Source organism: Pezoporus occidentalis, unplaced genomic scaffold, assembly GCF_034315485.1.
Source record: "Pezoporus occidentalis ecotype Australia unplaced genomic scaffold, CSIRO_AGI_Poc_V1 ctg45, whole genome shotgun sequence".
NCBI lineage: Eukaryota > Metazoa > Chordata > Aves > Psittaciformes > Psittacidae > Pezoporus > Pezoporus occidentalis.
In genome coordinates this window covers 5,703,383-5,847,561 of record NW_026915780.1, presented here as the reverse complement: position 1 = coordinate 5,847,561, position 144,179 = coordinate 5,703,383, and the positions used below count along the sequence as shown (strand labels likewise).

Here is a 144,179-nt window from a genome sequence, read left to right as displayed (position 1 = left end):
CAACGGCAAACAAGTTATGTGTTTCTGGTGGTCATTTTTACTCCTCAGGTTTTCATATAAATGTGGCTCCAGTTCAGGAAACCCCCAAAGCAGAGTTCTGTTGGATCTGAGGTCGATGCAATAGCTGCTGTGCGTTTTGTGACAACCATTTAATATCAACATGTGCTTAGATGTGGAATTGTTTCATTTGCATGATCTGTTTGCTCCAGGGTAGCTCAGTGTAGGGCCGCATCTGAGCTACCAGTGTCAGAAACAGATGTGGACTGCTGAATAATTCACTTCCACCCTTAGCATACCAAGTTTTAGGACATAAAGCTTCCTATTCTGAAGTATAAAGAGGGTGTGATGTATTTAGTTTAAATAAGGACTCCAGATTGGGTTCTTAAGGTGTATTTTGTGACTAGCAAGTTGCAAGAATGCAGAATTGAATGTTTTCCCAGGTGTACGCAGGGCTATCCTCAGATTAAACCACCGTGTGGCTTCAGATGGGCATAAAGCAGAAGGATAGGTAGGGAATGACTAACCCTAACCCTAACCCAAAGACTACCCAGATGCCCCCTTTTTCAATGGAAAGCCATGGTTTCCCATAGTATGAATAAAGCAGTGCAGTGATTCTCTCAGCAGATCTGTGAGACAGACTTTTCATGAACACATTCCTTCCTTTGTTAATATAGATAGAGCTCCTCTTCTCATTCTCTTCTGTTTTCCCCTGTAAACTCAGAGGGGTTGTTCTTAGCATCATGGAGGAAGACCAGTAAGAAATAGCAGGGCTTGCTGCTGGCGGCTGGGTGAAGGGCCATTCACATTCCCACCATTCAATTGGGATGCCATCAGGAGCTTTCCCAAGTGCAACACTAACCCTGGTAGAGTGGTCACTGACCATTACAGGCATTTTCTTTCCCCTGGACAAGCTGCAGTCTTCAGTAAGGTGGGTAATTGGGGCAATTGTTTCCACATCCTGAATATATAAGTTGGATTTTCCGTGTTAGAAAGCAATTGTCACACTGAAAGCCCTTCATGAGTGTCATTAGCGGACTTCTGAATGAAAAGACCATCTCAGACCTAAGCCTTGTTAAAGGCTGGAAATGCAGAGCACTCTTTCCAGCTCAAAAGAAAGAGCAATCAAGGCCCATTCTGCAGAAAAACCAGCTGTGGATTGCAAGAGAGGGTCAGAGTTAAACGATAGATCTTTACACATCAAATTTCGGTTGTTCAAAATGATGGTGCAGGGCCTGACCAACCAAGCTGCATAGCAACTAATGTCAGAGTACAGGTCACGGCTGATATTTGCTTTATCCAACATAATTGCAATAGAACACTCTCTGTTGCTCATGTTAGAAATCAGGCGGTGGTTGTGGTGAGCTGGAAGCTGGTAGAGCACTCAGTGATGCAACTGGGAGCGTGCACAGCAGATGGGATGATGAGACTCCTGGTACCAAACATCCTGGAATGCCTTGGGGGGTTTTAGGATGGGATTTTAGCTACTTCAAAGCCAGACGACTTCATGAAGGGGAGAGAATGGCTTAAACTTACACGACATTGACTCTCAGTGTGGATAGAAAAATGCCACAACACTGTATGCGGTAAGAGAACTCAAACATTATTAGTACAACTGACTATTAGGAAAAAAACACCTTAATTTTCCTGAAGATGATAGTGCCTAAGAAGCAGGAACTAATTTTTAGATACATTTAGGTTTAAGAAACTTTCTACCAAGCAAATAAACAGGGCTAAGATATTCTGGCAGTGATTTATGGGCACAGAACACTTAGTCTTTGGTTAAAATCAAGAAAAAGCAGTTTTCCAATTCACTATAGCAGTTCTGAGGAGATGTGACTTGCTCGTTTGTCATGATTTGGCCCTGACTAATGGAAACCCATGGCATTGCAGAGATTTAAATGAGAAATGTTAAAACTGGTCTGGATAAAAGTATGAATGGAAATGTTCATATTTGAGAACTCCAGAAGAAACAATAAAGATTTAAAAGACGTAAATGTATTAATAAATCTTGTCAGGTATCAGTGATAGTGGCCAGACACTTCTGATGCACATAGAATCATAGAATAGTTATGAATAGAATAGAATAGCACATGTTTTGGAGCTTGTGAATACAGGCATACAAGAGGAGTGTGATAACTAAGTTTGAATTAAGTGAACTAAATATCACCTTCACTTTCATAAGCTTTTGCAGTGAATTTTGTTACGTGAGTTTCCCACAGCACACAACAAATTAGCAAGCTGTGGTTTGAAACAAAATAGGTGTTTTGCTCCTGTATAGATTTGTTTGTGCATTAACAGTTAAATCCTCTTTGACCAGGCATCCACAGTCTTGGTTTTCCTGGGGTCAGATTATTTTACCTTTTCCTTTCATCTTTCCTATAAACTCCATCCTGGAAAACCTGCATGAAAAAAGTTCCATCAAAATTGGTTTAATCTCTAGGAAAAAAAAATCTGTCTGGCTCTAGTGCAAAATGTGAGAAAAATAGAAACTACTTCTCACTGCTTTGCTTTTCCAATTAGAAATTGTTCATTATCTGTGCCAGTGAAAAAGATTTCTATGGAGATCAGGAGCTGTCTGAAGCAGCAAAACAGAAGACACGATGTTCCGAACCATCGTGGCTGCAGAAGTCAGCTTTCACCTCAGGTAGTCCAGTGGAGCCAGCAGCAAAGTGGCTTCCACAGGAGCATCTGCCCCAGGTTTGTCCTTGCTGAAAGCCAAAGGTGAGAGCCCTGAGTATATTCCCTATTGCTTCTGTATTGGTTTCAGAAGAAATGTGGATTCAATCTCTGAAGGACCAGAAGGGGGTTGCACTGAAGCAAGCAGCGTTGTCACTGCCTTAAGGATAAAGAAATCTGGTGAGTACATGTTGTTTAATTCCTGCAAGTCAGAGGAGAGTACTGGTTTCTTGAATATGCCACAGCAGCTTAGCAGAATCAGCTAACATAAATGAAACAGAACAGTACAACTTTGGCGGTACCTGCTGTGGGCATAAGCAGGCACAAAGAGCTATTAAAGAATTGCTGGTGTGACTTCATGATCTGCTAGTGAGCTGGCTGATGGAGATCAGTCTGCACCAGTGGGGACCAGAGGCCTTCATTAGGGGGAAAGCATGAATATTCTGGTGGTGTTGACAGAGCCAGTAACAAAACAAGCATTAATGATAAGATAGTCCTGCCTTTCATTTCAGGCAGGCTACAGAAGGGACTGGAATATGATGGGAACACAACCTCTTCAGAAGCCATTTCCCCCCCCCAGTTAATCTTTTTTTAAACTACCACTGATATAAAAATATCTCTGTGTACGGTGGAAGTGAGAGGAAGTGCTTTTAGCTTAGAGCTACAGCTCGCAGCAATATTTGACTCTAATAGAGCAGGGGAACTGCATGAGAAAGCTGTTGTAAACTGTTACCTAGCAGGAAACTGAGGAAAGGGGATCTGTGAAAAGAGATATTCCTTCTGCTGGGTTATGAGGGAATCACAGACCCTTAATGAGCTGGAAGGACTCTATGAATATGATCTAAGTGCTGTGGATATTTAAAGATGTGGCAGAGCTGATGAAATGAAATATCACAGGGAGAGCCGTGTGCCTTTCCTCTTCAGCCCCAAAGGTTTATTGCGCACAGAGGTATGGACTGTAGCTCTCCGTGATGAGTGGTAGTGTGCTGAAAGACAAAACCCACATCCTGGAAAATTAAAAAGTCCCGAGGCAGAGAGTCAGGAGGAAATTGAATCAGATAGAAGTGGCTGAGAGGGGATATTGGCTGAATAAAAAAGCCTCGAAGAGATACCAACTGCACCCTGGAGGAGCAGCCAGACATGGGTTAAGCACATGAGCTATACATGTGACAACTGGTCAGTGATCTTTTCAATGGATATGAAATTTCACTGCGTTCAGTGGAAGGTTCTCTGGGCAGCTCACTTTAAAATCAAGTTAATCACAAGAACTTGTGCACCGACCCCCATATTTCCATCAGGAAACACCTGCCAATCTTGGTGTCCTGAAATAAAGGACCACAAAAATTGTTGTAGGGGTACGACACCTTTACACTACCTGTGATAGCAAATACTAAACCAAATCTACTCTAAGTAAAAAGTGAGCTCCTTGTGATGCAGACACACACTGGACAACTCCAGGTAGCCTACTGAACTACATATATATGGCTTTGCCAGATTTCTCCTTTGAAGATTTGTAGTGCTGTCTCTTGTTCTCCTAATACATCTGCAGTGAGTGCTTCTGATGCCTTTGGAAAAGCAGGAATCATGGGGATAACTTAGACCTATATTTATGAGAGCTGGAAAATTTACTGCATTAGGGTAAGAGCTTTTGGGTTCTGGCTACACAAGTACAGCGTGTGCACAGGAAGCTGCATTTAGGATTTCACCTTTTTTTTTCCCTCTGAATTTCTTAAAAATGTCTCTGTATTTACCATGAAGAAATATTTTCTCCCTAAAGTACCTAATCCTGAAACAGAAAACCCTTTGCAGTTTTTGACGTGTCTTCATGCCACTGTTTTGAGGACCAAATTGAAAGGAACTTGTTCCAAGCTACAGCAAAAGCAGAATTTCAGCCACAAACCCACTGCAGACCATAGATTGTGCAAGGCTTAAGGTCAGTGCCTGATTCAAACCCCACCTGCAGTGAGTTAATGCTTTGCCATAGAGTATTTCTGTGCCATATCTGGTCACCTCCCCTTTTAACTTGCTGCAGACCCAGGCACATTAGCACAGGTATTTGCCTTACACCAGTCTCAATGGCTGAGCTCACAGAGCTCATAACCCATGTCCAGGAAAAAACCCCACAAAGCACATTTGGCACATTTGCCATGCAGAGCGCAGGAAACAGCTGCTATAAAAATGGGCAGCTGAAGTCAATAGGAACCCACCTGTGGCAAAGAGCATGCAGAATGGGAATATAAAGAGCTCTTCAGGAGGTAATAGTCTCACTTGAAAGAGACTGCTTGAAAGAGAAAGATTTATACGGGAAAAGTTCTTAGCTACATCTATTTGCTTATTTGGTTGGGTTTTGGTTTTTTTTTTGTGTGTATTAGCTTTTTTTTTTTCTTTTAATTAGAACATTTTAGGGTTCATTTATTTTTAAGTATGTTCTTTTGTATAGTTTTAATAGTATTGCTTATTTTTAAATCGGCTCAATAGAACCATAGAATAGTTAGGGTTGGAAGGGACCTTAAGATCATCCAGTTCCAACCCCCCTGCCATGGGCAGGGACACCTCACACTAAACCATGGCACCTAAGGCCTTGTCCAACCTGGCCTTAACCACCACAGATGGAGCATTCACAATGTCCCTGGGCAACCCATTCCAGTGCCTCACCACCCTCACAGGAAAGAATTTCCTCCTTATATCCAATCTAAACTTCCCTGTTTAAGTTTGAACCCATTACCCCTTGTCCTGTCACTACAGTCCCTAATGAAGAGTCCCTCCCCAGCATCCCTATAGGCCCCCTTCAGATACTGGAAGGCTGCTATGAGGTCTCCACGCAGCCTTCTCTTCTCCAGGCTGAACAGCCCCAACTTTCTCAGCCTGTCTTCATACCGGAGGTGCTCCAGTCCCCTGATCATCCTCGTGGCCTCCTCTGGACTTGTTCCAACAGTTCCATGTCCTTTTTATGCTGAAGACACCAGAACTGCACACAATGCTCCAGGTGAGGTCTCATGAGAGAAGAGTAGAGGGGCAGGATCCTGAGGGTACAACAGCAGATCTGCTTCCTTTAACCCTGTATCTTACAACACAACTTTGATGTGGCAATAGAAAAAAAACTTAAGTTTGTTTTTATTCCCTATATGCACAATGTAAAAGTAACCGGGATGTGATTTGTTTCTCTACTGAGTTCTGCATGTGTTAAAAGCATAACTTTTTTTTCACCATTAGTATTTCAGTGGTTTTAATATTATGTGTGTTGATGCCAGCTTAAAAAACACTGCCTTTCTGCAACCCCTCATAGAGAATCTTGCCAGTTTTCTAAAGAAAAGTTCTGTTAGATCTAAAGAAATTAAATTTTAGAAGCTAGTTATTAATTTTTAAATATTAGAGTTGTGCAAGGACTGCACAGAAAAAAAAGAAATATTTTCCTTTATTCTTTACATAAATTCTATGGACTTGGGAAGAAATAATCTCGCACTGGTTTTCCCCATGCTCTTCACCTCACCACTTTTATCCTGGACACCCACTGAGTTTCTATTTTCTTCAAGAAATTCTGACTTATCTTGTAACTTCTGGGTTGCTCACTATGTGTACGGATACTGAACAAGATTTAAGGCTGCAGCACCTGCATAAGATAAGATCCAAAGCTGTAGAGCAAACCAGGTTAAAGCTAAAGTGAAAACCTGAGCTTGCTCAGTGATGAATGAAGCTCTTCTAAGAATCCTAAGGAATGGAAAGTAGTGGAAAATCTTATTTTCTACTTGGGAAAGTAGCCTTACTTAAGCATTTTTTGTTATTATTTTTGTTTCTTTCATGTTTTTTCCTTGGAGCAAAGTTAATATGTGGTTGTGGATGCTTCACGTTTTCAGGGCTACAAGGGTTTGAGTAAATTTAACCTTACCTCTTCCGCATCTATGCGGATGTTTAAAGTTCTTGACATGTATTATTTGTGAGCCTGTTACTATTTGATGTATGCTTAAAATCTTATTTTCCTCTGAGTAGGTAGAGAATATTGGAAGCTCTAGATCTCAGATTTGATAGATTGGTCTCAGGTTGAACATAACTAGGAAATATTGTGTTGCGTTGCACATCTTTTTATGGGTACTCTTGGAAATCTCTTTTGGAAATAGGCAAAGAAGTGTCTGATTTGGTTGGAGAATAATTGTTCTGGTTATAAAGATGGGGAAAAAAAGAAAACCCTTATTGGAAACAAAGCTATGGGTGATCATAAAACTTTGGTCATATTGGTACATGTGCCCGTGAAGAGATTCTTTCTGAAATACATGCTATGTCAAGCAGTTTATCATTGCTTATATGTGGATTGCATCTGTGACCCTCCCTTGAAGACATGCCTTACTTACAGGAATGTTTCTAGTGTTAGCCTATCTCTTCCTATGAGATATTGTGAAATTCCCTCCATCAACACGCAGACAGCAGATTTATGCCTTATTCTGTGGTTTAGTATGTAAGATTCCATCAGATCCTTGTGCCTTCTATATATCTCACTACCTTACTGTCATCCACAAGTTGAGGGGGTTAAGAGAATAGTCCTTGAACTATTGTTCAAGGAGTTGGATGCATCCCACTGCTTTCTCTGGGATGCTGGATCTCCTTTCTGAAAGGTAATCTGCCCCTGCCCCTCTATGGTACAGTATTTTTGAGCAGGATGCATGGTGAAATCTGCATGGAGCAGAGATCTGAGGCTTGTTTCTGTGTGAGAAACTGGTTTTGTTTAATCAGTGTTTGCTGGCACTGGCTAGTGAGGCTATTAAATACGGCTGACGTCTGCTGTGCTTAAATAAGAGATTGGAAAGTGAAGTAAATATTTTTAATGATATTTGATATTTGATTTAATGACTGAGAGCTGCAGCAGCCCAACAAGTTTGTGTACAATGAAAGAGCTAGCAAGTGCCTGGTAGAATCATAGTGGCACCAGTGCTCTGAGCTGCCTCAAATATCTACTATTTGGAATAATCCCCCAACACTAGAAAGACAAATACCATGCTTGTTGGTCTTGGATGTCTTCTTAATGCCTCAGGGCTCAGTGGGACTACTGGGGACTTAGATTCAAAATTCTACCTCATTGTTGTTAATGGTTTGGGTTTTGTTGGGTTAATGTGGGTTTTGGGGTGGGTTTTTTACTCCTAAACATATGCATTCTGCAATTTCTTTGCCATTGTACTTTTTACTGTATTGGGATGGGGAGAACAAGTCTTAGCTAATTCATTCATCAGCCTCCACTCACCCTGGGCATTCTGTAGTTTATCAAAGGACGAAAACCCCTTGCAAGACCTGTGATGGACATACTCGTACCTGGATGCAGCGTGGGCAGAGCTTCATCTCTTTTTCCTAGAGGGAGGTAGGGGGAAAACTCCCACTTGTCCTTGCAGAAGGGCTCTGCTGCTTTCTCTTGTGGGATCCCTCCCTGTAAAGCTGGGGACCAGTGTCTGAAAGGGTACCTGAGGATATCCAGGATGTCCTTGACAGAGGCCACTCAGCCTCAGTTAAGCAAATACATACCTGGTTTTTAATGCTGTGTTATGTGCCCAAGAGTGTGCCTGTTTCTCTTGGATGTAACAGTTGGTGTAATAAAAGTCATTGCACTTTCCTGCAAACTTGTTTGCTTTAGTATGCTAAGGGCATCTGAAGAGGAAAATAATAATAAGAGTTGGCTCCTTATGTCTTTAATGCACATCCTCAGGCACTACACCAAGAAATCCAGCCTCCTCTTGCTTTACTCTTGGTATGCCTGTGTGAATAGAAATGACTGTAATTAACTCCAGGTTTCAAAATATCAACACATGGAAGTGTTTCTGTACCCTCTAAATGAGTGCTGCTGGAAGAACACAGACATTACAGGATGCTGAGATAATTCCCATTCACTAGGCAAATGAAAACATTAAGGAACTGAAAACAAATGGAAAACTAGATCTGTAAAATTATTTCAAGTAGGGGGAATCTTAAAGTAAAATGAAACCATCACACTGAAATGCAAACAATTCAGCTTAATTGGGAGAGCCTTATGTGATTAAAAACCAAGCCAAGCCCTGTTATTCATTATTGCATATGCTATTATGGTAGCACTGAGTGTATTTGTCTTGAGTGCAGGCAAATGATGCTGAGAAACTGACCGGCTCCAAAGGATTGCTGTGTTCACTTTGGAAATGCCATTTTTAGAGCTGCTGTAGTTTTGGATATGAAGAATCGATATGTAGCTGAACTGTGCTGTGGTGGGGGAATAAGCAGAGATCCCAACCTCTTTCAAAGAGTCTCTGAGCCATGAGCCAGCTCTGGCTGGTCAGAAAGGAGCTCATGGTTCAATTTGCTTTGTCTTTTTCCCTGTTTTTCCTCCACTCCTTCTGGCCTTTTCCAGATAGGAGCCTCCAAATTGACCCTATGATTTCACACCCTGATCCCAGCTCTTCAGTGTGTCTCTTAGCTTACATAAAGCTGTAGGCTCAGGGGCTTGTACAGAAATACCATCTGAGTAGAGCCCCCGGTGTCTTGGGCACCAAAATCCTAAATCCTGGCTGTGGCAGTCAGGAATAATTATAATAGCAAATGTAATAATAGCTATTACACACTTTTGATTGTAACCAAAAATATTAGCACAGATAACAAACTAAATGAAAACACCAATAGGGGGCTGAGAGAACACGGTGTTGGCTTCCATGATTGGATTTAATGGTTAACATATTTAACTTCATTTTGTTTCTAATAAAATCTGTTTAAGGTTGTGTGCTACTCATGATTGGGCATAAGGATTCCTCTGGTGCAAGGCCAGGTATCAGTTAGAGGAGTATAAAATCAGCTCTGCTGTTAATGGTCTGGCTAGAGTCACTGGCACAGAAGAGCTGGGGAGAGCCGTACTTGAAAGGCAGCAGATGATGGTTGGATTAGCCATTACTTGGAAGGAAAATAACACAACTGAGCTACAGAAAGGATCCATTCTGTTTGCTCTTTGCATTCACTTTTGCAAGGGTAAAACTCACTGTGTTGACAACCTGGGTTTGACTTTAAAAAAAAAAATAAGAAATAACTTATGGAAAGTAGTTTACAAACATAAAACTAGCACTGTCTGTTGCCCCAAGCTTTTTATTGTGACTTACAGAGCTCCTTCATCAACAGAAATACCTGAAATCTTTGACAAGTAGACCAATTCAGGTAAAATACTGGAATGAAGGATAGAAAAAAGAAAACCAAACACCCCATGAGCTCAGGTATCTGCTTCCCTTGGTCCACGTTGGAGCCTGCCTCCTGATTCAGCATTCTCCCCAGTTTCCTCTCCATGCTGCTTTTCAGCATTGCCCTACAGACACTTCCATTTTCTTTCTCACTGGGAAGTTTCTCTCTGCCCTGTGCATGCTGATTTATCTAATCCAGCTATTTGCCAGGTTAACTAAGAGGAGTGCAGTGCCAGTCTGAGGCCACCTGAGCTCATGGTGTAGTGCCTCAGATGTGAACCAATTTATCAACTGAGCCACCGCTGCCAGCAACCTTATTCTCATCAGTCACCTCTGAGACAAGTATACGGACACCAATACTTAAAGAGGAGGGGTTTGGATGCAGTACAAGGGACTTGCACAATTTACCTTGCTCCAGTTGCTGGGGACAGCAAGTGCCTGCAATGCTTGCACTGCACCATACAGAAAAAGCTAAGCCTGAGTGCTTTTTCTGTTAAGAACTGTGTAATGTAATGATGGAGGAACTCAAGTACCACCTGGGCCCAAGGCTCATAAAGACTCTGTAGGTGTGTGACATGGGATGGAGTCATCCAGTTGTCCTGCCAGTGTCTTAAGGGCGCATCAGAAAGACCTGGGAATGCAGTATAGAAACTGCAGATCTGAAAACTTGTTCTGGAATGCCGTGGCATCTTAACCAACTGCTTCCTCTGCTGGACACTGAAAACGGTCACCTTAACAGTATAATGTTTTAAAAGTGTAAGTAATATGAAGGACTTCACTCTGTAAGGTCTAAGCAGAATAAACTGAATATTTATGAGAACTCAAGTTGCACTTTAATATCTTCATAAATATTGGCTTGCATTGACACTCTTAATATAAAACAAAAAATAAGGGCAAAGCAAAGTGGATTTATGTTTGATGTTAAGGGAAAAAGATCTGACTTAGGGCTCAGTGTTTCAGTTGTTCTCTGAAAACAATGGGAGAATTCGCTAAAGAAATCCTCAGCCAAACTGAAATATCACAGAAATGTGACATTAGAGCTCAGTGCCATGTCTGAAATCATAGAATCATAGAATAGTTAGGGTTGGAAAGGACCTTAAGATCATCCAGTTCCAACCCCCATCACCACCCTTACAGCAAAGAGCTTCCTCCTTATATCCAATCTAAACTTCCCCTGTTTAAGTTTTAACCCATTACCCCTTGTCCTATCACTACGGTTCCTAATGAAGAGTCCCTCCCCAGCATCCTTATAGGCCCCAAATGCATGTGAGAAAGATTGACCAGGATGCTTGGTTAACTGATATTATTAAGCACATGATAAGTATGTTAACTGCATGCTAAATTTTATATCTTTACAAGAAATAAAAGGAAAGCTTTATTGTTCCCTATTCCTTTGCAGCAGATATTGCTTATCCATAGAGCAGGTTTAAGCAGCACTGCCTTTTTGATTCCCACAGACCTTTCAGGTAACCCTTGTACAGAGCAAGCAATGGCATCTCTGCAGGTCTTGCTCCCAAGCTGAGAATCAACAAAATGAGGAGTGGACAGTCAATAGGAGCCTCTGATTTTCCTAGCTTAAGCTGGGAACTCTGTAACAGAGGTGCTTGGTGAAATAAGAAAATGGAACAAGCTGGGGGGGGGAAACCAACGCAGTTCTTCATGACTTATTTAAACCTTTTCTGCAGTGTTTGTCATGGAAAGTTACTCTGAATGCAGAGGAGAAAATATTATTCTTCTAGCCATGTTAAGCAGATTAAGTTTTAGGGTACAAAAATGCAGACCAAACACTTTCAGCCTCTTAAATGAAGCTGTGCTAACACGATTTTTTGGAGGCTAAAGGTTTGCATGCCATCTGCCCAGCCATTATCAACAGGCAGTGTTCTACATGCATCAAGAAAGAACTGAGTATTAAAGCACGAGATTTAGCCTGGGTAATCCTATTTGAACTTCTTTTGAAGTTCTAGCGTCCAATTCACATGCATAAGTTTGGGGAAACTCCAGGGGTTTAACAGCCACACAAATTAAAACAATCCTGAACCAGAAACCTGCAGTTTGTTTGTTTATAGCTCTGCAGCTAATCCTCTTAATCAACAGATTGCTCAGAAAGTAGATTTTGTCACTGTCTGGGTTTAATGGGTGGTCTTTTCCTTCCTACAAGTGTCTCTCTCTTGCTGTAGATGCTGGGGATGCTCAACAGACCATCTAAAAGTCATGGTGTAGTTAGGACAACTGCATTTGAAAATGTTGGCACAAGTGACTGGCTCAATGGCACGTAAAAATCTCATGGCAGAGGAGGGAAATAAGCACAGATTTCCAAGCGCTCTGCCTCCTGCTTTTGGGATAGTCCTTCCCCTCTTGAAATGAAAATGAATGGTTTGTATCTGAACTATTCACATCCTTTCTGTTTCCAGCCAAGTCTTGGTCAGTGTTTTTCACCAGTTATTTTTTTATCTAAACCATTTTACTCTACCTTATTCATCCCCATTTTAATGTCAAATCTTTTTTCCATCCTTTTTCACCATGCCAAAACCTCTTCTTAGCTTTCGGCCAAGCACTTTTTCTGCTGCTGTCTCATACCCATCTCTATAGCTCAAAGACTGGACTCTTCTGTTATCCAAGTCTCCAATTGCTGTTCTGATCTTCAATTTTTCCACACAGCTCCACCCTAAACTCAGTATAATTTTCTAAATCACTGGTATTTATGACTAAAGCTCTAAATGTGCAGGTTTTAATTCCACCTCTTGCTGTTTTCCTCAATTAAATTTCATTTTCAGTGATGAAGAGGAAAGATGCCAAGTTTTATGGCAGTTCATGTCACCTACTAATTTGAACCTGTCAAGTGTAGCACCACATGTTGACATAGAGGTACCCCTGGGAAAACATTTGTCTGCTTATGTACTGAAGAGAAGACAAACAATAATGAAACCTATATTGTTGTCAAAGAGCTGTCATGGAAGATCATCTATTAATTGTTTCCTTCCAGTACCTTCTGGAAAGCACTTTATTTTTTGCCAGACAAAACAACTAATGGGCTGCTGGATGGAAACCATTTCCATAGCTGTACAGAAAGACCCTGATTACAAACATTCGTATTCAAATATCACTATGTTAATGGCAACCACATGAATGGAAATTGCAATGAAGTATAAAAAAGTATCCAGATTGTTTTCTATTTGTTGACCTCTCCAACTAGCCAAAAGGTTCCTTATATTAACTTCTCCAAAACACTGCTTAAGACAACCATGAGTTGTGGTAGGAGATATAGGCAGGGCAGACAAAAAGAAAGGCATGTCAGGGTGCTTCCCCCGAGTATAAAGGCAATTGTGGGAGTTAGCCCAGCAAATATGAATGCTCAGAGCAGCTACTGAGGAAAAGCCATAAAATATCTGACTACACCAAAAGCCACAGCAAAGGTTTCCTTTTCAATCAAAATAATTAGTAGCAAAAGAAAAGCCCCAAGCCATTGCAGCACAAAGATTTTCATCTACCTTAATTACTTTCCATAGGGAAGACATTAGAAATCCAAATGGTCCTTGTCAGAGGGTTACAGAATGATGGCACAAGAGCCCCAGGCAGCGATATGTGAATGGTTATTCAAACACAGACTGACACAGTGAGACGGGGCTTTTTGTCTCAAGCATTTTTCTTTGCTGTAGGTAGGTGCGTGCTGTTGGATTTCACCCATGCACAGCCTTGGCACCTGCTTTCTGCAACAGGTAGGTTGTAATGAATTGAACTGGTGCCTAAGAACTGAAACTCTCACTTTAAACAAAGTGCAAGCCCATCATCATTTCCAGAAGCTATATCTCGGAGAAAATGAGCCATAGAAATACATATTCTGATGAGGAGAAAATCCATCAATTTTCTGAAAATCTCCAAGGTGCTTATGAGCACTATGTATGAAACTTTGAATCTGGCTTGTTCAGTGCTGTTCAAAAAGGGAAAAGCTCTTTGGAATTCCCAGTGATCCAAACGTGCCTTTTTCTGGAAAGCATATTTTACTGCATAATGACAAGGGGCCATGGGAATGGCTTCACTGCCACAGTCAGAACACGTTGGAAGGGAAGTCTTCCAATTGCAATTAAAATACACAAAGTTACTTAGAGTGAGTTTATAGCTTTCCAGAGCCAAGCAACTAAGGGACAGCAGGGATGGGATATGATTACTTTACTGTGTTGCATCTAAATCGAGGAACTGTGGCTGTTCAAAGCCGAGGAGGGCAATGGCGAGCGCAGGTTAGTAAGAAACAGGTAGCTAAATCAGAGAAAATAGTTTAACATGAACTTTCAAAAATGTCTGTGATGTCCCTTTTCATGGGGCTACCTGAGAGTGAAGCAGAGGCCAGAGGCAATCCTTGTGCCCTCTATTTCCATGGGGCACTTACACACAAAAGTCAGGGAAGTGATACTTATTAATCCGTTCTGTCTCCCTTGAAGAGTGAGGTTATAGTACAGAGAAAGCTGCTGCTTATCCATTTTAAGTTGTAGAAGTAGTTAAGGTTACAGAACCGCCCCCCATGAACTATGAACATTGGGCTGGAGGTGAGCTGAAATCTCTGAAGTCCAGAAGAGAATTCTCTTACAGTAAATGAGCCATTGCAGGAAAATCCATGGTACCTAGAGAATAAACAAACCAAAGCCCTAATCACACATCTTGAAGGATTGTTTTGATAATGATGCTTGCAAGAGATTGAGGAGAGCCTAAAAGCTTTAACTCTGCCATCAAACCCTACTATGACCACCTCTCTTTTATTGATTTTTTTCCTGATAAAGAATGAAGTAACTCATGTTTCCTGTGAACAATACTTCAGACACATCCATCAGTTTATTGGCTTTGATGTACTTAAGTAAAAAAAGAAACAAAGAAGCACCCAGAAACCCTATTCATAATAAGCCTACAACCATCTGTGGGTTATTTTTGTGTGCATTGCTAATGATTCTGTTTATTTAGTAGACCAAAATAGCTCCTTGCAGAGAGTGTGTGTCTGTGTCTGAGGACTGTGAAGACGGCAAACAACTTCTCTGACACAGGATGCTGTACAAGCATCAACATAAAATATGTCTCTGGTTTATATCACTCTTTGGATCCATTGCACGTTGCAGCTATAAAGCAACTCATGCATTCTTATGCCACAAATTTCAACAAGTAAATGGATTATGAAATATTTATAGTTCTGAATCTATGTGCACCAGATTATAAAATCCTTTAGCAGAGCACTTCTATACCTGTTTGTGTCAATTTTGGCTCCTATCAGACTTCACGTTTAAATTGAAGATACACTGAAAAATCTTCTCTATGTCAGCAATTAAACTGTATGATCAGCGAGGGCTAATTAAAACACAGCTTCCTCCTTGTCTTGGTACTTCTGTGACTGTCTACTTCAGGTTTAATATCTCTGCAGGCTGTTGCTCTGTGAAAGGACAAACTGCTGGGTTTAATTTCTTGAAGAATAGAAGTCAATAGTGGAAATAAGTAAATTTTAAATAAGCAAAGATGCTGGTTAAAAATATCTCTGTTTCCCACAAAGACAGATGCTGTGAACAGAAGTTGGTGTGAGGAAGTCAGCTGCTTTGGGATTACCAGTGAGCTGGTTTTAAGGTAATGGAAAGTGGCAACACCTGAAAACAGATAAACAAATAGAAGAAATGACATCCTTGTAAAACAGGAGTCTGTGATCAGGCTCCAGGAAACTGCTTATATTGAGTTTGGCTTAGACCTCTTCAGACTGAGACAGCAGGAAACTTTGATAGTAGTGAGTATGCTCCATCCTTTCATAAAGCTTAGTATAACATGCTCTGTTCCCCCACTCCATAGTTTTCATCTTTTATCTCTGCTTGAACACTTCTTGTTGGTTTATTTTCCAGTTCTCTTTATTGGTCTAATTTCCTCCCCAGGCTATTTTGGTCTGACATACATTCTGTTATTTCACCATCTCTTTTCACAGTCTTTCAAGTACATATGATTTCTCTTGTAATTTTAATCTCCTTTAGCAGCTATTTTTCCTTTCAAGTATCTCCTCTTCCTTCTTTAATGAGGCTTTTTTAATGGTCATTTTCAGGTTTTCAGTCCAGATCCCCATCCCTTTTCTCCTCTGCACTCTACCAAGCATTCTTTTGCCCTTTTGACTTTAATTTTTCTCAGCCCCCAATTCTAGCATCTCCCTTTTCTTCCCCCAGCACTGTGTGATTAATTTTGGTTTGTCTACACCTAATTTCAGTGCAATGAAAGAGCTCCCATGTTCTGTCATTATGCATCATGACCATCTTAGGTAGAAATTGCATACAACAACCTAAAAGTTGTTTTGAATTCCACCTTGTTTGTCTCTACTCTGTCCTTATATTTAGCCTATGCCATGATTAACAAAGAAGGTACCAAAGTATCCTTCAGCTAGGAAATAGTTCTCCTCATACTCTTAAATCATGTTTCACTTTTGTGTCTCTCAGCCTTACAGCTAGTCATGGAGAGACATTTGTGTGGCCAACTCCTTCAGGCTGTTTGTGAGATTAAGATTCTGAATTATCCTGGAGGGAGCTGAAGAAAGGTGAACCAAAGTGGAAATTGTAGACAAATGTTCAAGTGTATTCCTCAAGAACACTTTTGTGATTAAAGGAAAAATGATGGTGAACGGGTTACGCTACTCCCTACTGAATAACCACCCATATGTTGTCCATAGAGCAGTGGCTGTTGTCTACCTTACTTCAGCAAGGCTTTTGACACTGCCTCCCACTACATCCTCCTAGGAAGCGTGGATGAGTGGACAGTGAAATGGATTGAGAACTGCCTGAATAGCAGAGCTTAGAGGGTTGTCATCAGTGGTGCAGAGTCCATTTGGAGGCCTGTAGCTGGCGGTGCTCCCCAGGGGTCGGTGCTGGGTCCAGTCTTGTTCAACTTCCTCATCAATGAACTTGATGAAGGGACAGAGTGTAACCATCAGCTGGGTTGCTGTTGATACAGAACCCGGAGGAGTGACTGATACATCTGAAGACACTGCTGCCATTCAGCAGGGCAGGCTAGAGAGCTGGGTGGAGAGGAACCTGATGAAGTTCAACAAAGGTTAAGTGTGGTCAAGTGGACAAGTTAACCATGAGCCAGCAGCGTGTCCTTGTGGCCAAGGAGGACAATGGTATCCTGGGGTACACTGGGAGGACTGTGGCCAGCAGGTAGAGGGAGGTGATCTTCCCCTTCTACTCTGACATAGTGGGGTGGATCTGGAGTTCTGTATTCAGTTCTGGGCTGCCTAGTTCAAGAAAGACAAGGAACTGCTGGAGAGGGTCTAGTGGAGGGATACAAAGATCCCTCGGAGGAAAGGCTGAGAGAGCTGGGGGTGTTTAGCTTGGAGAAGAGATGACTGAGAGTGGATCTGTACAATGTGCTCTAGGTGAAGCTATTTAGCATGGGGGATGGACTGGATGATCTCCAGAGGTGCCTTCCAACCCCACCATTCTGTGATTCTGTGAAAGTACCCCCCCAACAATTTTGAGGTTTAATTGTCAGAAAAGAAAGAAGGATTCTTATCTGCTGGTAGACAGGCAGTATGTGTTGGTTTGTTATGTGGTGCACAGCATAAGGATATTTGTGAAGGAGAGCAAATATAGCAGTTCTCATCACTATATAGTTGGTGCACAAGAGTCCTGATTTTAGTCAGAACTGAGCAATGCAGAGTTGTACTTCCAGCACGATGCTCCCTGTTGAGGCTGATCTTCTGCTAAACCAATTCTCCCTGACTCAGACTGTAATGCATCGATGTTTCACATTTCAGAGGGGTTAATGTAGAGTAAATAGTCCAGAAAATTAGTAACAGTGGAAGAATCTCCACCAGCAAAATGAAAACTGTCTGTAGTTGCTTCTCATTTATTTATGGGCAGGTCAATATTATAACTTCAGTTCAGGTCAGGAGTGAACTTTTGGAGCAGCTCAGAATTACCCCCTTCCCTCACTACTTTTAAGCTTGCCTTCTGGAGTGGTCTTGGAGTTCACAACTGTATCCTTTATGAATAAGAGAAATCAGAAGACGCCTGGCAAAATCTTGGAGCAGATTCTCCTGGAAGGCATGCTAAGGCACATGAAAATCAACAAGGTGCTTGGTGACAGCCAGCATGGCTTCACTAAGGGGAAATCCTGCCTCACCAATTTGGTGGCCTTCTATGATGGGGCTACAGAATTGATGGACAGGGGTAGAGCAGTTGATGTCATCTACCTGGACTTGTGTAAAGCGTTCGACACTGTCCCACACAACATCCTTGTCTCTAAATTGGAGAGACATCAATTTGATGGATGGACCACTCAGTGGATAAAGAACTGGCTGGATGGCCGCACACAAAGAGTTGTGGTCAATGACTCAATGTCCAGCTGGAGACCAGTAACGAGTGGTGTCCCTCAGGGATCGGGGTGGGGACTGGTCTTGTTTAACATCTTTGTTGCTGACATGGACAGTGGGATTGAGTGCGCCCTCAGCAAGTTTGCCGATGACACCAAGCTGTGTGGTTTGGTTGATACCCTGGAGGGAAGGAATGCCATCCAGAGGGACCTCGACACGCTTGTCAGGTGGGCTCATGCCAACCTCATGAGGTTTAACCATGCCAAGTGCAAGGTCCTACACCTGGGTCGGAGCAATCCCAGGCACAGCTACAGGTTGGGCAGAGAAGAGATTCAGAGCAGCCCTGCGGAGAAGGACTTGGAGGTGCTGGTTGATGAGAAAATGAACATGAACCGGCTTCAGTGTGCGCTCGCAGCCCAGAAAGCAACCGTATCCTGGGCTGCATCAAAAGGAGCGTGACCAGCAGGTCGAAGGAGGTGATCCTGCCCCTCTACTCTGCTCTTGTGAGACCTCATCTGGAGCACTGTGTGCAGTTCTGGTGTCCTCAGCATAAAAAGGACATGGAACTGTTGGAACAAGTCCAGAGGAGGCCACAAGGATGATCAGGGGACTGGAGCACCTCCTGTATGAAGACAGGCTGAGGAAGCTGGGGCTGTTCAGCCTGGAGAAGAGAAGGCTGCGTGGGGACCTCATAGCAGCCTTCCAGTATCTGAAGGGGGCCTATAGGGATGCTGGGGAGGGACTCTTCATTAGGGACTCCAGTGATAGGACAAAGGGTAATGTGTTAAAGCTTAAACAGGGGAAGTTTAGATAGGATATAAGGAGGAAATTCTTTCCTGTAAGGGTGGTGAGGCACTGGAATGGGTTGCCCAGGGAAGCTGTGAATGCTCCATCCCTGGCAGTGTTCAAGACCAGGTTGAATGGGGCCTTGGGTGATATGGTTTAGTGTGAGGTGTCCCTGCCCATGGCAGGGGGGTTGGAACTGGATGATCTTAAGGTCCTTTCCAATCCTAACTATTCTATGATTCTATAATTCATACCACTAATAGATGTCCAGTTCATCGGGCCAGACCATTCTGAAGCACATAATGAAGAATGTAGAGTGAGAGCTTCAGATCCTCAGACCAAATATTCTATTCTGGTGACCATCTCCCACTTCATAATAACACTCACTGATGAAAACGGATTCTGTGCAAAAAAGGCGGCACTCAACCTGAATCAAGATATTGAGTTTACAAGTGAAAGGCGTTCTTTAGTCTTCCTGCTTTGGAGATCTGAATTTGCATGTGGTCAGTGTCTTGCATAACTTGTTGGGCGGCATGGGACAGTCATGTGAAGAGCAGCTTCCAGCAGAAGCTATTTCCTGAGCAGCATGGTTTCCTATACAAAATAGTGGCTGTGAACTCTCATAGGCTGGGCTTTAAGTCTCCATACTGTGTTAAGTTATCATCTTAAGATATGCACTAGGCACAAGGCTTCATGCCTGTTCTTCATCTGGCCTGTCCAGGGTGCATGAGAGTGTGGCGCTGCCCCAAGGGACTGGCTATTGGGAATTGGCCAAAGCTTTGACTGAAATGACAGCATATACATCGCTCTTGTGGTTGGGTTGGTACCTTTAAGTTCCTATCACAGCAGTTCTGGAGCTTTAAGAGTGAGTACCTGAAAAAGACATTCTATGTGGAAACGGCTTTACAGCTACATAATCCCCCATGAATGTGTAATTCAGGGAATTGTATTATTAAAAATATACTAAATTTCATAATGATATGATGAAAGAGGAAACTTAAGTAATAAATTCCTATGGGTAACCTGTTTTACATTCCGTACTTCAAAGCACAGTATATTAACGTATGTCTTGTGTGCTAGTGGGAACTGCATAAATAATAATAATAGGTATTAAGGGAAACTATGGTAGTAAAGGTCATGTGTGTCTGAAATTAAAAGGTAATATATCAGCCTGTAGAGCAACACAATGCTGAAAGAATACATTGTTTTAAGAAAATTGCCCTGGAGGAAACGACAAAAATTAATCATTTGTGACTAAACCAGTGGTATTTATAATAAATCTTGTGCGTAGGAAAGCCTGTAGCCTGCTAAAATGTTACAGCAGTCACAGTGTTTGGGTATAGCTTGAGACTGACGGAGTAAGGGTGCCTGTAGCCAGTGCTCTGTGGTGTGGGTCCTGATTTCTGGGTGCAGATGCTTATTATATTTTTTTCCTGTTTACTAAATGAGGCTTTCTCAGATCTTTTATGTGTATTTACAAGCTTATCTAAAGTGCTCTAGAGTCAATGGAAGTGTTCAGTAAGCACCAGATGAGACTCACTTGATGAGTCCTCAGCTGTATTTGGGCATTTGATTCTTAGTGGGGCTTATTCTGCAAGCCAGATTTGGAAAATCAGCCTCATTTAAAACAGTTACTGCTTAACTCTCAGCTGAGACTCTAAAGTCTGACACTGTATGCTTACACAGGTCTCCTCAAGCAAGTTTTGCTACCCTTACAGCCAGCAAGTCTGACTCCAGGCACGGCCGATGCTCTCACATACAGTACGAGCTCCCAAGACCCTGTACATCAGCAACATAATAGGTTTTTAGATACCAAGCACAACTATACTTACTGCTAGTTTGCTAGTGCTGTCAAAGCCATGTAAAGAAATGAGCTCTGCAGTCAAGAAGCAGAAGAAATTCAGAGCACCCTGTGCTTTATGAGCACTTCTAAGCCCACTCATCAGTATAGTGCTATTGACATCCACAACCCAGCAGACATGAAAGCTCTTTTGTGAAAAGGTATAGCTGCAAGGACAAGGTTAATTGTCTCAGTTAAGCATCATGCTAATAGATACCACATTAGACTGAGGAGGGGTGGAAATGTATGTGTTTTGTCCCTTTCTGCTACATAATTCAATAAGCAATTTCTGTCACTTCTCAATGTCATTTGTTCAGCCCTTGCTGTCTGTATCAATCCCAATCCTGAAGGCAAGTTCTTTATGTGGATGTCTTCAAAAATTGATTATGTTAGAAGTGTTGGAGTTTTTTCCTCTTCTCTGGGGGAAAAGAAATGTGCTGCTCAATGTTTACTTCTGCAGTGAATATGTATTGGGTGTTTCTGTTAAGCAGAATGCCACCAGAGATAGTATTGGCATGAGCTTTGCTAATTAGAAAATGCATTGAATGCTGACCTGGCTGACAAATTCTATTGACTTCTAATGTGATCGGAAGCAAGAAATTTCGTTAAGTACTAACAGTTAACAATTTGAATAATTGGCCTGAGAGAGGAAAAGAGATCAGTGTTGATACACAGAGAACTATACTGGTACTAGCTGTGTAAAAATGCTGTGGGGAAGGTTCTTAGGTAACGGAAGACGTCCCTGTCTGCTTGCAACGTGAAGATATTTTGGAACAGTCTGAACATTTTACTTTTGAATTTCAAATTTTGTCTGAACAGACAGGTCTGGGAGTCATGTTAGGAAATCCCAATTCCTTTTCCTTAGCTAGCTGTGGCTGTAACTCGCACCAGGGAAGCTTTTAGATGTGAGCTAAAACTACATGGAAACAATAAACTAGTAGAAGTGAAGGTGACAGATAACACTCCCAGGTTACCACAGGCTGTCAGTAACTAGTATGACTCCTATGATTAAAAATCATAGCCCCAGCATCATGGCTTTGTCCTTATAGGTTTTGTCCTGCTGTAAAACCGAAGTTGTGCAGCTCCATCCAGCACACGCATAGATTTGTCCACTGCATGACTTGTCCTTGCTTGATCTCCATTCTCCTGCAGAATTTCACAAAGATGTTTCTTGCTGCAGTGCGGTCCTCATACCAGAAAGGCCATTCTTGGCCACCAAGCTCTACACAGAACCTAGGGGTGAGCATGGAAGTACCTAGTCCAGAGCAAGATGCTGTGCAAGGGGATAGCTGCAGGGTCAGTGAGCTTCCAGAGAGATTCCTGCTTGTTCATGGGGTGTCACATCTGGTTACAAACTAGGAAGTGCCACTGGTGAGAAGGTACAGAGAACCCAGGACTGGAAGCAGAATTACTTGCTCATTTGATTTTCTCCCTCTACATGATAGTTGGGTTGTATCACAGGAAAGATGGGATGGGTTTCTTTATCGGTAGCGGTTTGGGCTTGTTTTATGGCAAATTCTTACTTACAGCCCAGCGTTCTTTATTAGCGATACATCTGTGTAGTTGTTCATACAAGAGCCATTCTGGAGAACTGAGATCCATAACTACCTCTGAGTAATTTTCTGCATGAATGACGTTGTGTAATTTATTATAGTTGCATGGGATATTGCTAAGAACCGGTCAGGATCTTCACAAGTTTTACTTCTCTGCATTAAGCACTTGCATACTGAGCAGTGAACATTGATTTTGTTATAACATCTCATTTTAGATTGTTCATCATCTTACACAATGTAATACTATGCTTATTGCAATCCCTGAACCTTTAAGTATATTTTCCACTGTCTTTGTCTAGTTCATTATTCTTTTTAAGGATTTTATATATTATTGTTTCGCAGTCCCTGCATACTCAGAAATACACATCTGAAGAACACTTGTATTAGTTTAATCTGCCAAGCATAAAAAGCTGATTAAAAAAAAAAGTGTTTATTACAGTCCAAAAGTCTTATCCATTATTAAACCAATCCAAATACTTCTGCTTTACAGTGAAATCAACAGAGCTCAAGTTATGCTTTTATAACTCTATTAAATTGGAGGCTACTATTCTTGTGAAAAAAGGTATTAACTAAGGCAATTTGCAATGGAGTTTAAGAAGTAACTTTTGTGAGAAGCTGTGAATATAGGTTTCAGGCTGAATAAAAAGGAAGCCAGTTTGGAGACGTTCAAAAATAAGGGACACATTGAGGCACCCAGGAGGCTGTGTAGACACCAGGCTCAAGCCTTGTCGCTGCTCTGCAGTGGGTGTCTCTCTGTGTGTGACTTTCCTTCTGTAGAGGAAGGAAAAAGGCCATCCAGCCTGGTGTTTCTGAAGAAGGTGAGAGGCCAGACACACACAACACACATATGCATACAGATTTCCCACTAAAATAGTGAACAAATCTCACTAGCTTCCTCTTTCCCAAAAGCTCTCTTAATTCTTCTTCATTCTATTCACTGTCCTTTTCAGATCATGCTGCAGAAATTTCTCCACCTTCTTCCCACATCTCCAAACACCTCTCCCTGCTCCCTCATATCCCCAGTTCCCTCCCTCCTCTGAGACCAGCTTGTATGGTTGGTTTAGAGCTATGCCTTTGCCCAGCTGCCTCCCTGCCTCTTGGGACAGACAAGGGCTGATCTCCACTTTCCATTATCTCCATGGGGTTCTAACAAGGTCTCTGAACTCTCCAGCCACTGGATTTCCTGCCATTTCTTCTGTCACCTATTTGGACTTGAGTTTCCCTTTCCTTCTGTCACAAGCAACAGCAAAGACAACTGACCGAGAGTACATCAGCTGGTTTGGCTGTCTCGGCTTCTTGAGGACAGAGAAAATTTGGCCTATAAGTTTCAAGGAAATAATATAATAAAGGAAAGAGTCCACAAGGCAGAGAGGTGCTAGCAGATAAAAGGAAATTAAAGAATGTCTTTAGGGACTAACTAGGAGTCTTGAGGAAAAAGGCACCAAAGATTCAGCTGGTCACCACCAAGCCGTGGAGGAAAATCTTCTCTGTGGAAAAAGAAGGATTACATGAGGAATGATAACTGCTGTTACTTAGGCAAAAGCTGAATTTCTTCAGGTGGTGTGAGAGAGGATACATAGGGAGAAAAATGGGGTTTACCATCATCCTAAAGATGAAAACAAGAATAGCAACATTCAGTGACCATATGTTAGAGGATTCATTATTTCTACTGTTCTTGAGACAAAATGTAGAATAGTTCATGGTCTTCATTCACCCCTGTAATTTGAAGCAGTGGGAATAAGCTTCCTTTTCCAGTATGTTCAGGCTGTGCTAAGAAAAGTTAATGATTGTGTAAAAGAATCTAGTAGAGCTGCATGATCACGTTTCGCTTAAGTATGGGAAATAAATCATGCTACGAACGCATAAGGATGAGCAAATGCTGACCTACAATAAATCATCTTTCCAAACAGAATGCTTAGATAACAAGCATATGAATATACTAATATGGAGCCCACTATTTAATGGATAAATTTAGCTTGATTTTATGCAGACCAAGGAAGAGGAATAAATATCTGCTACCAAATTCTTTGTCATTATTGCATCTTTCTCTGATGCATAATTAGAGAAACTATGCACAGGAGTCAATGGCAACAACCTGTTCTGCTTTGTTGGAAATGTCTAACAACTTTGCTGTGTGGCAGCTGAGAGCATCCTTTGGCTCACTGAACACACTGAGTCAGTAAAAGCTGAGTAAGAGCTAAAACTGGGTTATACTGCTCGAGTGACTTTGTCTTAAACAATTTATGTTTGTTCTCTCCTTGAACCATCCCAGGATTGTTATGTCTGAATTACTCAGTTACTCTTTAAAACATAAGTTAGTTCATGAAATTAAGGATCCCTTTCAAACAGTGAATGCATTCGAAGTACTCAGCCTACCTAAAAATCCACGCAGCTACTATTTTCAAGTGCTCTTAATTATTTGCTATGTTCAGTGTCCTGTGACCCTTATGAAGGACATGAACAATTCACTTTTGTGTGTCTTGAAAATATTTTACTTGTTTTAGTCTATCTAGCTCTAATAATTAACTCTTACCTACAGCATGCACTCAGGACATACAACCTGTAAGTGAAGTATTTCATAGGAGACTGCCTTGGAACAAGCTGAGGCTGCAGCAAGTCCTACTTGGCAATGTGAAAAGATGCAGCCTAGGCCAGGCTGTTCTGCCGAGTGGGTAGCTAGTGGGATGAGAAAACGATGGGAGGGAGGTATAGTTAGATATAAAGTGACTTATTTTGTCCAGTTTGATGAGGAAGAGACAGGTGGAGGTTTGTTGGATTAGGAAGATCCGGAAAGCTTAAAGGAAGCTTTGGCAGAGAGTATTAAGAAGTTGGTAGCTGAGAGACTTGCAGACACTGAAGATGAGGTGGTTACTCCTTGCCATGCTATAGGCTTGGTGGAGAATTGGGGCAATTGCCCTGTCTCAGTCGCTGTAGCTTAAGGTCACCTTGCTCCTTAGCTCTCTTTATTCAGAGGGAGTCAGGAAAGACTTAGACTCAGCATCAGTGGAGCACATATAGCCTCTGGAAGGGCTGAGGAAAGCTAAAGGTGTGAATTTCTCATGTTTCTGGAGTGCACTAGCATTTTTCCATCCCAATTTACAGTCCTGGGGTGCTGTAAAAGCTTTGTGTTACCCTGGTTTATGTCTAAACACTCAGGAAATTGCTGACACTCAGTATCTCACAGAGTCCAGTCCTACTGCAGCTTGTAATGTCAACACATGACTGGTGTGGGAACGTCCCTTCAAGCCTCAGGCTTTTAAAAGGATGAGGTTTACTACCATAAAAGTGGTTATTTATCAAAGCACAGCACACTGGAAAAGCAATAAGCTCCAGTATTTATTTTCACTGGATATTCTGGGAAAAGAAAATAGCCAAAGAAAAATCAAACAGTTCTAGAAGTTACTGAAAGAAAACAAGTGATCTAAAATGTATTCTTCCTGGGTTATTAAATTACCCTAAAAACATTACTTCTGCACAGATCGTTATTTTATTATTAGCTTAACATCACGAGTTAATAAAGCTTCCAAGGAACATTCGTGCAGCTATCACATATTTTGTTAGGCGACACACACCCCTGGATAACAGATGCAATCAAAATGCTGCCAAACCCATCATCTTGGCAACAAAGCTTTGTAAGTGTCTATCAGAGCTCCAACAGCATGGTTTTTTTTTTGGTAGTGGTAAAACTGTTTTAACTTTACTCGTATGGATATTTGTTACCCATTAACCCTAATTCTGCCCATAGCATCAAGATAGGAAGTTTTCTGTCATAAATGATTTAATGCTCTTGCAATACCACCCTGTCCCCTTACACATTTCAGGAAGGTGTACGTTTGACATATGCCACTGATAAGGATGAGATGAGATGTTTATAAAAGAAATAACTATCTAAATGATGATAGTCCTCTAGGCAAATTATCATGCTAACTTTAAAATCTTTTCCTTTCTGTAACCTCTTGGGACTACAGTTTGATTCAATGGCAGCTGTATCATTTCAAAATATACTGTCTACTTCTGCAAAATAAAGATTTAGCAGCTTTCTATCAATATGTTTTTAGCTGACAACTAAAGCATAGTTTAATCTTCTTATATTTGATTTTAGGCAGGTTAAAACTCTTAGTGGAAAAGATACGAATTAATTAAGCAGAGCTGTCTTTATTTGCTCCTTGGGACTGCTTCAGTAGATATCAAAGAGCTCCTTTCATTATTTAAAGAAAGGGTAATCCCAATGAACCGGTTAACATTTACTCTGCTTGTTAACAGCACAGAATAGCACTGGTACAACGTACCTGGAAAACTGTGCCTGCTGGCTGCAGCTACTACTTGTCTGCTACCCTTTGAGCATGGTGAAGTCCCCTGACACAGACTGTACAAAGAAATATTAGTGGTAGTAAATCCCCGTGGTCAGTAGAATAAAGAAAATGCTTAAGCACTAAAAAGAATTTACAACATTGCACCTTTGTTTGAATCTAAGCTGTTTCAGAAATCCAAATCTGCTGTTGGGTTTTCAGAATGGACTTCTCTTGAATATTCAAATTGAGATGAAATTGCAGTGGGTACGAATTCAAGATATGTGCACATTGCCATGGGTTTTAGCCAATGATTTGAATGACATTTTTCACCTATTAATCTTTGTCCTGATGATGTCCCTTCTGCAAAGAAGTTAATGAGTTTGCATTGGTGTTTACAGGTGATGTCCTGCAAATACATCATTCTACCCTTTAACAGCATTTGCAAATGTTTTCAGAAAATGAGTTTCCTGGAGACCCCTTAGAACCTGATAGACATCATGGTATGTAATGAGAGGGTTTACATTCATCCTCTTTGTATGCAAAGTATTCTAAGTCACCATTTTAAAACTGAATCCTTGGTTGTTCAGCAAAAACATTATCACTAAACAATATGTGTCGTCTTCAGTTTGTAGAATACTTCTCCCATCTCTATCAGCGCTTCCAGCACAATGCTGAGACAGGACAGAGTGGAGAAGCTAACATCAGTGTCCATATTCTCAACACAGTGCCTTTCAGAAGGAACAGAACAGACTGGTTTTGAAAAACTTCAACCAATCAGTTTAATAAAGAAGCCTGTGCTGCTTGGGATGCGCAACTGTTCTTTTGGTGAAGGGTTACGAAGCATTTCTAGAGAATGGAAAGATTTACTTGTGCATTGCTGCCCATCCCTTATAAAATAAAATGGAGTGTTTGGGAATTGGCAGGTTAGAGAGCTGTTCCTTGAACTGTACCATCTATCTGCAGGAGAGGAGACGGTGAGAGATGGGGGCTTCATACATTCACTCCTATGTAGAGTGTGCGTTACTGTTCGCAGATAATTTATATGTTCCCTGTTCGCACAGACCTTGAATAAGAGAAACTGTAAGCTCTCGCTGTTAACCTGTGCCATTGCTTTTTCAGTAGTTCCTGCTCTCAGTGCAGGAGTGGGGTCCTGGAGCTCGAGGCCACTGACTGCTTTGATCCTCAGAAGTGCCAGAGGACAAACTGCAAAGGCAGACAGCCTAGAGTGGTTGTCATTAATTACCTACTGGCTGTGAATCTGTGGTCTGGTAGGGACAAGGAGAGGAACTCTTAGCCAGCTCACCTGAATTCCCCCCTTGCAAATAATGTTCTGGGACTTCCAGCAGGTCACTTCAAACAGAAAAAGAGGATTTTTTTCCTTGAAATTCTTTTTATAATTAAATAAGTCTTTTCCTAATGTTCTTCCTGATTTAAATTGGCTCTTACGTCTTTAATGATGTGTGTGCCACATGGCCAGGACTACAGAATTGTGCTCTTCAGATTGGCAGATGCTTCTCATAATTAACCTAGTTTTTAGCCAAAGAAGGAAGCCAACAGTTTTCAGACTTGTGTACTGAAGACCCATAAATAAACACCATGTCAGGACAGTCTGTTTTCCAAAGGCAGTAAGCAAAACCAGTACCTTTAAATGGGAGGGAAAATTAGGTCACTTGAACTCAGGAATCGGGTGTGGATTTGAGCACCTAACGAAGCAAACCAGCCTGAACAACTGCTGTTTCAGTTGGTAGCAAAGGGCAGAGGAAAAGGGAACACAGCAACAGAACCACTCGAGTGTACGTTGCAGCAGGACCACGGTCAGTGTGGGACCATGCTCCTCCTCACTTGTGAGGTTTGCTCATGCTGCAGTTGGTGTCAGGGCTCACAGTCCTGAGCTACACAAACTATATGAAGGTCTTACTGGAGCCCTTTGAAATGAATACAGTTTCTTCCTCCAAATTTTAAGTTCAGCAAATTACACAGACCAGCCACTAATACACTGCTATGAGGTTTATGCTTGATTTTGTTTGAAAATCGCAGCAAAAAAGCACTGTGCGCCAGTGGAATTTCTATTAGCATATTAAAGCAAACTCAGTGAGCTATAGCAATGCGTTCTGATTTAAGTCAACTTAGTTTCTTAACCAGAATTCTGTATTCTACCAACAATGTCTCTGAGTGGATTTTTATTGAGGCATTGCAACTGGGGAGCAACTACTCCTCAGGAATAGTAATAAATGCAAATGAAGAGCAAAACATTTCCAAGAATCTGGAAATGAGTTAGTTTTCTGAGATGATTAAAATACGCAGTAGGAATCTTAGTTTTATTTATTGGTTTTGGAGGAGTTTCAGATCTCCATCTAGAAGAGAAGGGACTTGCAAGGTTTTGGTGCTTGCTGGCTGTTGACAGTTCTTAGCACTTGCTATAATTTATTCCTCAATGTAACACTATTTCAGCAGTCTGAGGAGAGAACTGGGCTCTTGGAAGGAAACTGGGATATTTCAACTGAATTAGCCACAAAGACATGTTGAGATGCTTTTCAGCTCTGTGTGAAAGTTAAAATACTTTGCGCAACATAAGTGAAGATAACAGCAGTTTCTGCAGGAGTGAGGATGCTCGTATACCTGGAGAGAGACACTAAAGAGGGCCATTTTGATAAACTCATCTGTAATTTAGAGCAAATGTCAGGATTTAAGTAAGCCTTGTCTAAAAATATAATCCAGTTGATGTTTTTTAGGAAATGATAAATACAAACATGAGTGCCAAGACTGCCATTTCACAGAGAATTCTTTTAGAAAAATAAGGAAGTTTGGGAACACTGAAAACAACAGGAAAATTTCCATTCTCTTCCAGTTAAGAGGTAAATGATACAAGTTTCTTCTCTATGTCACAACAGTGAAAAATCCAGGTTTTTTACCTAAAGGGAGTTAAGGGATTGTAACTGTTAGAGGACTTCATTAACACCATAAGCCCTGCCTATAGAGAAGAGAATGGAGCTGGAGAGGATGTCTCACTGACCAAATAGCCTCTAGGCAAAAAAAGAGTATTTTTAAAGACATCCTAAGCTTGTATTTCTTACAGCTTTCCAGTAGTACCTAGTGGTCCCTAATCAAGAAGGCTATAGATATCAAAGTGTCTATAAAGACTATCTCAATCCCAAAAATACTATTTGCCTGGCAGAGTTGAGGCATTTTCAGACACATTCTGATGTGAAAATGTGCTGGGTGACTTCTGGGGAAATACACTGCAATTAATAATTGGGGGTTGGAACTAGGTGATCTTGAATGTTCCTTCCAACCCAAACAATTCTATGATTCTATGACTAATATTGGAGTCAAGCCTGGGGCAGCACCCTTCGCTCTCCTTCCCACTCTGAGGGAATGATTTAACATGATTTAGCAAGTGTCTTCACTTGTGAGAAGTTCATGAGGGGCTGTGGTTAAGAAAGTTTTTGCACAAGCTGGAATCTTAAACTTACCATCCCTCAAACCCAAGCAATTTCTGTCTGCCCAAAATGCCATTATCGTTTCTCTTTTCCACTTTCACAATAATCATCTAATTTATACTCCATATCTAACTTGGCATAGTTGCATTCAATTTCAGCAAAGGAGCATAATTTTGCAGTATGTAAGCACCAATTCATCAAATTCTCTCTGGCTGAAAAGACTTATTATATACATTTTTATTACAATAGTAAGAAAGAAATTGCAGGGTACCATTACAGTGAGCTGCAGCTTGTTTCCTCTGTCTAATCATTTTGGTAAGACGGTTTCTTCCTACAATTCCACTTCTTGCACCCTTTAGGGTCTGCAGAATTAAGGCATGCTTTTTAACCAACAGTAAGAACAAGTACGTTTTGGTGTTGGGTTTTCGTAATAGATGGTACTATAATAAGTAACGTGTTTTCACCACTCTCTTTAAAAACACGTTAGTTTTATTAGCCCAAATTGACTGAGAACCAAACTACTAGGCATGCCTCTGGAATTTGCAGCACATTACTATATATCCTATCCAAGACTTGAAAAGTTGATTGCCCTTTGATTAATCCCCTCAGTTTAGTTTTATACTTTTGATCAGTTTAGATGCATCTGTCACTCCCACTGTATCACTGATGAAGTCCTCTTACAAGCTGCTTGTGCAGCTAGTACTGCTATCCTAGTATTAGGCAATAGCAGGAGGTATATGAGTGGGACGACAAATGAACGCACACTTGCTGTGCTAGGGGCTAGAAGCCTGAATTCCTTAAAGTCCATAGAGACACTTGGCAACTGTCAGAGACCTACCACTGATTACATTAGAAATTAGTAGGTCACATTTTGGTTATTATCTTTCATGCATTCCGGTGAATATATGAAATTATGCTAAGCCAAAAAGAATGTTGTGTCATGCTTCATGCTGGTTGCATCCTTTTTCCACAGCTAGACCAGACTTTTTTATTAAACCTAGTCACTTTGCATATGTCTCAGATATAAAGTTAATTGTCAGAAGTTTGAAATTACTGGCATAACTTCTGACTTTTGGGAAACTTATGAAAATAACAGGTGCTAATCTAAAAGTTATATTTTTCAGTGTAATGAAAAGGAGAAATTGGTTGAGATTAATCAAAGATACACTTTAATCCAGAGGGGAGCCTTTACCATTAGTGCTTTGGGCAATATTAGAATGAGATTTTTCTGTAACAGTTCATGCCCTGAAGGCTCCCTTAGCTACATTTCCATCATTTCATAGAAAACTCTTTTCTGCGGTGCTGAGAAGATAGATGTTTAGTTTGCATTCAGAACAGAGTCTGAAGTCTCCATCGTTATGACTATCCAACTATCCAGTCTTTAGCCTTAGGGCTAAGAAGTCCTGTGCCTTGAGAGTATACCAAAGCAAATCCCTCATCCCATATGGACCTAGAACATGAGCTAGGAACAGGAGATATTTGGGGACTCTGGTACTTATCCTTAAAAAAAGTCAGCTATTTCAAAGACCCAGTTAAAAGGGACATTAACAACACAGTTGTCTGTGGAACACAGAAAATGAACTGGAAATCATGAATATAAAATTAACATTTTTGCAGCATGTGTTGTGAAGTATACAAACAGGATATATTTTTAAACACAACAAAAAGAAGAGACTTTTAATATCCAAACTTTTTAACTCTCAAGTGTTCAGAAATAGTAACAGATGGCTAGTCCAGAAAACAGAACTTTTGCTCAAATGATTTACACTGATTACACAGGAAAATAGTCAGTCACTTGCTGACTTTATGGGTAAAATATAGCAGGGGAAAACAACAGACATATTCAATCTAGCTTTTTGGAAACCTTTGATTTATCACTACTAGATGTGACTGAAACCTCATTCTTTCATCCTTTCTCTGTTCCTTTTCTTTCCATTTCTACTTCACTTCCAATTTCTGGTCTTTCTTTCCCTACTCTCTGACTTCTGGAAAAGATGCGATATATTAAAACATGAGAGCAATAGAGCATCACAAAACCCAAGTCAAGCAAATTGTCAAGCTAATTTCTAAATCCTTTTTCTCAGCCATGAACTTGTGGGGATACATTTTTAATCTACTCAGAGCTGGCTGTTAATTAGAAGATGTCATTGCCTTTGAGGACTCCAGGTGGTACAATGAAAACTCCAAGACTCATCACATGCTTCTAGATGGCTTTGAAAACATCCCTACAGTGACCAAATGGATTAAAATATGTAAAAATAGAATAGCTACAAGGGGGTTCAATTGTTTAATCAAAGAGATGAATAGGAATTACAAATGTATGAGCAACTGCCTCTGGGAAAGGCTACGGTATATATAGCAGAGTATTACATGCAAATATGCTGACAAAATCCACTTTCCTGTAAGAGACAGGTCATCTCACTGGTGCAATCCATTACCTTCATAAAGGATGTAGGGTTGAACTTTTATGTTGTTCTCTTCCAAAATTAAATCTACATTTTAAATCTCAGCTCATGCCACCTTAGTAATTAGTTCCAGCGTCTATTTGTGCCAGTCACTGCCACTGTGATTTTTGTTAATTAAAACCCAGTCATTGCAAGGGAAAATTAAAAATTTAAATGCCTTCAAGTTTCACACCAGTTGCTGATGTGGAAACTTGGAAGCTCTGTTTGAAAAGGCAAAAAGGTTTTCACTGAAACAACTAATTTGTTGTACTGTTATATCGCTGTTACGCTCTTTCAGCAGAATAACAAGGCTGAGGTTACTCAATACAATAAGGTTATTTAATATGATAAATATTAATATGGAGGCTGAATTTCAGTAAGCCATGAGCAAAGGAATCAAATGCTGCTCCCAGTCAGCATCCCTTCCAATGAGAGAATGATTGGCCAAATGCATGTGGCAACACACAATTTGTGCACAGCATCGACTCCACTCCCATGGTATAGACAAAAAACCAAAGAGCTAGAACAGCTTGTTTGCTTTCACGTGCCTTTTGCAGCTATTTCTTCTCATAGCACCTGCTTTCTTCACTGCTATGAAGAGAGAAAAGAACAGATTAAATTCCTCCTTGCAGTGAATCCACCGAAGTGAGCTCACATTGTAAAACTTCATTGTTTTCAAAGGCAAAGTTATGGCAAGCAGTGAGAAGGGGTTCTGTGTCACATTAAGGTTTTGTGAAAAAGCCAGGATTCTCATACTTTATTAATGAGGATTTTCTTTTGACACATGTGCTCTGTATCCTGGTAGCTGCAAGTTTCTTCAGTGTTACAAACACTGTCATGGGAAACACCCGGGCTGGTTACAGCTAAACAGTGATTTGCAAAGAAAAGTCGATAGGAAATCCACAATCTATCAGGTAATGAGGAGTATTTGTCAGGCAGCCTCCTACTGTTAGTGAATCTTTTTGAGGGAACATAGGGCATCAGACTGGGACAGCAGAGATTCATTGTCCCTGGCTGTGCCACCAGTTTATTGGATGACTTGGATGAGCCTCTTCATCTTCCTGTGTGAGTTTTTCCTACAGCAAAATACGCATCATGATACTTCTTTCTTTCAGAAGGTGAGGAATGGCAAATGCACTACAACACATAAGGATCCTTATTACAATTATAAGATAAATCTTTTCTCTTTAAAGCAGATGACCATTGTGATCTCTTCCTGTGAACACCTTTGCCAGGTCACTAACACAGCAGCAAACGCTTCAACAGGTGTAATTGCCACTGCTGTTACCGCAGTGAGGAATTGCAATGAGCCAAAGGAAAAGCTTTCAGAATCCAGGGTACCACTGAATTTTGATCAGTAAAAGCTTCCTTTATGTAACTGAAAACCACAGTGTATGGATAGCACAGTTTTCTATTCCTGCTTCAGAGCTACTTACAGATAAACCCATCATCTTCCCACCCCCACATATTTACTAGTATTTTGTGATCTATCTGCAATCTGACAGTGTTGCCTCTTACTAAATCTTGTTGTAAACAAAAGAGTCTCAGACAGCGACTCACTGAACTGAACAGATACTGAAACAGGGAAAATCAGATTGTTCTCAAGCTAATCAAAGATGTGAGAACTCATTTTGCCCAGTGGCCCTTCTGAGGACTGAGGAGATCAACACGAAAGGTGCGGGGGGAAGGTTGCTGACTGTTAAAGTAGTTGAACTTGAAATGAAATGAGGAATGCACTTAATTATACAATCCCAATGGTAATACCTGAAATAATCAGATTTCTATTTGTTTCTTATTCCTCCTTGCCACTATCCCTGCTTAACTTCTAATCTTGCTAAAATAACTGCTATTCTGTCCAACATTTAATGCATAATTAAGAATATGAAGAGGGCTGGAACAATGTAAATATGCACAGTGCCTGCATAATTAGTCTCATCTGTTGCAAAAAATACTTTCCTGTGAGTCATTGGCCCTTCCATATTTTAAAACCTGGAAAATGAAGAAGAAATGGGGTATCATTTAAAGGGAAAAATGGCTATAGATTTATTATTTTCTTTGTAAACGAGCAATTGTCCCTTGGTATATTACAGAGCAAACAGATTTCAAGGCCAGATTGGACAGGGCCTTGAGCAACCTGGTCTAGTGGGAAGTTTCCCTGCCTGTGACAGGGGGGTTGGAACTGGATGAGATTTAAGTTCCCTTCCAACCCAAGCCATTCCATGATTCTATGATTCTATTGATCAGACATGCTTGTCAATACCATATAAAAATCAAGCCCTTGAGATTAGTTGTGTTTAAACTGCTTTACAAAAGACTACAAAATATTATGGACAACAAGATTATGATTGAAAACAGGCTTTCTTCCCTAAAATTGTATAAGAAATCATGACTGTTTGCCATGCAAGCCATCTGCATCTACCCAATCTGTTGACTTTAGATATAGATCAGCATTTCTACACCCTGGAAGCTCAGGGGACTTAAAAGTCTTCTGGAATTTAAGATTTCATACTTAAAACAATTTTGACAAATACAAAACCTTATGGGTCTATGTCTGCTTAATTTCTATATGTGCTCAACAATATTACATGTATAGCATGCACAGAAGGTTCTTATATTCAAGCCACATAAGAGGAGAATTAACTTGTTATATGTTCTCTTTCTGGAAGGTTCCTCCTCTCCTTTAGATGGAAGACAAACTACCTTGGCCACCTTTCCCCTTCCAGAGAGAAAGCAACTCTTGTTCTCGTGAAGAAATAATGGAGTGAATAGCCTTTGCACCTCATCTCTTTAACTGGTAACCTCAGCACCCATGGTTGAGTAAGTAAGCCTTGAGAGGTTGATTGCTATGGACAGTAGGATTGCAGCTCGCATTACGCTGAAAATGGCCCTGCAAGGGCTCTCACATTTTATATTTAACAAAACCAATTTACTATTAGAAAGCCTTAAAAATTCAGAATACTCAGATTCTTTGAAGCAAAAGAAACTTAAATGTAGACTGTGCTTTTAACCTGTTGAAATGCAAGGCAGAAGTTTTAAGCAGTACACGCTGACACTTTATAGAGGCATTCTACAAAAAATCAGGAATTTAGCTATAGCAGATTATGGGTTTATTGGAGAAATTATTTGTTAAAAGGTTAAGCATTTTTTGGTATCAAGCCCAAGAATGTTTTGCAAACATCAGCACTCTGACTTCAACTCTCCTTTGGTTTTAATATTGCATAACTCATATCTTTTCTATATATAGTTCCTCCTCTGAAGCTTTCTGTGTCTGGGATTTGGTTCAGATTAATCATTCTATCTTAAAATCAGGGATATTTTATTTCAAAGTCTGTGGAGAATAGGAAGCTAGAGAATTGTTTTATCATGGAAAACTCATCTACAATAATCCAGTATATGAAAAACATCTGTATTGCCCAGTTATATTCAAAATATCACAAAGAGACAAAAAGAAGGAACATGAAATTACAAGGATGAAGATGGAACAGGACTGATAAGCAGGGAAAAGGTGCTTGGGACTCACATTTTTAGATCTCTTGATCTTGTTACTAATAAAGTGGCTATTTAGTTTGTATTAAAACTGAATATCACATCTACTCTCACAGCAGAAGTTCTAAAATCGCTGGAAGAACCAGCTTGCAGCAGAATAGGAAATAAAATGAAGGAAGCCTTTCAAGAGTAGCTGCAGACTTAGCCTGTGAATCACAGAATCCCACAATGGGTTAGAAAGGACCTTAAAGCTCACCCAGTTCCAACACCTTGTCACGGGCAGGGACACCTTCCACTAGACAAAAGTAAAACCCAACCCTCTCCAGGTTTTCTGCAGCCCCTTCAGGCACTGGAGCTGCTCTCAGGTCTCCCCTTCAGGAGCCTTCTCTTCTCCAGGCTGACCCAGCCCAGCTCGCTCAGCCTGGCTCCAGAGCAGAGCTGCTCCAGCCCTCGCAGCATCTCCGTGGCCTCCTCTGGACTCACCCTAACAAGTTCCACATCCTTCGAGAATTATGTTTATGATAGATTCATGTTTCCAGAAGCTGAGCTCTGTCATGTGCATCAGCATTACTTCGTGGTTGTCTTACAGTCCTTCACCTTTCATATTTCCCTGCTGTCTCTCATATGACAATTCAGTAGGAGCTTGGGTTCTGGAGCTGGGTTTGTTGAGCTCTTAAGTGCAAAGCTCTAACCATGGACTAAGACATCAGCTTGATTTGGTCATGAAATGATAACTGAAAGGGACTCTTAGGCCACAGAGAACTGGCTCCCTACTAAATAAGACTGATAGGCCCCTTGGCTGAGAAAGAGCATTAGCATTTCTCTAGAATAGGGAATGAAACCCTCATTCTGATACCGCAATAATCTTTTTGCTTTGTAAAACAAAATAACTATACAACCGATCTTTGCTTAAAACAGGACTGATGCTCTTTGTGTGGCCAGGGGCATGTTCAGGGAGAAATGCATGCCTTTAAGAGTCAGGGCATTCCAATGGTCCCAAATCACATGTGAAAAAACATCATCCCAGGACTGGAGAGAACTGATCACCTCCCCACAGTATGTAGCAGGCACTAGCGTTCTTATATGTATGTCATTAATCTATCAAATAATGCTTAATGTGTGATAAAATGTGAGCAGATCTTTTTGCTTCTCAAATCCATCAAGCTCCTTTCTTTCATGTTTTGTGCACATTGTCAAAGAAGAGGATAGATCAAGGTAGCCTCTGCTTCGTAAAAGTATGTGCTAAATGCTTCATGTGTTAAACACTGCACTGTGAGCAGCATGCAGAAATGTAATTTTTTCCACTGCTACACAGTCACCTGCTGTTTGCATTAAAGTGTTGAAGATGGGAACTTTGGTGACATCAGATATTGTGTTTTTAGTACAAAAAATAAGCCTCAAAACTTGCTGTTTTCCCCAAGTGAGCCCAAGAAATATTCTTCTTCCAACATCCATCAACAGCACTAAGTCTTACAAAAGTAATGTGTCCTACACCGAAAGCCTCAAGTATACTGATGCCACATGGTCACCAATGCAGATACTTATCAAATGATATGAATTCAGAATTAAGGAATCCTTAAATCCTTAAACTAAGCGAATTTTGGCAATAGTAATCTTTTCAATTACTTCCTTCTCAAAGGAAGATATATATACAATATGTCCCTAGTAAAAAAATATTCTGGCTTTCCATATTGAAGCTCTTGTGAAAATCCTATTACAAGGGATCTGGGGAGGGCTTAGCATACTGAAGAACAGAAATATTTCATCTAAACTTGCCAGTCTGGCAAAGTTTGCAGACAAATGTATCACAAAGTGAGACTAAACCAGACATAAGTGAACTGTGCATGTGTTTCATTAGGGAAAATATTCTCTTACCCCACAGAGGAAGAAAAACAGTCTTGCTTTGTATCCCACCTACTGTCGGCACTTTCATTATGCAGGCAAACAAGCTGGAAGCTGAACGGGCAGGTTCCGGTGGTAGAGACCTCAGGAGTGGGATGCTCCCAAGTGTGCGGCACAAAGAGCACCTTCCCTAGCATGTAGATACAGAAATTATCAGCACAGATGCAAAATTTCAGCTGCAATTTTAATGAAAAAAGGTACTTTCATTATCACTTAGCACTGTCAGAATTGAAGATTTGGCTTGAAGTGAAATTAATTTTATTGTTTTATAGAACAAAAAAAAAAAAGAGAAAATATTAGATAGAGACCTTTGCTTCCAAATATTGTTATTACTCTCACAATTTATGTCCCATTGAGAATGCCAGTCACCAAGTATATTATTGCAGTTATGGCCTGAGATAAATGGCTTCACAATGAATATATTCCTTCCTTCCTGGGTTCATGGGAGTCCTACTTTGGAGAGGAGAAGTAATGGAAATCTGAAATCATCCCCAGTACCCGCAGTACAGGAATAGAGCAACTCCTTTATGGCAGAGTTTCAAAGCAACAATCTGAAAATGTTTTGCAAAAAGAAAAAGAGGTAGAGATACATTTCCACAACAAATGCAACAAAATCCCACTTAATGCCATAAATTCCGCAGCCACATCGCACTCTGGAAAATCTGACTTCCAAAATTACCTTATGCAGTGTTGCTTTTTGACGGTTATTTCCGCATAAGTTTGTCTTGAAAAAGGAGTTGTCAGATGCTTCCAAATATTACTCGTGTGAAGAAATCACTATGTGTTTGTGTATTCCTGTATAAATTGCCCTGTAAATTGAAGTTCCCACATGCGTTCCTGACAGCTCTGCTCTATGACCTGACAGTGAGTAAAGTTAAAAAAGAAGAGAGAAATTCTCAAGTAGTTTATCTTTTCGGAACTGTTTCAGCACTGACTGGCAAGCTTAATGAGGTGTGGAAGAACACTGTATCCTTGTAGAAGTCCCAGAGATGTCTTACTCCTGCATTACATCATAGTTCATCCCCGATCAGAGATCGTATTTCTGAGGCATGAGACATCTTTAACTGATCAAACTCCTACAAAGGCTTTCATGACAAGCCCTGAAGGCATGGGGGTTTTGAGTCGTTTGCTTTGCGTGTGGTTTTGAGGGGTTTTTGGTGGTTGGTGTTTTTCAATCTGCCTTTGCTCTTCTTCTGTGCCGAAGAGCCAAAAGTCAGAAATTGAAAGGTAAATAAAATCAAGTACAGCAATACTGCCACAGGATGGAGGGCCTTAAATTCAATTTATCACATGGCTGAAGCCACTCAAACTGTCTCTTGTATAGATGAGAATGTACCAAAACAACAGCTATTATTATTTCCCTGACATCCACTGCATGTTGGGGGAACAATTTTCCATTTTAAGGGATCTTCTTTATAGAGGATCTGAACATTTTAGGATATCACTAACAAAGCAAAGACACAACTCTCTCCCTCCACTACTTTCAGTGAAGGGGAAAAAAGAATACTACTGGTGCCACAGAATATAATCCAACATATACAGCTCAAACAGGACTGTGAAGGAATGCATTTTATTCCCAGCTGGTAAGGCAGGGGTCTGATCTCCACTGCAATGTCAGTATTTGTCTAGAATGGACCCTTCAGAGAATGGTTTTCCTCTATATGGATACATGGTATTTGTCTGTTAATAGATACAGTATCTCAGCCAAGTAATTTTCTCCCCTGCGGACATTCATAAAAACAGGACACTTTATATGTCAAATGTGATGGGCCTTGTGAGGATTTTTACTTCTACATTACCTTTATCAGTGATCATAAAACTTGCTTTTTCAGCACTATTTCAGTGTCAGATCAAATAATTACTATACTTATGGGAAACACTTACATAAGCTCTTTAAAATCTGAAATCTTAACAGCAACACATCACCATAGGAAAAGTACTAAGACTCACTTGATTTTTTCTTCAGTAACTTAATGCCACATGAGAAAGCAGTTTAAAGCGTGAAAAACAGCCATGGCAGCAGTCAGCCTTACTGAAGAGAAAGCCCTTGTGATCTGCCTTCGCTCCGCTGACCACACGGTTTTCTCTTTCCTGCAGTTTCCAGACTCTAATCTAAACTAATTGCTATCAATGTCCACTTCTTACATGAGTGATGTTTCTGCAGAGCTGCCTTCTACACGCTCTGATGAGGTGGAGGCCATCCAAACCACACAGCTTCCCACAGCCAGTGCCCATGCTTCTGGGCTGTTCACTACACTGGTTTGCTTTCAGAGCCTTTCCAGAGTCATTTTTCATCCCTTAACCAAATCTCAAAGGCCGTTTGCTATTCCTTCCTCCCGGATGCACCAGTGCTCTTACCCTGCACTCCCAAGAGCCACAATATGCGAAGTAGCCTGTAAAGTATCGTCAGTGAACCAGCTTCAGAAGCTGATTTTTAAATCATTTTTATTTAGTATCTGGATTCCAGCAGCTGTGTAGAAGTACACTCACAAATCTGGGTATTTTATTATGCTGCCAATATAGAGATTGCACAGATCATAACTTTGTCCTGCCAGACTGCTGCGTGGCCTTCCAGTTCTTGCAGACTAGTTTGTATTGTGATCATTCTTTGCTTTATTTAAACTGGAAAACAGACAAATCCCAAATCAAGCTGACCAGGAACTCTGGTGCACTTAGACCTCGTGTTGCAAAAAGTGCATCTTTTCTTCCTGCCTGTGATCAATTTATAATTACTCCAGATAAAAAGAAACCACAGAAAGCACAGCTAGAGGCAAGTCACAGGTATCACTGTGCCTAGTAAGAAGGAAAACAAGCTTTGTACTGATCATTCTCAGAATTTTCCTGGAACTTCTATTTTTTGCTTCTGTTTCTCTGCAAGGTTTTGGTCCTCCACCTAACACGTATCAGTAAATCAAAGAGATCACAGCATTTTTCCTGGATGTTTTTCATAAAGGAGCAGAGAGGTTCAACAAAGAACCCCAAATCCCATAGCAAACCATTGTGTAACACTTTCATTTTATTAGGGAGGCAAAAAAGAACAATTACAAAGCTGCTACTGGGATTGAATATGTAATACCCTATTAGAAACTACTACCTAAAGCCACTGACACCTCTCAGAGGAAATGGTGGGAATACATCCATAACTTGTAAAAGAGTGGTCAAAAGACTGGTGGTGAAGTAACTTTCATGAGGACTGGAGGCCCATCAAATGTGGCGAACAAAATCTTACTTTAATGTCACTGTCTGCTTGTTAATGCCATTTGTGTTTATACAGGGACTTCACCTTTCACAGCCTATCTTAGCCTTTTATTTGATTCTTCAAATAGTATCTCATCAAGCTTTACAAATCCTCAGTATTGATAGAATTGATAGGAAAAGGTGTTTGGGGCTCACAGTTTTGGATCTGTTGATCCTGTCAGTGAGCAACTGGCTGTTTGTGTTAAAACTCAATATAATACCTCTTCACAGAGCAGAAATTCCAAAATTGCTGGAAAAAAAAACAGTTTGCAGGGGCATAATAACCTTAAGGAAGCATTTTGAGAGAAGCTGAAGACAACCTGTGAATCAGAGAGTCACAGAATGATTTGTGTTGCAAAGGACCTTAAAGCTCATGCAGCTCCAATGCCCTGGCATGGGCAGGGACACCTTCCACTAGAGCAGCTTGCTCCAAGCCCCATCCAGTCTGGCCTTGAACAGTGGCAGGGATGGGGAAGCCACAGCTTACTTTGTCGTGTCCCTACCTGCCCTTGTCCAAAGCCCCTCTCCAGATTTCCTGCAGCCCCTTTAGGCACTGGAGCTGCTCTCAGGTCTGCCCTTCAGGAGCCTTCTCTTCTCCAGGCTGACCCAGCCCAGCTCTCTCAGCCTGGCTCCAGAGCAGAGCTGCTCCAGCTCTTGCAGCATCTCCATGGCCTCCTCTGGACTCGCTCTAACAATTTCCTACCTATCTTATGTCAGGGAATTTTATTTTTCCCTTGAGCTTATAAGAGGCTCAAAGCTCCTCAGTATTAATTAGTCATAAACCAGGCGAGACCACAGAATTCTTATCCCATTTCAAGGAGGAGAGATATAATGGTTCAAGGAAGCTATTTGTTCCCACATGCAGTTTGCACTGCCACATGTTGAACTATACACAGTTACTTTGCACTATATTGTCACTTTCCATGGACGTCTTCCATCTGAACTTTTGAGGCAGGGTGATACTTTGACATGAACTGTCAAAATTCACTGGACACCAGAATCATGCAAGTCTTAAGAATGTCATAACCATTTAATGAAAGTGAAATTAGAATAACTGAAGGTTTATGTTCTTAGAAGAATATTTTTTGGGCTGTATCCAACCCAAATATTGGTGTGCAGGATACAATATTTGCAGCAATTAATAGCACTTTACTGGATTTAGATGGCTATTGTGGTTTCTGGACATTTAAATTTCTGAATTTAGTTTTAAAAGAAAAAAAAGCACAACCCAAAACACTGATAATATGGATTAAAACGTTTTCCACCCATTTAAAATGCAATATACATGAGGACAGTTTTATTTCTTAACATACACTTATACCAAGTTCAATAAATTACTGCGTTCACATTTTCATTAGCTGTAGTCATGGAGTTGCAGATGGCTCTTAAAAATCAGTCTTTGCTTCATTGTCCATGATTTTTTCATGAAGCATGTCTTCCTAGAGATTTCTTCCTCCTTAAACATTTATGTCATACCACACTGGGTCGTCAGGAACACCGATTGATTTATCAGTCTTCAGTATACTGCATTGTTTCACTTAGATTTCAAATCCCAGCTTCACCACGCTGCTACTCTTATACTAGATCTTACAGTAAAATGCACTGATGCTGATAAATTACTTATTACCTACAAAAAATATTACTTTATGTAGATACCTCATAAAATAGGAAACAGATGATTTCTCAGACTGCTAGGACATTTTTAAAGCTCTGAAATATCCCGAGCTTCTCTCCTGTTATCCATTCATTAGCAGCATGGACAGCTATTGCACAGTGCTGGTCATCCCGGGCACAAACTCTCCTGCTTATGTAGAGCAGATATGTGTGCACAGAAGCTGAACTTTAGCAACAGGCACCACTAAGAAAGCTCAGAGTTATATTAGTTGAAATTTTGATTTCCCTTCTTAGGAAAAAAAACCCTAATTTTTGAAGTGCAAATCAATCAAATTTGGGTGTGGGTATATGGGAATAGCACTCTTGTTCCCTCTTTGTGTCTGTGAGTCATTACATACGTGTTTCAGATCTACTTCTGTTTATCTGATGCATTTCTCGGGAGCTTCTTCACACTGTAAGTGTGCAGGATATTACACTGGGTGTTAAACACTGGGTGCAGTGTTTTGTCTTACTATTTTCATGTAGGCTGCAGCTTAACTTGGAACTTAAATGAATTCTGAGCACGAGACACTGTACAAATGCAGAGTAACAAACAAAACCTCCCTCAAGACCTCATAAAATGAATAGAGAAGTGGAAGAAGAAGTGCTTCCTTATCTAGTATTGGGTGGGAAATGAGTCAAGAAGATGTAGATCCAAATAAACTCACTTTCTGGGTATTGTTTAATGAATGGGGACTGCAAGGGTCAGCATTAGAGAAGGTGGCATGGTTTAGGGGTTGGCAAGTTCACAGTAGAACTAGACTGAACCCTCAGTGCCATTCATTAGCCCTCTCTTTGTTTTATTTACAACTTCTCTGATGCTGTTTCAAAGTATTTAACAAACTACTATGACAGTCAAGGTTGATGCAGCAGCAATCTACCTGCTCAGGATTATTCCAGTTAACTATGTAATGGCACCAGTGCTTGGAAGAGGTGTTGTCTGGCTAACAGAATAATCTTCTCTTCTTTTTACAAAAGCTTTAAATCTCTTAATTTCATCCCTCACTCAGAGGATTAAGCCACACCAATACTGCAGTCCAGGATCATTAAACTGCACGGTTCCAACTCCTAAATACTTTTTGAGTTTTCCTTTGCAAAAGACTACCAAAGCCAGACAGAAGAGGAGAATACATATGTCCACATTTAAAGGAGTTAGAGGACTCGTGTTTTTTTTCTTACACACAAGTTCTCCAGCAACCACAGGCAGCAGGAGTCACATAGAATCATGAGCAATGCAACAGTAGGAAGCTCATCCTATTCTCTGCTCAACCTGCTCTTCTCATGTTGACCACGTGCCTGCTCTTGTTCCAGGTCTTCTCAGACACATACTGAGCTGCAGAGTAAGGACAGGTACCAACGGGGTGAGATTTCTGCCCCCCAGATGGCTAAAAGAAGCTTTGACAGAGGCTGTCAGCATCAGCCTTACCAGACACAAGAGGAGCAATACTGCTCAGGGGACTGTTCTCTTAACAGATCTGTGCCATTTCCTGAAATCACACCTGAACCCCAGAGAATTAAATTTAATGAAGATTCTCTTTAACAACAGCAGACTGCAAACCGACCCCAGATGTGAACCGGGTAATAGTGATGTATTTCAGGGAGGTGTGTGAACGCTCAGCAGCAGAAGTATTCAAAGAAAGGATGTGAAAGGAAATATAAGGGCCAGAGTCGCTCAGTGACTGTGATAGAGCAGTCATGGATACTTAAGGCTAGGATGAAAGCAAAAAGAAACGAAACAAAACCGGCACCACAGAAATTAAGTTTAATTTGCAAATAAAGACAACTTGCTCCATATTTCATAATTTTTGGAGCCTTAGAAAAATGCTTAAGGAAACTATTTTTGGAGGAAAACAACAGGCCGTTTGGTAAGTTTTTCCTCTGATGACACTTAGTCAAAACAAAGTGAGACTGCAGGCAGTCATCAGAGCTCGCTTCATAGTTTGCTCCACCGCCTTTGAAAGTTTACATTTAGACGTCCAGCAAGTTCAGTGGAACCGGGTTAGACCACACATACTCCCTTGGAGGAGAGTTTCTGGATAATTTTTGAGCTTTTGAGCTGAAAGCTTTTGGGAAGGGTGACAAGTATTTGAGCCAGTGGTCAAAAACCATACGGTTTAGTATAAAACTGAGAGGGCTGTAGCTGCCAAATATTTCCCACTTTGAAATTCATACCTTGATTTTACTTTTATGTTAATTTTGGCAGAACTCTTAAATCCCAGAAATAGAATCTCTATCATCAATACCTTTATTTTTTTCCTTTTTCCTGAAAATATAGAGATCCCTGTTAGGATTACAAAATTAGGCTGTGATTAAATGAATTCCAACTTCAGATCATTCCCTCTGCAGAAAAAAAACCCAAACCAAACCCCACTAGCTTGATTTTAAATAACAAAAGTATCCACACTAATACTCAAAACAAGGGAGGGCACACTGAATTCCACCTGCATTCAAGGGTGCCTTGAGATGTTTCCATGCCCCTTCTTTGGTGCAGCTTTAGATACACTTGAAGCCTTTTGTTGCACAGCATGCTTTGCTGAATAAGGATGTGATTGCTCATGCTTCTTTGTCCAAGAAGAGTGCTTCACTGAAAGAGGACCCAATTCTCTGCTGATTCTGAATGGAGACCTCTCACTTGTCTTGAGGAAAAAAAAACAGTGCCATGTCAGGTCAAGAGATGAGGAGCATGACTTTCTTGAACAGAGTCTGCGATGGACACAGCTGTAATGTACCTGCCTTTACACGTGGAGATCTCAAGCTGAAGGTGCAGAAGGGCAGGCTTAAGATGCTCATCTTATGATGATGATCATATAAAATGGCAGATGCTCTGCCATTTGAGGAGGTTCCACTTGTGGGGGCAGAGGACATGGAATGAGCTGGGGTTGTACAGGGTACACATATATGAATTTCTTCCTAATGTCTAATCTAAATCTCTGTCAGGTTAAAGCCATTCCCCTTGGCCTGTCCCTACAGGCCCTTGTCCCAAGCCCCTCTCCAGGTTTCCTGCAGCCCCTTTAGGCACTGGAGCTGCTCTAAGGTCTCCCCTTCAGGAGCCTTCTCTTCTCCAGGCTGCCCCAGCTCAGCTCTCTCAGCCTGGCTCCAGAGCAGAGCTGCTCCAGCCCTCGCAGCATCTCCATGGCCTCCTCTGGACTCGCTGCAACAGCTCCACGTCCCTCTTGTGTTTACTATTTAAAGCCAAGGAGCACAACCCGTGCCCCAAGGCCCTGGTGACTGCTCTGGGTCCCCCGGAGGCTCAGGGGACCGGCTGACACCCGGACGCCACAGCACGGCGCTTGAGGCGGCAGGAAGCGGGCTGCCGCCGCGCGGGGTGTGCCCTGCCCCGGCCACGGTGGTGCCGCGGCCTACATCAGGCCCTCCGAGCCGCGGCGGCCGTGCTCGGCCCCGGAACTGCCGTTCCCGAGCCGCGGGGCCCCGGCGGACCCCGGCGCACGGACCGGCGGCACCGCCGAGGCGGTGCTTCCTGCGCGGCGGCCCTGGGGAGGGCCGAGGTACTCTCGGCCGCCGTCTGCCCGCGCTCGGGCCGCCCCGCCGGGCCCGGCGCTCTCCGGCCTCGCCATGCAGCGCTTTACGGTCAACATCAAGCTGCCGGCGCGGACCCTGACAGGCGCCCTCAGCGCGCCGAACAGAGGCGCGGCGGACTGGTGAGGGGCCGGGCCGCGGGCGGGCTCGGGAAGGGAGAGGGATGGCTGGGGTGTCCCGGGCCTCAGCCGCTGCTGGGCTCCGCTCTCCCGTGCCTGCCTGGTGCTGCCTCTTCCCGCTGTCCGGCAGCGGCAGGTCGCGCTTGGAATGTGCCGTTCGTGCAGCCGCAGGTCCGCAGGCTCAGCCTGCGGTGGGCGCTGTTGCTGCTGCCCAGCTCTGGAGCAGCAGCAAAGCCGTGGCCGCGGGTGAGCACGGTCCGGTCCCTTCTGCCAGCGACACTTGCTTCCTGGGCAGAGGTCTTGGTGCAATGAACTGCAGAGATCAGAGCAGCTGCTTCTGGTTTCTGTTCCTGTTATTTGTGAGGCTTGATGTAAAGCCCGTACATACATTGGTTTATGCGTTCATTGCTCTGAACAGTGAGTTCACCCAGCTGGCCATTATCCTAATACTGCTGAGACTTAAGGAGAGAAAATGATTCTATCATTCTGTAAACTGAATGAGCTGAACCAAGTGATTTTTAAAACCTGCTTCCTTTAGGTTTGTCTGCACTGTGTGTGAACATTGAAGGCTCTGAAGTGCTTAGTTTGAAACTTGATTTTCGCTTTTGACAGTTCCCACTTGGTTGCTGTTCATTGCAGCTTTATAATTGCCATTGGTGGCCTCAGTAACCTCTCCTCAAATCAGATGGGCCTCAGCAGATTTTGCACTATTACTGTAGTCATTGTTCGCATGCTCCCTTTTTGGCTTTAAAAAAGAATAAATATACTGTTAATTATATAATTGCAAATATATTGCTTAGCTGCATGCTTATTTATAAAATCTGGGAATGCACTTCATGACTTTATACATCATGTCTTGAATTTACACAAGAGGTTTATTGTAGATGGACACAAAGAGATGCTTTGCGGTGGGTTAGGGGCCAATCAGCAGACAGTGAACAGCGTAGCAATGTCATTTTATAGCGCTTTTCAGTTTTATGTTATTAAAGAATTGTTACTGTTCAATGTTTTGTGTCTAGTAGCATGCATTCAATTTACAAAACAAGGAAAAAAGCCTCATTCTTGTTGTGAAATGAGTTTTGTTCTTCTTTGCTTGTTTGATGCCGATATGTGCTTTTCTAGGGGCTGGCAAGGTTTGATTGCATATGGATGTCATTCTCTTGTGCTGGTAGTTGATGCCAATACCGCTCAGACTTTACAGGTTTTGGAAAGACACAAAGCTAGTGTTGTCAAGGTGAGATGTATGTGTTTTAAGGTATATTACTTGATTCTGGTGTATCTGTTATTTTTCCAAATCAGTGTAAATGCTTGACATCATTATTGCACTTGATTTTCACATAAAATTTGGTGTAAATTACCTGTATTTTACATGGTTTCTTTTGCAGCTAAATCAAACCATACATGCTGAAATTTGAGCTGAGGTTGGTGATATATATTTGTAGAAGGTATAGAATATATAGAAACATTTTATGGTGTTATAGAACACAGGGGAATGCTTCTAAGAAAGCTCTTAACATGGTGGAATTTCAAAGGAACATTATAAAATATCAGGTGAATCTCTTTGCAGATGTCTTTGCAGATCTTTCATGCTGGGGTAACCATTTGACTAGGAAGTTATTTTAAAGTTTTATGTCTTTTTTTTTACTGTGTTTTTACAGTCCTTACCTATGGAAAAGGAACAGTAGTAGATGAAACCAAATTTAAGCTAAGTGTAGGGTAGTTGTATTTTCCTTTGAAGGTCCCTGACTTGAAATTGCAAAGTTGGACTTGTGGTCAAGTGTAGAACAGGCTGTGTGTCTTTAATACATCATTTGTTTGAGTGTGAAGAATGGCAGATTCAGTCAAGGTTTAGAGGACTGTTTGACTGGCAGATGTAATGCTTGATAGTCCATGGCCTAAATGCTATATTAGAAAGCAGGCAGTAGTTTAAGAGGAAAAATAGATTTTTAGATGGGGGTATTTTGGTTGGTTTTGTAGTAAAAATTTGAACGCACCTTCTGGAGATTGTACACTATTTTTTCCCATGTGCGATTTCCTTTAAATGGACCATCTTCATATAGATACACTGATAGAGCAGATACGGCAGCTCTAGTATTTTAAAATTAAACAGAACTGTGTTTTCCTTGGGCTTGATAATGTATTGCATTGTGAGCCATCATGTTCTGATGATGTCCTGTTCACTGAAGAGCTTCGGCTTTTTTGCTGAGTGAAGTTTCAGTATATTCAGTAATTACACAGCCGGTGGTGTTTGTGTACTTCTGTGCAGTATAATGTATTTCTGTGCTACAGAGTCCAGCTAAGTGTGTGCATTTATAATAATAAGTAAAGTGTTCAAGTCCTGAAAGAAGATGTTGGGTACAGCAAAACTGCTTCAGATCCATTCATGATTTTGGCCAAAAGCCATACGCATAATGAGATTGTAGTTTTAAAAATGGCTGTAAAGTTCAGGAATTAGTTTTGCTTGATTAGAGAGAATTTTGGAACTGGCAAAAAGGAATGTAGAAGTTTTTAAGGGGTTAGGTTTCAAAATGGATACTGTATGTTGTTTTTTGAGACTGGTGTACCAACATGTTTAAAAATGGTACTAAAATGTCACAAAAGACTGAAAAGTCTTTTCCTCCAGCATATCTATATATGTGCCCAAATCTTTCTGGGAGGTTTGAGGATTTGCCTGAATGTTGCTTTCAAATGAGAGCTTGTGCTACTCTTAGGAATAGTGTCTCTGGTGACAAATGTTAGGCAACTTGTCTGACTCACAGTAAGGAGAGGTTATTTCTCTTGTTATCTCAGAGCAAAGGTGTGTACACGACAGCAGCCACAGGGTCAGCATCACTCTGAATCAATACCTTTGCTTGCCTTTTAGCAACTTGTTTGGGGAAGCATACCCTTAAGCCTCTGTTGTCTTCAAGCTGCCCTTTAAAGTGAATAAATCAATTCCAGTGTCTGTAATTGTGTAAAAGAAATAGAAAATATAAGTGTTATGGAGGTAGCAACTGTAATGATGACTCTGCTTTGAAATTTTCGCTTAGCTTAGCTAACAAGTTGTAGCAAAATTAGGTTTTGATCCATGTAGTGATATCATTTTAACGTGCTTCAGTTACATTCATTAGCTTTGAACAGTAGCATCATCTCAGTAGGAAACCAAATGCTAAAGTCTAAATAGTTTTTATATAACTTATAAGGTAGATTTTCAAAGCCACTATCTGATACTTTATTAACAGAAATAGACTGTAAGAAGATGACGAATTTATGGGAAAGAATGAAAGAATTCTATGGTACTTTAAGAAATAGGCATTATGTGAGAAAACATGAAGCCATGACCATTGCAGATCCCCTAACATTTCTGAGGAATTTTCTTCAAGTCCTAACTTTTTTTTCCTAAAGAGTTTGTAAATGCTAAAAGCATAAATAAGCTGAAGGGGATCTCTAAGAAGTCTGTTGTATATCTGAATGAAACTCTTTGTAGTAGAGATTCACACCTACAAAGTCAGGCTACAGGACATCTTCTTGCCAAAACCCCATGCTTCAGTTCTGAAAATACCAAAACATACCACTATTTGCAATAAAAAAAGCAATTGTTTCACAATCCTTCTGCAGCCCATTTAAGTATTTTTCTTTAAATACTTCCTGGCCTTTGACTCTCATAGCTGTGTCTGGAATAGTTAATAGTTTCACTGAAAATTGTTCCATATTAGATGTCCCTCTGCTCTTAAGGTGTTACTGATGACTTTTTATGGAGTAGATTATATCTGATTTTTTTGTACCTTTGCAAAGAGTGCTTGAAAGAGTGCTTTTACAAAAGGAAATTTAATTACAGGAGGATTTTTTTGCGCTAGAACAAGAAATGAGAGGATTGACATTATGTTTGATAGGGATAATAGGGCTTCATAAATTAGGTGTGAAAATTAAACAGGAACCAGAGATTACTTTTTTAATGTCCAGTGCTGCAGTAGTTTGAAGTCAGGGTCAACAGGCAGTGACCAATACAGCATGAAAATAATTTCTTTTAGCAGACACTCAAGCTGTGTGTGGGGACTTCATTGAAGCAGTGCTACTGCAATGAGAAAAGAGGGTTTACAATGCGGGTGTGCCACAGGAGCTCTGAGAGTGATTGTGCGAAGATCTCCTTTGTGTTATTCAGAACTTCAGGTGACAGCTCCTCCCGTGGGAAATTCTGTTTTCCAGACTTGGAAATTGCTCCTAACTAATATATATTTAATTTGGGAATAAATAGCTTTGTAGGTTCTACAATTACTTTTTTTAGTAGCTACATGCAGGTAGGCTCATGGGTAATTTTTATTGAACAGCAGGGAAGCAGGAATCGAAAAGCTGAAATTTGCAGATAGAGGACAGTCTCCCAAGAATTTTTTGTTATTCTGATAGAAACCTGCTTTGGGTTTATAGCTGGAGCTCTCTGAAGAGTGCTTGTTGTGCATGTGTAATGTTTGCTTAACTTACTCAGCCAGGCATTTGAGATCCATCCTGGTCACACCTCTGAGAAGGGATAGCACAGCACAGAGGTGGCTGCAGTGCTCCGAATACTTGTACAAACCTAATTTATGTTGCAAAGTTAGTGGTGCCTAATGATAACTCTATTTCCATGTTTTTAATGCCATGCTTTCAATATCTGCAAATAGCCTTGTTTGTCATTGCACTTTCTCTGTCAGGTACTGTGACAGCACACAGCTAGCTAACTACAGTGTCATTTTTGCAGTAAATATTAACTTAGCATTTATGTTTCTTTATTCTATCAGTGTCTTCAGTCTCTCTTAGGGGCGGAAGTTCACCTTATACCAGGTAGCAAAACAAATCCATATTGAATACATAGGGAAGAAGTCGATCTTCTCTCTCTATAATCTTGGGAGACTTGTAGACAGAATGTTTCAAATTTCAAGACACCTAGTTCTTGTAAGTATCGCCAGCTTCCAAGCCCCTGCGGCTTGAAATCCCAAACCAGAAAGTGGTATGTGGAAGTCAGAGGTGGCAACATGCTAAAAAGGACCAAAAAGATAGCAAATATCAGCAATAGCTTGACGTGGGACAATGCATAGATGAAAGACTAACCTCCCTTCCTCCCCTATACTGTAATATATTTGGCAGATTAGGAAAATGACACGTTTTAGGATGTATATAAAAGTTGGTAAGTTTTCAACTGTAATTTGTTTGGAAATCAGTGGGTTTGTAATTTTGGGGAAATTTGGGGATGCCCACAGAACCTTAAATATTGCCATTTAATTTCTTACATATATGTTAAACTTTTTATATACATAGCATATATTTATGGATTGTTGTAGATAACATCAGGACTAAAGATTATAGATTTGTGTAGTATCAACTTTGCAGTCATGCAGCACAGTTGCGATACACCTTAAATTTGCACAACTAATGGTAGCTTAATGCTATTCTTAATTGGCATAAAGATGCTATTATTGTTAACTATTACTATGTTTTTTGATTGAGTTTATGATTTGTTTATATAAAGTATGGTGTCTTGTTATATGATTGCCTCCTTTGACCAATTTTTATCTGTATCTTTAGGTTAAATGGGCTAAAGAAAATTACCATCACAATATCGGCTCTCCATATTCTTTACGTTTAGCTTCTGCTGATGTTACTGGAAAAATAATTGTATGGGATGTGGCAACAGGAACAGCTCGTTGTGAAATACAAGAACATGCAAAACCGATTCAAGGTAATGATAGTGCATGATGTTTGCGTAGACGTTACTTTATGGAGCATCTGCTATGAATCCATCACCTAGGTTTTGTAAACTATGCTCGCTTCTGCCATTGAATTTTACTGTTGAGATTACTGGCCTTCTGTATGTTTGCTTACTCATGTGTAGATGTAAGATTTACAGTCTCCCAGAAGGATGCTGTGAGATTGAATTTGCTATAGTAATACTTTCCAAGATCTGACAACAAGTTAGAGTCTATTTTTATCTATGTTATTATTTGAAATAATCATAATTATAGTGTCAGGTACATCTTTCTGCTTTTGAATTAGGGATGTAGTGCAGTTTGCATCGCACCTGATTGTTAATGCCATCTGTAGTGGTGCAGTATTTTAAGAGTATTACGTTGCTGCAAGAGTTTTGATTATGCACATATACTTTGATGACTTTTTAGCTAGGTCATTATATAGCTACTTCTGATCAAATATACTAGTATGATAACATACATTTTCAGTTTTACTAGGGAAAGAACGGGTTTTTGAGTGTCTGTGCAGTTGTCAGATTCATAGCAGCAAGGAGGCTTTTCTATGCATAACAATACTAAGATGTGAATAGTGAAATGGAGAAAGAATGAGGTACTGTGGAACGTTTAGATCAGAAGACAGTTGTAAATAAGATAGGTTTTGCATAGTGTTGGGAGTTGGTAGTATGCAGTCTCCAAACTGAGTATGACAAATCTGAATTAGGTTTCAAGTCTAAGCTTAAATGGTAGCCCAGTGCAGTGAAAAATACTCAATAAACTCTACCCGGACTATTCTGGACAGCTGGATTCTTGAAGGTTCTTTATCCTGTAACCAGAAAAAAAAAAAAGCTATGATCTCATTCAGGAATTTCACATCTCTGGGGGAAGTAAAAAAACAAAAGCAAACCCCAAAAACAATCCCACAAAAACCACCAAGCCAACAAAAAAGCCTGGAGAAAAAAGAGCTGTGCATTTATGATGATGTAGGCTTTAGAAGATTTATGTTTTCTTGTGCTAGAGGCAGGAATGTCTAGAAGCCTGTCATAGAGGTCAGTACTATCTTAATTGGTCTGATGAAGGACAGAGGACAGAAAATGTAGCCACTGGCCATGTCTAACACGATTAAGATAATATATTGGAAAGGAATAATAGTCTTTGTTCCTTGCTTTGTTTTGTGCTCGTCTATTAATAAGGTGTCATCCATCAAATGCTCCCTTTCATTAGTTAGCATCTTGTGCTACATCAATGAAAAAGTGAAGGTAGTGGTTAGAACTCAGAAAAGGGAATCAAAATATCTAGACTTCATTCCTTGGTGCATCAACAGTCAATATAATTTTTACTACTGCTTTAATAGATAGGTGCAATTTGTAGTTGATAGTAGTATTCTCCTGCTATTGTACAAGTTGGGGTTTTCCTTCTAACTACTTGTGGTAGACACTTTTTGGTCTATTGGAATGACTCGGAGCAGAGCTGACCAGGAGCTGGCTGGAACACTGGGACCTCGTTAGCTTTGTGGCTGTGCTACTCTGGCTGGTTTGCTTCCAGTACCTGGGCTGGTGCTGCCGGTGGACCACTTCCAGCATGGAACTGGCTCATTCAGAATGAGCTGGGGGCGATAACTCTGGAAGTACAGCAACAGCTACGTGCTGTGCTGTATGTTCTGCATTTGTGTTTATTGCTGCTGCTGTCCATGCTAGTAATATGTCTGCAAATTATTTCTGAAGTGAAATTTAGAACACTTCCTCCCCCCCAGGAAACTACCATAATGAGTTTCTAAGGATAATTTACAGTTTATTTGGACTGTTTTAAAAAAATTGTGATGATGCTTGTGTTATACCTGTGTTTTATTTTGAATTCTCTTATATGAAAGCTCTCTTATGAAACCAGGTTGTTTGGTTTTTGTTATTGTTCTATTTTAATGAATCATGTGAAGGTAGATACAATATTGTAAGTCTGATAGTGGGGCACTGAATATTTACTCTGTTGACTAGTTTATTAGGTTGATTTCTTTTTGTGTGTGTTATAAATTGCATTTTATTTACTCCTGATACCAATTCACTGAATGTTAGTGGAGCTTTGACTGTGCCATTTGCAGATTTCTCCACGTTTTCAGACCCAATGAAGTCTTTCCAGTGTGTTGGGTGAGAAAAAAAGTTAATAAGCAGCAGAATTAAAATTCTGTTGTCCTCAGTCCCTAATTTGATTAAGCAATAAGCTCAAACAAAAGCAGCTTCTTTTCCTTTCCATCTGTTTCTGAGGCCTCTGGCTTTGTACGAGCCTGTAGAAAATGGTTCAAATAGAGACTGAGCACCAGAGTGATCTGCTGGTTCTCTGTGTTACTTGCAAGAGCTTATTAGGGTAACAGCTGGAGCCTTGATGTTTTCATAAGAGTGGTGCATCAGTGTAAGGCACTCTTCTTTATTTGATACAAACTCTGCACTCAGCTGAGGAGTTAACCTTTTGTTGACTTGCAGTGTAACTGATGAGGACACACATGGCTGGATTTATTCATTTTCGTCTGAAACCCACTGAAGAGCACTTAGCAGTGCTCTGAAAAAGCTGAATTGATAGAAAAAGAGCTGAGGAAGGAAGGTTTTTTTTTTTTTTTTTTGTGACATCTTGATATAAATTAACATGCCTTGGAGAAGTTGTGCCTTGGTGAGGTCATGCTGTGAGTGGAGCTGGACTGTCTGCCCAACCCTATCTATTGTCTAAAACACTGCCCCATGGAGCCTGTAGGTAGCTCTAATACAGCTCCTTTCAAGTAAGTTAGGCATCTCTCTGTTCTTATTGATAGAAAACATAGTGTTTGGTATCCATTTACTTTGAATGTTTAAATGATGCCCAGCCATGATGGTTGGCAACCATACCTCTTCAGACTGACCCAGCATTTAAGAGCTGTACTCATATTCTTGATTATGTGTTAGTTGCATTTCACTCTTGAACTTCAGACTCTCTGTTTTAAAAGTATCTGAAATGGAGAAGACATTTGTTTCCAGGTCCAGTACTGATACAATCCCAAGTATTAATTGGGATGGTGTTATGGGTCATGGTGTCATCCCAAGTATTAATTGAGATGATGTGTGGTTCTCTTAATTCTGACTCTTCAGTGGTTCCATCTTGTGTATGTACAGTATGGTATGTTGTTTCATATAGAAATTCACTGTCCAAAAAAAATCTGAATTCTTTAAATAGGTTGTGGATTGTGTACATGTGTAACCCTGTTTACTGCTGCTTGTTAAAAACATATATTCAGGCCATAAAAGGAACTTATTTTTTACAACTGTGAAATAGAAGCATCTTGTTACTAATAAATCACTGTTAATTTCTTGAACAACAAGGGTAGAAGAAGAGTAGTTTTAAAATAGAACTTCTCTTGGAAATTCATTTCACTGTTGTTCCTTCTCTCTTTTGGCAGACATGCAGTGGTTATGGAATCAGGATGCATCTAGAGATTTACTGCTTGCAGTTCATCCACCGAACTATATTGTACTGTGGAATGCAGACACAGGCACCAAACTCTGGAAGAAAAGTTATGCTGAAAATATCCTGTCTTTTTCATTTGACCCCTTTGATCCATCACATTTGGCTTGTAAGTTTATATATATAAAATAGTGTGACCTGAATATGTGTGACCAGGAAAAATGTTAAGCTAAAATGTTAAGATTGAGATTAAAAATAATAAATTGGAGAGGATGAAGTCATAAATGCCAGGAAGTCTCAAAACAAAGATGAGAGGTTTTGGCCGGTGTGGAATCTTCTAAAATGAGATGCCATTTTGTGAGGGAAGGGGACAAGTAGGCATCAGTAGAGAAGTTAGAAACTGAAAAGAAATGTTTGTGACTATAGGAAAGAAGGTGTAAAGGGTGTAGACAGGGAGCTGGAGGAAGCCAGATAGAGACAGCTCCATTATACTGGCATAAAAAACTATGAAAGAATGGGTGCTGAGTGAGCTGAGTAGACCAATAATAAATGTTACTTTCAACAAAAAGGACTTTCTTTCTATTAAGGAATACAGTATGAGCATCAGTTTCAGTAGCAGTTCAGATATCAAGGGAGATGTAGTGCAGATTTAGTGACATTTTAGCAGGAAGAAACGAAGAGAAATAAGAGTCACTGTTTTAATCTTTAATTTAGCTTCCACACTCGTGATCTGTAATGAAACTGCAGTTTCCAGGCTTTGTAGTTGTATTGGTTTTTATCTGCCATACCACTCAACCTTCCATAAACATGTAGCTACATCTTTACAGCTTAGCTGAATCTTTGTGCTGTAGCATAAATACTGTGAGTTAATGGTTCTTTGAACCACGCTCTGCTTGAGAACACAAAATGATGACAGAGCTAACGTGGGCAGGTGACAGAGCTAACTTCTGTTTGCATTGTGAAGCTTAAAGAAAAATAGTTGATGAGAGTGAATAATTGCTCCGAACAGCCAAAAGGTTTGTGCTAGTAAGACCCATGGTATTTTTTTTTTACTATAGACTTAATATTGAAAAGTTGAGATTTATGGATATTAATTCTAATGGACCATTTGCTGCTCTTTTCAGTAGAAAGTGCCAGTTGTCTAGAATTCTGAGTTTTCTACCTAATACAGTATTATTAAAGCTATTAGCATTTCTCCCCACCAAAATTTCATTAAAATGGAAACCCACAATGAAATTGGAGATTGCATTTTGCTATATTGACAATTATTTTTCTTGGTACAGTGCTCACCAGCGAAGGAATAGTCTTCATCTCTGACTTCTCACCTTCCAAAGCTCCTGCGAGCTCAGGGAAGAAAGTTTACATCTCTAGTCCCCATTCCAGCCCTTCTCACAACAAGCTGGCTGCTGCTACAGGAGCCAAAAAGGCTCTTGATAAAGTAAAAATCTTAATCAGTAATGAAAAACCAAGGTAGGTTGCAAGTATTTCTCCTCAGATAATGTATTGTATGCCTGTATATTTTATAGCTATTACTAAGTTAAATCCTGTAAGGTAAATAGTTTAAAAAAGAGAATTTTTTTGGGGTTAGGCTGATAGATGGATATCCTAAATGAGGAATTATTTAAGAATACAGCATTGACAGTCATTCATCCAGTTCTGTCGTAAAACCAGCCGTATCATCCCAGCATGTTTTATATAACTTAATAACAATGTTCTGTCTTTGCTAACACATTTTCATGCATTATAGATTCAGAAAGATCTTTCTTAGAGGGGAAAAAAGGATGAAAATGGGCTCTTAGAATTTATTTCAATTGTGGAATGCGAAGGGGTGTAGTGACAGAGTAAAAATTATGTAAGTAGTATCTGGGAAAAGTTGTCATTCTGGTGTTGTACATGGTACTGCAGTAGGAGGCAATAGATTGGATATAAGGAAGAAGTTCTTTACTGTAAGGGTGGTGAGGCACTGGAATGGGTTGCCCAGGGAAGTTGTGAATGCTCCATCCCTGGTGGTGTTCAAGGCCAGGTTGGACAGAGCCTTGGGTGCCATGGTTTAGTGTGAGGTGTCCCTGCCCATGGCAGGGGGGTTGGAACTGGATGATCTTCAGGTCCTTTCCAACCCTAACTATTCTATGATTCTATAATAGTGTATGAATGCAAATGGAATTTATACATACCTAATTGTATATTTTCTTTTAAAACCATTTTGCGGTGTTTTGGGTTGGTTTATTTTCTTGTTAGAACTTCTCTAGGCCACTCTTGTGTAATGTAACTTTTTTTCCTTTTGTATTTTATATTTGAGTAATAAAAGTATTTCTCTAACCTCAAGCAAATGTGAGAGCAAACTAACCAGACTGTAGTATCAGTCAGCATCTGACAACAAAATTTGCACTCTGCTTTAATAAGGTGTTTAAATTGCAAAATTGGGAGAAGATGATGATACCTCCTCTAGTAATTATTTAAGAAATTGTGATTTTTATATAGCGTTAATAGGCATGATCTTGTCATACTGTGTTCCATAATGCCTGATTTGCGCTGCATCGGGCAGACCACCTGATTTGCAGATACTGAAACAGTATATATAAGGAGGAAATTCTTTCCTGTTAGGGTGGTGAGGCACTGGAGTGGGTTGCCCAGGGAAGTTGTGAATGCTCCATCCCTGGTGGTGTTCAAGGCCAGGTTGGACAAAGCCTTGGGTGGCATGGTTTAGTTTGAGGTGGCCCATGGCAGGAACTAGATGATCTTAAGGTCCTTTTCTAACCCTGACTATTCTATGATTTTATGATTCTATATGCTGCTGCAGCCCTATGTACACTCTGTAGTAACAGTAAATCGACAGAGATGCTGTTTTTGCATTCTCCTCATTGCAAGTTTAAGTTGTGTGCAAATATTGCCAAAGGTATGATAGTCTTCTCTTTTTTCCCCTTCTTTTCTATCTGGAACACCTGAAAAGACTAGAATGGGGAGAAAGGGAAGAAAAATTGTATCGGCAGTGATTTCTATGAGTTTAGAGAAACTTTGAGGAAAGAGAAAAAGGAGATTGTCAGGAAAGTGGAGACAAAAAGGGATTCAGACGCCTGAAGCAAGGACTGAGATGCAAGAAGTGTGTTAAGGCAGGCTTAGTCTGTGTTGGAAGAGGAGATTAAAACCAAACACAGCCTCTCAAAAAGGATGATAATAAATGAGTTCAGAGGCTTTCAAAACTGTACACAGTATGCGGATGATTTTCTTCAGTTTGGCTTAAGTACAGCTCACTGGTTGCATGTACCTAATGAACCTTGCAGCCAGTATTCTGTTAACATTCAACAAAACAATGAAATTTTCTGCTCTTTTGCTGTTTCCTTTGAGTTTTGAAGACTGTTATTTTTAATAGGATATTCAGTTCATTTCAAAGTAATACTTTTAAATACTGTACATACAGTAAATACTGTTCCAGTATTTAAAGGGTGGCTACAAAGATGGAGACTCTTTTTGCAATGAGTCACATGGAGAAGAGGCACAATGGGCACAAGTTACTCCTGGGAGATTCCAACTGGACACAAGAGGAGAATTTTTCACGATGAGAATAACCAGCCATTGGAATAATCTCCCCAGGAAAGAGGTGGACTCCCCAGTGTTGTGTACTGTTAAGATTTTTCTGGGACATTTAGTCCAGGTGATGCTTTGCCTAGAAAGTTGAGCCAGATGATCCCTGAGGTCCCTTCCAACCTGCAGTTCTGTGATTCTGATAATATAGAAGTTGAAGTATGCAGTGTGTTTAAGGGTAATTTGCCATGAATATCAGTAAATGTCATGGCAGCTGGCACTCTTCATAATTGAATTGCTCTGTTTGAGATGTGCAGGAGTTTGAGATTGTTCCGTTTGAATCACATACTATTTTAAAACTTACTCTATAATCTTATTTAGACAAAAGTCTCTTGACAGTATCTTGTCTTTTGAAGGTCAGTGATGCTTTGCACTGCTGTAGCAATTACACACAAATATGCACTTGCCTACTGATCGAAATAGGGAATACTCCAAAAAATGTAGCTGCATGAAAATGTGTAGTTAATTTTATTTTGAACTTGAAGTATTTATTGACATGACTTGATTAAAGTTTATATCTGATGTTTTACAGTGCTGAATCTGTAACACTTAATGACTGTCTTCAGTTGTCGTATCTGCCTTCCAAAAGAAACTACATGCTGTTATTGTATCCCAGAGAAATTCTGATTCTTGACTTGGAGGTGAATCAGACAGTGGGTGTGATTGCAATTGAAAGAACAGGAGTGCCTTTCTTACAGGTATTGAAAATTTGGTTGGTTTCTGCCATTGTAAAAGTTTATTAAGATCATATGTAAGTTTGTGATTTATTTAGAAGTTAGCTGATAGGGGAAAAAACGTTCTTGAAACTGTTTAGTTTTCTGATGTCTGCAGCAAACCCACGTCGTTTTGTGGTGTTAAAAGTTACCAGTGTGGAAACAGAGCTGTGGAAAAAGGACTTTTCATTCTCTGGTGATTAAGGTTCTTACACACAAATACTAGTTCTCTGATCATCTGCCTTAGCTTAATTAGACAGTTATGTCTAGTCTGAGGTCTTATTGAAGCGTTTTTATTCTTTCGGAGTCATGAATTCTGATACTAAAAGGTGATAGCTAAAAAGAATATGTATGAGTACATCACTGTTTTAAGAAAACAAAACCCCAAACCAGCAAGCAATTCTAACAAAAGCTTTCAGTAAATTTCTCAAATTAGTTGACTTTCTTAGTCACAAGTATTATAGGTAAAGAAATTCCTTGAAGTGTTGCTTTAATGGTAACATTTTTAGTGACTTCCTAATACATCAAGAATTGTATGTTCATTTGCAAGTGTACTTTGCAAAGGATAAAACATTGATACCATGATATCATGTACTGTCTCTTTACCTAGGTAATTCCTTGTTTTCAGCGTGATGGACTATTTTGCCTACATGAAAATGGTTGTATAACTTTAAGAGTTCGCAGATCTAACTGCAGTATAACTGGAACTCCAAATGAAGAGCCAGGTAACTTTTGTGTCAAAAATGTCCAGAAATGAACTTTGAGGCATTCTATTTAATACTTTAACACCAGTGTTTGCCATCATGCCTCATACAGAATAGTGAATTACAGCCCTTCTAGTGTTCTTGACTTTTCTGACATTTAGTGCACAATATGCAATACTAATATCCTGAAAATAAATACTTTATTTATGAAGTGGCATAAGAGTCACATATACAAGAATGTTTTACATAAAAAATGGTTAGTATGTTCATTTTCACTTAAAGAAAAAGCATTTTTCAGGCAAACACAAGGCTTTAGAAGTCATTTTCTCTAATTGGAAGAATCGGTTATAGAACTGAGACATAAGCATATATTTAGATTAAATTATTAAACCTTTGTCTCTTCTGTGAAATCTTACTAAGAGTGACCTTTTAAATATAATGGAGGACACTGGAGAAAAGAAAGGAAAATACATTTCTGTAAATGTAAATATAATTTTGTTATAGTTTGTTTGGTTTATTTTGGTTTTAGTCTGTTTGGCAATTTCTGGTGAGCTACATTACTTACTTCCAGGTTTACCAGTAAATCAAATGATTTACTTTCCTTTGGATTGTGGAGAGTAGATGTGCTTTTTACCCAGATATCGAACAGTAATTTTTGCAAGATTTCTGTGGAATAAGGTATTTTAATTACAAAGTTACATTTTGGAGAACTTCTCAGGGCTGTGTTGTGTACAGCAAGATGAGCAGTACGTAGTTTTTGACTGTTTTTCCTGACTGTTGCACAGGGAGCATGTGGATTTCAACCAAATAGCTCAGTCATGCTGCTCATTTACCTCTGTTTTTTGATCATATCCTGTGTTTTCCACTCTAATTGTTTGTCCTCTGTGGGACATTGATGTTACAGATCCAGACCCAGTTCAGGAGCTGATTTATGATTTAAGAAGTCAGTGTGATGCAATCAGGGTAACAAAAACAGTTCGACCCTTCAGTATGGTGTGTTGCCCAGTGAATGAGAATTCTGCAGCTCTCATAGTCAGTGATGGCAGGGTAATGATCTGGGAATTAAAATCCAGTATTGCTGGCAGAAATGTGCGTAACAGGTAATGGGATTTATTTTTCTTATCAAACCTTCCATCTGTTACATTTGCAAGTGGCATGCAGTATTATTTAAATTCTAAAAGCAAGTGATTTCCTTGTGTAGCAACATGCACATAAATGAAAGGAAAAGAAGGAAAATGCATCATCCACATAGGTTAGATCCCTTGCTTTGGGACAGTGAAGGAACCATATTTACTTTTCTTTCTTTGGAAAATTATTCCATACTAAGTGGTTGGAGTAAGGGAAATGAAAGATAGAATGAACCTTCATTGTTTTGGGGAAACATTTGGCTTTCTTCAGGCTATATAATTTTCCTCAGGAATGGATCCCTCACTTTCCAGTCACATGAAAGGGCTTCAAAATGAGTGTAGGAAGGACTGCGTTTTTAGTAAGGGAAAGGTGTTCTGCTAGATTTGTGTGAATTTGACACAGAGCAACATGAGGCTGCACAACAGGTGGCTGGAATATGATGGTACAAACAATGTTTTTATATACAAAGCCTTTAGAATTTTAGATTTTGAGCAGTCTCAAAAAATGCTATATGAAATGCTATGGTTCTTTTGAGCTTTCAGTGTATTAAGGTCATTTTGCTGCAATAAACCTTTAAAGTACTGTAGAATAAAACAACTTATTACCATAAAAGAAATACAGAATTCTTAGCACACTTTTAAATGTCAGTAGTACCAGATTTTCAACATGGATTCTTTTGTTGCTCATAAGTGCTTAAATGTTTTTATTCTTGGTGTTCTCAAAAATGCTGTCAGATGAATTCTGTGTGATGCACATCCAAGAGAGCTGTTCAGGATCCATATGTTGCTGGGTTTTACTTATTGTATTCATAGACTCATTTCTAAAACATTGATCTTTGTCATAATTATATAACCAGGAAAAATGTGCTAATAATAATAATAGTAGAAGAACCACTGAGCCTAGAGGATTCTGGATATGGTTGCACTGTACTGAAAAGTAAAGCATGTTTCTGGCTGGCATGGAGTCTTTAATGGATTTTGAAGATGTCTTCCTCCATTAGCTGTTTACCCTGCTGGATGTGATGGTCTTAATTAAAATTTGAACTCAGTCTGTTTAAGTGATATTTTTAAAGGCTTTGGATGTGCCTTAAACTGCATTTTTATGTACAGCCATGTGCAGTCAGTAGTCTTTGGTCTTTGCATATGGCATACACCTGCCATCAGCTCAGCAGGATATGATTGCTAAGGCTGCAAAAGGCACTTTGAGCCTCTTCTAGATGGAGGTTGCGCTGGGACCTAGTGACAGTCATTGGGGAAAAATATAACACAAAAACCTGAATGCATAGATAGAAGACTAAACATAGTTACTGAAGTTTCTGCTGTAGCTTTGTATATGCAGAAGCAATTGTGTTTCAGATGTTTAGGTGAAAGGCTTTGCTTCATTTATGGGTTTTGTCATCTGGCCCTTATCTAAGAAATTTATCTAGGTTAACAAAAAACATTCCTCAAGTTTGGGAATTTGTTCTTAAATGTCAAAATATTTCATGGTCGGTGCTTAGCTATATTCATTGACATAGCTCTACATATTAATACACAATGTATTTTAAAGCCTCCATTCAATGCTTGCTTCAGAAGTGATACATCTGTGTGTTTTTCTGTTCCTTAAAAATATCTCTGTAAGGAAGATGAAAGTTGTTTTGAGTTTTATACATTTTTCTGTGCATTATGTCCTGGTAGAGTTGTTCGTGGAAGTTGGTGGTGGGAATAATCTCAGAATATTCTGCAAGTAAGAAGTGGTAGAAATACTGAAAGAACAGCCTGGGGTTAAAACAAAATTGAGGAACTAAGTCAACAGGTGATCCAGTCTGTATTAGGAACATGTTTTCATTTCTTTTACAGCAGTTCAAGTGCATCACCTTTGTATTCCCCAGTCTCGTTCTGTGGGATTCCTGTAGGAGCATTCCAAAATAAACTTCCAGACCTCTCATTAGACAGCATGATTGGTAAGAATTTCTTTCACTAATATTATTGTTACTCATTTCTAGGATTTTTAATTCATTGTACATCTTAGCATACTGTCCTGGGTTCAGCAGTAGCAGTCATTTTTTCTCTTTCTTAGTAGCTGGTGCAGTGCTGTGTTTTTGACTTTCAGCTTGGGAACAGTGCTGATAACACCGATGTTTTTAGTTGTTGCTCAGTAATGTTTACTCTGACCAAGGGCTTCCTGAGTCTCATGCTCTGCCAGGGAGGAGGGGAAGCCGGGAGGAACAGGGACAGGACACCTGACCCAAACTAGCCAAAGAGGTATTCCATACCACAGCACGTCATGCGCAGGATGTTAAAGTGGGGGCAGTTACCCAGAAGGGCGAGATTGCTGCCGGGGTTGGGCTGGGTATCGGTCGGCGGGTGGTGAGCGATTGTATTCTCTTCCCTTGTTATTTCCCTTATCATTATTATCATTGGTGGTAGTGGTAGTGATTTGTGTTATACCTTAGTTACTGGGCTGTTCTTATCTCCGCCTGTGGGAGTTACATTCTTTTGATTCTCCTCCCCATCCCTCCGGGAGCTGGGGAGGAAGGGGGGTAAGTGAGCGAGCAGCTGTGTGGTTCTGGGTTGCTGGCTCAAACCACAACACTTAAGAACTATATATGTTAGAATTATTTCATGTGCTATCTAAATAGTAATTCAGAAAGAAAGTAATTCCTGATCTCTAAGAAAATAATCAAATGAAGATTTTTGAGCATTTTATATTAAAGACCAATGTTCAAAGTACATGTTCTCTGAGGGGGAAGAAATGTAATTTAAAATGGAATTTGGCCAAAACTCCTTCATTTTTTGGAAGTAATCTTAAATGGATGAAGACAATTTATTTGATGGGTCTCATCTTTGTGAAATCTAGATAGCCGCCAGCACTCCAATAACGGATGGTTGTGTTGTAAACCTGATTTTTAGTGGGAAAGTAAAATTGTGCTTGCGGTTACAAATGTGCAGATTTGGAAATGCTCTTGGTAAGAGTTGTCCGTATTATCTAGTGCAGGCAGCATACCACTGGGGGAGGTTCTTTTGCACTTTATCTCATAAGTTTAAAGATGACATTTTTTTCTTATGTGCATTTCCTGAATTCGTTGACATAGCAGCTATTGTTATTTTGGTATTATATCACTCAGAGTGGTACAACTGACTGCAGAAGGTATACAGCAGTGGGATTACATCATTTTCATGTCCATATTAGAATCATAGAATAGTTAGGGTTGGAAAAGACCTTAAGATCATCTAGTTCTAACCCCCGTGCCATGGGCAGGAACACCTCACACTAAACCATGTCACCCAAGACTGTCCAGCCTGGCCTTGAACATCCCCAGGGATGGAGCCTTCTCAGCTTCCCTGGGCAACCCGTTCCAGTGCCTCACCACCCTTACAGTAAAGAACTTCTTCCGTATATCCAATCTGAACTTCCTCTGTTTAATTAATTAATAATTTAATTAACTAATATTATTATATCTGAGAAAACTCCCTATATTCCTAGTCATAGATTGCACTCAGTTTTTACTGTTTGGAGTTATATCTCCCTACATCTTTGAATTGGTCTAATAATTTTCAAGTGTTTGCAACTAACTTCCTTCTTAGTGTTAGGAAAGAAAGTATTGGAAAAATCAGCAGTGCAAGCTTCCAAAAAGTTTGATTATACAGAGCTCACCAGGTAGGAATGTATCTTTAAATAAACACTGTTACACTGCTGGTTTGTATGGTAGGTTATTTGTAAGATTTGTTTTATAAACTCCTGTGTCTGATAACTTCCCATACCATCTCCGATGAAAATTTAATACTAACAGGAGCTTTAATTTTTAAGCAGGGCAAAGCACAATTGCTGGAGAAGAACAGTTAAAGAGTCCTTTTCTGCAAGAAGTGCACCTCAAATTTCTGCTTACTGGACTTCTGTCAGGACTGCCTCTGCCTCCCTTTGCTATCCGCATGTGCCCACCTCTTACGACAAAAAACATCAAACAGTATGAGCCAATCCTTGCTGTTGGTAAGCACCTTGAGTAGGTTATTTGTTGCTCTGAAAAAAGATACTCTGTATTAAATACAAATATAGTTACTAATACATAAAAAATTAATATCTAGGTTTTGATCCTGTGTAACTAATGATAGATAGTGACCATTGTATTTGTTCATATCCATGATAGTTTTCAGATTCTTTTTTTCCTGCCTTGGGTTTAAGTAATGCTACCTGAAAAATTGCAATATGTTTGCAAGTTTGTGTTTATCCTTTCATTTATTATGATCTTGGTCTGTTGATACACTTGGCTTTTTGCACCCTGCTGTCACCTTAATCTAAACATCAAGAAATACACAGTTCTACAGCACTGCATTCATAGAATAAATGAATTTAACAGAGACTGTATTTTTGTTCTGATATATGTACCTAAAAGTACACTTAAAGCACTTAATTTTTCTTGAATTAATCTATTCTGCCTTACTACAAATTTGGTTAAACTTACCTAGATATTAGAATACTTGCTTGTAAGCACCTCATTAAATAGGGAGAACTCTGAGATCTAAGATATTTTGGGGGCTGTCTAAGTAGAGACTCTGCCTGTTGCAAGTCAGACTTGGGAGATTCTCATTATTCTTAAGGTTGCATGTACTATAGGGTCTTCATAGATTTTTTGGTGGGATAAAGGGGGGTATTGCAGAGGTGAATGTTATGCAGGAGCTTACAAAGAGGATCTCCCTTCAGTAATGAAAACATTATAATAATTCATATATTTGTGTGCAGTTCTTGTAATACTTCCATTATTACAGAGCTTGGAACTACCATCAGTAGTGCTTTAAAATGTAGGCAAGCTATCATTACATGATATTACTAAAATGTAACTTTTGATTTTACATAAGCTGTAGCTCTTAAAAAAGACGAAATGATTAGGAAACTAATAGGTAGGTATAAAATACATTTACAGCAAAGTCTGCAGCATTCTAGACTTAAAGTACCTTAATGGCTCTTTAGGTATCCATTATTGTATTAATAAGGCTGATCTGAGTATAAAGAAAAAAGAGAACAAGGCTTCCCAGTGTCTAACAGATAATTGTAACTTCAGTGTTTCAGAAGGTTTTTGATCTAATTGAAGCTAATAGCTACTAAGTTATTGATTTATAATTTGAAAGAGGTCATTATTTCAGGGATGATACAGCAGAATTGCTTTAATGATTTGGTAACTAACATCTACCCATGATTCTCCACTGGGATTACAGTGAGATAATAGTTAATACTCTTCCTTAAGTCATTTATGTACCTCGAGTAATCAAAAGAAAAAGAAACATTCTTTTCTCCTGCTACTGGGTATGTTGTGAAAATGCAAGAAGAATGAAAAGATTTTGTAGAAGTTCTAAAAATAAATTCAGGGAAATGTCTTGATCCAAGAAATAAATGCAGGAAAATGTCTTGTTCACTGAAGTATGGAAGGGAAGAATAAAATGGGTGTGTATATATATTTTTAATAGGTACAAGTAATGGGTCTGTCCTGGTGTTTCATCTTACCAGTGGACTGTTACACAAAGAGTTAAGCATCCACTCCTGTGAAGTCAAGTAAGACCTTAATTTTAATTCCTACTATAATCCTCCTGGGATCAAACGGTAAAACATGTAACTAATGCTGTACCAGCAATGTGGGTGGGTGTCTTACTTCATTGCTAATGATGATCAAGAAAATTGAGTATTCAATAGTCTACCCTAACAGTATTTTTGCTATGTGTAAGAAGTTAATCAGAGTGAATATTGCCTTGAATTAAATATTGGAATTATATGGATGCCTGCCGGTGTAGAATGCATACCAACTAATTCCAGTTTCTTTAGTGCATTGTAGTACAAAGAAGCCTTTTTAGGACAAGAAACTGTAATAAAGTGTCTTTATTTATATAACTGTTGTGACTCAGAGAATTCTGGTTTGCACACCAAGGTTTATTTCCTTTGCCTCTTTGGGGCTGAAGTTGCTGTTGAGGCAGTTTTAGTCCTAACTGCAGTAAAAAGAATTTTAGCTTTAAAAGATTTTAAAGACCGAATAAAGGACTCAGTATTTATCCAGCCTAAGGAGGTACAGAGTAAGTTGTTAAGTTCCTGGACTGTGTACACAATGGCATAATTCTTTGGATAACTAGTGGCAAACATACTCAAGATGGTGCTTGCTAGATACATATTTCTGGACAATTTAAGCATTGAAAATAAGGTATTTATTTTTAATAGTAATATTAGTAAAAATTCCTATCAAAGTTGTGGCATGAGGCCTTCATCAGATTAGGATCTTTATTATCCTGTTCATTCTGTCAGAAGTTAAGACAAGTAGAGGTGACTGAGGATAGATAACACTAAGAGTTCATTATAGAAACCTGCTTTGAAGCTAGCGCAGAAATCATGTAAGTATATTTATCTTTGTGGTACAATTAGTCGGCACTGTAAGAATAGAATTCCCCTTTCTGTTCAAAACCATATGAGTTTTCTGGTTTCATACCATTAACTGCTTAAAGGATTCTTCTCATTTTATCTTCTATTATGCAGAACAAGAGCACACACCTTTAAGGTGGTTATAAAATGCAAAATGAAAACCACTACTAACATTTCACAGATTAAAATAAAAGCAATTTAAGATGGGGAGACAGGAGGAAATACACTTTTGAAGAAATATTTCTTTAGCTTTTATTTAGGCTTTGTATATTATTGGAGGTATTGTCAATTTGGGCTTTTCAGCTTGTAAGGGATTTGCAACACTTGAGAAACTTCAAGAATCCATTGTCTTTCTAGCAGCTGTCCTTGCACAAGTGGTATTTGTAGAACAAAGTTAAAATGACTGTGAATGTTATTTAGCCGTAAGCGCTTATCTGGGTGAGTGTTTAATCATTGGTTTAATTTCCTTAGTCCCGCTCTAAATGGTCTGAGTGACTTTCCACATCATTTTTACAAGTTTAAGGGAATGCTTTAAGCAGTGCAGAATAAAGCACAGGGATTTGTTTTTTTTTTTTTTAAGTGGAACAGTTTTTTCTTTCAGTGGGAATTCTTGCTTTACCTCTCAAATGCAGACAGATTGGTTAATGCCTCTGTTTCAATTTTGTCTGAAAATACACTGTCAGGGAACACCATTATTTTAGTATGTAATTGGGAATACCCTGAAATTGTAACTCAAGGCCAGCAGAATTTTCAGTGCTCTATAGTTTGAGAATGTGACAAAACTAAGGTCTTTGGAACAGCAACTGTCCTTTACGTATCAAGTGTGCTAAAATAATGGCCATTGAGTTGTCTAGGTACTAGCAATTGTGACATTTTTTGGTGATTAAAGTGCTCTTCTGTAGAAGCTACATATTCAGTGAAAGTGAACTGGAAGCTGCATTGCAGGTACTCTATTTGCATGTCTTTAATTGCCTCATTGTATTTGCTTATTCTGAGAGATAACTGTGGGGCAGTGCTTCTCATTCTTTTTCACTGAAACTCAGCAAGTTCAAGGTTGCAACAGCTTTAATTCTTGAAATTAAAATCTCACTGACTGCAAGGAGAATGTGTATGGCCTGCAGGCAAAACTTGAAAATCACTGCATTACACCCAAATTTTAGCACTTTCAGCTGGTTTAGCAGTTTTGTTTAAGCTGACTCCCCTTTGGAAAGCTGCTTTGCAAACATTCATCACCTCTTCACGAAGCTTTCCTCACATAAAGAAAGATGAATGAAAACTATTTGCCACTTCTGTCATACAGTGTTCCTGAGCTGGATTTATTTCTGTGCATTAGTAAATACATGTTAACTGGCAAGTATAAGCAGCGTTGCAATGAAATCCCATGTATTCAGAATTGAATTCTCAAGTTGCCATTACAGGCTGTACATTGATCTTAGAAGTAGCATATTCAGCACTTAATTGTAATTTCTTTCTTAACCATCCTCTTCTTAAAAAGGAAAAACTTGTTCCATTGCTGATGTTCACTTTTGGCATGTAGAACATACAAATACTTGAGAAAGTAGAAAGAAAATTCTTTTTTAAATACTAAAATTTGAGGCTGAGTGTATTTTCTGATAATATGATTGAGATTTTAATACAGTTTGCTTTTAGATAAGGTTTTATTTCCACTCCTCCCTTTCCCTTTTTCTTAGAAATCTTATAACTGTTTTGATTAGCAGCTGACTCGATACAGAGTCGCAACAATCCATGCCCAACTAGAAGAGTAATTTGTGTTTTTATCTGCTTCAGTACACTCAGCACAATTTGTTTGCATTGGAATCATTAATCAAACCTGAATCTTACCCTTGAAATAGCTGAGACAAGTTGAGAGTAAAGAATCCCTGAATTCGAGCAACCTGGTCTAGAGGAGGTTGTCGCTAGAACTAGATGATCCTGAAGGTCCCTTCCAACCCAAACCATTCTAGGATTCTGTGAGAATTTCAGGTTTTGAAAGAGTGGCTGCAGTCTGAGGAATAATTTACAGCTGAATGTAACCTTTAATTCTAGCAGACAAAGATGTCTTTTATGAGGAAATTTTGCAAATTGAGATAATTCAATAGAGAAGACATTACTTGTTTCCTTCATTAAAACTTGAACCACTATCTTCAGATTCTTCATTTACATGCATGACAATAAAAAAAACCGTACTGTTTCAGGTGCCAGCAGTTAGCTAAGCTAAGGTTTCCTTTTAATTATGAGTATCTTGTGTTTCTGTAGATTTTTATTGGTATTGACAGACTGCCTGGTAGCAGCACAGAAAAAGGACTTGTCCTGTTCAATCTGAGCTGATGAAAGAAGTATAGAAAATGCCTCAAGTCTTGGAACGAGAATCGTGACTGCTGCTGGCAATAACAATGCATTAGGAGTATTCTGTGCTTTTTCCAAAAAAACACGGTAGAATAATAGATAAAAATTAGGTGTCAGAACTGATATTTCTTCCATTCCAGAAAGCTCCTTGTATTTAAGACCCTTTGGAGGCTTGCAGTCACACATTACTGCAGTTGTAGATTTCTGTTCAGTTATTCCTATAATGTTTCAATGCATAATTGAATACTTCTCATTTTGATTGAAATTATTCACTAACTTGAAATATTCAGGAATTCAATTGAACTTTCATAGGTCCTCGTTGGAAAAAGGACTGGGTCCTAAATTTTTAACTTTACTTGAGGACTTAGGGGAATAATGGGAATAAAGGTTCCCATTTTCTTAAAACTTGAACTAAAAAAAAGGTAAATATGGCTGTAACAAATATGTGCAAAATATTATGGGAGTGCTTTTTGCTTTCACATGTATAAGTTGCATTTAGGGAACTTAATACGACATGAGTTGGATTTACTGACAGTAACTCGTTCATACTGTTATTTATCTTTCTCATATTTCACATATGTTCGTGCAAGAGAGACCATGACTCTTTCAATTGATGTAACAGAAGACTTGTCCTGGAAGTAGTTAAGTAATCTATGTTTGAAGGATTGGAGAAAAACCTAAACCCATTTATCCATTAAAATGAACTTTTTTGGGGGCCCACATTAGAACAATCTCAATTTTTGTTTAAATCACTTCCTTGATGTATTTCGCAGATAAACCATTCAGCCATTTTTGCTGGCACAAAGTGTGTGTGGGCAATAGGGATGGAGGACTATCTGCTTTTGGAACAGTACCACCTAGTGCTGCTTCCCATTCTTTTGTGGCCTGTGGTATATTTTAAGAATTCAATTAGAATCCATATGTGCTGACAGTATGTTGTAACTTTACATCCTTGCCAGGCTTCAAGGTAATTTGGTTTTTGTCTGCCTTGGCATCATCTAAACCAACAAAAAATATTACCATGTTTTCAGTTCTCTTCTGAAAGCCTGTCAGATCTGTTCGGCGCTTCTCTTTTTTGCTAATCGGTTGTTTTTCCTCTCTCTGAACTGAAAGAATCAAGTCTACGCACACTGCTATGCATATGAATGTTTTTCTGTGTGCTGGCAAATTCAAGTTACTTGATAGTTCTCATTTGGTAAACCACTGATTTAATCAGAGCAGTGATTTTAATCTACTCTGGTGCTGAGCGTCTGTGAGGGAGTTTTGCAGAAGTTTCCAGTGTTTTTCTCACTGAAATTTTTCTTCCAACCAAACAAGTGTAGTCTGAAAAGAAAGATCTTTAATTTAATTTCCTAACTTCATATTTACATCATAGTTGCAAATGTGCAGCTTCTTTTTATGCTTAAATATAGTGTTCCATATACTGTAAAAAAATTACTTCTGTGCTGTTTTCAAATTGAAGAATATGTATGAAAAAAACCTACTGTACTTCAGCTATTTGCTAGGCCATCTGAATATTTTGGCTCATATGCTCCATGTACTCTTTTGATGACAGGGGAATTGAGTGGATAAGCTTGACTGGGTTTATTTCCTTCGCCACCTCAACACCTAACAATCTGGGGCTAGTAAGGAATGAGTTGCAGCTCGTGGACCTACCAACAGGTTAGTACTTCCTGAGAAATCTGTACAAGAAGCTGACAGATTTGCTGGGGAGTGACAAACATAGGTTCTTGCTGCCTTTTTTTTCCCATCTGTTGTCATGACAAAATAATAAAGAGGAGTTTTAACTTGTTCTGCTCCTCTGTCTTTGTGAAGCCACGTAATAAGTTCCATCTGGTTCTCTACGACAAGCGTGAAACAACACCTTTGCAAAAATGCCTGTGGCTTGGATTATTAAAACAATAAATACGTGTCTGCAGGAGGTTTAGAAGCATTCACACAGTATAGTGGTGTGTTGTGTTCACAAAACGCATGTCTTTTCAAATGTGTTTTGTCACAGTCTCAACCCATTGTTTCATGTGTGTCTGAAATGGTGTTGAACTATTTATTGTGGTTTATATCAGCAATAGATAATTAACTTTAATGAGTAGCATAAAGTGGTTTTTTTTTTAATTGGGTTTGTTTAAGCTTATGTTAGGCCAGGCATATGGCCAGAATTTGAGTGTGTGCATTAATGTAAAAAGGCTATTTTAGTAATAACATAATTTTAGAAGATTTGGAAGGGTTAAAAGATAAATAACTTTGATAGCAAACTTAACAGATGACGGGTGTTTTTTCAGCTATTCTGGCCTTAAAATGAATGACAGATATATTTATGATTGAACTCAAGAGCACAATACTGGGAGGTATAATTTGGGAGATTAGACAGCCCAAAATAGGAAGCATTGAATGATTTTAAATTATTTCTGAATGTGAAAACCTGGAGCGATTTAATTTCTAATGAAGTGCCTGAATCTTGTAACACTTGGGCTAACTCTAAATTGCTTTATATACCATAAAGTGAATTTTTAATTTTTTTTAAGCTTATAAAAAAAAGACCCAGTTTCTTCACTTCCAGGGTGCTGCACAAGGAGACTGTTCTTCTAACGTGACAGTACTGATGCTTTTTTCTGTATAATGTCTTTTGTTCATTTGTTTAAAATCAAAACTAAAAAAGATCTGTACTTTGTAAAATCGATCTCATGTAAAATGGGATTTTGATATTTCCCTCAGCTTGTAAATCAGTATTCAAACATTTATAAATGGCAAAAGGTTCCATAGTTCCTTAGGCAACAAGTTTCAAGTAAATGTGAATATATGAGATCTTATGCATATGCTTTAAAGCATATGCTTTGCTTTGCTTAGAAAATGTTACATTTCCTCTTTCAAAGCTTACCAGAAAGGCATAACTACTTAACTCTTTGATTGTTGGTTCTTCCATCACTATTTAGCCCAACTTTCTATTTGAGGGCTAGGAAAACTGTGCTGACTTGTATTTACTTCATAAACATGTTGACAAAATTCTCATTTATTTTTCTGAATTAAGATAAGGAAGACAATTCCTAAAATTATTCATCATTAATGAAGAAAATAGAACTGGGAGGTTTCCTGTAGCCTGGCCTCTGACATGAGAGCCCTAACCAGCATCACTGATAACTAGATGTATTCACAGGATTGGTGTAAGATAAGTCATTTAGCTATGAGCAGCCACAAGAGTGGCTAAAGTTTGAAAACTCGATGTTTTGTTGAAAGTTAGGGTGATTGAAACTTGCACAGGAGATGGTGTGATACTCTTCTGTAGGTTAGTTATTTTAATGATATGTATATGATCTTTAATTCTGCAACCCGTTGTACGGGTGGGTGAAAATTCTGTTGGGGATAAGATTATAATGTTCTTTTAGCTGGAAAGAGAGAATGGTTCTGCTAAATGTAGAATGAGTACTTCACCATGGAATGCTTTCAGACATAGTTTATGGCGGAGTTCATTTCTCTTACAGAACTTGAAATCTACACATGAATTTCCACCTTGGGGATTTGGGAGTGGATCCCGTTGGCTTTGACTGCAAAATTATATCTCTATATAGTTATGTAATGCTGATGATGCATCGCTTTCAGTGCTCTGGAAGTGAGTGAGGTTGTAAGTTAGAGTTTATGTGATATTTAGTCCTTTGAAATGCAGTAAAAGTTCGACAATGACAAGAGTAATATACAGCAGGTTACTTGGAGATATTCTCATTTAGTTTGTAAGCTATTTCTATTTACAAACGGAATAGTTAATAAACTAGTTTAGTTACTCTTTCTGTTTTCTCCCATGTTATTTTTGCATTCCAGGCAGGAGCATTGCATTTCGTGGGGAGCGAGGTAATGATGAGCCAGCTATTGAAATGATAAAGGTGTCTCATTTGAAGTAAGTACATTAGCCTTGTGAAGTTTATAGATTTTACTTTACTGCATGAAGATCCTCACGACTTAATAGACATAATAGAAATTCCAGGAAAAAAAACACTCCAGAGAGCAGAGAAAAATGTTCAAAGCATAAAGAGAAAAAGACTTCAGAATATTAGTTCAAAGGGCAAAAGCTGTAATGTTTGTGTGATTGACTTTCTCACTTCAGGATCCAAACACACTGCAAGATCAGTCATTAATATTTTAGGGTTTTTAAGAATTGGGTTCACTGAACAGACCTTTTGTTAATATTAGGAAGAGTAAAAGTGCTGAACAGTTTTTGTCAGTTATGAGTGTTATGACTTAATTCTCTTTTCTCTAACTTAAGGCATACTTAAAACTAGAAGATTGGCATTAAAGGTGGGATGATTTTTGCTGTATTCATCAGTTTTTCTAACTACGTATTTCACACAGTTATTAGAAACTGTCTACTGGAAAACCAGATGTGAGGCACTGCTCTTTGAGGAGTCAGCTGATAAATGACCACATTGTTTGCATCAAGTCCTGCTCATGTTTGAGATAAGGCCTGTGACAAGAGACGCTGGTCTTTATTGTATCAAAAGTAATAACAGTAGTACTCTGAGATTGCTTTCCTGTGTAAATGAAATTAAAAGTGTCGATTTTAATATGGTGCTGTCTCTGAATTTCAAAAGTGAGTGCTTTCTTCTTTACAGTGGAGAAAAAAATAATGTTCTCTAAGCTTGTATAGGAATATTTTTGGTAGTATGTATGTGAACCAGAACTGGAGGAGTTCAACCATAAAATGGTCTTATTAATGCATTAAAAATTAAGATCTGCTGTGGGCATAGTTGAAGAGACTAGACTGCTAACTGAGAACAAGAAAGGATAGTTCATTTCAGTGGAGACTAATGCAGTTATGAAGGGTACATATAGCTGCAGAGCCTCTGTATTCTCAAGTTAAACGTGAAAAGTGGTAGGTTGAAAGTGGTGTACTCATCTACCTCCACAGATGAAAGGTCTGAAGACATAACTGTCAAGTGGTTTAGTGCAAGAGGATTTTATGTTCATTTATCACTGGATTGGAGAAATGGCATGTGTCTGGATCAGATTAAAAATCTGTCCAACCTACAGCCTTAGTATGTCCTTTTGATACCTTGTGCAGTCATCAACTTGGCTGACTATGGCTAAATTAGAGGAGCTGCTGCTTTCTCTGAATGAATTCTCTGGTCTCCTTTACAGTAACTGAGCAGCACCACATGACAGAAATTTCTGATTCTTCTAGCTTTGAAAGAAGACTCATCTTCAGACACTCTTTGCACCTCAGCAACACAATGAAATTACAGCCAAATTACTCTGTTTCCTTAGTTTTAGAGGGTTTCTGCAGTGGTGCTATGAACAACACGTATGAAGTGAAATGCTCAAATTAATATGGAATTGTTAATATTGATGTAATAAATTCTTACCTGTTTTAGGCAGTATCTAGCTGTGGTATTTAAAGACAAACCACTGGAGATCTGGGATGTCAGAACATGCACTCTGCTCAGAGAAATGTCTAAAAACTTCCCCATAGCGACTGCTTTGGTAAGGAATAAAATCTGCTACCTACTGTACGTTGAATGTAGTATGTTGAGATAGTATCAAAACCTCTGAACAACTTTGCATCAAAATGTTATTGTATCTGTAGCATACAGATAAGTGCTTTCATCCTTCCGTTTTCATCTGTCATCAAATAAGAGGGAATTAAAAAACAGGTACTGGTGGAAAAATCAATTGTGCTCCTTTGGGTGATGGAGGGAGGGATTATAGAAAGACAGTCTTCATTGAAATCATTAAAATTAACAGAAAAATCCCCAGTAAATTCGGGGAGTAAACATTTGTCTTTGCCATTCTTTTTTTCACAGGAGTGGTCACCTTCTCACAACTTAAAAAGCCTGAGGAAGAAGCAGTTAGCAGCCCGTGAGGCCATGGCCCGGCAGACGGTTGCATCAGATACTGAAGTTAGCAGCGTAGAATCTTCTGTGATCAGGTATTTTTCATTTTAATATGATATTCTGCATCTGTTGTTTTTCCACCATGTGCCGTTGTTCTACAGAACAAAGTATTTTGGAACTGATTCTCAAGTGCATAACACAGAGCAACTTAATGGGCCTCCTTTTAGCTTTTAGATGTGGTTCTTTGATGTATTGCTGGATGAGAGAAATAGAGTACCTGTTTTTCAGGTGCAGCAGTCCAGAAGTCACCTGATGCTTGAAGTAAAACCATGAGAAGTTGCCCATGAAAGTTTCCACAAGTGTATAAATGAGTTAGCTGTTGCTCCTGGATAAATTGTTTTAAGGATACGTTCATTTTTGTGCTGCCTCTATGCATTAGTTATGGAATATTTGCTTTGCAATTCTGATTTCAAGAAGGAAATACTTGTGTCTCATGGTGTTCTCTTTAAAGCTTATTACAGGAAGCCGAAAGTAAATCAGAGCTGAGCCAGAACATTTCTGCCAGAGAGCACTTTGTATTTACAGGTGCTGATTGGCAGGTTTATCATCTCACAGTAGAAGGAAACGCAGTAAAAGACAGTGCACGAATTCCTCCTGATGTGAGTTCAAATTTCCTGTATTGTTGATGCTTTGATTTCTTTTTCTCATCTGTTATTGCCAGAAAAAAAAATCAGGAATATGCCTTGTAGTGACAAGTGGGCATTAATGCAGTGGTTTAAAATATGTAATTAAAATTCCAACTTCAAAAGCCATACCAATTCTAGTTTTACAATCTTAACTTTTCTATTGAAAATACTGTTGAAATCAATGAATTGATTGATTGAGCACCTCCGGTATGAAGACAGGCTGAGAAAGTTGGGGCTGTTCAGCCTGGAGAAGAGAAGGCTGCGTGGAGACCTCATAGCAGCCTTCCAGTATCTGAAGGAGGCCTATAAGGATGCTGGGGAGGGACTCTTCATTAGGGACTGTAGTGATAGGACAAGGGGTAACGGGTTAAAACTTAAACAGGGGAAGTTTAGATTGGATATAAGGAAGAAGTTCTTTACTGTGAGGGTGGTGAGGCACTGGAATGGGTTGCCCAGGGAAGTTGTGAATGCTCCATCCCTGGCAGAGTTCAAGGCCAGGTTGGACAGAGCCTTGAGTGACATGATTTAGTGTAAGGTGTCCCTGCCCATGGCAGGGGGGTTGGAACTGGATGATCTTAAGGTCCTTTCCAACCCTAACTATTCTGTGATTCTATTCTATGATTCTATGCATTTTTTTTTTAGAATTCAGAATCTTTATAGGCCCTGACTGGCTTTCTGAATAAATTACCCAACCTATTTTTAAGAATTTTAATAAAGCATATACAAAAGCTTGAATTACAAAGAGGATGCTATTGAAGCATGACTGTGTTCTGTTAATGGGTTTTATCTTGCATCGTAAGGACTTGAGTGGGCTGGAGCATTCTTTTCTGAATTTTAAATTGGCTTTTCTTTTCTTAGTTATTCTGAAGAATAGTCTTTCTTTCAGTTGTTTCTGAAGGCTTTGATAAATGGAATTTACAAATAGGAATTCTTTCTGTTTTCTTTTTTACTCTATGCTAGTATTGTGATAAATGAGGTCTGCCATTTTGATCTTTCCTTGCGACAAGAGATAAAGAATTGATTTCCATTGCTTTAAATCCAGAATTTCTTACAAGGAAATGTCTTCTGAAGCAAATATGACTGACATGATAAATGCTTATATTTGATAGAATTTGGCCTTTCATGTCATAAAATATTTAAAAAAAGAAATGTTTGTTCCTATGTTTGGCTCCATTAATCATGAGATGTTGTTCTGCTTCTTAAATATTTTCAGGGAAGTATGGGTAGCATTACATGTATTGCCTGGAAAGGAGATACCCTGGTTCTTGGAGATGTTGATGGAAACTTAAACTTCTGGGATTTAAAAGCTAGAGTATCCAGGTATGAATGCAAATTAAGTCTGGCAAACATGAAATAATGCGGCTTAGAATGTTTCTCCCCACCTTCATTTTTGACTTCACTGTAGGAGGTCATCTGTAGTGTTTGAAGGGAAAAATGCAAGTATTCTGAAATACAGGTTCAGAAAATGCCTACTGTGATACAGTTCTCTGCACTTCAGCTTTTGTGTTTTCAATTGGAGTAGCTTTTTATCAGCGTTTTTAAAGTAGCTGGATGATATTTTCTGGCCTACAAGGATGCTGGAGAGGAACTCTTCAGTAGGGACTGTAGTGATAGGACAAGGGGTAATGGGTTAAAACTTAAACAGGGGAAGTTTAGATTGAATATAAGGAAGAAGTTGTTTACTGTGAAGGCGGTGAGGCACTGGAATGGGTTGCCCAGGGAAGTTGTGTTCAAGTTCAGGTTGGACAGAGCCTTGGGTGCCATGGTTTAGTGTGAGGTGTCCCTGCCCGTGGCAGGGGGGTTGGAACTGGATGATCTTAAGGTCCTTTCCAACCCTAACTATTCCATGATCCTATGTTAAATCTGCAATGGCTTCTGATAAAACATTGAGTATTATAACATTTATTTAAAGCATTTAACTTTGTAGTTTTTATAATTTGGATAGCCATTTATGTGTGTGCATAGATAGATTGATTTTTCTCCTTCTCAATCTGTACAATATCAGGATCTGTAACATTCATAGGAAGGATTTAACTACCCACAAGATTAGGTACAGGATGATTGATACTAATTTTTGTGCTTTGCGTTTCTTAGGGGGATTCCTACACACCGAAGCTGGGTGAAAAAGATCCGGTTTGCCCCAGGCAAAGGAAATCAAAAACTGCTTGCAATGTACAACGATGGAGCAGAAATTTGGGATTCAAAAGAGGTGAGTGTCTCTTCTTTTGGTATGGGCTTCTCTGCAAAGTGTGCATACTACTGAAAATCAGAGCAAGTCAGTGGTTAAGTTTTAGTTAGTCCTGATTTCTTGCTGACAGTTGTGTGGTAAATTTGTATGGCTTTTAGTTCCTATAAAGCATATTTAATCTGTCATCAGTGAAAAGTTCCTTTCACACATAAAGCCAACAGTGTCTCCGAGATACTTTTTGTCATTCTTCTGTAATGTTTTGGAGTTACATGTTGAAAATTTAAGGGGAATCCTCAGTATTAGAATTCAATTTATGGACAAGAATATTTTTACTCCAGGTTTCTTAATTTCTCTGCGTAGTCAAGAGTATGGATTTGTCATTGCATGGATTTAATTTGGTAGGGAATACCAGGAAGCAGCTTGTTCATTAACATTGACCAGCTTCTTCCTCAGGAATTCTGAAATAATGATCACATACCTTCTGTATTTGCTTCATGGGTCTTTCGAGGGATTATCCTACCATGGGGCAGGAAAGGTAATTGTACTGGTTTAACTTAGTCCCCCCGAGTAAATTCGGGACATGAGGGTATGAAATGGGAATTGTTTTTTTTCTGTTCACTTTGCAGTGAACACTAGCTCCAAACTTACTTTGACGCTTAATTTGAACAATGTGAAACTCTCTCTGATGATCAGAATTGGAGAGCATATACAACCAACACCTGTGAATTATGTAGGCACAATAGAATGTTATCCCATGAAACACATTTAAATAGTTTTGATAGCATTGGATACTCTTCCTGTAGCTGTTCCCTCTCTTTTTCTGGGACAAGGAAAAGAGTTTCCTACATGAAAGCATTTAAAATTAATTCATATTTTCAGCCAAAAATCTTTCAGAATATCTATAGAAATATTTTACTATTTTCCATGTAATCCTCTCCTGAGAACTTCATCTTTGCCTACGACCAGTTACCAATATTTCCACATTTTTCTCTAATTCTGTCACAACTGAGAGTAATCATGCTCTAGTGCTGTTGGACTTTTAATCTCTCTTAACTCCATGCTTTGCCCTAGAGTAAGTGAAACAAAACAGCCGCAGAGTGCAGCAGAGGCTTCATAAGTATTTCCTTATAATAACAATTATAATGTTTGGTGATGCTACCGAAGGGTTACAAAATGTCTAACTACTGACCTGTGGTTAAAAGTGCAGTTTGGAACATTTTGCATCTCTGGTTTGTGGACAATAAATCATCCTATTCCCATAATGTTATGTTAATAGTACGTCAAAATGTATTTCTGGACAAGCTCATTATTTATATGTTTGTGAAGAGCATGATTTAATTAATGAGACACTCACTTTTGCCTTGATGCGTGTTGATCAGGGACTGCAATGGAAAAGTTTAAACCAGTTTACCATGGAAGTGTTACGTCAGACAAAACACGAGTGATACAAAAACCACAAAAGGCAGCTGTACAGCTGTGCTCAAAAGGATCTTTTCTCAGCTATCAGTTGGGAAGCATTGTTTCAGGGCAACCATATGCCCTACTCCAAGGTTTCTGAATTTCCCTGCTCTTCAGAAAAGATCAGCATTAAAATGATTTATGACTAACTTCACCTTTTACTGCAAATTCTGTGGTGTGCCTTATGGGCGTGTGGCAGAGTCTTACACTGTGTGATGGAAAGCCTACTAAAAATGAAAAATGACTTTTCAAGGTGCAAATGGTGAGCAGTTTAAGGAGTGGAAGGAACGTCAATTTCCGAATCTTGGATGTGGACTGGTGCACTTCAGACAAAGTGGTCTTGGCATCAGATGACGGGTGCATTCGGGTTTTAGACTTGTCCATGAAAGCGTCATGTTTTAGAATGGATGAACAGGACTTAATAGGTATGTTGATTTCTTCCTGGCTGTTGACTGCTAGATACTTCACTTTGAAAGTGAACCATAAAAGTGTTCAGCATTTCTATTAGAACAGAGAATTGTCCCATCCAGAGGATTAGGTGTCCCCATAGTAGGTTTTTCATAGATGCAGATAAATTTTTTCAGGCTTAGGTCATATAGGTGTGGGTTTTGTGCATGTTTAAGCTCCTGAATAAACTATACTTTTGAGTATCTTAATTGCAATAAAGATAACAAAATAAGAGGCTTTTTGTACAAATTTCTAGCAAGTTGACCTAAAAATCCTGGATACATCAATTGAGTATCAGTACCTACATTGCTTAAATTCATCACATGAGTTTGAAAGATTTCTTAACGTGTGAAAATGTCCTTTTGAATATTCACAGAGATCAAAAGCAGTTTGTAGACTGATCTGTTACTTTTCAAAGTAGATTTTCCCACTGAACTCTAAAATAGCCATATTGGTGCTGTTTGACTTTTTTGGCTGTATCTTTAAGAAGGGAATTTAAATATTGAACTAGCTAAGCTACATTTTTTTATTACTGATGTTCCAAATAACTGCCTTTATTTTGGTCTTTTTTTGGTCAATCCTGCCTTCACTCATACAATTTCCCTAACATAAAGACATATGTAATAAAGACATGTGTAATAAAATTACAGTGTGGGGGGCTCTGGTGTGGGACGTTTGAGGAAACACATAGTTTATCACAGCTATTTTTACTATCAAATAAATTCTGTAATATTAAGCTATAAAAATTAATGTTCTAAATCCAAGCACACTGAAATTGGGATATGCCAGGGTTTAAGGCTGCCTGTGATTTAGCTGTCCTTCTGCCTCTATACCGTGGTAACCTTTTAATTACAAAGTCACAGTGAAAAGATTCCTTTATCATTCAGTGCACATGAAGTACAGGGAATTGCTGAATATTTAATAATGTAGCTGGTTGATACTTATTTTTTTACTTAGTGGGTAATGTTTACTGTGTTTATCATCCAAACCTTGTACTGAATAGACTTACTGCCTTAAAGTTGTATGATTAGCATATAACTATATAGCACAGTTAGTGCCATGATTTTAATGTTATTTCTTTACTAATATAGACATGTATTAAACTACACACTATTCTTATCAGATAGGGGGTATTTATCCTTGTATAATGCTGTAGAAACTACAATTGTAAACTAAAACTAGAACATGCATTGTGGTAGATTTTGGTATAGCTGTACTTACTCTCCAGCATGTCCTTGTAGTAGCAGTAATCACTGTATACAGCTCTACTTAAATGTATTCCAGGAATCTGGCTAACCTTAGTATGGAATGTCCTGAAACTCTCATTTGAGCATGGTTGATAACCCTCTACCTTCAATGAAATGTTTTTGCTTGTGTGTAAAGATAATCTTTTATGTCTAGTAAGCCATGCTGTGTATATGAAAAGACAGTGATTTATGAGTTTCTTCTGGTGCTTGAAAACAAGGTGGTACATTTTATGGTTACTGAACACAGTGCTATTGCACATTAGCTGCTCAACAATGAATCTTTCCCCTTTATTTCAGAACCTGCTTGGTGCCCCTATCTGCTTGTTCCAAGGGCTTCATTAGCTTTAAAAGCATTCTTGTTGCATCAGCCGTGGAATGAGAAATATTCTCTAGATATTATAAACACGTAAGAAGAAATATGTATCTATATGTAAAATGTTACTGTTGTTTCTAAGCCTACATCTTTTGCTGGTCTTTCTGCGCAAGTAACTGTTTTAGACATATAAGTTTCCTCACTCTTTGAGACAGTCAAGAAAATAATAGCTTCAGTATTTATTACTAAAAATGATTAAGGAGCTTTAAGGTGAAGTATTTTATTTATTCTGACTTTCAGTAGAACTTGGCTATTGAAAATTGCTCTCTAAGGTGCTGGCAGGATTTTTGCGTAGGCCTGGCTTTACTTTTAGGGAGCTGTGCTTCACATCATAGTTGGAGCACCTTTTTGTATCCTTTATTGTGTTTGTATACCATTGGTAGTTGCATATCAATGGGTTTGGCATTGGCATTTTCATAAAATTCAAGGTTCATGAAGAGAAGTGGTGAATGAAAGATTGGTGGCACTGACTGAAGTTGAGAGAAAGCAAACCAAGTTTTCACTGCTATTTTGGAACCAGACAAAGAATCTTGAATGAATGGCTTACCCTAAGAATATGAAAGATTATTTCTATATATGTGCTTGTCTTTTTCTACTACCAGTAACACTTTTTAATTTCAGATAATTCTGTCATTTTTGGTAATATAGGAAACCTGTTTACTTCTTTTCTTTTTTTCTTTTTTATCCAGGGATTATCCAGAGAATGAAAATATTAAAAACCTCCTTCAAGAGCAGTTGAATTCGTTGTCCAAGTAAGAATTTTCCTTATTAATATTTGAGTAAGCTAGGGAATTCAGGGAAGGCAAAACCCCTGAATTTGTGGCAGTTAACAGCTTAATGTAGAAAGAATACTTTTTGCGTCTCTAAAGATAAGCTTGAGTAATGACAGCTTTTATCTTAAACACACTTAAGTTTTATGTAGTTTTTCAAGGTGGTACTTTATTCATTTTATTGAGGATATTATTTTTTTATTTCTTTTTTTCTAATTAAAAATACACCATAATACAATCTGAACAATATATTTTTTTTAAATAAGCAAACTCTCTCAAAATGGTTTGTTCAGTACTGACTCAGTGCTTAAAATGCATTGTTCTGAATATATGTAAAGCGTGATGGAAATCAATATTGAATTTTTAACATGGTTTTACTATAGTAGTGTCTGACAAGAACAGTTTCAAAGGCACTGATTAGGGTTAGTATATAGTTTGTAACTGACCACTGAGCATTCATAATTCTTTGGCAGTAATTCTCAGTGATGTTTGGTTCTTTGATGTTGGTCCAGACTTCATTGGACACTGGTGCTTATATACCCCAAGGTTTGCTACGATATTTAAGCTCTGAGGAAGAAAAGGCAAACGATTGTAAAAATCCTTTATTGGAGATATACTTCCAAGGTAATATTTTTGCAAATTATTCTGCTTACACGGAAAAAAGATTTTGATATTCCATTTAAACTATGAAAAGTTTGGGTTGAATGTGGCTTTCAGCAACCTGCTCTAGTGGAAGGTGTCCCTGCCCATGGCAGGGGGTTGGAACTGGGTGAGCTTTAAGGTCCCTTCCAACCCAAACCATTCTGTGATTCTATGATATTTAAAGAAAATAAACAGAAGGTTTTCCGTTTTCCTTGTGTTCTTTTATTTAGTAAGATACAAAAGATAACTTTTTTATTCAACCTGAAACATGTAGAAAACCTGAATTCATGTACATGGATATCATGGACTGTGGCACTGCAGAGTTGCAAAATTACTTGTAATTGAATTAATTGTGTAATTTGTAGAATCACTGCAGAGTAATTTATTGCTTTGTGTACACCCTTGTGGTCACTCCCTTTATTACATGAATAATGGGTTCCTGATGGACTCACTGTTTGTATTTAAACTGAGTGACATGTCTCTTGAGGTCAGTTTCAGATTATGCATACTTCCTTGTATTGTTTTGATAGACACATTTTTTCATTTCAGAAAAGAAATTGTGTATTTTTGGGTTTGATTTTTTTGGTGATAACATCCTACATCCTATTTCTGTTCAAAACCAACCAATAACCAAAACTTGCACAGCATTTTACAGGTTGTTCATGCCCTTCTCTTTATCTCTTTTTTGCAGTGACATAAAGAAACTTTTGCTTGATCCAGACTTTACTCTCTTGCAAAGATGCCTCCTAGTTGCCAGGTAGTAAAGATTCAGATAACTACATCAAATGTTTCCTAATAAGTCTTGATCCTATTAATGTATGTAAATGTGTTGATGTGTAAGTACTCAACTAACTCTCTTTTAACTCAGTCTAATTCCTAAACCATTTATCCCTGTATTAAGAGTGTTTTTAGGGCTGAAAATGGCAATGTTACCTCACTGAAGCAGTTTTGGTTTACTTGCTGCATGCAGAGAACTTCCTTGTGTCTCGGCAGTACTTGCACAAATGCGGTTCTCCTGCCTACATTGCATTTAGTTTTACAATGAAAATCAGCAAGGTGCTTGATGACAGCCAGCATGGTTTCACTAAGGGGAAATCCTGCCTCACCAATTTGGTGGCCTTCTATGATGGGGCTACAGAACTGATGGACAGGGTTAGAGCAGTTGATGTCATCTACCTGGACTTGTGTAAAGCGTTCAACACTGTCCCACACAACATCCTTGTCTCTAAATTGGAGAGACATCAATTTGATGGATGGACCACTCGGTGGATAAAGAACTGGCTGGATGGCCGCACACAGATTGTTGTGGTCAATGGCTCAGTGTCCGGCTGGAGACCAGTAACGAGTGGTGTCCCTCAGGGATCGGTGTTGGGACCGGTCTTGTTTAACATCTTCGTTGCTGCCATGGACAGTGGGATTGAGTGCGCCCTCAGCAAGTTTGCCGATGACACCAAGCTGTGTGGTTGGGTTGATGCCCTGGAGGGAAGGAATGCCATCCAGAGGGACCGTGACACATTTGTGAGGTGGGCTGATGCCAACCTCATGAAGTTTAACCATGCCAAGTACAAGGTCCTACACCTGGGTGGGAGCAATCCCAGGCACAGCTACAGGTTGGGCAGAGAAGAGATTCAGAGCAGCCCAAGGAGAAGGACTTGGGGGTGTTGGCTGATGAGAAAATGAACATGAGCCAGCTTCAGTGTGTGCTCGCAGCCCAGAAAGCAACCGTATCCTGGGCTGCATCAAAAGGAGCGTGACCAGCAGGTCGAAGGAGGTGATCCTGCCCCTCTACTCTGCTCTCGGGAGACCTCACCTGGAGCATTGTGTGCAGTTCTGGTGTCCTCAACATAAAAAGGACATGGAACTGTTGGAACAAGTCCAGAGGAGGCCACGAGGATGCTCAGGGGACTGGAGCACCTCCCGTATGAAGACAGGCTGAGGAAGTTGGGGCTGTTCAGCCTGGAGAAGAGAAGGCTGCGTGGAGACCTCAGAGCAGCCTTCCAGTATCTGAAGGGGGCCTATAGGGATGCTGGGGAGGGACTCTTCATTAGGGACTGTAGTGACAGGACAAGGGGTAATGGGTTAAAACTGAAACAGGGGAAGTTTAGATTGGGTATAAGGAGGAAATTCTTTCCTGTGAGGGTGGTGAGGCACTGGTATGGGTTGTCCAGGGAAGTTGCGAATGCTCCGTCCCTGGCAGTGTTCAAGGCCAGGTTGGATGAGGCCTTGGGTAATATGATTTAGTGTAAGGTGTCCCTGCCCATGGCAGGGGGGTTGGAACTAGGTGATCTTAAGGTCCTTTCCAACCCTAATTATTCTATGATTCTATGCCCAGAAATGTAATTCAGAACTTCAAAACACACAATGGTATGTTTGCAAATAGGTGAAGGCCTGATTTTTATTTCAGATGTGTTTGTTCTCTGTTGTTCTGCCTAAACTGTAGCTTATTTTAGTCTGTCTCTATTCAGGGATGTTTTTCAGACTTAATCACTAATATCCTCTTTCAGTTACAGGAAAGTTGCTAAGTGTAAAATATTAATAAAATAATCAGTTTCCACATACTTACATGTTGAACATTCGCTGAGTTTAATTGCTATTGTAACAATCTTCTGCATAGCCTCTTACTTACCTAGCTTGCTGACTGTCATTCCTTAATCTTATCTTGTTTGTCCCATTGATAATGCAAAGTTCTTGTGGTGTACACAAGAATGAAATGGTCCTTGTAGAAAGATATTTTAAACTGTATGATATTTTTATGCTACATATAAAAAATACAAATGTATTTCATGTCCTGATTTGCATCTTCTCAGACTGTATGGAGATGAATCTGAACTGCATTTCTGGACTGTTGCTGCCCACTATCTGCACAGCTTATCCCAAGAAAAGCCAGCAAAACAAATAGATGCAGCTATCCTTCAAGAACAGCTGGTTAATCCCTTGGATATATGCTATGACATACTGTGTGAAAATCACTACTTCCAGGTATTCTGAGGAATTAGAAAATATATGTATTAAGAATGTCATCAGCACAATAAATGCTCCGCATTGAAATCTTACTTACTAGCTTTTCTCTGTACGTATTTCACTGTTATTAGTAACATACCACTCTGGGTTAAATCACTCCTCGTTATTTAAAATTAAAGGGTGTACCAAAAACTCTCAAAATACTTCCATATCTTGTAAATGCTTTGTTTTTATTTATTTCTTATGGTAATCTTACATTTCAAATATTTTTCTTCTTCATACAGAAATTTCAATTGGAAAGGGTGAATCTCCAGGAAGTGAAGAGATCAACATATGATCATACCAGGAAATGTGCTGATCAACTTCTTCTCTTGGGCCAGGTTTGTGGGTAATATTTGAATTTTTTATTCTTCTTCTCTGTCCATTTTATGTACTTGCCCTGTTCAAGTAAGGCTTTGTCTGATTCATATGTACTGTGTCATACTTTTATTCACCCAGTGCACGTTTTTTGCTGTCTTAATGCGTTACTGCACTGCAGACTGTGTGGAGTGACACGGTGTATGGTAATATTTGTTGTTACCTCCTTCAAGACTATTCCATTTTCATGGGAACCCTAAAAAAACTCCTTTTAGGTAACAAAGGATAAACCTAAGCTTTTGGCAGATCTGTACTGGGCATTGAGACACTGTACAGAGCTGCTTACTGACACCGTGTACAGTATAGCTCATGAGCTGCTCCCTGCAAGTGCAGGTGTGCTGCATCCATTTCCAAAAATAGCTTTGGTATTGCTGGCTTGAACTTAATTGATTTCTGTGTCACTTTGCATTTGAGCATGTCAACACATGTTACCAGTAGAAAATGCCAGAAATACTTACTCTGTAGATAGTAAGTTTAAAATGCCAGTTTCTTGAACTTCTAAAATGCCAGCTTATTGAATCACTGGATTTTAATATGTATTTAATGGGGCTTATCATTATTTCTGTAATTATCTAAGCCTTCAGTTTGACTGGCCTCACCAAAATGACCTCTCTAGAAGTTAGGCACCTCATTTTAGGAACAGGCAGAGGTGACATGCCTATAGTGATTCATTCCATTTGGAGACAGGTGTCTGCAGGCAATGTAACGAGCCCCACCGATTAGGTGCTCAGCTGTATGTTAGCTGTAACTTACATTTTAAATGGATGAATTCTACCTTTGTTTTAAAATAGCAGGAATTGAATCAGTCCTTCAGATCCTGGCCTGGTTTCTGCATCTTTACAATTTTATTTCTTCTCTGCCTATTTTAAATGCTTCTCCTCTTTTTATAACTCTGCAAAAGTATATGTAAGCAAAGAAATAAATATTCTTTCCTAGAAATGTTGGTCTGTGATTAAACATTATATTCATGATGGGGTTTTAAATGTTATCCTACTGCATATGTTTAATTGAAATAGAATCCTAATTATTACTATTCTGGTAGATATTTTTGCACTCTAATTTAGAATAACTTTCATTGGTATTTGTTCCATGTCTTTAAAAGGGTAAAAATATTACGTCTTTAACCAAAAGTAAATATGTTGTGATCAAAGTTACATTTTTGTTTCTCTTGCCAGACTGACAGAGCAGTGCAACTGCTGTTAGAAACGAGTTCAGAGAATGCACATTATTACTGCGATTCACTCAAAGCTTGTTTGGTCACAACTGTCACCTCATCGGGTCCATCTCAAAGTACCATTAAACTGGTAGCAACCAACATGATAGCCAATGGAAAGCTCGCTGGTAAAAGGCAACTTTAATTCTCCATTTGCTTATAAACCAGTAATTCTGAACATTATTAAGGCTGCTAATGGACATGGGAGAGATGTCCTGTTGTAATAGATCTTATATGTTGCATATGTAATAGTATGTACTACCTGGAGTAGTTACCACAAAAATAATCACTAGTTGTAAAGTTCAACTTATTTGGATTAATTTTCATTGGAAAGCATATTTCTGGAGTAATTTCTCTTAGCAGTTGTTTGCACAAAAAGAGTCCAAGCCCATAGAACCATGTATTTTTACATTTTCCTAATTAAAGAATTAATTAGAAATTGGTTTCTTATTACTGAAGTTTAAATATGGAGTTACTTTCCTTTCCAGTTCAGAATTTGTTTCAAAAAGTGTGTCTACATGCACATACAGGTTAATTTTGCTTAATGGAAGAGATGTTCACCGTATGATGATTGACTGAAATACTGAAAGACATGCAGAGAAAATACAGTTGTCTGTACTTACCTGAGAAAAATATTCTGTGGACAAGTAACAGTTCACTGTTAATAATTACACTATGGGCAACATTAAAATAAAGGATTAGCTGTGAAATCTGTTTATAAGACTTAGAAACACCAGTATCTCTTTATGATGATAAGTCCAGTGAACCCTTTGTCATTTGTATTTAGGACAAAGATAAATGAGAGATTTGTGAGGTCTTTCTAAGCCCTGTAGCCCAGAACGAAAAGATACAAAAACTGACAGCCAGCTTATATGGAGAGCTGGATGGTAGAAATTAGGGGGTTTCTACATCTTCATATGCTAAGAAGTATATAGTGATCATTTTCTGGGGAGGAATGACCTGCTCACACTTATATTGCAACTCTTTCTTTCCTTTAACTTATTATATAGTGTGCTTTTTATTTTCCAGAGGGTGTACAGCTGCTGTGTCTGATTGATAAGGCTGCTGATGCCTGTCGTTACTTGCAAACTTACGGCGAATGGAATCGTGCAGCGTGGCTTGCAAAGGTCTGCAATTTCCTCATTTTCAGTTTGCTAACAGAAACGACCTACTTAGTATATATAGGTGTGAAGGCTGATGAGGATGCTGAAGTTCTCCGAAGTTAGAAGCCTAAAAACCAATCTGAAATATCATCATCAGTTCTTTCCATGTGTTAAGCTATAAAAAGCCAATCCATTCAGTAAGTGTTGGCAGATTCTTCATCAGCCTTTTGACTACAGAAGTCTGCCTTGGTTGTCCAAATGATAGGACTGGGGCCTAATAATGGTTAGAATACTTAATATTCTAATTTTTGAGCAGTGGTTTATGAAGTTGCATACAGCTGCAGCAGTACAGAATTCCTGATAAAGTACAAAAAAATCCCCATTCCTGGAAGTGAATAAATAATTTGGCAGTGACATGCTGAGCTCCAGCTAGCCTGTGTGCTGACTTTAAAGTTAGCACCAGCCACATAAATTTGCATCAATTTCTGTTTTGCTATGCAGACATTATTATAGTAAAAGTACCTAGAAACAGGATCAATTCTCCAAATTAAAACGGACAGGAGTCAGTAAGCATGATCTGTCTGTGCCCCTTAATTAAAGTTTCTGTTATGTTTCCTGCAGAAAGTGTGGAAAAAGTCATGCTCAGATTTTGTAAATCAGTGAATCCTGCTCTTAAGGACAAAACATACTTAAGTCTTCAGTATAGGATAAAGACTTCCAGCTTCTTGATGCTTGGGCTTTTAGAAAAGCCTTGTGGTAAAGATAGTGTTAATCACATGTAAATGTGGAGTGAGCTGAGTGGAGTATTTTTATGCCTATATATTTCTAATTTTCCTTTATATTAGATTAATTCAAGGGATAAGTGTACTTTTGAAAACAAAACTCGTTCATTTCAGATGCTTTTACTTCTGCCCAAAGCATTTCACTGAAAAAATGGAAACAGAAGCAGAATGCTTTCTTTAATTAGCAACTGAGAATTCATCACTCGCTTTCCCATCTTATAAAGGTTCGTCTGAACTCAGAGGAGTGTGCTGATGTGTTAAAGCGCTGGGTAGATCATCTTTGCTCTCCACAAGTCAACCAGAAGTCCAAAGCCATTCTTGTCCTCTTGTCACTTGGATGCTTTACAAAAGTAGCAGAGATGCTGCACAGGTAAAGATGAAACAGTGCATTCTGTATTTTCCCTTGGCCAAAGTTGTTATTTAAGCATTTATAACATGGGGAGGAAGGGGGTCTGCAGTTTCTGACATTTGTTTCTATTTTACCATGTTTTTCTTTAATGAACTCAGCAGTGCATCATTTCTGTGTGCTGGAACTGATGTTTCTGTTGCAATTTCAGGAAACACACTGGCATTTAAATTTACTGCAGGCTTTAAGTTTGCTAGCACCCCACTGACCAAGCGGTAACAACTTATAATAGCTATGATTATTTTTGAGTTGAGACTTCATCTTTCTAAGTTTTGCATTAGATGTCAGTTCCTTAAGTGCAGGGAGGAGGGGGAGATGTAAGAACTTGGGGAGAGGGCAGTGCCAGACTAACGGGTACAGGAGGAACATAAGGCAGGACATGGGAGCAGTATGACTTGTTCCTATATACAGCCTGGGAGCAGCATAGCAGTATGCACTGACATGAGGAAAGCACTCAGCGCTGTCCTGATGTAGTGAAACCTTAAGGACTGTGAAGCATGAAGATGAAGAGAGCGAAGTACAGCAGCGTTAGAAAATGAGAACAGTGCGTTCTGTGAGAGTGTGAACATGTGCCATAGTGGTGGCTAAATGGTGGCACTGTTTAACCTTGGTGATGATCAGAAGCCTGTTCAGGTCTCAGTGCAGAATTGCTTTGCCACTCCACACCTAGGTGCAAAGTTTTAGAAAGCCTGTGTGCGAGTGTTTTGATGCAGTGCCTTGCAATACTTTTCTGTTTTGTGTCCTAATAAATTATTCTCTCTTTTTTTTTTCCATTTACCAGTATGAGATACTTTGATAGAGCAGCTTTATTTGTGGAAGCTTGTCTGAAGTACGGGGCATTTGAAGTTAATGATGATACAAATATCCTTTTGTTTGGAATTCTGTTTTTGCATCTCTGTACTCATACACAGTGAGTATGCATGTGCCAAGGTTAGATGAATTCACCTGCACAGAAACAGGAGTTCCTACTTTTATTTTCCAGGTTATGTAGTTTGAAGGAAGTGTGAGGAAAGAAGTGAAAAGGAGTCGCTTGCATAAACCCATAACGTTACCTCCTCCTGATGCTTTGTGAGGCCTGTGGCACTGGAAACAAACTAAAAGTGAAAAAAGCGATCATAAGAGAGAAAATAATGGATGATAAAATGTTATTTGCAAAGCTTTGAAATTATTCTGTTACTGCAGCCTGTGTAGTGAAATGATAGAATCACAGAATGGTTTGGGTTGGAAAGAACTTTAAGATCATCCAGTTCCAGCCCCCTGCCATGGGCAGGGGTGCCTCACACAAGACCATGTTGTCCAAGGCTCTGTCCAGCCTTGCCTTGAACACTGCCACTGATCTGTTCATTTATCTTTTAAACACTGTATGTCAGGTGAAAAATAATCCCTTCATCGAACACCTACATCAACATAGTATTGTAGTGATTGAAGTCCTTCGTGGAGGAGTCAGTTCTGAGGCAGGGAAAACAAAATTCAAGGTCAAGATCGGATGAGCTGAAAATGTCCTAAATGTTTTTAAAAGTATCTGAAGTATCACTACAGTCTGCACATCCAGCCTGGTGTTCTGGAAGCTGAACAGTTGCTCTAATGTTTGTATTGTATGCGGTAAATGATAATGCATGTGTAAATAATACCTGGTAGGATTTTATAAAGCCATCACTGCTGTCAACTTGTAAATAAAAGAAGCCACTAATAAGTCATTTAGATAACTCCAGATCTAATTAGCACCTGTAGTATGTAGTATGACCTTGTAGTCATACTTGTAGTATGGCCTTCTTCATTGCATTTGCAAGTTATGACATGTTGTTATGGCAGGTAGTTATGGATGTCTGGAATGTATCTGGTTTAGTTTATAGCACTCTGCATATTGCCTGATAAATTCTAATATGCATTCAATAATAGAATTTAAAGCAACTTCTGTCTTTATTTGTGCTGTAAAACATTGGTTTAGCACAATCGGTAGCAATGTTCAGCATTTTCAGCTGGGGGAAGCTAAGGAGTGAGAATTAAAAAAACAGAGTTTTTTCATTTTGCTACTAATTTGTGTTTTCCTTAATGCTTCATTTACATAAATTGATCCATGCTGTATATGCGGATTATGCCAGAAGCTTGAAGCTGCTGGGCTTTAAGCAGGGAGCTCTTCTCTTTGCCTCAAAAGCAGGGGAAAGCGGTAAAGAGTTACTGACTGAGCTCAAACAGCCTAAAGAAGAAGTGACACAAGAGTAAGAATTTCATGTTCCTGAGGAGATCTGGGTTGTCTGTCAGACTGAGATTCTGCTGTGTGAAAGTACACTTTTCTCTCGGATCACTGTAATAACTGGTATGTGTGATTTGAGCAAATATTGTTAGATGTGGGTGGAGGTGAGATGAAGAACTGTTTCATGTTCATTTTTGTGTTGAAATTGTCTCCACTTTCACGAGAGGGGAAAGAAGCCCGTGATAAAATTATACAAGAATATTTCCAACTTCTTCAACTCTAGCAGAAATCAAATTGAGAAATGTGCTGAAAGAGTTCTATGCATGTGTAAAAGTCTCGTCCATTTAAGTCTAAAAATCAAATCTTTTTGGTTCTTTACTGCTGTTGTATTTATATGTATAAATAAGTCAATCTGTACTATAAAAATATAAATATATTTAAAGATTAAATGTAGATCCCAAAACACACAGTTCTTTCCTGGAACATTGTGTTTGCTCAGTCTAATTTTCCTGTTTAAAATTACTGTCATGTTCAATCAGTTCAATGTATGTGATTTTTGTAACTGTCTGTAATGGCATCTTTAACAGGTTTACTTATGGAACATTCCAAAACTCCATGAAACATCCTGGTTTTTCAATTAGAGTGATGTTATATTCTGTTTTATTCTCAAATGTGCACTACCTGCGCTCTTTAGGGACTAAATTCTGCCTTGTGTTGAGTGGTGGATGGGAGACGATCCTACTTCAAAAGCAAGGTAGGGGCCTGCAGAATATTCAGGAGACTTATGATGTCTCTATGGTTAATTGTTCTGTTTCTTATTTGAATGTGTGACTAACCCTAGGTAAAAAAGCCCAAATGCTGGCTTCTTAATTGGTTACTTTTTATGCTAACAGTCTTATGGTCCAGATACTTAAGGATGCCACCAGTAATGTATTTTCTCATTTTTGTGCCAGTATTTAGATTTTCGTTTGCATTATTGTTTCTTATGTCACATGTACCTTTTCTGTTTATTGCTGATTGACTGAGAAATTTCACAGCTGAGGAGTGGATGCTGATGTTCAATCCCCCTTGTAAATTGAAGACTCTGGCATGTGAAAATCTGTCTTGGCTAAAAAATAAACCTGTTTTTTTTTTAAACCAAGTTGTTGGAGCCACTGAAGTTTAGTATGCAGTAGTGAAGAGTTGTATCATGTAAAAGGTCTTTCATTTGGGTGTAATTCATGCATTGTCTACTTAAAGTCATAGTGCATTGGATTCTCCTTGTGTTCGAGTATTTGTGGATACGTGTTCTACACTCCTTCCTAGAGGAGCACCAGCGTCAGGACATCTCTAACTCCATAAGCCTTTTAGTTCATACCTAAAATAGCATTTCTGGTAAAAGTTGAAATTAGGCTTTTCAATAATGATGCCTTTTATACTAATTGAAAACGGGAGTTTCAGCACTCTAAGCATAAAAGTGTTTTAACTGCAGTTTATCTTACTTCTTTTTGCCATACCTTACGTATACCGTAAAATCCTTTCTGTTCAGTGCAGTACGGACAACACTTATGTAGTGACTTTAGCTTGGGCAGATAAGTCTACAGTGAAGTTTGCCTTGAGTATCAACTGGTGAGCAGCAGAGCAGAGCAAAATTAATTGTCATTAATAATGTCCAAAATTCTGTCTCACTTTCACTACTACAGCATTCCTCAATTCCTGCTCTTTTTATTGATAGTGGTACTTACGGACAAGGTTACTACATGGTTAATGTAAGTTCTTTGAGAGAGATCACATAGAATTGTTTGTCAGTGGGTCTCTGGAAAAAAGTATGGGGTTTATAAATGTTTTTAAGCACATTGCAAAGGCCTTTTAATACTGAATGTTTCTATAAACTTACGTGTGAGGGATGTAGAATATTGTGTGGCATTCCCAAGTGAAGCCTTTGTGATGAACAGAGAGTGTAAAAGTGATTGAAAAGTTTATTTGGATGATAATGCAGTCACACTAAATAAATAAAAACCCCTTAAAATCTCTTGTGTGTCTTGATTTACTATAAAAATGTCATCTGTTGCACTGGGATCGAGCGCTCATTTTGTAATTGCTGTTATTTTGCCTTCAGGACCGGAACAATGCTCAGAGCTGGATTTAGTACATAGAGTTATTATCCTTTATACACACTAGTCACATTTTCCATATTAGTACCAATGCAGCATTGGGTTTGAGGAGTATTAATTCCCAAGCTTAACTAGCAAACATAAAAGGTCAAATCAGAGCAGGACATTGTCTGCGCTTCCTGATTTTTAAAAGCAAGGAAATAAGTAAGGAAAGAAAGTAATTTCCTTTCTGTTCTCATGCTCTCCCACAGGCTTTTCCACACAAGACTTTTCCTTCCTTCTCAGCTGCTGCCAGCAAGCATTGCACATCCTGGTTTTGTCTGGGCAGTGTTCAAGGCCACATTGGATGGGGCTTGGAGCAAGCTGCTCTAGTGGAAGGTGTCCCTGCCTGTGACAGGGGGTTGGAACTGGATGAGCTTTAAGGTCTCTTCCGACCCAAACTGTTCTATGATTCTCAAATATATGAAATGTATTCAGCAATGCTCACTGTCAGCGAAGTCTTGCTTTTCTCCTCCCCAGTTCATGTAATGTTCCTCTTGGCTCTTCAGATGCTTTTGTCACTTTGGTTTAGGAGTTGTTTAAAAAAACACAGATAACTGTGTATAATTGGCTTGTAGTGAGTGAAATGTGAGAAGTTTCTCACTTGCATGTTTGAAGGACAAGCATGAGAGTTTGGAACATTTAAAGTAAATTAACTTCCTTTAGTAAGTTTCCAATAAATATAATTTTAACTCCTTCAAATCCCTTAGAAAATCCCTTCCTCAAACCACTGTGAATAGTTCAAGGGCAATGGAAGTTTATAACTGTATTTTCCAGGTTTTGCATTTTAAAGCTGCTGTCAGCAGTGAAGTCTGTAATGCAGCCATAATCCTGGACCTGTGTTTGACCATTCTTGGCAATGAAGAAATGGTAGAATTGCGTTTTCAAGCCAATGTATAGAGATTCTGTATCCACTTCTCCTTCAACATGGGTCTTACATTAATTAAGCATAATGTTTGATTGTTGAAGCAGATTACTCAGGAGCTATTTGAAGATTCATTTGCAAAAGGCTTGGATATTTGTCCATAAATAAGGAGGGGTTTGGACATTTGGGTTGTTTAGGTGAAGAGCTTCTAGATGGAAAAGCTAAACAACCTTACTGGCGATGGTCATCCCTTTCATTATATCATATACATCATTCTGGACTTGCATGACTGACAAAATACCACGCATACAACTAACATTTCCAGGGATGGAAAAGTTGTCTTCATTTCAGTGAAGCATTCTGAAGTCTGTACCTCTGTGTGAAGCTCATTCAGTCCTACAGGTGTGTGCTTTCTAGATCTGTGTGCTCACGTTCACTAGTGGTTTTACAACCTGAGAGAAGCTTATGGTAAATATTCCCATGGGACTCTTGTGGTAGTACCTAATCTGAAGAACAGGGTTACTCCTTTCAATTCCTGATGTGATTCTTAAAGAAGGTTAAGGCCAAATTAATTTGAGTTTTATGATCATGAATTTTTCTTGTTCTAGCTGTAATTAATACTAGAAAATAGCCTAGCAGCTTAGTTTCGATATAAGCAAGCCCTAAGGAGAGTTTTAATTAAAGCATGATGTGCCTCACAATAAATCTGTAAATTAATCGTATTGAATAACAGTGTCCAAAATTGCCTAATTTGGATCAATTTCTGAAGTACTTCTCAAAAAATTGTTATATATTGTGTGTGCATACATTATTTATACATACATGTACATGCATGCATAGATACACATGCATTTACTTGATTCAGGGGGAATAATCAATGGAAAATGACAAAACCAATTATTGCAGTGTAAAAATGATTAGTACTGTGTCGCAAACTTATAATTTACTTCCATTAAAATGCAAACAGTCTGCTAATTTAGGGCCTTTGGAAGCAGATAGAGGCATATATTATATATACATCAAGAGAACCTGGTCCAGCATGTTGGTGTCTTCAGTGTCTGAGTAAATCTAAGAGGTGATGCTTTGCAGCAGTTGACCCTAGAGACAGAAAACGATGATCACAGATTCTTTCAGGGGAAATGGGTTGGGTTTTCAAAATACATCTGAATATATATATATATGTATCTGAAAATATGTCAAGCAAATATATCTGAAATAGAGCATCTAGATTATTTTTAATTATTTCTAAAAATTCTGGAATTTCTTTGTGTTTAACTTGTTTAAGATTTAAATAGCTTTTTAGCTTGGACGTAACTGTGGAAGAAAAATGTGCATGCTCAGAGAAGGGAACCAACTAACAGAGTCAAAATGCAATTGCAGAAGGTAAGTGGTGCCCCCCTATGTCTGCTGGAGGAAGGGAAGCTTAAGTTTGATTTCAGCCTTGAAAATCTTATATAAGCAATTACATTCTTTACTGTGAGGGTGGCCAGGGAAGCTGTGAATGCTCCATCCCTGGCAGTGTTCAAGGCCAGGTTGGACAGAGCCTTGGGTGATATGGTTTAGTGTGAGGTGTCCCTGCCCATGGCAGGGGGATTGGAACTTGATGATCTTAAGGTCCTTTCCATCCCTAACTATTCTATGATACTAGGTTTATTCCCATGGTCCCCTTTCCTAACATAAACTTCTTCCTCCACCTTCCTACTTTCTCCTTTTTAAGTATTAATGCAACAGCAGCAGCAGGAGGCATCACGGGTGATGGGAGTTTGTGATTACACAGCATAGAATGACTTACGAGCAGGGCAGCAATGTTACAAGTAAATCGAGGTTGTTAGACTCCAGACTCAGGAGGTGGCAAAGGGAAGGATGTTTAAACCATACTCAGTGGTTTCCTTTCTGGGAATCTGATCCATAAGTTGAAAATACTTTTTTACCCCATGTCATTGTCACCACTGCTTCATTTAGCAAATACTGCCTGGAGTTCAGTGCGCTTCCCACTGACAAACTCCAGTGCAGTGACTGCTTTCCAGAGGGTTACTGAGCAATAGTATAATACAGTGTTTAAGCCAGATGACCACAGGCGCTTTAAAAAAGACCTTAGTGTGTTGTCATTACTTTTCACCCTAGTGTAGGAAGAGATAATAGGGTTGTATTAGACGTGTCTGGCTCCTATTTCACTTGCTGTCTCTAGTAAGAAGCTATAGGCAACAAATTTCAGTTGCAGAAGGAAGTTTGTCTGTGCTTCTTTTTATGAGTGTTTTCTTTCAGGTGCTGGTCTCATTTTGGTGACCCTTTGAAGACGTTTTTCTGAGTATTGCTTGTGAATGAAATCTTACAGTAGCTTGTAAGAAGCAGTCATAGGTATTAACTAAATAAAAAGAACCATGCGCAGAATATGTCTTTACAAATCACAGTTCCTTAGTAGTATAATGCATAACATTCATGGTTCCCTCTTGGTGAAGCTTCTAGCTTTTCAGAGGGATGCTTTTTTACCACTGATGGTTGCAGGATCTGGAGTGTCACTGATACAAAGGCAAAGGTTACTACTGTATTTCTACATGCCTGTCTTTTCTGAGTGTACTTTTCAGTTGTCATCTCCAGGGTTGTTCCAGTTCCTAATGGGAAGACTTTCAGATTCTCTTCTTCATTCAGGTATGGCATCTCAAACCGCAGTCTGAACAGGAGGTGTGGACTAGTTCCCTTGGAGAGCCTGTAGAATGTGGTCCCTGTGTTATCTGGGAGTCAACAACTTTTCAAACAGTTTTCACCACAAAGTGCAGTACAGCACATCCAGCTTTGGGGACCTAATACCGGTTTAATTAAACTTGCTATAATGTTACCTCATTTCAGCACATTTGCAAATACTCGAGGTGTTCAGGCTCTGTGTCTCTTGTCTGGATTTGCTGTTTAATTCTTTTCTCTTGCTTCAGCTCTACCACTATTTTGTGTTATGAGGAGTTAGCAAGATTGCTGCTGCAGGTGTCATTTTCCAAGAACCCCAGCTTTGATCACATCACTGTGCTCTCGTGTTCCTTATTCACCGTGTCAAAAAGTTGATCTTGGAATAATAGAATCACAGAATAGTCAGGGTTGGAAAGGACCTTAAGATCATCCAGTTCCAGCTGCCCTGCCATGGGCAGGGACACCTCACACTTCCAGCCTCAGTTCCCAGGACCCCACGTCTGAACACTTGTTTTGATTTTTGTGGGGTTTTCTGTTGTTTTCTTATGTTACTTTCCCTTCCTCCCTTCCTTCCTTCTCCCCTTTATTTACATAGAAGATGGTTTTCAGATGAAGAGCAAAATATGAAGTTATGCACAGATGAGTGGCAGCAAAATTGCCCTGGCTTGGAATAGGCTGTTCTCTTTTAGTTCTGCCCCTGTGCTACCTTCCCATTTTTGCTTTTTCCCCTACTACTAAGCTGTGATACTGAAGCACAGAAGTTGCAGTAGTAAATTAAACAAAGCAACCATCTCTTAAGCCAAGTTGGAGCTATGGCATGGTGCTATGGCAACGAAAGTGCCGGTCCATGCTGGGGAAATGAAGGAGAAGGGGAGGAGGAGGAGATGCAAACCTGGTTATACCAGGAGCACCACTGGCTCCTTTACCTTTCTCCCCACCTTGGTTTGCTCTGTTGCTGCTAAGGAAGCTTCTCTGCCATTACCACAGTGTTTCATTCTGTACATACAAGAGAGGGTATTTCAGTACTTGTGACCTCCAGGTATAAAACACAAGACTTCTCAGATCACACTGGCTTACTCCATCAGTCGTGTTCCACGCTGTCCATTGCATCGTTTTCATCTGAGCTAAAAGAATCTCTTTTCATCCTTTTTAGTCAGAACAGGTTTTATGCAATCTTCTAGAGCAATTTCCTTGATGAACTTCATTGTGCACTACTTGATGGTTTGGTAAGCAGCCACCTTTCTGTCGCAGAGGAGAATGGCCCTGGGAGCAAGATGATATGCACAAAAGCAATGGACATAGTGTTTGGAGAGCTACTGGGATCTCTGGGGATGGAAAATAGAAGTTATTAAATAATAAGTTAGTTTTTCCACTTTAAGAGAATCTGCCTGAGAAAATACTTGCAAAGAAGGTGCTTTAAATCAGGTTGTGGGTGATAGGGGCATCTTGGGCACTGCTACACAGCTATGAATACAGCAGCTTTACACTCCTTTTTGCACAGGGTTTCCACTCCTTGTCCTGCCAGAGGAAGTATCTTTGAAACCAGAGAATTACGCATGTCAAGAGCCATATGAACATTTTTGCATATCTTGGGAATAATTTGATCTCTCCTCCTCATCACAAGCACCTTTACAACTTCTGAATTAGTTTTGGCCTTTGCCAACTGAAAACAAAGTCGGAACGTCTTTTCTTGGCCTCTCGGGATGGCAAGGCATGTTTTTTCTCATTAAAGAGGTCAGTGAGTTTGACCTTCTCTTGCTACTTACTGGTTGCTCTGCTCCCTGGTTTGGGGCCGAAGACAAACAGGGCTGAGCTGTGTTTTGTCTGGAGAGAGGAAATTTGGCAGAGCTGCCCTGGTTGGAAGGGTTTCAACCTAATGCTGAAGCCACGTGCTGAAGAAAGGTTTCTCTGAGCATCCACACCTCTGGATGGATGCTGACCAAGAACACCCTGATGTTACTCTGCAGTTTCTCCTGAACAAGTTGAGATAAGCCAATGCTCCTGGATATGAGTAATATTAATTAGTCTTTTCCCTTGACTGATAGGAGAATTCCCCCCAAAACATTTCCTCTTCTGTTCTGAATTCTTTGAATAATCTGGCATATCTTTACAGCACTTTGGCTATATCTAATGTCTTTTTCAGGAAGAAAAGAGTGTGCACTGTCCATCCTCTCAGCTAGGAGCTAGGTGATTGCACAAACACCAGGCTAAGTCAGTCCCTGGTGAGCTAGGTCAGTAAATGGCGTGCTCCATGCCCATGTTCACTTCCTTCGCACCCGTGCTCTTCTTGCTCTTGTGCTGGTGCTTGTAGGGCACAGCCACAAGAGAGGCTGAACAGGCTGGAAAATAATGGGGTTTGTTTGTTTAAAGGTCTTTGTGAGGTTTTTAGGTTAACATTTTGCTAGATCAGTTCCCTGGCCTGGTTCACTGTGTGCTTACTAAGGCACAGAGAGGTGAATGCAGATGTGAGGGTCTGATATTCGGGTAGCCTGGCTTCAGGTTGCTTGTGCAGAACATGAAACCAGGCTTTTGCTTTGAAGCCTCCTGGGCTGCATCAAAAGGAGTGTGACCAGCAGGTCGAAGGAGGTGATCCTGCCCCTCTACTCTGCTCTTGTGAGACCTCACCTGGAGCATTGTGTGCAGTTCTGGTGTCCTCAACATGAAAAGGACATGGAACTGTTGGAACAAGTCCAGAGGAGGCCACGAGACTGATCAGGGACTGGAGCACCTCCTGTATGAAGACAGGCTGAGAAAGTTGGGGCTGTTCAGCCTGGAGAAGAGAAGGCTGCGTGGAGACCTCATAGCAGCCTTCCAGTATCTGAAGGGGGCCTATAGGGATGCTGGGGAGGGACTCTTCATTAGGGACTGTAGTGATAGGACAAGGGGTAATGGGTTAAAACTTAAACAGGGGAAGTTTAGATTGGATATAAGGAGGAAGTTCTTTCCTGTTAGATTGGTGAGGCACTGGAATGGGTTGCCCAGGGAGGTTGTGAATGCTCCATCCCTGGCAGTGTTCAAGACCAGGTTGGACGAGGCCTTGGGTGCCATGGTTTAGTGTGAGGTGTCCCTGCCCATGGCAGGGGGGTTGGAACTGGATGATCTTAAGGTCCTTTCCATCCCTAACTATTCTATGATTCTATGTGAGGGGTTTGGTTTTGATTTTGAATGACAACATTTGACTTGCAACATCTGCATTTGAAGTTACCAACACAATCATTTGCATTGGAGGTAGCACACATCAGGTGTTGATGATGGGTACCGTCAGTAGCTGGAAAATGTTAAGTCATTAAAAAGAAGAAAAGATAACCCCAAAATTCAAGCAACCCCCTACAACTAAAACCAAGCAAAACCAAAACCCAAGGCATAAAGCTGCAAATATCCAAGTCTCTTCTATCTTACCGTGTTCTCATTTCAGTAATTTCTTGCATCTGAAATACTAACTGGTATGTACAGTTGCTGAAGTGCTGTATCTTGACTTGTAGTTTGCATGCACCACCACGCAGAACAGCTCTCTAATCTGGAGTACTTGTTTCCGTGTTTCTTGATTCCCAACAACCCCAAAGTTTTATTTCCATGACCATTTTGCAAATCATCACCATTTACTTCCTGATTTTTGCATCTCGCACAACTGAATAGGAGTTGTCACGTGTAAAAAATCCTGTGCGAAGCAGCTAATTCTTCCTACATTTGGGAAAAGAAGGCAGGCGTAGCCGTTTTTCCAAACTGGAACAAAATGGAGTGTTTTCTTTCTCCCTTCCCTCTAGAAAAATAGTTCTTACATACTTATCAAGCCAAAGAGACTTTCCTTTGTGACTGTTTCTTCCAGTTCTATTCTGTGGTTTACCTCAGCATCTGCTTTCTTTTTCCACTCCACAAAGTTAAACCTGGTTTTGATTAAAAGCAAGCTGAAAGGCAGATTAATGCATTGCAAGAAAAAACAACCTTGCTAATATGAAAACAGAGCAGGAAGGTAATTTGTCAGTGATCGCCTGCTCCTGATGTTTTCTGGTAGCAGCTTTTTTCTCACAGTAGAACTAAGCCAATGTGTAGGGCGGCTTTATTATTATTCTATGCCACAACCATCCCATCAAAAAGCCAAGGCACATTCTTCCAGCTGAACTGAAATCTTCTGTTTATCTTCTCTGACTGCTTTGCAGGCAAATTCCTCAGTCCCAGAATTATTTGGGAAGTACATTTTTCTCTTTCCCGTTCCACCACATTTTCATTTCTGAACTGTTAAAATGTTTGTGTTTCTGTGAAATTCCAGTACTTTGTGATAATATCTTCTGGTATGATACATGATACAGTGTGATAGTATTATATACTTGTGTTATATATATCTCATGCTATATGCTGTGATAATAACTTATGATATTATGACAAGGGGTAGTGGCTTTAGGCTGACAGAGGGGAGATTTAGGTTAGATATAAGGAAGAAGCTCTTCCCTGTGAGGGTGCTGAGGCGCTGGCACAGGGTGCCCAGAGAAGCTGTGGCTGCCCCATCCCTGGCAGTGTTCAAGGCCAGGTTGGACACAGGGGCTTGGAGCAAGCTGCTCTAGTGGAAGGGGTCCCTGCCTGTGGCAGGGGTTGGAGCTGGATGAGCTTTAAGGTCCCTTCCAACACAAGCCAGTCTGGGGTTCTATATAACTTCAACTTTCAAACCCAATAGGTAGTGTGAAAGCAGGCTTAAAAATTACCCCAAGCAGATCTCCTGGGCCATCTAGTTCTTAGTGATTCCCCAGCTTTTATTCAAAGAAATGCTGAATGAGTTAAATAATAACAGAAAAGGCAGGCAGAACGAAAAACAAAAGCACAGTACGTAGGGTGCAGATCAGTGAGTGAAGAAATGCTGAGACTGGAGGGGAGAAATGAAGATCAGGCTTCGCAGGATTGGAGAGAAGTGTGCAGATCCTGTATGGAGAATAATATGGATGTTTTCTTCTGTAACCTGGGTAAGCCACAGATGTCATCTCCTGCCACCTGGAGGCAAGGGGAAGACTGAGCTACTCCATTTCTGAGCCATAGCTGGAGAATCTCCGAGGTGGGGAATGGCGCTGCTCTGTGCTTCAGCCTGACTCTGTGACTGCAGTAGAAAGCCAAGGCAGAAAACGAGCTACTCTGCTTCTCATGAGAGCAACAGAGCATTTACCTCCTTATATACACACTAAAGATAAGTTTACCACTTTTAAACTTGTTTTTCTCTTGCTGGTTATCTCCCTAGCAGAGCCTTCAAATACACATCAATACCTGCATATATCGATTCTTAGTACTCATTGTTGTCGCTATTATTATTGTTATTAATAATTTTCTTCCTTACTCCATTCAGTCAGCTGTCCTCAGCGCTTTGCCTCTTCAACATCAATTTTCCCCTAAACCTGAAACTCCTGCCCCATCCCTTCGGGATTTAGGTAGATCACCATTAGGAGCCTGGATAAACGTGGCTTATCCGTTCAAATCACCGCAGGAGAGTTTCCAGCTCCTGCAGGAGAGGGCAGCAGAGATCAGCAAATGGAGAGGCTTGGGGGATCCTTGCGCTGTGCAATAACGTGACCCGAAGGGTTGGGGTTTTGATTTCCTTATGTTCAGCCCTTACAAAGTGGCAGCTCCAAGGCACCAGCCAAGCAGGAGCAATCCCAGTTACGGATTTTAGTGTCATTTTATAAATAACTGCGGGCTGTGTGGAAGGGAAAGAAGGAAATTCAGAGAATCCAGTTTTAAGGCAGTTAAGAAGTAGAATCACAGGATAGTTAGGACTGGAAAGCACCTTAAGCTCATCGAGTTCCAACCCCCCTGCCATAGGCAGGGACACCTCACACTAAACCATGGCACCCAAGGCTCTGTCCAACCTGGCCTTGAACACCGGCATAGATGGAATTAGGAGCTGTGAAGTAGGAGTTAGGGTTGCTGTTAACCACAAGGCCACACCTCACCTGAAATCTGTTTTGATTTGGCAAGTCAGAAATGCCTGAAAATGCATTAATACAAATGATTTAAAACGTGGTTTTGCATCTAATGCAGGAAGGGCATGGTTTGCTTTAAAACAGCGGCTCGTAGTGGTCAAGTCTAGTTCAGTTTATTTCTGGGTTGTTTATTTACAACACAGGGGAGATTTGCCTTCTGGAAAATGCTGAAAGCAGATCTGGTGCACACAGGAATTGCAGCAAGTGAATCCTATGTTCAAGTGACAAACGTAACCCGCTCCTGCATCTACCTGGAGGATGAGGGGATGCTTGTGCCAACAATCCCCAGTAAAGCGCTGGCAGCGTTACTGCGTACCAGCAGAGATCACACTTGGTGTGTGTCTGTGCAGGGAGAAGAAAGGAGCAGGGAAAATTTACAACAGGAAAAGTTCTCTCTGATGGTTTTCAAAGATCTCTATCTCGTCCCTTGCTGGAATGGGTGCTTCTGGTGAGCAGCGAATTGCTGTCTGTGAATCAGAGTATGATTTTAGCATATATAAATAAACTGAGAAGTACCATGAGCACAGCCAACCAGAGGCACCGGTGTGTTTTGGACAAACAGGTACGATAAAATAACCTTTGATTATTGTTACTGAAGCTTTTAACGCTTCATCACACACTGAATACTCCTGTTGGCTTCAGGGCATCCCCTCTAGAGGAAACCAGTTTGAACTATGTCATGGTGCTTAAGGCCCTGCGTGAGATAGTTCCGCACCCAGAGCAGTTTTATTTCAGCAGGAACCAATTCCTGCATTTTTCACCTGTAAAAGAACAGTTGTGGGTTTTTTTTGGTAGAAACATCTAATATTTGTAACTAGTGACAGGAGCATGTGGCAGTGCTGATTACTGAGGTCCAGCTCTACAGAAAGCATGGTTTTCTTTGAACCCTGTATGTACCCCTGTGGAGATTTAGGTGGATGACCGGTACAGGGAGGTTTGCTCTTATGCTTAAAGCAAAGCATCTCCTTCAGCTAACATGGTCAAAAGTGGTAGGAAAACAAGGGGAGCGATGAATCTGATGTTGAAAGGACTGTCACCTTTACCCTGACAGCACTTCCAAAGCACTTGTGCCATCCTTTGACCTCTCCAGAACCCCTTTGTTTCCTTGCCCTTTTCCTATTGCAGGCTCATGACTTAGATGGGTTTGGGGATCATGGATGGTATATTTGTACCTTGCACATCATTCACACCATTTCTCAGAGAAGATCATAGCTTATCAGGAAGAAAATGCCCTGAAAAACCTGAAGACACAAACTGTTGCAGTGTCTGCAGAAGAAGGGTTTGCAACCAACATGAAGGTAAATATTGCCTGATGCTTTGTTCAGATAAAGATGATTTTATGGAACAAAGAATTCTAGTTTAAAGTGCAGACCTGCTCATGCTCACGCCCTGGATCAAGGGATTTAAGGAAAGATTGTATATAAGGAGATCATATTCCGTATTGAAGTGTGTGCCTCCCAGCTCTAGCTGACTCTGGGGTCCGGCTTGGTGTTTGCCCGGGGGACCAGGGGAAGACAGTGTGTAAGAGCATCACTTGTCTGAGGGAGGGCTGGTTTCTGTGGCTGTTGGCTGGAGCTGGCCCCATAGGGTGGGAGGAAAGGTGCCCCTTTGACCCATGGGTTTGTCTTGGCTCTTGGGAGGTTTGGACTTGTTCAACCAGGAGCTTGAAGAGGTAGTAAGATGCTCTGAGTAATGAGCGTTGCTGAGTCTTTCACTTGCATGTCTAGTCTGAAGCCAGCTCAGACAGACAGCAGTTGCACCTCAGGAGAGTGATAAATCACTTACATAAGTAAAGATGATGCAAAGACTGGCAATGTCAGGGGAGCTCCCTCCCAAAGGCAATTCTGGGTTCACTGGTGCTCTCCTGTTATAAGATGTCTGAGGAATGAATTTCCCTCTCCCAGCAGCAAAGTTGGGCCGCTGCATCAGTTCCCGTTATCTGTGCTTACAGGTCTGGCTGATTTTGGCATTTATCCCCATATGAATCAGGAATACCTGCTCTGAACGAGACTGTTTTGCTTTGTGTTTAAAATGTCCATTTCTCATGGCTTCTTGCTCTGTTGGGGAGAACTTCTAAAGAGGCTTTTTGGTAGATTTATTCACAGGTAAGTATAAATGTCACAGTTCATTCTGGAAAGGCCAGAAGGCTCACAAAGACAAGCAGCCTGGTTAAAAAACAGTGTACTAAGACCTCCAGAAAACCAATTAAACCAAGCTTGAACTCCATATCTAACGCTTGATGCATGGACACTTGAACACTGTGTCTAATGCATGCATACGTTGAACGGGACTACAAGTTGGGTCTTTGCAGAACAGCCCCAATGTGAAACACTGGGGGAGGTGGGCTTAGCAGAGGTAGGGCTGCCTGCAGATAGGGCATCAGGATAGTTCCCCGGCATCAGCAGTGGTATGAAATGAAGCTACAGAATGGGTTTGCTTCCTGATTTTGCCTCTCTGTCTCTAAGCCTACGGCAGAGCAAGTTGAAGCAACTTCTCTACAGCTTAAAATAACTTTTGTCTTTGTTCTCCAGCCCTCATCGTGATGGATATTCAGAGCAAGGCTGGTAATTGAACATCTTGTCTCTTTAGGCAGGGTCTGTGCATGTGAGATGTATGCAGTTTTTTGTGGTGCAGTGCCACTATGTGATGCTTTGCATTATAAAGTCATGGGAATGACAACCAGATCCTGGACCCATCCAGATACCCTGGTGTAATATTCAGGATACTGAAAGTCAGCAAAAGGGAAGAGAAATCTGCTAATATTTCTATCCTGTCTGGGTTTCTGGTGTTACTAAAGTAAGAACATTTTTCACAGTAACTAAATATAACGTTCAGAAGGCTGCCTCTCTGTATATCAAGTACACATCTGTCTTCCAAACCCAAAATTAAACTTGATGAGCAAAAAAGGGGGAAAAGCTCCAATTGTTTTGTTTTGAAATTTCAGCAATGCCATAGGTTTGTAGGGATGTTGAGTAGGTATGCAGTTGTTAAAAACATTTAAAATACATCAACAAAATTATCCATGATAAGTATATCCCTTTGCCATATAAAGTTTTCAGTAAGAACTCATGTCAAAGCCATCTTTATCATGGAATCATGGAATCATAGAATCACAGAACAGTTAGGGTTGGAAAGGACGTTAAGATCATGTAGTTCCAACCCCCCTGCCATGGGCAAGGACACCTCACACTAAACCATGGCACCCAAGGCTCTGTCCAACCTGGCCTTGAACACAGCCAAGGATGGAGCATTCACAACTTCCTTGGGCAACCCATTCCAGTGCCTCACCACCCTAACCGGAAAGAACTTCCTTACACCTAACCTGAACTTCCCCTGTTTAGGTTTTAACCCATCACCCCTTGTTCTATCACTACAGTCTAAGGTCCGTGTAAGTCATCAGTAGGAAAGAACTATTGCACATGGACAATGGTTCATGCAATCAGTAACTAAGGAGTAAGTAGTCAGTAGGAAACAACCATCGTGCATGGACTGGAGTGTTTTCCTGGGACAGCTGCTGGTACTTTGTGCAATACCAATGGACTCCATCCTGCAGGGGCTTGCAGCAATACTGCTACTGTGGAAAAGAGCACTGTGGAGATCTTTGCAAGTGTATTTATTTGTTGGTCCAAAGCTTCTTAGCCAGTACATAGAGAGTGACAAAGTGATTTGAGATACATTCAACCTTGTTTATATTAAAAAGCACGTGTCTTTTCCCCACTAGTACAAACCAAACCCAACATTTATGAAGCACGGCTACGGCAGGGACTGAGCATTGCTTTGCTCCAAGAGTTGCTGTCATCCTTGGGTAAGTGCCAAGATAAGCATGACTGGAGCAAAAGACAGTGACAGTTTTAATGTCGTGTATCTCAGAAACTATTCTAGCTGGAAAGAATGGAGGAATCCCAATGCAGATCTTCATTTGTTTTCTTTATATTATAGCATTTCATGTGCCACGAGTGAGAAATAAATAATTTCAGTTTTAATCACCTGTATTTCTGACAGCTTTTCAAGACCCAGTTTGTTGCTGGTGATTTATTTTACCCACTGGTTTCTTACTCCTAAGAGGGACTGGCTTCCTGCTAGCAGTCCTTTTCCTCTTTCAGTGTCTTCTAAACGATAACATGGTTTCACAGAGGAATGACTTATGCTGAAAGGTTCAATTCCTTCCAAAATCTTTCCTTCTTTTCCCATCTCTGTCGGGTTTCACCCTTGCCAACTCTTTTCTCAAGTTCTATGCTGCTTGCGTAGGTAATTGAACACGGTTTTTCTTGTCAGTGACTCTGTGGCAGAGGGTTTTATGGCAGTAATTATGTCAGAATGAGTACTTTGTTGGGATTAAAGCTTTCAATTAATGTTCTTTTGGGTTTGTCTTTTGAAAAATGCTGCTGCTTCGTTTTGTCTTCCAAACTTTTAATTAGTTAAAACTTTGCTCTGTTCTCTTTGACCGGCATTGTTACAGGTTCCCTGTGGGAGTCCAGTGCGGGACTCAGTAATAAAGCTGAGTGAAGAGTTAATTGCTTGCTCTCAATCCCATACTATTGTCTGTCCTCTGACTCAATAGCTAAACTCCTCGAAATGAGATAGATGATGGGAACAGTTGCATTCATACGAGGTGAATAATCTCCAGGAGAGCTTTTCAAATTCACAGTGATGCATCTTCAGGATGTAACTGAGCATAGCTTTTCTGAAGCCAATTGTGTACCAGCTGAGGATCTGCCCAAAGATTTCTGATGTACCACGCCTTCACTGGACTCATTCATGCAAAGTTTTTCACAGAGAGAAGAAAAGCAAAGACCAGCAAAGCAAGTTCATATTTGCTTTGTAGAAAAGAGTTGGATTCTTTTCTGCAGCTTTGGCAGGTTCTGATTCAGCTCTGGCGTAATTATTCAGAGAAAAGATGGATTCTGTATGAGAGAGAAAATACACATAATTCCCAGGGAGTCTTGACAGTCTATGAAATAAACTGATTTCTGACATCTCTGGAAACTGGGAAAGGATAGAAATGAAGTTCATGTCTGATATGCATGAATTCCTAAGGTAGAAAAGCCAGCTTGTCTTCCAAGATGCCATGGGATTCTTCACCTGCCCCATGGTTGTTGGTTAGGCAGGAGGCCATCACTCAGATGCCTTCTCCAGATTGAGAGTCTCATTTAACATTACATCTTCTGCTAAAAAGCCCACGTTGCTGTATTTGAACACTGAATTAGTCCAGTTTCAGCTTCTAGCCAGCCATCATGAGGTTGACCTGAGGGTGTTTCTGTATGTCAGAGCTGGAGAGCTGCTGGGTGTCAGCCAGGTCTGAGCCCCAGCACAAGGCTGATGGCTCCTTCATGCTGCACTATTGGGGTTCCTCAGCTCCCAGCTCAAAGCAGGCTTGCTTTCTGCTGTTCTATCATGTTGGCACAGTGGGATGTATACATGCCCCACGGTTTTCACTGCTGTCTCCCTCTGGTTCCACAGTTTAATCATTGCCCACTGAAGTTCTCAAACTACAAAGGGCTGTTTTCTAAGACAATGCAAGCGGTCAAATTCAGCATCTCTGGTGCCTTTGTGTAACATGGTTATTCTATTTCTCTCAAAGACCCCTGCTGAAACACTGCATGTGAGTTTTGCCAAATGGCTTGCTGATCTCCTTCCCACTTAGAAGCATCATTTTACCAATGCCTGTCTGAGAGCTGAACGCAGATTTTACTGTGATCAGGTTTCAGCTTCTGCACATCATTTCTGAACTTCCCAGCGGTAGTGATTCCTTCAGCAAAGGCTTTCATCAAGCAGTCTTTTGTAATGTCAGGCAAGTTACTTGCCAAAGCAGAAAAATCAAGCTATGGATATGCTAAAAATATTTCCTATGCTGCTAATTGATGGAAGGTGATTGCTCTAATGTGTCATTAGTTGCACATTCCGGTGATATTTCTAGACATAAATCATAGCTTGATCTCTTTATTTTTTCAATGGGCTTCAGTGGTTTTAAAGTAAGCTAAATTCAGGTCTATAACATTGCTCTCTGTTTCTGTGTGGTCCCCTAGAATGATGATCAGAAGCAGGGAGCCTTCATTGCTTCTTCTATGAGGTGGCAAGTTAGCTGCATGCTCAACACGGCTGGTCATGGAATAAAACAGACTTTCCAGTGGCGGTTGTGACTTGACATCTATAAGGAATATGACTTACTTCAAATATCGTTTACAGACCGCTTAATAGGGAGTCTAAAGTGCATCTGGCAAGACGGGGCAAGGACTCACTTTGTTCCTTTCTACCAAGTGAAAACCAGAGCACGAATTCAAATTGAGTGGAAACACTGTAGAACCATTAGTGTTTGTTGACGGATTTGTTTGTTGGTTTGGGTTCTTTTAAAGCAGAAGCTGTCATCTCTTCCTGCCAGTAAATCATCATCACTTACTAGCTATCGTATTTTCATGTCATATTTTCATGTTATGTATCAAGAATCTTTTTACCATGACCGTCTTCCAAATTAAACTTTAAGATTCCAGGAAAATTGCAACAAATGTTTTAACTCGGTCATATGTGAAGCTAATGGAAGAGGAAAGCTGCTCTTTACTAAGCCTTCACTCCAGAATTATACCCTATTGCAAGAGGAAACAGAAATAATCTCTCCTGCCAGGGTGTCCATAACGTACTGTGAGGTTTCCCAGTTATTATGGTAGCTGCAATATTAAAGGATGATGTCTGCCATCCACAGGTGTTTGATTTACAGTGTTGTTTCATACTTCATCTTCTAAGTTTAGGCATGACAGGAGTGTGCCTGCAGCATACTAAGAGTTTTGAAGAAGTCTATTCAGTGTAAAAAGTGTTTTTTCCATTGCAGTTTGCTAAGGAACCACAGATTTCTTTACCGTCTTCTAAAAACAATTTATTGCCTCTTATCTTATGCCCTGGAAAGTAGTCATAACTTCTGAGCAGTCTATGAGCCAGCATTTCTGTTGACAGATGTTTGATCCTGTTACCCAGATGAGGAAGTCATCTTTCCTGTCACCAAACTTCACTTGGATCTGGTCAGAAGGTGACAGCTGAAGAACATGCTCTCACTAGAAAATGTTGACATGAAGAAAACGTTTTTCACTAGAAAATGCAATTTGTTTGGGCCGAAATTTTCATGGCAAAGTCTCAGGTTCCCAAACCAGACATTATGGATAGGATTATCATGGCTAGAGATGGAACTTGGTCAAAGGACGGCGCCAGATTCAGATCAGCAGCCCAGAGGTCAAACATACCTGTGAGCACCTGAACGCCAAGTGGGTAGCTGGCTACCAAGGCACTAAATCTCTGGAAGTGTTTACTCTCCCATTGCATTTGAGAGGGGGAGAGGCAAAAATCCACAGATCACCTTTGTTTTTCTGAACTACTGCAGAATGCTTTCTCACTCCTAATTCAATATCCCCTCCCTGACCTCTTTCTCCTCCCTCTTCCATTTCCTCCAACAGCCTCTCTGCAGCTGGGATGGAGACTCAGTCTTAAACCCTGTTACATCTTTGCTGACTCAGTATCTTTCAAAAGGCCTTTGCAATGTCTGCTTATGATCATGCAATAAGGTAACCAGATGAGCAGACTTTGAGCCAGCACTGGGACATGAAGTTAAAGTTGGGAGTACAAGGCTTTAGCCAATACTATTCTCATCATCTCCAAAAGCTTCCTCTGAAGTGGTTTATTCATATTCCAAACTGGATGAAGCCAGAAAGGGAGCGCTAGCTTTAAGGCATACACAATGTATACTTAATGAAAGGAAGCTTTCAAGAGAGGAATGTGTGAGCTAATGCAATCCTAGAGCAAGAGTAACTCATGCTTCAACAAGTCATATGCATTTTTGTGTCTGTAGCTGATAACTTGCCCCTACTTGTCAATGTTAATAATAGCTTACTAAATGAATGCTCAGCTCTTAGTGGTCCAATGAACAACTTCTAAGCTGTCAGGGAATAGGTTTCCTTACATGTATGCGTTAGCGAGGTAGCATGTAAGCATGTCCAGTAGCACAAGGTCAGTTTGAGTACAAGCTCTGGTTGGATGGTATATACATGACAGGAAAAAAAAATCAGACTAAGAAAGAGACACATTTCAATGAAAAATGAGAGAGAAACCCTCGGAACATGTGATAATATCCTTGTAATTTAACATCTTCAAGTAAAGATTGCTAAGGGAGATGGTGGAATCTATACCAGATAAGGTTTGTTTTTAAGGAAACCAAGGTACACATATGCTAAGAACAGCACTAGTTGATTGTCCAAAGGCAGAAGGTTAAGTGACTGCTTTCTCATGGTCTCCTACACTCTAGTTTTCTGTCTGCATAACATATTTTTGCTGCCTGTATACATTACATTCTCCAGTTTAGCTTAAAAGATGTTGCCTCTTGAGTTTCACTTGGCATTCAGGTACTCCAATGTGTTCAGCCATAAACTCCTCCACACAGATCAAACACTTGAATTACCTAAGCTTTGTTAAGAGGGAAAAAGTATGCTTCTGAGCTATTGGAGTGTTCAAGAGGTGGCAAACATTTCCTGCTTCTATAAATGATATGCTTGAAAATAAAGTGTTTCATTACAATGGTCACTTGGAAGCTGCAGCTGGCAGCTCTCACTTTGGGGGAAAAACGGTTATGGGTTTGACAGTAGCGAAATGTTGGTGTATGATGTGTGAGATTGCTAACAGTATTCATAAAGGTGTAATTCTGTTTTAAACTGGGCTTTCTTTAATGTCAGCAGGCTTATTGAAGAAAATACTAGGGCAAAAATGAAAATACTCTTAGAAAAACCTTAGTTTGGGAGCAGATGGAAGACAAGGAAAGGAGAATGACTATTTAACACTCCAGGGTAATTCAGGCTGGAAGGGACCTCAGGAGAGCTCTAGTCCAACATCCTGCTCTGGGCACGGTCAGCTCTGGGATCGCACCAGGTTGTGCAGGGCTTCCCAAAATCTGTCTTGGAAACCTCTAAGGATGCAGACCTCATAGCCTCTTGGGGTAACAGGCTCCAGTGGCCTTGCAAGTGAAGGCTTTTTTATCAGTGTGTTAAGCCGCTTGACTCTAGATATTAGAAATCATGAGAAAGATGTGACACTAGTGGCCTTTGAGGCACTTCTCTTTCTGTGAAAAGACAGGCACGTACACCACTGGTCTTTGGGGGCAGAGCTCAGTTACTGAACCTCTCTATTTTGGGAGAGTATCCAATCTGTTCTGATGGAGCTATTCCAATTAATATAAGCTATCCACCCCTGGTGGTGCTCAAGGCCAGCTTGGACAGAGCCTTGGGTGGCATGGTTTGGTGTGAGATGTCCCTGCTCATGGCAGGGGGGTTGGAACTGGATGATCTTAAGGTCCTTTCCAACCCTAACTATTCTATGATTCTATGATTTCTAGGAGGTAAAGTGAGTCTGTTGGTTGGACCTTGTTGGAAGACAGCAGACAGGAATTCTTGCTGGTGTTTTGCTTTGCAGTGTTTCACTTTGGGTCTTACCTGGCAGCGGTGCTCTACTACTGCCTGTAAGATGGAGACCATCAGGTAGGGTAGGAAAAAGAGAGTAGCTGATTCATGGTGCTAGATGGAGCTTTTGCAGTGTAGTTCCTGTCTAGACTCAAGGAGCTTCAGGTGCCTTCACCATTGCAGAACACTTGATCAGGGTTTCAGAGGCTTTAATTCTGTGCTTTTCTGAGCTCCTAGATATGAGTTTTCAGGTTAGGTTGTGGACCTCACTGTCCAGTCTGCACGGGGAACAGCAGAGGAGAATTTTGCTATTGGTTTCACCTCCTGTGCTCATTCAAAGATGAAGTGAAAGGACAGAAACTGCACTCAAGTTTCAACTTTAAACACTGGAAACAGTTGAAGAGCAGCAAAAGCATGCTCTGGAGTAGCAGTCTCTAGAGCTGAAGTGTTTGGCACAGAGTTATGTGAAGTTTCAGTATGACTCCTCACACCCTCCAGTTTAAGCATCTGTGTAACTATTTGGCTGACCAAAGCCAAGAACTCTGAATATTGCATTAAACTCATCTCATGTTGATACCTGTTAAAGTATGTATGTATTATGAATATTGGATGGCTGGAAGTAATTTGGGTTCTGTTGATCAGCCCCCAGGGTTTTCATTTTTGTTTATTCTTCTCTCAGGATTCAGCTTAATAGATGAATACAAATATCGATGTCTATTGTCATTGGGAATGTAGGAGGTAGGAATTTTGAGTCGATTTACTTGTTGATACTGGCCTCTTATGTGGCTTTCAAAATGGCATGTATGTATCCAAAATATGATTTGCTTTTTAACACCTAGCAGTTATTAAGCTCTAAGCTAAATTAGTTATTTACCAGTTATTAAGCTCTAAGCTATTGATTACTTTAAGGAGGAGATATTTTTAATGTAAAGTGTCACAATGTGATGGTGTATTTTGATGCTGTCTTCTATGTGTATTATGTATCAATTTTTATTATTTTTATTTTAGTAATTATTATGATTTTTATTTCTATATTTATTATCATTTATTATTTTATTATACAAAAATGACATATGAGGAAAGACTATTGAAAATCTATTTACCAAGGTAATAGCTGTGTTTGTGATTGGTTTTTACCTTTAAAGTTTTACTATCTTGGAGTGGAGATGGATGTTTTAGAAGCTGTTTTTCATATCAAATGTTATTGTAAATGGAGAATTTTAATTTGAAAGCATTTAAGGGAATAACAGCAAGCTCTAAAGATGTGTACCCAAGTGAGTGGTCTTCACAATCCGGTTACTACAGATGAGAGTCCTCATATGAATGATGGTTAAAGACTGGACTCAGAGCAAATACATGATTTAGTGGGATAAAATTCCTAGTGCTTTGAAATCTTATTCAAAATGCTCTAAAGCCTATTTATAATTTACTGGAAATGTTTGCTGTTCCCAACATAGTTTTCATTATGATGCATGCTTACTCTAGCTTCTAATAGACCAGTGTATAACAGATATTTTCCTCTCATTCAAAGCACTTTCAGGTTAAAAACCCAAAGTTTAGAACATATTCTTTAAACAAAACAAAACTCAAAAATTCAACCTTTTTGAATTTCCTTTATCATAAAGGAAAGGCTGAGATCCAAAGATAAAATGTAAAACAACAATACTGAAGTTCAGTCTGAGCCATGAAATGGATCCTGATATGTTTGTGTCTATATTTCCAAGAAGTCATTTTGAAGACCCTTATGGCAAAATCTAAGGGGAAATTCACATACTTAAGATGACATGACACTGGAATTCAGACACCTGTAACTAGAAAGTGATCCAGATGGTTTTGTTTTGTCTCTTGTGTCTTGCCCAGGCTTTGAAAATTAAGTGCCCATCACCTGGCCTGTCTACCTCCATGCAGATCTTGCCTCCTCCCAGGATGGTACCGTGTTGCTATAGCTGTGGATGCTGTCACTAATGCTTATCTTTTCCACGGCTAGCTCATGACTACAGTATCAGCTGAGAGGTGGGTGAACTGGTCTTTCTTGCCTCCACGGTTCTTAGTTCTCCCAGAATTGTGCAGGTCACTCCAGGCTCGTGGCTATTCTGTGTTGAGGTATTGTCCATCTCTCTTGGTGAAGCTGAATTACTGTGCAGTCAGAAACAGAAGCCTCGTACAACTGAAGAGAAAGGGGGAGGCAGTCAGGCTTGTAGCCAGGGAGGATTTGGGGGATAGTTGTTTGCTCCCCATCACTGTTGTTTCTGTCAGGTGTAGTCAGAGTCATAGAATAGGGACACCTTCCACTAGAGCAGCTTGCTCCAAGCCCCTGTGTCCAACCTGGCCTTGAACACTGCCAGGGATGGGGCAGCCACAGCTTCTCTGGGCACCCTGTGCCAGCGCCTCAGCACCCTCACAGGGAAGAGCTTCTGCCTAAGAGCTCATCTCAGTCTCCCCTCTGGCAGGTTAAAGCCATTCCCCTTGGCCTGTCCCTACAGGCCCTTGTCCAAAGCCCCAGGCTTCTTGTAGCCCCTTTAGGCACTGGAGCTGCTCCAAGGTCTCTTTACTATGTACGCACGTGATTAATGTACTTGGGATATTTCTGCTTTTAACTGGACTGAGCCTGAGGTTACATATATTTCAAACAGACTTTTCAAGCAAAAGAGGAGGCTGATGTGGGGGAGAAGGCACAGAATCGGGCCCTTTACCTTCCAGAAGCCTCCAGAGATTTATTTTACTTTGACTGTGATGGTGAAAACAAATTCACTGCTCATACGGGTAGAGATCTTGTCAGACAAGCCTTAGCACAAAGTGTATTTACATTGAAACGATGAACCCTTGAGAGCAGAGTCTTATAAGGCCATTGCTGACAGTGTTTAGCATTGCAGTAGAGTTGATGGCAGCTTGGTTGGTTAAAATGTTCTTGTTTTCGAGGCAAAGATTTGGATCTGTTTTTACACAGTAATGTCTTGCAAATAGAGGGAAAACATTTCTTACGATGAGTCATGAAATCGCTTTAAAAATGCTATCAAGATTTAAGGCATAATGTGGATCCTATAAATCTCCGCCGCATTCTTTCACCGGGAATGACTGACTTTTATGAAAACTAGGGATTGTAAATCAAGAACCTGAATAAGAGGGTTTTTTGACATGTAAATATAGCTTATACGTTATCTGAGCCCTGACTTGACTGCCTCCTGCTTCCAGGGGGGCACAAAAAGGTGTTTATTCTCTTGAGCAACAGTTTTGCCTTGTAAAAGCTGGTTAGGAAGAATGTAGCTTACAGTTCCTCTGGGGACAAACTTTGTTCCTCATGAGTTAGGAAGGGGATTTGCTTGCTCTCTCAGTCCTGCTTCTCTGCCTCCCTGTTCATTCACCTATCTCTTGTTTAGGATTGTCTGTGTGCTTTGAGGAGGTGGCATTACTTCTGAAAGCACTCCTGAAGCTCTCTAAACACAACTGTTAACTAGAAGGATAAACCTCCCACCCATGCAAGCGAGCACACTCAGGCACACACGTACACACATGCACACACCCTTTCCACTGTACAAAGGAGTGTTTGCTCTGAAGTTGTTCTAAGGAGCTGCTTCCACGCCAAACTGTCTTTCAAAAGCCATTAAATGTCCTTAGGAAGTGCCAGCAGCCTTCCATTTTATCACAAATACATTTGACCATTTGCATCTTTGGCCTCTGCTTAATTTGGTTTTGCCTCGTAGCCTTGTCTCCACGCTGTAACTCACACGGTGCAATCTTGCACAGGGAATACTCCCCTGCTCCTCCAGCTGCTTATCTGAGCGGAGAGCAGACCTGGCGCTCTCACAGCAGCCAGCTTACTTAACCTTATCTGCTTTGCGCTTCTATATTTAAACAAGGAGGGCTCTTTGTCACTGAACTAATATAAAACATAACTTGACTAGATGCCTGACTTTTAAAGAAAGGGCATCTATCACTTTTATGTGGCATTTCAAAGCAGAAGGCATTTAGTAACGCTGGAAGACAAAGAAGGGAGTCTGTCCCAATGTACAACTAGTCGTCTAATGATTAACTTCTCTTAATGGTAGAAAAAAGAACCCAACACAGTGCCACGGCACAGTTCAGCATTGCATTAAGGAGTTTGCTGTCGAAAGTGATACGAAACCTGTACACAGTTGGTGTACAAGAGAATGTGATACACCTAAAAAAATACATGCAAACAATACTCAAAAGCATTAAAAGCAGGAGGTCAAGGAGGACAGTCTCTTCTCCCAAGTAACAAGTGATAGGACAAGAAGTAACAGACTCAAGCTGCACCAGAGGAGGTTTAGACTGGAGATTAGGCACAATTTCTTCCCCAAAGGGTGCTCAGGCACTGGAACAGGCTGCCCAGGGCAGTGCTGGAGTCACCATCCCTGGAAGTGATCAGAAACTCTTTAGATGAGCCCCTCAGTGCCATGGGTTAGTGGTGGCCTTGGCAGTGCTGGGGAATGGTTGGACTTGATGATCTTCCAGGTCTTTCCCAACCTGGTTGACTCTATGATTCTATGAACCAAGTGAGCCACCACACTGCAAGGAGAAGTGGATGCATTCCACGAGGTCCTTGTGCTCCTGAGATGTTTACATCAGGCTGTGCAACGTCCCTGGCCTCCCATCTCAAGATCCTGCTTGTCCCAACACCACTGCAGATGCACTGGAGGGCTCCTGCTACCCAGAGCAGGGACAGTCCAGCAGCTGCCAGTGCTGCCTGAAAGGAAAAAGGCTGCTTTTACCCGTGCCCCACTGGCATGAGGCACTGCCTGTGTGGGGAACTTCTACATCGAGTATACAGTGGGTGCTTAATACCTTTTTGACATGACTCTCTAAGCCAGCCTTATTGCGGATACTTCCTTGCATATGTGTTGATTTGTACAGGGTGATAGGCTCTTTCCATTCCTGCTTTGTGCAGAACTAAGAACTTTATTTATGTTCTCTCTACCAGCTACAGAAGTTGCAGATAAACTCGCCTTCAGCTATCTAAGGTTGGTTTGGGTAACTCCTCCCTCATAAGAGGGAAAGAAACCTGTCCAAGGTTTTTACATAAGGAAAAAACTCCAACATTTTGCAGCTGTAGTCTCAAAGTACATCACAAAAACTGGGGGGAAAGAACCTAGAAAATTATTACCGTGGGTCTGACTTTTTAATTTATGGCGATTTTATGCTTTTCTTCTAAGAAGAAAAATTTACACAAGGCAGCTCTCCCATTGTCTCTATTTGCACAAAATAGAAATAGAAATTACTTCTTTTTTCTCCTGGCAAAAATCCTTTCTTTCTCTTTTTCTGAGTTTTACAGCTTGATTGTTGTGCCATACCTGTCTGTACAGTGTAATAGCATGGAATGGTGTCCATTTCATTTGTCTGTGTTTGTGAGAAGAACCTGCTGAATCTGTTCCATCCTCAGCTTAAAAGAGAGAGGCAAAGTGGTCATCCTCCTTCTTCAGAGGAAAAATGCCCGCATGTGCCCAGTTTCTTTTTATGAGGGCATACTGCAAACGAGGAAGAACAGAGTGTTGTGTCTTGCCAAAGTATTTCCAGTTAGTTGGAAGTCCCCATGCTGGTTTCTCATGAGGGTGCTCATTTTTAACCGGATATTCAACGGTATTTTCAACTGAAATTACTTAAAGCTGAGCTTGTTGTGATAAAAAGTATTTGTTGTCGGCTCCAAAGAACTGCACGCAGTAACTTTGTGCCTGCAGATTATAACAGCAGTAGTACTCAGCATACGCCTCATGATATAGTCATGATCCCACAAATTCATTATGCACAAAAACCAAAATGAAAGCCTTGAGCGGAGTGCCCGTGGGTAGGAATCACTTAGTGGTGATTGGAACGGATATTCTTTTGATAGATGCCGTTGTGCACCTCCTGAGATCTGTTCCCATCCCAAGCGCACTGCACGGGTCACCCCAAAGGGCAGTTTGGACATACCCACCATGGTTTCCCTGGGAGAGAGTCCCAGCTACGGGCAGTCCCTGCTGCCATCTGAAGCTGAAGCTTGGCTCTGGCCTCCTTGCGTTTTGGCCTAAACCTCATAAGAGGTGTGTGAACTTTCATGAACACAGGCAGTGCTTGGGGCACGGGGCTCTGATTATTAAACACTTTTTCAGTGTCTGTAACGCCTTTCACCCAAAGACCTTAGGACACTTGAATGCACTCATGATTAACTGCACACCCTGCGCTCTGTCCCAGTAGAAAACACCTGGGAAAGCCATGTCAGCTCTGGATATACTTTCCCAACATGAGGGCATGGTAGAGAGGGACCTGGCCTGAAATCTCCTTTAAAATACCTCAGACAGCCCAGCAGTTCTGCTTTTCAGCTCTACATGTTGAGCGGCCCTTTTCTATAGTGTGATTTAAACCATGCTTTGGAATAAACACTTCCAAACTCTGGAAAAATACAGATGCCATATAGCTCTATGCAATATACAAGCAAATCTTTCTTGATGATTATACAGTGAGATGTAGGGCAGTCCCAGGTATAGAGTACTGGCGTATGATTTGAAGACCTGATTTCCAGCATTTTCTTTTCCCATTACAGGATTTTTGTGGGAGAGAAGAAAACAGTTCTGCCTTTCTGTCTCATGCATACTGTTATTGCTTTATTGAACTGTTATTGTGCTTGAAACAAAGAAACTTTCCTACTGCAGTATATCATGTAGAAAAATGCACTCACGAGTGAGATCTGTCCCAGTGGCAGGGTAGTGGTGGCCAGGTAGGTGTCATAGATAACCCATGTTCAATCACTTCTATTGATTTACATGGCCACCTCAGCAGAGAGCCGGCACTGATTACATAGCCTCATTAGCTCCCTTGCCTTGCTGTAGGGACTTTCTGCAAGTCCTTGCCAACCTTTTCAACACCAAAGCTGTATCAGTCTCTCCTCCATACAGGTGGTGTTTAGAGGGAGTATGGTTTGCTTTTCTTTTTCCTTTATGGTTTCTTTTCAAAGCTGCATCTGTCCTACAACCCAAACTGCAGGTGAGTTTGTTGTCTGTGTGACTGCGTTTTGTGTCTTTGAAGATACCCAAAGATAAACGTCAATACTGTTCCCTAAAATCTGTCTACCTCCTTTCAGTCTTTCGGACTAAGCATAAAACCACGGAGTTGCACAGCCAAAGGCTTCTGCCAGCTTTCCTTCGTGGCTGGGATTTTATAGCGATATCACACGTAGGTGTGACTGACAATACATAAAATCCCAGAAGTCTTAGGTGGAAAAGGCTGTTAGGTCACCAGCTCCACTTCCCTGCCAGGGTGGGGTATGCTGCAGGTGTTTCTGCTCTAAGACTTACAGAAGAGCTGTGCCAGTGGTGGTTGTCATTAATGACTCTGTTTGTGAGCGTTAGACTAAATCCTGGTGGTTCTGAGCACCAGCTTCTTACAGCAGTGGAGGTCCCAGTGGTTCAGGTCTCCTCCAACTTGGTGCATCATGGTTTGAAACATGATGTTCTGTGATCCTTTGTCGGGAAGAGTAGAGGATAATAAAGCATGTGGATAAACTGGGTTATTCACACATGGCATGGTCTAGCGTGAGGTGCCCCTGCCCATGGCAGGGGTTTACAACAAGATGACCTTAAGGGCCTTCGCAACCGAAACCATTCTATGATTTTATGGCATAATTTCTATAGCTGTACCCACTCAGCATGATAACTTAGTCTGGCCTTGCCTGTTTTTAAGTTGGGGGAATTTCCTTTTGCTATGGGGTAGTTTGTTCACGGTTAAGTTTGCTCTTTCCCTCCTGAATAGTTTCATGCTGTGCAAATCACTGTGGTCTTTTATTGTGATATTTTCTGCAAAGGGTGTTTCAAGCTATTCATTTCTAGCTACATATTACAACATCTTGCTTGAACTTGTAGAAGCATGTCCTCTTTTTGTAGTTTTAGTTTTTTTAAGTAAGAATGAAATTCTTTTACTGTTTTACAAGACTCTTAATGTATCTGACACAAAGAAAACAGATTTACAGCAAATAGTAACTCGGTTTATACCACAATATAGAATCGTGTTTACTCTCTGATTGCGCATCAAATGTTGACATTAACTAGCAGATATGCCACTTCCATGCCAGGGTTTCATTCTTGGAACATGAGATCAGGCCGATTCTGTGAAAATAAATAGTAAAGAAAACATGCTCATTAAAGTGCTCAGCTCATAAAGGCCCCGTGCTAGGAAACCTGGGCAGCTGCTGCCACCCCCACTGAGGCTCGCTCAGCTCTCCCTTTCCGAGATCTGCATTACAGTTGTGTTTTTGCAGGTAGCCAGCATGATCCCGTTTCTGCTTAGAGTTACATGACTTCAGTTTCCAGTCTCCCCACAGCGCTGTGTTCTGAATGAGCTCTTTTCTCAATGCTGCAAGTATCAGTTCTTTTACTATTTTTCAGCTGCTTCCGTTTCATGATAACCTGGCACTTCCTTGGCTTGTTTTGGTACAAAGCACGAGGCTTGTTTTTTTAGTGTTGTTTCCTTCTCTTTCTGAGCTTCCTCAGGTTCCAGACATGACCCTACAGTTAGGTCCAACATGTTGTGTGCCTACTCTTCCTTTGCAGCTGGACAGAAGCTAAACATGGTGCACGCTGCCCTTGCCTGATCTTCAGAAGATGTTAGGATATGAGAAACTAATGTGTTAATAGGACACTGTCAGTGTTTACCTTGAGCTGACACTCTTGGCTATAGAGCAAAGACTGGTTCTAGGTGAGTAAAGAGTCGTAATCAACTGCAGCCTTTGACTTTAGGTGGGGACAGTAACAGCCAAGCTAAATTAGCCTTTGGGCATCACTTTTGACTGTGTTAAGTCTAATGCAGTGGACCCAGCTTCCTCTTCACCTTCCCTTTAGTGGCTACTGAGGACTTCTGCCCCACTGCCATGTCATAAATACCATATCATAGAAACTCAGACTGATTTGCCTTGGAAGGTACCTGAAAGCTCATCCAGTTCCAACCCCCTACTACACGCAGGGAGAGCTTCCACTAGAGCAAGTTGCTCCAAGCCCTGTCCAACCTGGCCTTGAACACTGCCAGGGATGGGGCACCTAATGAGTTTTAAATTTTATATTACTAGATCCTGGATGGGCAGAAGCTCCATAAAGCCAGTGTGCTGTGCCTGTGTATGCACTCCATCCTTTCTTTGAAGACTTCCCAAATGTGGAAGTACCCTTCCACGAGCTTCCCTTCACGTAGACCCTCCTTGCTTCCAGTGATGCTCCGTGACTGTTGTGTGAACCAGCTCCTTTCAGGACCAGGCTCTGATGAAAGACTAGATGATTACAGGTAAGTGAGTAAATGTCTAATACGAAGTAAAAGGAGAGGGAAATCCTTTTTCCTAGGGTCATATTTAGAGCTGAGTAGGGAGTTCTGGGTTGAGAGGTTGGGGAGAGAAATTATTTTTGTTTCAGGTGGAGCTCTTGTTGGAGAGGAAGTGTTGAAATGAGAACGCTTTGGGGTTAAGGAAGTTTCTATGCTCAAGTGAGTGGTAGCTCAGAAATGACTTTAAATAATTTCAGTAAAACTAGTGAGCAGGGAAATTAATTTCCTTTCAGACTGATGTGGTGGAAAGGCAAAGCCTTGGGTTACAGCTCAGACAAAAGGAAAAGGTAAATGCTTTACATTAAATTCCTTGTGAGTTTCATAATTTTACAGCAACCTTTGAAATGTATAGTGTAGGTGCACTGGTTTGAAGTACAAGCTCACCTTGCCTGACCTCCCATATAACACAGGCCTTTGAATCTGACCCTGTAATTTCTGCATCAGGCACCTCTCTCTCTGAGCTATAACATGTCACTGAGATATCCATCTATTCTTGACTGGAGGACTGCAAATAAAGGGAATCCATCACATCCTTAGGTAGCTGTGTTTAAATCACAAAGATAAGACTCTACATCTAAGGCTTTCCCTGGAGACAAGACAGCAACAAGAGTTTGCTGAAGAGGCCAACACTCATGAGAGGGGAAGAGGCTGCAGGTCATAAAGCAGAGAAATGGGGAAAATGGAAATCGTTACTCTAGTTCCAAGGCAATGTAAGTGTAACATCATTCTGCAGGGGCCTTACTGTGAAATGTATTCTTCATAAAGTTAAAGGGCTTTGAAAGACCAATGGACTTCAGTTTGTTTGTTTTCAAGTCTGACATTGGTTGATGACTAGGCATTAACGCTATAGTGAGAACAAGTTAACTCTGGAAAGAAGGTGATGCTGACTGTGGAAATGATTCTGTTTGATTTTGTAGTATCTGATTACAGGTCATCTTTTTCTGTACCAGCTATTTCAGAAAGCATTTTGAATATATTTCACTTACGGTTTTGGCATTTGGAGAGCAAAATTTGGTGTCTCTACAAAGACTTTGGTGAAATATAAACCCAATTTAAAAAGAACAAAGTGACATTTTGTGACATTACATGGAATATTTTTACTTCATGACCTCCAAATGACGTTGCTCTCCAGTAATGATAAATATGAACCCATTTCAGTTTTGTTGTTCTTTCTATCAATCAGTATTTGTCTAAAATTATGTTCATAGTTTCTCAGACCTGAGCATGAAGTTTCAACTGGACTGATTTCAGTGGCATATACAGACAATACACTTACTATACTATTTAAGGGATAGGGTTTTAACCAAATTTGAACAAAGATGCCAACAAGTCAACCATCTGATGGCTCTATCTCTTTTTAATATAGGCCTTCGGATACATTCTTAACATATTAGGGAGGTTTTCTGTCTTTCTGTGCCCTTTTTCCCTACTTACCTACTAAATCTTTACTGTAAGCCACTAATATTCTTACATTTTTGCTTCGTTCTGTTCCCATCTTCCACTTTCTTTAACACAGGCCTCCTGTTCCTAGTGCCCATCAATGAAGCTAAATCCCAGATGAAAATAATCAGTCTGGGTGGCTTCTGGGTGCGGGTGGAGCTGGGTGGCAGCAGCTCAAAGCAGAAGGTCCTTTATGAGAAATGGACCTCAGCTGGTGTCCATCATTGCTCCTTTGGTGGAACACTGTTGCTCTGTTTTCGCTGCGTTTCACTGAGAAGGGTTTCTGTACAGTGTGTGCTCATTCTGTGAAACAAACAATGGGTGCCTCGCTTAGAAATAACAGGATTTTCTCTCAGGTACATGTGTGTGAAAATGTGCCCTTTTCAATGACACCACCTTTGGATGCCTAATTTTACTTTGTAGTCAAACAGCGTTAACTTGTGTATTTCCCATTCAACTTTTCCATGTCTTTTCTTTGTTGTTTCATCAGTGAGATCTGTGGAGTTTAAAGCAGAGGATTTAAATCACCAGGCTTTAGAGTGAAATTAGTTCCATCTTCTCTTACCAGATTTGTTTTACCCAGGTTAGCCTTCCCACTGATAGTTCTTTAGTTTCTTTTTCCAATTACAGGCATCTCAGTTAGATTTTGCAGTGTTTAAGATGGCACAGGTAATACCTAAGTTATATTGTTCCATGTGTTTCTCTATTCATCTATGTATACTTTCATGCTATAGAAGGAGCCATTCTCTATTTTTAGTCTATCTTAAGACAGAATGACCAGTATTGTTCAGAAATGACAGCACAGGCATCCAAAATCTATTCTGGTTAATTTAAATACAGCAGTATAATGTATATGAAAGATATAAAGGAGCCTTTCTTAGATTCGGGAAAGTGTCTTTCAAGGTTAGCAAGATTCCTCTCCTGTGAAAGCTACTCAAACAAGCACTAAAGTGTTAGTTTTTTCCCCTCATAGAAGTCTCTTAAGAAGGGGGGCAAGTGGGTCGTCATCAGGTCAAGAGCCCTGGGTTATGAACACTACCTTTCATTTGCTTGAACAGGTAAACCCATGGCCCTTCAGAACGTTTGGAACGGCCTTGTCTCACCAGTTGTAAGAAATGAGGTAACATGTTTATGGATGGAGGTGTCAAGTGTGTGCTTCCGTAGCTCAAATCTTTATGCAGCGCATTCTTTCTCCATGTCCATCCAAACTTTCATTAACAATGATGCAGAAAACTTTGTTGAGGAGCTAGAATGTGCTGGATTTGTTTAAGGTCAATTATTTCAAATGCAGTCGGCCTGTACTTTGTGGGTAAAAGAACAATTTTTAAAGCTTTTAAATAAGGGACTAAGAGAATGTATCTTATCATTAAAACTCTTGCTATGCCTGAGGTTAAAAAAAGGAAAATAGAAGAAAGATGAAAACTGATTGGGTATCTGTGTCATAAAGACCAACGCATCTAAAGGGAAAAGGATGAATAAGAAAGTTTGGAAAGTAGAGTGTCATTCATTAATCTATCATCACCATGCATCATTTCTTTTGGACTTTCTTTAGAGAAATTATATAGGATGATATCTGAGGATATACAAAATACTAAAATGCATAGGAAAGTTTACCTTTCAGATATATACTGTAATTAGGTATCCTTATTTAGTTAGTAGCCTAGTTTAAGGAATATGGACTAGACCCATGAGTCTGTGGTAGCTGCCTACACTAATTTAGCACGATTGAAAGAATTTTGTCTGCTTAGAGTTGCTCATATGCAACTCTTCTGAAACTTCTATTATTACTGCTCCAATACTGGGAATCATAAAAGATTTCTTAGGAAATTTAGGACTCCTATACATAACACACCAGTATATTAAAAGTCATCATTCTTAGGTCTCACTGCTGCTTAGAATTAACCAAACTGGAAGCAAATCAAATACCTCTTTTTTTTTTTTGCACAGAATAGCAGGAATGTGCTCTACAGGGCATTTGGGTACAAAGATGTACACTTCAAGGAATCTATTGTACCAAAAATATAAAGAGCTTCCTATTTTAGCAGGCAATGAGGAAGAAAGTGTGTAGATTACTGTCCTATGGAAACTTTAGAGAATTGCTCTTCGAGGTCAGGAGCATGCTGCTAGATTTCTACAGTTACCAGTGCTATTTTCTGTGCAAAACTTTTCTGTGCAAAAACTTTCTAAACTTCACAGTAGAAAGAGGATTTATTGCATCAGCCATTAACTGTTTAAAAGGTAGGATCCTGTACCAAGCTGTCTAGTTTAGGCAAAGGAAAGAAGTAGTAGCTCTTCCCACCTATTTGTTGATGGCTGACTGAAGACAGGGTGGATAACCAAGTCCTCATTAACCTCTTTACATGCATGAGAGGCAGAAGACCCATGATGTTGTTAGGCAGAACATTGGAAATATGAAGTAAAATGTTTATTTTCCAAAAGCAATTAGGTGCTAGTGAGGTCCTGCCTGTTTTGGGCACTGCTTCTAAAGGAACTGGCTGGAATTTGGCAAGTGTTGGCCTATCCAGTGAATGACGATACTAAAACATAAAAGCATCGAATTTGGAAGGCAGCATCCAAATAACTCCCAGTGGTTTCTAAACCTTAGCTTGAAAAAAACCCAACAAACTTTTGCTGCTTCTATAACAAAATTATCAAAGGGAAGTAAATTAATACTGTGCAATGTAACCCTCTGACTTCCAGGTCCCTTCCAGACCACTTCACAAGTCCAACTTAGTTAGTAGCTCATGTTAAGAATCAGAAGTGATCAGTGTAGAGCCTCCATTGACACGAGGTTAGATGTATTTTGGGTCTGTTTTCCTATACCCTACTTTGCTTGCTTGTTTAATTTTGATTGCTTCACAGGATATCAATTATTATGGAAGCAAAATGAAATGAAATCAAAATTTTTCCAAAAGGTCATAGGAAGCGTGGGCTTATAACATAGGAAACCTTACTAAATTCAAGTCAACTACCCAGCCTGTTGACTGCAGAAGTGTTTTAGGAAATTTTCTTTCATTTGTCTTAATTTTATGTATCATGGGGTGCTTAATAAGATGCCATGTGTAATGTTGAAGTGACCTGCTTCTACTTTACAAGTGCAATTACCTACAGACAAGCTGGGTTTTGTGCAGTTTTCTGCTGGGACATTGAGGAGATGGCAGGTGGTAAAGCAGTCGGTGCCAACTATTACAGCACTGCCCTTCTGGAAAGGGAGGTTGAGGTGAAAAATGTGACCACATCCCTGGGTCACCTTTCTCCTCTGAGCCTCCCACTCTGGAGGGAAGCCTCGCTGTTCAAAGGCTCGCATTGTACCCGTGGCCTTTCTGAATAACATAAACCACGCTCTGGTTCAGTGTGGGTGGGCAGTTAAAGCTAAGGTAAACAACCTGCATTGCCAAGCAGGATTTTTTCAAGCAGTAGGCAAGATGAGCTTCAAAAGGAGTAACCACGAAGATATGGGAAACACCTGCAAGCCTCTGTTGTATGGGACCATCTATAGTGGGACGCAATGGGAGTGCAAAGCCCACCTATAACTTCTCTGCAAAGCTGTTGCAACAACATCTGTAAGGCAGGGAAAAAAAGATGCAGGCATGTTTTGTTTGTGAAATTGAGGGTGGGTATGCACAATAGTCACTGTAGATGTGAATGCAAATTGTCTCCCTGGTATTAGTGGGGTGGAGAAAGGGTCAAAGAGGGTGGTTGTCACCTCCAGAACAGGGTGGGATGGCACACCTCCACCCAGATGTGTGACATGGCACCAGCTGTTTACCCAGTGTTTTAAGATCTCAGCCTCAAGGCTGGCTTACTAATACCCCTGCAGGTACAGCTGTGATTCACAGATGTCAAGCTAAGAGCACATTGTTTGTCAAACACACCTTGTCTTGGCTAGCTCATTTGATGTCTTGACAATATCATTACCTTGAGTGGGGAAGACACAAACTAGTTCTACAGGGATGAGTAACTTTATATAACAAGCTGACAATTCATAGATTAAGGCCAGAAGGGAATATTTGACTTACTATGTAGTACAGGCCAAACTGCATTATTCCACAAAAGGTTATATTTTAGAAAGATGCCCACTTTTGTTTAAAACATATAAGCAATGGGGAACCCATGCGTGATTTATTGCAGTGATTGACTGCCATCAAGTACAAGTTGTCACTCTATTTCCAATATGAATTTATGTAGCTTCAGCTTCCAGTCTTTCCATGTTGGCAAGGCTTTATTTGTTATGTTTTATAAAAATCCTCTTATGTCAGGAGTTCTTTTATCCATTTCACTCTAGATTAGGGAACAGATAGTGGTGAGTCCCCTTTGGAAGTTTAAATAGACCTAGTGTCTAAAATTAGTCCAGATTTTTTAGGAGTCATGTTATTCTTTCATCTGTCTTTTGGCCTGTCTCCAGCGTTTCGGTAGCAAAAGTAGTTCACACAAATCTTACGCATTAGGCCTTTAAATTTCTTATTCCCCTCTACATTTCATTATAAACTTGCCCTTTGGTTGTAAGATGGTTGACACCTTCCCAGCTGACGAACTGCTGTGTGGAGCAGCATGTGTGGCAAGGCAGCCCCATGCTCGAGGAGAAATTAAAGGAAAGCCATGGGTGTCCTGATCCTCATGAACACAGCCAAAAGTACAGTAAATTAGAATAAATGGGATAACACTGAAGGAGACCTGTGCCCACAAAGAGGGTCCAGTGCTATGAGAGGGTTTGACTCAATTCATCTCCATCTGTAACAACTTAGGAAAATACCATGGTTGCATACTACACTAGTTAATGTCATTGCATCCCTATAAAACCCATCACAGCAGTGGTCTGAAGTCATGGCAGTAATACAGCTTGGAGCTGTAGAGGTCTCAGACCACATAGTGTGTTTGTTTTGTCAAAAACCTTTTCCTGGATGCTAGCTGCAGGGTCTAGCTTGTATTTGCATCATATTTTACAAGCATGCATGGCTTCTTTCCCCCCTGCCCCGATCCAAACCAACAGGAGGTTATGTAGCCATGATTGGTATGGGAGTAATTCTAAGGGGAAAAAGCTGCAGAGAGACTGGGATAGAGGTGGAATTGGGTTATATTTGCCTGCAAAGCCACTGTGTGGTCATGTCTCCCAAGAATAAAAGATTATAGGATGTACAAAAATATCACTGCCCTGTGTTGCCTGAGGCTAATCTGCATCTTTATAGGCTTAAACAAACACCTGGTAGAAAGACCCTTGTTGAATGAGCCCCAGCTAGGGCCTCTTGACAAAAACCTGCTGTACAGATTTTGCCATTATAGAATCATTCAGGTTGGAAAAGACCTTTAAGATCATCAAATCCAACCATTAACCTAGTACTAAGTCCACCCCTAAACCATCTACATCATCTACCATGCCACATCTACATACCTTTTGCGATACCTCCAGGGGTGGTGAACCTACCACTTTCCAGGGCAGCCTGTTTCAGTGCTTGACAACCCTTTTGGTGAAGAAACTTCCTAATATCCAACCTATATCTCTCCTGGTACAATCAGGAGTCACTGATCTGTTTCCTGTGTCTACTTAGACTCAGATCTATGTACTTTGGTCTTTAAATAACCCATTGTTACTCTTCAGGGGTGTTTCTCAGTTCTGTAGAAGGCGAAGCTAACTGGGTTTCTGGCTCCTGTACTGTGAGTGAGATTTTTCAACATTCTCATTATAAGATATTTCAGAGAGTATGACCCAGAAAATACCAGGCTTTACCTTTGTTGAGTTCTTAGTGACCAGCAGTAGCAAACCCATCCTTTTAGTGCTAAACTGGATAGGTTTGATCGAGAAATAATTGCAAGGTAATAAATAGGGAATCCCAGGATGCAATATTTACAAGTTTGCTTTTCACAGAAGAAAACTGTAACACACAGCATGGAGTTTGTACTGTTTTACATCTGTTTTCTCAGCAAAAGAAAGATCCCCTCCATCTATTGTAATATATAAAAAATAGAGGAATAAAAAGCCTAAAGAGATCATTTGAGGCTGAGGGGACATTTACAAACGTTAGGATTGGATAGGTCTTTAAAAAATGATGATCAAATATCTAACCATTTGAAGTTTTCATCCATGGGTTTTCATAGGGAAAAGTCAACTTAGGATGGCTCTATATTGATATTTCATTGTAAGAAAGGCAAGACAGGGTATATGTCTGTCTCCCATTCTAGGACATAGGTTCAAGTCTTATATTGTGATTTGTGCAAATATTTTCACTGTCCTGCAGGAGTAAGAGATTTTTTCTTCTCAAAGCTTGGACCCTCAGGCGTCCTTCCCACTTCTGTTATATTGCAGAAGGTGTGCAGTGCTATGCATCTGTGTCCTGTAAGACACTACTGATTAGACTAATCTCTCAGGTGGCAGAGGTGAATTTATTGCCCCAGCAGTAATGGAACATTACTCTCCTCTTGCTGTCACACCTGGAATGATGTAACTATAGGCAGGGTTACAGTCAGTGTGATACACCGCAACAAAGGCACATCAGAAAAGAGCAGGAATTCTAAAAGCATGGCAGGAAGGAAATAAGAGGATTGAACAATTTCTTTGTCTCTTCACTATCAGCAGATTGTTCGCAAATTGTAGTCAGTGACACGATAATGATCAGGAAGAAGAAAGACTTACAGGGAACAGAGCTCTGGGGAAATGTTGCTTTGCTTAAGAAGCACTAATGCTGTATTAACACAATCCTTAAAGTCTAATGGCCGTTCTCCTGCTTTAAGTGCTGTGGACTTATTTTGGTTTAGAAGACTGTAGAAATGTCAGATTTGTGCTCTTTATACTACTGATAGCAGAGAAGCTACTTAAAATGTTTTCTAAACTCATCATGTCTGACAGGTAACTGATTACTCTTTTTGGATTAATGGACATCAATACAGGATGCCCCTGCAGGCTCTGGTTTTGTTTCTTCTCTACTGGCAAGCTGTAGCATGATTCAAGTATGCAAGTGCCAAAAGTGTCTTTTCCATCTTTCTCGGTGTCACGCAGTGAAGTACTGGAATGCCAAACAAACAAAACACGTCCCATTGCTGTCAAAAGCTTGTCATGCTGGTGCTAAACTCTGGAACTGTAAAAAGGAAAGGTCATTTCTATCTGTTGTTTTTATTATGTTTAACAAAGGCATGAAAATATCCTGATCCATAACTGGAGCTGAAATACAAAAGAATACTGAACTGACAGCAGTACTGATGTAAAATAGCCAACTAACTTCACATTGGATTTTGAACCCTGCTTGGTGAAGGTCTAGTTTTCCAATAACCTGTGTCTGGGGCTCATTGGAAGTCACGCATGGAGACCACTTGCCTTTTTCCCTACCAGCAATGCTTCTCTTCTTTCAAGGATGACAGGCCAATAGCATCCCAGGGCGTGCTGAGCTAATGCCAGCAGTATTTCTCCTTTGCGGATCAAATAGCAGCAATTGGAATGAGCCTTCCTCAAATTCTCTTTCAGGATTTCCTCCAGGCAAAACTTTGAGGTTTGCATAACTCTGAAAAGTAATCTGACTTGACTTTGGCAACGAAAGAGAAGCCTCTTATTTGTGCCAAGCAAAAATATATTTCTTCTTAGTAGCATTTTTCATCACTAATATGTCATTTCTACCTTCCTTGATTCTTTTTTTTTTATCTGTTACTGTGATTTTCCCATCTTCTAAGGACACTTTTACACATACTGTATCAGGCATGCTGAGACAGGAGTAAGCTATTTGCAGTAGTTTATCAGAATGCAGGAATTTGATGTGGTGAAACAAAACATGTCAGTTAGTGGTCTGAATGTGTTGTTGAAAACTGAAGGATGATATGAATAAATGGAAAATTCAATTTTCCTTTGTTTCTTGAAGTACTCCCAGAAGCCTCAATAAGGACAATAAAACAGAAAGTTACTTTGCAATAGATCAAAATGTGTTTTTAATACAGTGTGATACATCGCCAGAATAAAAGTAAAGCATCATTTTCATTTTAGATCAAAGCAAGGAATTTCTGCGACACTTTATTTTCTCATATGAATTACTGTTTTCAATCTGGAGCCAAGTCCAGCCACAGAGATGTCGAGATGTGGTACCTTCTGCTGTGAGAGCTTTGTGCTAGCAGTTATAAGCAATCTCAGTTCAGGGCCTACAAGGTCCTTTGGGGAGTTTCAAGAGACAGCTTGTGTCTCAAAGGTAGATACGTATTTACTCAGAAAGGTAAAAAGCAAGATGCATTTGTGTTTTCTCAGTGATACAGCTGTGGCTGCTTCATGCAACAGTTCTTGTGGTGAGTTCTTTTGAAATTCTTGAACGTAGCAAGCTCTGTAATGATAATCTCAAATTCCTGGTGATTTTCTAATGTTCTGGTGTGTTTTGAAATAGCACAGATATACCCTGCCTTTAAACCATTGCGTTCCTCTCGTTCATGCTTTCATCTTTTTGGAAGACGAAAGAGAAAACAGTCGACCTATACATTATGTATTTAAACCAAGAAATGTCAGAGGGGCCATACCAAGAGGGGAGCTGCTAAGATAGGTTGGGAAGAGGTCAGGCTGGATCACATCGATCACTAGTTACAGCTTAAACCGCATAGAGGAAAATCACCAAGGCACAACATGGGCAATGCACAGCTTTCATTGCACCTTTGTCAGCTCTGTGGGTGATGGACTACAGGTTGTAAGTCCTTGATGTTAAATATGGTAATGCCCTGTGGAGCTGAAGTTAATAATAAAGAGAGGAACAAGGGAACACAGTGTTGAACAAAAAGGGCAGGTTGAAGTGATTTATTGGGAGGGCTGAATTTCTCATTACTATGTAATGGAGAAAAAGTTTTCCAAACACCAGAAGTTTTTAGGCATTCTATGGCTAGAGAAGAGTGCTTTGCAGTAAGATAAGTAGGCAGAGGATGTCCTTGTCTTACATTGAGTAGTTGTTCTGTAGTGAAAAGCACCTAGTCTTTCTATGTACTCTCTTCAAGCATCTATGCTCTAATCCTCCTCATAAATTAAGAGACAGTAATCACCTACTGCTTTTCAAAGTTTCCTGTTCCTGTTTGATGTCATTGTGCTTAATTCATCCTTTACACCAGGGTTAAGCCTGGCTTGCCTTTTTTAGTGCTGCCCCTATTTAATCTTCTTAATTTATGTGATGTGATGATATTTGTTTAGAATTCTAAAATAGATATAAATAGTCAGATGGAGAAATCACTGAAACAAAGAAAACCTTTGTTAATAAGAAGTGGAAAGTAATCTTTCTAAGGTCATCACATTCATGAAGAGGGATTGTGTGAAGGGGAAAGAGTTCACTTTGTGTTAGATTGTTTCTTCATGAGAAAACGGAACCCAAGAACAGATTGTTTTGGTTTTACATCACAAATACAAAACTCCATACAAAGAAGTGATATGATCTAGAACATCTTTGTACTATTAGCTTTCATTGTTTTGTTTTCTATAAAGAGTATGTTTTCAGAAGCAAAACATGCATCATTTATTGACCACACAAGACAAAACAGCCCATCAGTTTTAAGTCTCCAACCCATAACAGCATTAACTAAATTAAAGATAGCACTTAAAAATAACTTCTCTGTATTTTCCTGCAACCTGGCAGACCTTAGGATGGGCAGCTGTATCCATTTTTGAGAAGGTGATGGCAGAAGGTAAATGCACAACCCATTGAAGGTCAATCTTGTTAAGTCCAGGTTTGTGACAGACGAAGCAGGACTCCTCTGGAACCTAATTTAAGTATAATGTTACAGAATGGTGGCAGTGGAAGAAAATGATGTAACAGGGTTGACCTTGACCATGAAATGGATTTCTGCTGGTGTGTAAGAAATTCCAGCTTCTGATTTAAATGATCCTCTCTACCCTACAGAAATTGTTGGTTGCACCACTGGCTTTTTGTCTCGTGATCCCAGTGTGGGTCACATAGGAACATGCCTGCATTCCTGAAATTAATTCCTTTTTGCTTACTCAGTGCCTACATGTACATACCTTTGGTGTTTAATAAGATCGAAGAAGATGTTTTGTCACCTACTTAGCATCACTACATCTGAATTTACAGTCAGTCTGCCGGAGAAGATTTACCATTTGCCATTTCTCAGTTTGTCTTCCCATCTAAAAGGCAAAAAGCCTTAGTCTAAACAAGGTCATTTTATGGGCTATAAGGGTTATATGGATTACAATTCAGTTTGTGAGTTATCCTGATGAGTTATAAAACTCTATCCCAGTAAAGCAGGCTAATTGATCCATCTCTTCTAGATCATGATTGCCAACTCAATTCATTGTAACTGTTCAGATTAAGGAGATGTTTTAGATTAGCAGTAAATTTAGTTTTTTCGATTGGAAGGATCACTCACTGTTGTGCCTTTATGTAACAAGAAAAGAGGATATATCAATTAAGCTTAGCAGCAGTACTGTTAATTGTTAATGTTAAATGGAACTTAAAATGGCAGAATAATATCCTTCAACAGAGGATTCTCAAATGAAATAAATTAAACTGTCAGGAGTGTGGGGTTTGCTACAATGATTGCGCTGATTTTTAGTTATTGGTCAACTAAGCTTTGCTGGTTAGTCATGAATTTCTTGTCTGTCTTTTGCCACCAAAACTTCAAAGTCACATTTCAGGCACCCAGTGATTCAGCTGTTTCAGGTACATTGCACACCCCATGCGGAAAAGCCTCACACAGCCTCTTGTCAAAACCATATGGAGATAATACAGTGGGGAGTGGAATGATTAGCAGTAATCAGCCTGTTTCAGCTCCTTTGAGAGTGGGACCAGATTCCTCCCCACTAGAGCTATTCAAGTTATGATAGACAGACTGCCTGATCTGTGATCCCATTGAATCACTTGGTGATGTAAATCCTCAGCTGTCCTGAAACCCACTATGTTTTGCAGTTATTTGGATGTTAAATTCCTCATTCCTTATGTGACTGGCTTTGTTCTCCAGAGAAGCCACCCTTTTGGAAATGGCTCAGGTCTGTGGTGTAAGTCATCCTGCCCATTAACCCAAGCTCTGTTTAGAAGAGTCATCCCTTTCCTATGATCCTAGTGTATGTCTCTTGCCTTCTCATCAGCTTTCTCACATTCAATAACCAGACCACAGCAGGACCTTCTTTCCTCTCCTAACACTAAAAAGGAGGTGTTATTCCCAAACCTTTCCCACTTCACTCATGTTTTCTCAGAGCCATATCTCCTTCTGTAAACTTCCCTTTGCTCATGAATTTGCTTGAAACTTGGGCCCTCTTTCTTACCTAGGACTGTGTTGCTGCCTCTTACATGAGGAACTCCCTGTGCTTTGGAGCAGAATTTTATCCTAGGGATGGAAAAACACAGCAGGGCCTGAAAAGCAAGCTTCTGCTGCTGGTTAGCTACAGAAGTTCCCACTCAGCTGGTATCCCCAGGGCTGCTCGCCTTGGTATAATGGTATTTCTAGGCAGACCATAGCCTTGTGTCCACTCCTCCCCAATTTTATGCACAGGGACTGTTGCCAGGGCCAAACGGGCTGGTCAGCTCCTGGCTCATTGTTGGTGTGAACCCCTCAGGGCTGCTGAAACAGGCCACAACTCTGCTGGCTTCACTGTGATATTCACCGTAAGCATCTCAACTACAGCCAATGGCTCCGATTGCTTCCTCTGGGCATTTTGTGCCTTACACTTTGTAATAGTGGCTCCTCAATAAAGGCTTAAATTTAAATTAGCATGTCTAGTGTTAGACTGAGTGTATTTATCTTAGGCTAACATGGCCACAGTTAACAATCATGCTGTAATTGAAACTTGCCTTGACATCACCTCCCGACTAATTGGATCGTGTCTAGTTATTCCCTCACTGTTTTTTTGTGTCTCTTATGATCAGACTGAAAGGTAACTCCCCAGCAATATTAAACTAAAACCAAACTGCCCTGTCACAGAAACAAAGGCATGAGTTCATTTTTTAGACTAGAGAACTTCCTGAACAAGTTAAGCAAATGAGATAAAGGTTTGTGCTTTGGTGCATCGTCGAGCTCAGTGGCTTCTTCTGTCACCCAGGATTCTGGAAGTCAGTTTTGTTGTTGCTTTGCTTTCATCATAATTATTTCCATCAAGACAATATGGGTTTTAGAGGCTTCCAAGTTTGAATGTTAACATTATATTCTCTCACCATATGTAAATGAACATGTGAATTGTGGAATATTAAAATTATATTCTTGGGGTAGTTTAGAGCATATCACACACCCTTCATAATGCTATTTATAAACACGGAGAAAGAAGTGAATGTTTCAGTTAAAACAACCAGCTGACTATGTGGCTTACAACATATAAAGCACTTTCCTCATAATGTTTGCATTTGTGGGAATATTTCTTTTTCCTACGCTTTGTCATGCACTGATTTCAAATGACTGATCTCTTGCACGATAGCCTATGTGGCTGTGATACAGCTGGCAGGCAACCTAAGGCATTCTTTAATTTTTAAGTAAATAAGCTAAAATAACAGTGATTGAAACTGTGGCTGCTATATTAAACTTGATATAAATAACCCAACTTATATAGAGACAGCTATAACTTTATAACTTGAATTCACCTACAGATTCTGTGTCACTTCATCCATTATTCTAGAAACATGTCTAGGGAAAACATACCAGCTGACTACCCGTGATTTTTCTTGGAGGGGCAGAAGGGACTTTTTGTCTTTGAAGTCACCTGTTAATTTCTTAAGACTAAAGAGCAACAGGTCATCACATTACTCTATATACACACAGACTACCTGAATAATACCGAAAGCAATTTCAATGTTCAGTTTATTTTTTCCACTAGGAGCAGCATGTAATATATCCACTAAATGCCTGTATGAATTGACAGCTGGTGCAAATCAGCAAATTTCCATTGACTGTTTTTTGATGCAGTGTAACTTTAGCAAGCGCCTGGCATCGTTATCAAAAGGTGTACAAAAACGGATCAGCTGGGATCCTCAGACGCATCTAACTCCCTGTAACTGCAGTAGAGCAGCATCATGCACACTGCAGAAACTTTGTGTGAATTTATCTTAAACACCATGAAGTGTGGGTTTTTTTTTTCCTCACTCCAGAAATGTATAGCTATGTTATACATGGTTGAGAAAAGAAAATATTTATCATCTAAGTAATATATATTACTTAACACAAGTGCTATTCCAAACATGCTGCATAAATCCATGCTCCTTGTCTTAGCAGCTGAACCAATCCCAATTCTCTTGGGAGAAATGGAAGTCTTGGCTAACCCTACCGTGTCCTTCACCTCCCACTCCCACCCTTGGAGTGGGGTGAAAGGATTTAGGAGAGATTTACTGTGGCAACAAGCCTAAGTCTGTCTATTTAATTCCAGAGCTATTTTCCCTTTATGCAAAAGGAAAGCACGCAGCCTTTCTTTGTGATCCACGTTGTGGTGTAAAACTTCCCTTAATTAAAGCACTGTGTAAAGGTAAGACTTTTGTACCCATGTTCATTGACGGTTATGCTGATGGTTCATCTGCTACTGTTCATGCTGTGATCTTAAAGGCTTTCCATCATGTGATATATTTGGGTGCTGTTAGATTTATATCTGAGTTTGTTTCAGGTTGAGTTTTTTCGTATTCTTTTAGGGAGTAGGATGCCAAATTCCCACCACACTGGTGAGAAAGTAACCTTTCCCATTCTAAAAGGTTCATGTGTCTCAGCTGAAGGATTTCACTCACATTAGCTAAAAGCTTCTCAGTGCAGAGACTGTTAATATGTTTACAGGTTACTGAGCAGATGACACTCTCACAGGTGAACAGGATAAAAGTAGGTGATAAAATTCCTTTCATTAGGATCAATATGTGAAGAATGGCTTGAGGAAGAATGATAAATTCCTTTGAGTGCTGTAGTGCCCTTCCCAGCACCAGCTGCCCTCCTGTAGGTAAGAAACTATACAACAAATGTCCATGGGCTCTATCTTCTAAATCATGTTGATTTCTGTCTCCTAAAACAAGCTTAATACTTGGCTGAAAAATCACCTCTGTTAATAATATTCTTTGTAAAAAGAAACCCAACCAACTGGGCTTACGTGCATGTTCTCCGGTTGGAGTGGAAAACTGTAAATTTGGTCTGACTGGGTTTCTTTCCATAAAAATTATTTCCTCTCTCCTCCATATTTTCGGGCAGGTTTTGGAATCCCTAAAGATTCCATGTCTAACTGCAGCAGGTAAATACAGTTTCTTCCCTTAATCCCCGAAGCTCAGCCACAATGTTGTTTCAAGCACCTGGAAGGCAAGAACAGATGTTGTCAGTTTTCTTCAGCAGAATTTACTTTTTTTCAGAGTTATTTATAGCTAGAATGGTAGTTTTTCATCCTTCTGGTTTGTTTCAGAGCTTCCAATAGGTCCCAAATTATGTGAAGTTTCAAGAGGGTCTCTTGTTTCTTCCATGAAGGCAGGGCTGGAGACATAGAAAAGCAAATCCAGAAGCTGTAAGGTTGGACCTGTAGCCAGACGGGGTAAAAGTTGACTATACTTTTTTTAAAGCTCTCATGGGTAAAAGAGCAAAGGAAGAGAACTAAAGCTCGGCCTCAGATGCATCTTCAACCTGCTGCCTGTGAGGCTTCGAGAAGTATGATTTACTGACCTCATTGTAAGAACCTGCACTAACTTTTGCTCCTGTATAGCGGAACTAATATGTGCATAAACAATGCAGCTACTTTCATCACCTAATAAGAGTAATTTATAGGTTAGGACCTGTAGATGACTTTATTATACAGTCACCAGCTTCATGAAGTAGAACCTGCTTTGAATAACCATGATCATTCCATGGAGGCATCTCACAGAGCGATCATTAAAACTCCTGGTACCGTGCCAGTTGCCATAAAAGTTCTTTGTCACACAATAGGACTGTGGTGCTGTGTAACTACACAGATGAAGGCTTGTTTTCTACATTATTTTCACTGTTCTGTTGCCTTTGGCAAGTATGCTGCTGACTGCACACCTACAATTTTTAGTAGAACTTGATAGGCAAAATCTGTTTCATGCTCATCTAATCTGTGACGTGATTACAAAAGCAGCACATGCCAGGAATGAGTTAATGTTGGCATAAAAAGATATAAGTTAATCAGAACTAGGCAAATTCAAGGCTACCAAGCTGCCTTGGCTTATTGACAGCCTGTTAATGTAAAAAGCAGACCACGTTAATTGTTAAATATGATGGTTGTTCTTTCCAATTCTCATCAAACTAAATCCAACTTGAGGGTAAAGAAATTAATTCAACCTTGTCTTAGAGGTCTCTACTCTCATTTTAAAATGTGGGTATTTGTCGTCTCCCTCTCTCCCTTCTTATCATTTGTATATACTCCTCCATTCTTCTTGAGACTGTAAATGTTGTATGAAGCATAACAGTGCACACTGGCTACTGCTCCTGCTTTTCTCTGCACTGTGTGTGAGCTCTGTTCTATGTTGTGTGATCTTTTAGCATGTTTCCCTAAAACTGCAAAGAAATATCCCTTTTCTGTAATACTCCTAGGAGGTCATTCTCTAATTCTTCTTGTTGTTTGGGATTTAATATTTAAAGGATCACAAAGTTCATTACACTGAATGTAGCAGCCTATATTCCTATAAATTCCATGAAATTCACAATAACATCAGACACAGTTGAATGTTTGGATGCTTTATAATTTGCTACATCTGAGTTTAGAACATGCTCCTTAGTGTAAATCCATTGATACAATGGTAGGGACTTAGTTATAGGTACATAGAGCTATTTCTTTTTTGGACTACAGATGTTAATAGTGATTGCAAAAAACTAAGTCATGTCTTTGATTTGTTGTAAAAATAAAACACTCCTCCCTACCTTTTAATAACATGATACCCTGTGCTCTTTCCAAAGTTCTATAAATAGCCTTAAAAAGAAAACCCTGAATCTATGAAATGTGGCGGGCCCATTTAACATCTGGAAGTACTCTCGTGGCTGTCTTCACTTGCTTTCAAGACAGTAAAAAACTAGGCTGTATGAATTCTTGATATTCATACAAGGAGTACCTAGTAGCATCATTGCTAGTAAATAAAAGACTACATTTTCTACACTGGAGATTGATGTTTAAAAGTTTGGGTTTGAGCATTTCCTGAGGGCTTTTTACTAATGCAGAACATTAAGAGCTATGTGGTTTTGCTTTGTAACTAGAGGAGGCAATCTAATCCTCATTAGGTAATCTTTATTGGACCGTCTCTGTTGCATTTATACTGAACAGTACTCTTATTACACGCTTAGTTCCATTTATTTCATCTGTTAAAATTACATACTTCCCCTGTATTCAAAAAGAATCCATGTTCTTGGCTGGCAGGCCCAAAATTTGAAGCTATTAGAAACTGTTTCTAAAGTAACTTTTTATACATTTTACTATTCCTATCTCTTCTGTTCAGGAGCAAGTGTTCACAGTGTCTGTGGTACTGGTCCCCCACATGGGAAATCAAGGGAAAAGACATAGTGACAACTGTGATTTTAAATAAGGTATTTAACAAATAGATAAGAAAGTAAACCTTTGAACATTTAATTTTATGTTATAAAATATGGAGATTTAAAAAGCTCTATGTTTACAGGGTCCTTTGCATGTTCCCCTTAATAGTGTTGGGGGTATATTTGCTGGCTCTGACTTGAGAGAGAAAGAAAAGAAAGGAAGCCGTTCTGGGCATTTAAAACAGTTTAATCCCCTCTTTTGACATTTGCCATGTTCTCCTTGGATTTATAGACCACTCTTTCAAAGTGCTTTAGTGAAATACCAGCTGTACAGAAGAAATAGGACATTAGTGTGGTCACAGCTATGCGGCTTGAAGACGTGGCTGGAAAAAGCAAAACACTTTCAGTGAAATATGTGATGAATACAAATAATTATTCAGACACCTTTATGTAGAAAATTTCCAGAGATTTACCCAGAAGGCACCGAAAAACACTGCTCGTGCCCTTTATGTTAAATTCAGGTTTTAAATGTCTGGTTTGCATTTTTCAGCTAAACTGATAAATAGAGAATAAAAGTGAAAATACTCTTTTGCTGCAGGCATTTCAGGGCAAAAACCTTTGCATTTTAATAGATGTGCTGCATTCACAGAGCATGCAGCCTACAACGTCAACATTGGTTCAGCGGCAGCGACTGGCATTTTCTAGGGGCTCCTTTTCACATACATCATTCATATTGGTATCAGCTCCACTTGTCACAGGTAAAATGTTGATCTAAACCTCTTGGTTTTTGGTAGATCCTGCTAGGACAGATTCAGGAGTACAGTGTTCAATGATTTATGTACTCCTGGAAATGGACCGAGACTAGATCAGTGAACTAGAGGATATTGAAGCATAGAAAAAATGCCATGGGCATAAAGCAAGCTTTCAGATGGACTTGACCTTCACATCTAAAACCTCCTGCTGAAGCAGGCTGCTGGGCATGTTAGAAATGGGGCAATGCCCCTCAGATGGTTTCACCTGGGCCGTCAGATCCAGCTGATGCTCCTGTGTTATAGTTTAGTGACCTCAAGATGGCAGTCTCCATGTTGCATGAGCGATATCGAAACTAGCAGAGACTTCCTATTTATCTGTGAAGAGTTACTGCTTTCTCTGCCGAGCTTGTTTTCTCCTGAAGGAACTACAATAAGCAGATACAGTGGTGGTGTGTGTAAACCCTATAGTCCGCTGGAAACCTCGCCATACAGTCAAATACAACAGGCTTCACCAGCGTTATGAGGAATTTCCTCCAGGAATTCCTCCCAAAATGGAACTAATGGTTCAGGATCTCACGACCTACGCTGTGAACTTATATCATTACTGAAAGAAGTTTGTTTGGAGAGATTTTTTTAGTATTTACTATTCCAAACAAAGGAAATTCTTTGTGAGTTTCTTTCATTGCAAAACTTTCTTGGAAGATCCTTTTGTATATTTTTACTTTCTTCTTGTTTGTCTGTTCTCTACAAGGCACGGAAGAAATCTCAAAACAATGTATGAACCATGCTTTTCCTTCTCAATGCAACACGCTGGTCTTCAAGACTCTCATCTATGTGCACTTGGGATTGTATTGTTAAGCTAGAATCCTTTGGTAGCAGGCACAGACTCAGGGCTCATGAGTGTTGGGGACTCCCATTTGATTCAAGTGGTTTGGGTTATCAGATGACACAGGGATTTATTCATGTCCTTAGCATTTTCTTTGCTAAAATCTTCTGAGGACAGGTATTTCAAGTAGAAAATACTGACACACCAGTATAGTTTTGTCCTTGCCAGGTACAATATGCTAGATTATGGCAAAAGTGAGTTAGTTATCAGTTCTTTTGACATGTTCTGATGGCAGTTCTGTATTTTGACATTCTGGTGAGGGCTAACGGGGTAAAACTTACAGAAGCTTTCCTAAACATTCAGAAAAAAGCCTGGAAAGGGAGTCTCTGGTGATTTCTCCATTCTTGAACGTGATGATACAAATCCAGCATTTCAGAGCAATGTATGGGATGTGCATGTGATAAGAGAGTTTTTCCCAGGGCTCCCAGCTCACTGTATGTGTCATACAGTGGTATGGAAGGGATTTGGATCCTTTACCACAGGCAGTCGCTGCAGGGTTTTGTAAAGCAGTTCAACTTCGACTATGGATGTACATGTTCTCCCCAAATTCCTGTTTAAATGAAGATTTTGGACAGAAATTAGATGAGCTAATCCTTAGGTTATAACATATGCCATACCTCATTAAAACTTTGGAAGCCCATTAAGATCCATGACATTTTAACCCAGTTTAAGTTTTTGAAACAAGATTCCTCGTTTATGAACTAACAGTCAATTCAGCTTTTCCAGCATCCTACCTGTGTGTAATGGAATCATCCACCAGCATGACTAATGATCATCCAAGGCTTAAGGAAGAAGGTTCTAGCAATCATAAATCCCAATTTGTGAGCAAACAGGCATACTTCAGGATAGCCCTGCTCTAGGTTTCTAACACACCAGCTATCCCTACACATAGAGATATAATTAAGAACCCACAGACCAGGACACTGGTGCACAGATACCTGAGCTGACACTAGTCTGAAAGCTGATTTCTGTCCATTTCATTCCACTCTGACCCACTAGTGAAATCTGCTCAGCTGCCAAAGGGAACTAGAAATTGATTGGGAAAAAAGGGAGTGGCTACACTTAATGCTTTGGGGTTTTTAAACTCTTAGGTGGTAAAATGGAAGGGTACTGTACACAGGAAGGGTGATGAACAAAAAGCATCCTGGAAGGACACAGTCCTGAAGTGAAAAGAGGCATTTGGGCAGAAGGAACATGACTGTGTTACAGTTTTGTTATACCTATATATCCATTATACTGATG

The 144,179-nt window shown here is 40.0% G+C and overlaps 1 protein-coding gene and 1 long non-coding RNA gene across 5 annotated transcripts; one reads left to right on the top strand and one right to left on the bottom strand.

The window, feature by feature from the left end:
- Positions 1-45,154: 45,154 nt before the first annotated feature.
- On the bottom strand, positions 45,155-46,387 carry LOC134172287 (uncharacterized). Its single transcript, XR_009967890.1, has 3 exons — positions 46,248-46,387; positions 45,525-45,668; positions 45,155-45,431 (listed from the first exon to the last, which is right to left on the bottom strand). It is a non-coding gene; the product is annotated as an uncharacterized LOC134172287 (long non-coding RNA).
- WDR11 (WD repeat domain 11) lies at positions 46,240-94,255 on the top strand. 4 transcript variants are annotated; one of them, XM_062635311.1, is made up of 29 exons: positions 46,240-46,454; positions 47,574-47,685; positions 51,990-52,143; positions 55,566-55,739; positions 56,854-57,040; positions 59,685-59,850; positions 60,476-60,590; positions 61,474-61,669; positions 63,539-63,639; positions 65,490-65,666; positions 67,139-67,223; positions 71,977-72,083; positions 74,232-74,307; positions 75,779-75,887; positions 76,208-76,332; positions 76,749-76,896; positions 78,137-78,243; positions 79,018-79,132; positions 80,823-80,994; positions 82,561-82,669; positions 83,326-83,388; positions 84,740-84,805; positions 86,856-87,027; positions 87,294-87,389; positions 88,602-88,767; positions 89,669-89,766; positions 90,749-90,894; positions 91,712-91,794; positions 92,999-94,255. In XM_062635311.1, the coding sequence occupies exons 1-29, from the start codon at positions 46,369-46,371 to the stop codon at positions 93,151-93,153; spliced, it is 3,666 nt and encodes a 1,221-aa protein (XP_062491295.1). In that variant the 5' UTR covers positions 46,240-46,368; the 3' UTR covers positions 93,154-94,255. The 4 variants fall into 4 exon arrangements, with proteins under 4 accessions (XP_062491295.1, XP_062491294.1, XP_062491291.1 ...); XM_062635310.1 differs by having other exon boundaries at positions 65,487-65,666; XM_062635307.1 differs by having other exon boundaries at positions 63,536-63,639; positions 65,487-65,666.
- The last annotated feature ends 49,924 nt before the right edge of the window (positions 94,256-144,179 follow it).

What these genes read in the sequence shown, in the direction of transcription:
- WDR11 (XM_062635307.1), top strand. Translation starts at nt 46,369, where the DNA reads ATGCAGCGCTTTACGGTCAACATCAAGCTGCCGGCGCGGACCCTGACA. An exon ending in ACATGCAAAACCGATTCAAG is followed by an intron (nt 52,144 to 55,565) that starts GTAATGATAGTG and finishes CTCTTTTGGCAG; the next exon opens with ACATGCAGTGGTTATGGAAT. An exon ending in GTAGCAGAGATGCTGCACAG is followed by an intron (nt 90,895 to 91,711) that starts GTAAAGATGAAA and finishes TCCATTTACCAG; the next exon opens with TATGAGATACTTTGATAGAG.